At 45.7% G+C, this 144,179-nt stretch overlaps 7 protein-coding genes, 2 long non-coding RNA genes and 1 pseudogene across 15 annotated transcripts in view; 1 reads left to right on the top strand and 9 right to left on the bottom strand.

Moving 5' to 3' along the window:
• Window positions 1-15,674: 15,674 nt before the first annotated feature.
• On the top strand, window positions 15,675-18,993 carry LOC136506591 (putative cyclic nucleotide-gated ion channel 7; annotated as a pseudogene).
• Window positions 18,958-24,695, bottom strand: LOC136506590 (K(+) efflux antiporter 3, chloroplastic-like). The gene is given in 18 exon segments (XM_066501506.1): window positions 18,958-19,402; window positions 19,561-19,722; window positions 19,807-19,896; window positions 20,108-20,269; window positions 20,386-20,487; window positions 20,555-20,626; window positions 20,703-20,990; window positions 20,992-21,021; window positions 21,266-21,400; window positions 21,496-21,597; window positions 21,694-21,807; window positions 22,689-22,739; window positions 22,853-22,921; window positions 23,164-23,241; window positions 23,411-23,512; window positions 23,797-23,877; window positions 23,984-24,085; window positions 24,184-24,695. Coding segments are annotated over 18 exon segments (2,325 nt in total). The 5' UTR covers window positions 24,493-24,695; the 3' UTR covers window positions 18,958-19,126.
• Window positions 24,696-25,365: 670 nt separating this feature from the next.
• Window positions 25,366-36,113, bottom strand: LOC136509514 (serine/threonine-protein phosphatase BSL2 homolog). 2 transcript variants are annotated; one of them, XM_066504284.1, is made up of 21 exons: window positions 35,339-36,113; window positions 34,295-34,355; window positions 34,061-34,139; window positions 33,889-33,968; window positions 33,716-33,810; window positions 33,518-33,617; window positions 32,391-32,460; window positions 31,679-31,780; window positions 31,494-31,575; window positions 30,183-30,362; window positions 28,853-29,120; window positions 28,518-28,758; window positions 28,200-28,370; window positions 27,757-27,995; window positions 27,413-27,497; window positions 27,213-27,311; window positions 26,894-27,093; window positions 26,717-26,792; window positions 26,492-26,627; window positions 26,266-26,405; window positions 25,366-26,155 (listed from the first exon to the last, which is right to left on the bottom strand). In XM_066504284.1, the coding sequence occupies exons 1-21, from the start codon at window positions 35,751-35,753 to the stop codon at window positions 26,069-26,071; spliced, it is 3,006 nt and encodes a 1,001-aa protein (XP_066360381.1). In that variant the 5' UTR covers window positions 35,754-36,113; the 3' UTR covers window positions 25,366-26,068. The 2 variants fall into 2 exon arrangements, with proteins under 2 accessions (XP_066360381.1, XP_066360380.1); XM_066504283.1 differs by having other exon boundaries at window positions 28,518-28,761; window positions 35,339-36,112.
• Window positions 36,114-63,899: 27,786 nt separating this feature from the next.
• LOC136507765 (F-box/kelch-repeat protein At3g06240-like) lies at window positions 63,900-64,376 on the bottom strand. The gene has a single exon (XM_066502387.1). The coding sequence runs from the start codon at window positions 64,374-64,376 to the stop codon at window positions 63,900-63,902; it is 477 nt and encodes a 158-aa protein (XP_066358484.1).
• A 3,494-nt stretch (window positions 64,377-67,870) lies between these two features.
• LOC136507953 (GTPase LSG1-2-like) lies at window positions 67,871-71,925 on the bottom strand. Its single transcript, XM_066502542.1, has 7 exons — window positions 71,504-71,925; window positions 71,287-71,376; window positions 71,103-71,189; window positions 70,693-70,786; window positions 70,108-70,164; window positions 69,411-69,490; window positions 67,871-69,325 (listed from the first exon to the last, which is right to left on the bottom strand). The coding sequence occupies exons 1-7, from the start codon at window positions 71,749-71,751 to the stop codon at window positions 68,200-68,202; spliced, it is 1,782 nt and encodes a 593-aa protein (XP_066358639.1). The 5' UTR covers window positions 71,752-71,925; the 3' UTR covers window positions 67,871-68,199.
• Window positions 71,926-72,352: 427 nt separating this feature from the next.
• On the bottom strand, window positions 72,353-75,020 carry LOC136507766 (uncharacterized). The gene is made up of 4 exons (XM_066502388.1): window positions 74,766-75,020; window positions 74,481-74,673; window positions 74,007-74,076; window positions 72,353-72,371 (listed from the first exon to the last, which is right to left on the bottom strand). The coding sequence occupies exons 1-4, from the start codon at window positions 75,018-75,020 to the stop codon at window positions 72,353-72,355; spliced, it is 537 nt and encodes a 178-aa protein (XP_066358485.1).
• Window positions 75,021-124,022: 49,002 nt separating this feature from the next.
• On the bottom strand, window positions 124,023-127,231 carry LOC136506540 (uncharacterized). Of its 2 annotated transcripts, none has more exons than XR_010771639.1 (3): window positions 126,679-127,231; window positions 126,477-126,575; window positions 124,023-124,119 (listed from the first exon to the last, which is right to left on the bottom strand). It is a non-coding gene; the product is annotated as an uncharacterized lncRNA (long non-coding RNA). The 2 variants fall into 2 exon arrangements; XR_010771638.1 differs by lacking the exon at window positions 124,023-124,119 and adding an exon at window positions 126,035-126,332.
• Window positions 127,232-128,340: 1,109 nt separating this feature from the next.
• LOC136507767 (uncharacterized) lies at window positions 128,341-129,248 on the bottom strand. Its single transcript, XM_066502389.1, has 2 exons — window positions 129,232-129,248; window positions 128,341-128,680 (listed from the first exon to the last, which is right to left on the bottom strand). Exons 1-2 carry the CDS (start codon window positions 129,246-129,248, stop codon window positions 128,341-128,343), a joined length of 357 nt encoding a protein of 118 aa, XP_066358486.1.
• Window positions 129,249-137,147: 7,899 nt separating this feature from the next.
• Window positions 137,148-140,356, bottom strand: LOC136506539 (uncharacterized). 2 transcript variants are annotated; one of them, XR_010771637.1, is made up of 3 exons: window positions 139,804-140,356; window positions 139,602-139,700; window positions 137,148-137,244 (listed from the first exon to the last, which is right to left on the bottom strand). It is a non-coding gene; the product is annotated as an uncharacterized lncRNA (long non-coding RNA). The 2 variants fall into 2 exon arrangements; XR_010771636.1 differs by lacking the exon at window positions 137,148-137,244 and adding an exon at window positions 139,160-139,457.
• A 604-nt stretch (window positions 140,357-140,960) lies between these two features.
• The window catches only part of LOC136509152 (nuclear transcription factor Y subunit A-10-like), an 8,522-nt gene continuing 5,303 nt past the window's right edge, over window positions 140,961-144,179 (bottom strand). For all 4 annotated transcript variants that reach the window (XM_066503979.1, XM_066503977.1, XM_066503976.1 and 1 more), the window contains exons 3-6: window positions 143,376-143,476; window positions 143,187-143,255; window positions 142,260-142,403; window positions 140,961-141,864 (exon numbers count right to left, since the gene is read on the bottom strand). In XM_066503979.1, coding sequence (XP_066360076.1) covers window positions 141,466-141,864; window positions 142,260-142,403; window positions 143,187-143,255; window positions 143,376-143,476 — 713 coding nt within the window. In that variant the 3' untranslated portion in view covers window positions 140,961-141,465. The remainder of the gene's footprint in view (window positions 141,865-142,259; window positions 142,404-143,186; window positions 143,256-143,375; window positions 143,477-144,179) is intronic.

Raw genomic sequence — 144,179 nt, forward strand, 5'->3', positions numbered from 1 at the left:
GGCTCGTCGACGGCGAGTCCGCCGGCAGTAACGTCTTCACGGCGTGACCTACTCAACCTAGCGCTTCTATTGAACCCCTTGGCCAACCCTAACGTCGACGGTAAGGACGACGGCGGCGGCCATGGCGGCTCGGCGAGGCGGGACGTCGGCGGGACGCCGGTGAAGGCTACGGCGGCTCAAACAAACGCTACGCCGAGCATCTACAGACTACAAGGAAGCTAGTGCGTGCGCTCTCGTGGCCTGGGGTGGTCTGGTTAGGCCTGGCCACGGCGACGGAGGGGGTGGCGGAGCTCCGGCGAGCATGTGCGCGCTGCGGAGGCGTACCTAGCACGATTGACGAGCGCGGGTGGAGGCGGTGAGACGTGGGGGTGCTGGTGGAGCAGTTGCTGTGGAGGAGAACCGACGAGGGTGACTGGCGTTGGCTATGGCGACGGCGGCTCTCGGCGCGGAAGAGCTGGGCTGCTGCTGCGAGGAAGGAGGGCCGAGGCGAAGCAAATGGGGTGCGCGGTGGAGTGCGGGCGGGTGCGGGCGACTTGAAGGCGCGCCCAGACGCGGCGTGGCCCGCGCGGACAGAGCAACGGCGACGCGCGGCCGTCGCCGGGGACACGCGGCGCGCGAACTCTACCGGTGTCGGCCACTGACGTCGCGATTCAGTTCGTTCAGTGACCCGATGCAGTGCCTGACGACGGTTTTTCATGGAGCTAGATCTTCTAATCCGTGAAGTATTAGTGCTCACAATCTTCACAAAAGTTGCAGCCCTAAGTACCATCTGTAATTCATCTTAAACGATCAAGACCTAATTCGCAACGGTTAAGGAGCAATGTCATCCCAAAGATCGGCTGTCAGGCTGTTAGTGAGCAAACACCGAAAAATTTTTGAAGTGTTGAAAACAGTGAAAAGCTGGTTTTTGTGAGTCTAATTTGAACATGTTAGAAGCTAAATCAGTCCATGACATAAAAATAAAAGTTGTTCCTTATGTCAAACACTACAACTTTGCTTTAGTGAACTCCTCCATGCAAGGTCTCTAACACCTAGTTCAACTTTAGTCAAACATGTCACTTTGAAAACATGATACCTACTCAAACCCTGACTAAATGACCAATTTAGCCCTAGCCCTAAATACCAAAGTTGTTCATGATGATACACTAAGCATGTTAAAACAATTTGCAAGGTCATTTAAGCATTCCATGTAGTAGTCACTCATATAGCTATTCAGGTCAACACAGGAAATAACACTTAAATGCTTGATCAAGAAATGTGGCCTTCATGAACAAGGTTCCTTTAGTTAACCTAAGTGTAGCTAAGGTGTTTTAGTGACTAGCACTACCCACTTGCATTCATTTGTACATGATCATATGCATATGTTCTAAGAAACATGAGATAACAAGTAATGTTTCATGTTTCGATCAACTGTTTCAATTGTAATTGATGATTTTTTTGAATGCTTGATGCTCATGCTCATGTTATGCAAGTCAAGTTATGCAAGGCTAACACCCGAGGTGTTACAAGATTGGAAGTCTCCAGGGTCTGTGCACCAGATCCATCAGTTCCTTGGACTAACGGGATACTATCGACGTTTCATCCCTGATTTCTCCAAGATAGCCCAGCCCATGACTAAGCTGCTCTAGAAAGAAGCCAAGTTTGTTTGGAGTCTAGCTTGTGAAGAAGCTTTTCAGTCCCTGAAGACCTGTCTGACCACTGCTCCTGTATTGGCTCAACCTGATATTGAGAGGCCCTTTGATGTTTACTGTGATGCCTCGAAGACAGGATTGGGGTGTGTGCTTATGCAAGAGGGGCGTGTGATAGCTTATGCTTCACGCCAATTAAAGAAGCACGAGGTGAACTACCCTACCCATGATTTAGAGCTAGCAGTTATAGTTCACTCTCTGAAGATTTGGAGACATTATTTGTTGGGCAACAAAGTGCATATCTTCACTGACCACAAGAGCCTTAAGTATATTTTCACTCAGTCTAAGTTGAACATGAGGCAAAGGATATGGTTAGAGTTGATTAAGGATTATAATTTAGAAGTCCACTATCATCTAGGAAAAGCCAATGTGGTAGCTGATGCCTTAAGTCGTAAGTCGCATCAGGTTGAGGAAATACCCTTGTCACTCCACCACACTAAGGTGCTAGCTCAGATTGCATTGACCTCAGAATTGGTGGAGCAAATTATTTGGGAACAAAAGGAAGACCCCAAAGAGATTCCTCACATCAAGAAGTTGCTAGCTGAAGGACGTGGACCTCATTTTAGCATTGATGAGCTGGGAGTCATGAGATACAAGAATAGACTGGTGGTTCCAGCTAAAGAAGAGCTAAAAGGTAAGATTTTGCAAGAAGCCCATCATTCCAAGCTGTCTATCCACCCTGGTAGCAACAAGATGTATCATGATCTACGCAAGCTGTACTGGTGGTCATACATGAAGCAAGATATCACCCAGTTCGTTGTGGAATGTGACACTTGTGGTAGAGTCAAGGTAGATCATATGCGTACCCCGGGATATCTACAGCCCTTGCCCATTCCTGTTTGGAAATGGGAGGATATTTCCCTAGATTTCATTGTGGGTTTACCCCGCACCTCCTCTGGTTTTGATTCTATTTGGGTCATCATGGACCATCTCACCAAGTCTACCCACTTCCTTCTGGTGGACACTAGATATAATGCCAAGAAGTATGCGGAGTTATACTTTGATCAGATTGTGACCCTACATGGAGATCCTCTCACCATCATCTCTGATAGAGGGTCAGTTTTTGTCTCTCGTTTTTGGGAGAAACTCCAGGAGTGTTTGGGTACTCGTCTTCTCAGAAGCTCGGCATACCACCCATAGACTGATGGTCAAACTGAAAGGGTGAACCAGGTGCTCGAGGATATGCTACGGGCTTGTACAATCTCTTTTCCTGAGAAGTGGGATCAGTGTTTGAAACTGGCCGAATTTTCTTATAATAACAGCTATCAAGAGAGTATCCGCATGGCGCCATTTGAAGCTTTATATGGACAGAAGTGTAGGACGCCACTAAACTGGGTTGAAGTAGGAGACCATGGGTACTTCAGGCCTGATTTCATAAAGGAGGCTCGAGAGAAAGTAAATATAATTCGTAAACACTTGAAGTCAGCTCAGAGTCGATAGAAGGCTTACGTAGACAAGCGAAGAAGGCCTTTAGAATTTGTAGCTGGAGATTATGTGTATCTCAAGGTATCTCCTATGAGAGGGGTACATCAGTTTGGTGTTCATGGCAAGTTAGCCCCTCGGTATGTGGGTCCATACAAGGTGTTCTAGTAGTGTGGGCCCGTTGCTTATCGTCTCCAACTCCCTGAAATTCTCTCGGCAGTTCACAATGTATTTCATGTCTCGCAACTGAAGAAATGCCTATGAGTTCCTGAAGAATCGGTGGAAATAGAAGGACTTCCGCTTCAACCTGATCTGTCCTATGTGGAGCATCCTATAAAAATCTTGGATGAGAAGGAGAGAGTGATCAGGAACAGGGTGATGAAGTTTTATAAGGTACAATGGCAAAACCATACAGAGGACGAAGCCACTTGTTAGCAAGAGAGCTACTTATCAAAGCATTACCCCCATCTCCTCTTTGGGTCAGATAGTTAGTTTTGCGCAAAATGTACTCCCTACCTCTTTCTCACACTAGGCACATGAAATCTCGGGTTGAGATTTTGTTTTAGGGGGTAGATTTATAACACCCTGGTGTTACATTATAATGTTTTGCTGAAACATTTCATAAGCATCTGATTTGTGTGCATTTGGGTATAATAGGCCTTATAATCCATGTTTGGCTTTGAAACATTTTTACGAAACGGTAAAGCATAAGGTTATGTTCGTGTCACATAATGCGTGTATTATCTTAATCGAATTTCTGTTAACGCAAAATGTTATAAAACATTTTGCGAATGGCGATAAAAAGTTGTGGTGGATGACATGGACGGCTAGCGCGTACGTCCCGGGGGTCGGGTTTGGGGTTTCAACGCAAAACCTTTCAAATCGACGTCCTCCGCGTAAGTGTTTGAAGTGGTCGACGAAGCCACCTTTGGCATTAGTTGTAGAACAAATGGCTTAAGGAGTAGCGCAATGTCGCAATTGTGGGTGATGGCTCGGTGCACCCCTTTTCGCATCGAGCAATTAGATTAGCATTTGGAACATGGTGTACGTATTTTCTAGCTGCTTTAAAAGTCGTGCACGCCACCTGGCTAAGCTCTGGGCGTGGTCACCACCCCGTTTGGCTTGCCAACGCGCTCTGCTGCGCGAGCCAGAGCCACTATCGTGCCGGGCTATGCTCGCTGCACCATGCACGTGCATGACCCACGCGTCTTGGCCACCTGCTCGCTGCTGCCCGCCTACGCGCTCTGCCCCACTACTGCTCGCCTGCCGCCACGTCTGGCTCGCCCTACGCGCCGGCACAGGCCACGTTTTCCTTGCCACCGAGACGCGACGCACACATCTTGCTCTGCTCTACTTTGGCCGGGAGCACGCCGGTCCCGTGCTGCACGTCGCCTATCGCCACGGCGGTTCTGCGCCGTTGACATCGCCTTGGCTATTTGTGCGTTGGATGATGGTCTGCCCGCCGTCACCTTGCGTCGCACTTGCACTGTGGACCTTGTCGGATGCTGCCCGCTGCGTCGCCGTATCGTTGATTCGTCGGCTTGCTGCCACGCCTTGCTGGCTGGCGCCTGGAGCCACGCCCTACTGTTTCCCCATGGCTGTGCAGGTCAATAATTGCATTGGCGACCACCGCAGGTCCGAGCCATGCCGCGCCAGGATCTCCCCTGTCTCCACTGTCTCCTTGCCGCCGAAGCAATTTTCCCTAATTTGCCTTAACCATAGCCGTAGGTCTCATTTCACCTTAGGCACGGCTCCATTAGGTGTCTGGCTATGCCCCGTCCCCACCTTGCTGTGGGTGTCCTTGCACATGATCAGAATTTCATAATTCCATGTCACCGGCTCCATAAGACCGAACGACGTCCTCCAACGGCGAGCCAGCCCCGCAGTGCATCTCGTATCGATTCAGTGCACCCACAGTCTCACCATATCCTCCTGAGCACCCCGTGCACCTCAGTCGTAGCATTGCAGCAGGCTAGCCCCACCGCCATGGTAGTGCCCCTGTCGGTCACCACCGCACTGCCGTGAGCTCACGTGGCCAGCCTTGCTCAGACCGCCTCCAACCAAACCGTCAATGCAAGGGTGTCGGTGAGTACTCCCTGGTGCTCACTAGCTCATGCGTTGGCCTCGCCTTCGCTGTTGCTCATGGGAACATGCTCGCCTTTGCAGGTTAGGAGCCACCACCGAAGAGGGAGTTTGTGCCTGCGTCCCTGCTCATCGTGTCGCCTCTAGTAGCTTCTACGTGCTATCCAGGTACCTATTGACCCCTTAGGTAGGCAGTAGGGGTTTAGGTGAGGTCGGCGTGGTTGCCTGGTGCCGTGCCATCGCGCCGGTGCGTGCCCTGGGGGCCAGGGACCTCCTCGCGGTGAAGAAGAAGTGGGAGGGGGCAGATGTAAAACGGTAGACTAGCGAAATAGTACCGTAGAGCTCGTAGCAAATACCGAGTTCGTCGGGGGTGTTCGTGCATTTTTGCCGACGCACGCAGGCCTTCCCTTCGCGGGCCGTTGGCCATCTGGGCCGTGCCTCTGCGTGGGCCGCACGCTGGACTGCTGTCGCGCGTGGGCAGGATAACGCGCTGGACTAGGCTACGCGTGGTGGGCCGGCGAAAGAGGATTCGATTTTCATTAATTCCTGGAATTTGACATGCTTATTTATTTCCTGTTATGAATACAACTTCGATAAATTGTAGTAAATTGCATGATTGTCCAATAATAGCGAAGCTAAGTTTGTTAGGTTCGCAAAAATGTCGTCTACCTATTAGTACAGTTAGTTCACCATTAGCTGTTAGGATGGTAGGCTCATAAGCTTGAAGTAGAGAGCTTAGCGGTATATCGATTTTTAATTACAGGATTTGTTGTGGTAAACCGACAATAGCTTTAGCTTTGAAATCGTTTCAGTAGGTACCTTAGGCATTTATATACTTGCTGTAAAAATGGTAACCATAGAACGAGTCATTTAATGGCGTAGTTATTATCCTTGCTTTCCAGTATGTATCGTGAACTGGCATTAGGGGTATGAATATCCGTAGTCATCGTAAGAAATGTAGGACACGTTCATACTTGTTAGTAGTACTGGTATGTAGCTTAGACTTTAGTGGGTAGACCTCACTTAGTAATTTAATAGAAGTACTTTTGCATTGAGAATTGTTGTTGCCATAGTGTTAATCATTGCATCGTCATTTCATGTAGATCACGAACAGGTAGACTTCATACCCGTCGGTGATCCAGAGTATGACGAGGTGATCGAGGAGTACGAGGAGGAGCTTTTCACATAGGAGGGAGCCCAGGAGCCTGTTGGTACTGACTTTGCTGACCCGACACCTACCCAAGGCAAGCCCCGGTGCATAACCCCTATTCTCAAATGATCACCGAATATATTTATATGCTATGCATTTATGTTATAGGCATTTTATGGAAACTACATGCATAAATATATCCACCATGAGTCCTACTAGTACAGGTCGAGTAGCTGCTATGCTCAGGATGTCGGTAGCGTGAGTAACCTGCCGTTACTCACAAATAGGAGATTAAACTATGATATCATGATGAAATAATGGAAAGGAAAATGGTGACCGAACAGGGATGTGGATTTGGTACTGGTGGGTGTGAGGGGTTGTGTCCTGTGGCCAACAGGGCATAGCTTGGTTACACTTTTTCCCTATCTATGTCGATTAAGGACCGGTCATTGCATATGACTCTAGGCAAGTCACAGATTATTGTCCCGAGCACATACTTGGGTATGGGCACAGGGAAGACTTGCTGCTCTCTTGTCGCAGATCCGGCTCTTTCTGGACTGACTGATGGGAAGAGGAGGTGGTGGAGGTCCTTGCACCGCACTGAGTCCAGGACTCAGAGGCGGGGGCTTGGAGTCCAAGTTTGGATGGGGACCTAGACACCCGGGACAGGAGAGTGGTGGGTTAGTCCTGCTTGTGCCTGGGGTACAAGCGGGGCGTGTGTCTTCGGGGCACCCAGCTGGGCACATTGATTCACGAATCGCCGAGTTATCCGGTACGGCTTGTCTGCGGTTTAGCACCATAGTAAGAACTAGAAGTGGAAAAGGAGAAGGAACAGTATCGATTGCTCAACTCTTGCTTGAAAGTAGAACAGGTGCTTATATAGATTGACTAGCTGAAAACTTAATACGGCTGATGATAATAATGCATCAATAAGGACTCACTAATAGTATTGCTTTTTGCTAAAAGAGAACCAGCAAACCATAAAGCCTAGCATATTCCTTGGAGTTGGGAATGTATTCCCACTGGTCGGATAAGTCTTGCAAGTACATTGTATACTCAGGGTTTATTTACCCCTGTTGTAGGTGATGCTTGAGGAGTACCTTGTGTGGAGGATTCTTCTGGTGGGCTCAGACGCAATCCTCGTTATCATATTGCTAGATGTTATCTTTTAATATTCCGCTGTTTATCATTCCGCACTCTGTATTTGGTATTGTAATAATGTACTTTTTAAGAAACTCTAATGTATGAGATGGACTTGTGTTGTAACTCGTTATCATTATTGGGTCCTGGGGAAAAATGTGGATCTTTCGGGTTCTCCCTCGGGGTGTGCCCGATGGATACTGCTCGTGGTAGTGGCTTTCGGGGTGCTTAGTGTCTGGTGGAAGACGAGCGCCTCTATAAGTACGCTATTTTGGGTGGTTCTGCCACAGACGATAATGCTCTCGAGTGGCTTTCCATGGAGATAGTCAACGTGGTTCTGTCTGGTGAACCAATCAACCTGCTAGACAGGATGGTGAATCAGATGATGGAGTGCAAGAGAAATGTGAATGCTCCTCTGATTCTTTAGCCATACATTATGGCTCTCGTGCTTCGTATAGTCAGGGACTTCTACGGCGTCTGTGAGACCAGTCATGATGTCTATATACAATTCCTAGGTCAAGAGCGCTACCTGGCGCGAGATTCGTCTCTGATGACTCTTGGGGTTCCAAGGCTTGATTCTTCAAGTATTTCCAAATGTCCCCTTTTTTGTACCTCTTTCATTCTGAATTTACTTGTTGTAATGTTGTGACGTCCAACTAGTCAAGTGTGCTTATGCAGGGTCTGCCTCACTGGGGGTTGTTGTTCATTGTCACTCGGTGCCGCCTGAGATGGTGCCTCCATTGCTGAGGCTGTATGGTGACGCTTCTACTTCCAGTTCCAATGCTATAGGTATCCTCTTGTTTTCCTCTTCTTTGCCTTTAATTGATGCCATTTGCCATGCTTCTGGAAGATACTACACACCACATGTAGATCTTGAGACCTGCCTTCTGTGATCTAGATCCAAGCTTCCAAAGTTTGCATTCCTAAAGTTTAACTTAGGCATTCCAATCCTTCTAGGCAGTCACTACTTATTCTACCTTTTGTAGGTACTTCCTCCGTTGGGCCGTTCGCTCACCATGGTCAAAGCTGAGGCCATGGTGCTTCACATCGCCATGGTCTCAGAATTGATGCCTTTTCTTTGGCTGCCATTCGATTGGCCTATGGGAGACTCAGATGACCTTGGTTTCTGCTTGTCATGTCTAAACTAAACTTCCTTGTTCATTGGTGTTGATGGCACTTGTGTTGGTACCTTGTGGTGGTTGGGAACATGTGGCTTGTCTATGACCTATCCATCGCGATGGGGTTGATACACTATTGAACTTATTCATTTGATTGCTAGGTCCATGATGGTTGGTACTTACGGTTGATCTTCCATTGCGTTGTTTCTATTGATGCTTGTACCTTGAGGTTGCATGATAAGTCCAAGATGCTAGGAAAACTCTACCAAAAGTTTTCTTCAAGACGAGATAAGAGATAAGGGGCTACTCTTAGATTTCTAGAGAAATTGGAGAGGATGGATGAGATATGCTTCTAAAGATAAGAGAGATAGGGGCTCGAAAGATTAGGAGGGACTAGTGGAAGGACTAGAATCGCTCTCATCGAACTTTCTAACGTGACACTCCTAATACCTAGAGCACCTTAATGGAATATATTACTCCTCACTGAGGTAAGCTAGGGCATGTGTTGGCGGTCACTATCGATCGAATCCGACCGCCAAATAAAGTCCAAAACGGGAGAAATAAACAATTTTTTGACACATATGCCTTTACTATTGACCTTCCACTTGTATTGGAGAAACATGTTTTGCAGGACAAATATTTGAATACAAGTGGAAAACCAAGCAAAAGGCGCAATTCGGAAAGCGTAAAGCAGAAATGCGCGAAGGAAATAAAAGCAAAAGCCCACCTACATGCCAAACCTGGGTCGAGCACCGACTTGGATGCGACCTCGGCCTAGCCAGAAGCCCACCAGAGCAAGGCGGTGGTGAGTGGAGTAGCCTAGGGTGCGCCCGCACCTAGGATGCGCCTGCACCGCCCCTAGTTCCGCTCGGGCCCAGCTTGCTCTAGCGGTTGCATGGCGGCATGTAGTGGCGGTCCACGTCGGTTTCCTAATTTACCTACACCAAACCGACCACACTTCAGTATAAAAGAGTGGGTAGAGCTCACCTTCAAAACACACATCATTTGGAGCCTCTACCTCACTACCCTACTCTTGTAATCTTTTAGCTTTTAGTAGTAGTTTTGTGAGCTAGCAAAGCTATCAAGGAGGGCTTGGCTCCTTGGAAGAAGAGTGACATCTTGGTATGAATACTATAAAGAGTTCTTCCATAGTCATGCTTTCTTACTTACAATATAGCAATGCATATGGACTAGACTATAGTTCTCATGTTATAATCATGATATATGAACTAGCATATAGTTTATATGTTATGATCTTGACATGTAGAACTTTATGCTTAATCATTCATATAACTTATATGAGTAGAATTAGAGCTAAGTTGAGGTGACGGTTCATCGAGCCTTCGGGTGTGCCCAAGTTCTTTACCTATCGATCCGTAGGGTCGGGGACCTGGGGGAAATTGGGTAGTTTCTGTGTACGCAAGCATGGTGCTTGGGTATGGTGAAATAGGTGAATACATTTCCTACTCTCCGGTTGAGGGGTAGGTGGTAGGTGGTGACAGCCCTGTCCATCCCTTGTAATCCCCCACATTTGGGTAGGGTGTAGGAGTCTAAATTATCATATGAGGTTGTTGGCAGACCGGTACTCGGTGGCCTCCCGACCTATCTTGCACTTAGTTCTAGCTCTAACCATGTAATTTGTATGATCATCAATTATTCTTTGCACGGTTGTATTAGAACATGCCTGCTCCACGTAGGAACATTCTTTTTATTCTTTGTTTTCCTTTTATCCTTGAGATTGGCCCAGATGTGTGTCCACTATCCTTAAATTACCATTTTTACCCCTGTCATGAATTATGATCCACTATACAAGTATGTAATCTTGTTCATGCTCATGCTAGACTCCGCACACCTTGCCCTCCTTTGGGAAAATATAAATAACGATACCCGAAATACTTCTGGGTGAAATGCTACAACGATAGATCTGTGCACTTACGGATATTTTCTGTAATCGTTAAGAACTATCATAGTTGGTGTTTCTTGGTGGCGTCACTAAGATTAACTCAATCTTAGTGATTGCGCTAAGAAATGCCAATAGACATTTCTGGCGTCGTTGCCAAGGATGGACTTAAAACCTCCACACTTGGTGATTGCGCTAAGAAATGCCAACAAGCATTTCTGGCGTCGTTGCTGGGGATGGACTTAAAACCTCCACACTTGGTTATTGCGCTAAGAAATGCCAATAGCATGACTACTAATCCTATTCCTATGACAATACTAGTGAACTTTCCTATTTTCTTCAAAAGAAACAAAACTCTTTGGACACCTCTTTCAATTTAGGGTGTTTGTGGAGAGAGGCTAGATCAGTCTAGAGAAAAGGGTTATAATACCTTAGGGTTTTAGTCTATAACATAGAACAAAGTTTTGAAGTCAAAGCCTCGAGTATACATCAATTGGGGTAATAAATGCTTTGTATGAGGACTGTAAGTGTAGGTCAATCAACTGCTCCGATACCCGTCCCCCATTGTCACACCTACGACGTCGGGGGGGGGGGTCGTCGCTCACACCACCACGAGGCCCCTAGGAGCGCACTCAGCACCTCCTCTTCATGATCTTTGCGTTGAGTTACACACACATACCTGATACAAGACATACCAAACAACTCAATTACATACATACTCTAGTCTCCAACACATAGCTAAAACATCATTGATGATAAAATAGATTCAAGACAAGAAACTACTATTAATACTAACACTCTATATAATCACTGCCTTTAGTCTAGGTTACATATCATTCACTCTTCTACTCATCGGGTTACACGCAGCTCATCTTGGAAAATGGCCTTCCAAGGTCTACTAACAGTGGTGTTCATTGGAGCTAGTCTCGGAGGAATGCCTTGCCTACCTACAAAACAACTTAACAGCAACAACATGCTTACATTTCGTACTCGCTGGACTTAATTCCAACATATACTATTTGGTGGATGCAAGAGAGAATATCAGGCATTTGTACATTTGTTGAAAAGCAATGGCGTTTCTTAAAGATATCACATGCTATGCTCGATCACTAGAACGAGTGCGCACAATTAATTTTCAAGTCGCACATAAGTGCTCGTAACTCTTTAACAATGCTACCATGGGTATAGAAAGTAGGAACAACCGATGGTTCTGTCCCGAGGGACTTCAGGCTTTCAAACTCTGCGCAGAGGGTACAATTGTACCCACATGGAGAATGGGACTAACCACCATACCCCGTACACCAGAGGTAAGGGTTGCCTCACATCTCCAACCTTTCCCTAATCTGGCCCGAGTGTCACATGAAAGGTTCGACTGGTGCCCGGTCAATGTCCCAGACTTTCTCGACCGGCGCCACCCCTTGCTTGTTTCATGGATAAACCGGTCGTAATTAGTTACTTGGCTTGTCGCCCCCATTTGCGACATGTGGTCTGTACGGGTGGTTACTTGGACTTACGTATCCCAATAAACGATCCTTAACTGCTCAACGAGCAACGTCGCTTGAGATCCCACACTCACAACGACCTACCCATCGCATGAGCATTAGTTACCAAGCTAATTCTCTAGATTATAACCTTAAGTGACATTAATCCTTAGTCTAGCTAGGAAAGTGAATCAAGTTATATCCCTTGATGGTTTTAGTAATTAGATTCCTCAGTGTAACATCCTACATGTGCGAGGATGAGTTCCCTTCTCATGCTCGACTTCTACCGTTGCTAAGCAAATAAGCAATTAAATGCTCTCATTCCCATTATTTAGGTGAGAGGCTTCTAACAAATTAATTAGTGACTCTAGGTGTAGTGTAAACGAGATCACTATCCAATTCTACATGAAATGCATAACTCATAATGGAACCTCATAAGTATCCAAAATAGGGCTTATAGTAGTGGGGTGCCTGCCTGATTTGTTGTCGTCCTAACTCTCAAAGCTGACGATGAGGACTTGTACAACTACATGATCCTTACTCGAGACGTTCCTAAAAGAATAAGAGAAATGTGACTAAGGAGATACATCAACGATCGAGATAACGAGAAAGGACATGGGTGCATTGGTCAACCCTAGGAGCTTGGGAAGGGACATCTACTGTGTCTCTACTATTGCACTATTTCATAATGGGTATAAACTAGTATTGTTGACCTCTTGGGTAAGCTTGCTAAACAATCTCACACTCTCTATGTATTGTCAGACACTTTGTCCTAGCTAACAGACACTCCGCTGTGCTAGGTGCTGAGGTGGGTTGTCTCTGGGTTGGTTCTGTTCAGGTTGGCGATTACTCCGTGGAGGTCATGGATACTCCAGTAGGTTCAGGACTTAGCCATTACTAGGGTTCACTGCTAACATCAGATGGTCCGACTCACTAAAGGATGCTCTGGTAGGAACTATGTTCTCTCGGGTTGCTGGGTTACCGTTCTCTATAATTCATCAGACACTCTGCTGTGAGTGACGGATGCTCTGGTAAAGGCTTGGTGCTCTCGGGTTCACTGGCTATAAGTCTTTATAATTCAACGGACACTCCGTGGGATAACGCGGACACTCCAGTGGTCTAGGCTGACTATGGATAAGGCTTCCTAGTGGCTTCTCGAGGGTTTAACAGACACTCTCCATCAATTGGGCGACAGAACCTATGGTCTAGGGGAAAATCTAGGTTCAAGCTTAAATTTGTGGAGTTGTGCATCTTGCATGTGCCAAACATTCCTAGGGTAGCTTAGGTGGCTTACTAGGCTCAAGATAGCTAGGGTTTGAGCTAGTTATACTAAGTGTGGCTAAAGCTTAGGAATTAAACCAAAACTCATGAGAAAAGAGATAAACCTTGAGATTGAGCTAGAGATCCTTGGCTCTGAGATTGAGAGCTTTCGCAGACAAAGATTGAAGATCCAACTCTTCTTCCATTCAAACTCCTTCTTCTCCCAACATGGAAGCCTTCCATCCATCATCCTCTCCTTGCAAATATCCAAACAAATGCCTTAAGGTGGATCCATGAGATGACAAGGTGATGGTGGTGGATGAGGGTCACTTAGACTTACTCTACACATGATTGAATCATCACTTAGCAAAGCAACTCCAAGCTTTCATCAAAAACCACAAATTAGGCATTTGGGGGAAAATCCACAAAATAAGAGCCAATCTCTTGAGCTCACCATGATTGGGTTGGAGATGTTGATGAGATCCATAGGAGGGTGTTGATGCTTCTCTTCTTCTCCTCCCTTTCCTCCTCCATTAATTCCCTTCTTCACTCCTTTCTCTCTCTAGTTCTAGGGTTCTTCCTTGCTCATGAGAGTTAGAGAGAGAGGGAGAGGGTCGCAAATGAATGGATGAAGGAGAGAGTGGGTGAGAGGGTGTGTTTCTGCTGGCAAAAGATCCCAACTCATGCTGACATGTTGGTCCACTTCCACAATTGAGAAATATCCCTTTTTCCACTTAAGTCTGCTTTGGTTCAGTTTCTGTCGGATGGTCCAGTAATCTAACGAACGGTCCGACAATCTCTGCCTTTGCTGAATTGATAAAGTCATTGGATGGTTGGTTATTGGTGACCAATGCATTGCTCTTGAGTAGCATCTTGGGACTGAGTTGGTGTTGATGATGTCAATAGGATGAACTCTAATCCATGTAGAGGTTTTCTTTCACTCCGGGTGCGAGCCTGACGATAACTACTAGGGGGTTCTCACAGGGTGCTTCAATGTCTTGCCTCGCATAACTCATTAGGAATCTTCAGGGTGACTCGGTAGGTGACTTTCCTTGATAGTCAAAAATGACTATCTAGGGTGTAACGAATTTGGGTCATTACATTGATGATCACATCTTTGGTTAGATTAGTTCTTAGAGTGATATTAGAGCTTGTTTATGCTCTAAGAGAGATCAAGAATTGAGTGCTTGATGTAACCTTGAGCTGACATGATGTTCAGGCCCTATGTGGCTCAGCAACAACATAGATGACCCACTGACATGACAACTTGTTCATGGATGATGAGAGACTTCCTTGGTGGAGAAGTGGCATGCCCGGTTTTCAGAAGAAAACCAAGTGCCAACTATATGTGTGCCTAGGATGTCCACAAGACACATATAGGGACAAAATTGAAAAATATTAGAAACCATACTTTATTACATAATGTTGAACAACAATACAGAGCACAAACCAATGAAGACAATTCTTAATCTTCTCTTCATATTTCCGTTCTCCACAAAGGATAGTTCCGAAGGTGGCGAACCGCGACAACAAGCAAGGTGAGGACGATGAGGCTCGGTGAGGTTGAGGACTGGCTCCTAGGCAATGGTACGTCAACGAGAAGTGATGGGGAGTTTTCGTACAACACTCACAATGCAGGTGCTCGCCTCCAAGTGGGCTAAGACGGTGCTCTTGCGAAGATTGGAGTGGTGGTGGCAAGCTTGACCACAGAGGTTTAGATCTCGGGCGGCGCCATGGGTTTGAGGGACTGCGAGAGCGGCGTCACACTAGAGTGAGGCGGCTCGGAGAAGGAGGATGCGGGGAGAGAAGGGGTCTAATAGCTTTTATAGTCTTGTAGTGCAAGCTTCGTTTTTTGGGAGGGTGCCACTGGAATTAAGCAAAGTGGCATTCGAGAGAAGAAAGAAAACTAGGAAATGTAAGAAGGGGTAAGAATGGAAGGTGCAGAGGTGGTAGGAGAAAGGAGAGGATGCGCAGATTCAAGGAAGGCTCGCGGTGGGCCAAGGTCATAGGGATGCCAAATTTGGCGTTGGCCAAAGATGGAAGGTGGGATGAGAGAGATGGCTAAGGTGATTATGGCTAGGGCCCATTTGTCAGGGGCGTGTGAGAGGGAAAGAAAGGAGGCGAGATGGCGTTGTGGGGTGCTGCTTTAACTAGCATGGGTCGGCTCCGATCTAGGCGGGGGAGAAGGTTGGCTACTGAGTTGTCAACGTGATGGGTTAGAGCCCATGAAGGAGAGAGGGTGCGGGTGTGGAGTTGGGCTGGGAGGCTTTTGGCCTGAGAGGTGAGGATAGGTGGGTCCAAATTGATAATGGGAGAAAAGGAAAGAAGAAAAAGATTTGTGATGGGATTTCGACCAGGTTTTGAACTTTTGTAAATTTTGCCCCAAAAAAAGTTTTCAAAAATGTTTCACTCATTCGTGACTTAACCTTTCAAACGTTAAGTTTAGCCTCTGATGCACATGCATTTGGGGAAGTTCTGGAATACAATACGCCGAGCCCCTAAACAACTAGCCCCGGCCGGAGAAATACACTGACAAATCACTAGTAATCTCTCCATTCATTTATTCCATTTTTAGGTGCCTCGCCTATTCTTAACCGCCGTCACTTGCGCTCACGGCCTCGCCTCCTTTCACGCCGCGCGCCCGCAAGAGACCCTGCCCTGTGCAAGATCGATCGAGAGAGAGACGAGGATCGGAGAGATCGAGCAACTGCATTCTTGCTGCATTATTGATCGATCGATCGATCGGCCGGCCGGTTGATCTCACTGCACCAAGTAAGCTCGCGCGCCACGGCGCCGTCCCGAATGGTGGTGGATGATGTCCCGTAGCCTAGGATCAAGAAGACGATGTTCGGGTGCGGCTACCGGACCCAGTTCATCAACGGGCGCAGGGAGAAGTTCGTGAGGCTCGTCGAGGCAGACGTGCCGGCGGAGTCAGCTTCCAGCCCCACTTCCGGCAGCGGCGGCGCTACCATGGAGCACGGGCACGGCAGCGGCGGCCACGGCGGTGGCGGCGGGTTCCACATGGACAGCTACTTCTCGGGCAATCCGTCGGCTGCGGCGGCCAAGTTCCGCGCGCGGTCGGTGCGGGTGGCGGCGGGCGTGAAGAACCGGTCGGAGCGGCTGCGGAGCATCGGGCCTGGTGTTCCAGGAGGACTTCCGGAAGATGTCGCAGCAGGTGTTCGACCCGCAGGACGCGTTCCTGGCGCGCATGAACCGCGCCTTCGTGTTCGCGTGCATCGTGTCCGTGGCCATCGACCCGCTCTTCCTCTACCTCCTGGCCGTGAAGTACACGGACAAGAACACCTGCATCGGCTTCGACCGCAACCTGGCCACCGTCGCCACCGTGGTGCGCACCGCCGTGGACGCCTTCTACCTGGCGCGGATCGCGCTGCAGTTCCGGACGGCGTACATCGCGCCGTCGTCGCGCGTGTTCGGGCGCGGCGAGCTGGTGATCGACTCGTCCGCCATCGCGCGCCGCTACCTGCGCCGCTTCTTCGTCGTCGACCTGCTGTCCGTGCTGCCGCTGCCGCAGGTCTCCATCTGGAACTTCCTCAACCGGCCCAAGGGCGCGGACCTGCTGCCCACCAAGAACGCGCTGCTCTTCACGGTGCTGTCGCAGTACGTGCCCCGCCTGGTACGCTTCTACCCAATCACCTCGGAGCTGAAGCGCACCACGGGGGTGTTCGCCGAGACGGCCTTCGGCGGCGCCGCCTTCTACCTGCTGCTCTACATGCTGGCCAGCCACATGGTGGGCGCGTTCTGGTACCTGCTGGCCATCGAGCGGCTGGACGACTGCTGGCGGGACAAATGCACCAAGCTCAACTTCCACCAGTGCCGCACCTACATGTACTGCGGTGGCGGCAGCCAGGGCCAGTCGGGCTTCCTCGAGTGGCGCACCATGATCCGGCAGGTGTTGGCGCAGGAATGCGCCCCCGTCGACGGCAGCGGCACCGGGTTCCCCTACGGCATCTACACGACGGCGATCCAGTCCGGGGTCTACTCCACGGAGAACCTGACGGCCAAGATCCTCTTCTGCCTCTGGTGGGGGCTGCAGAACCTCAGCACCATCGGGCAGGGCCTGGAGACGACGCACTACAAGGGGGAGCAGCTCTTCTCCATCACGCTCGCGCTGCTGGGCCTCATCCTCATGGCGCTCCTCATCGGCAACATGCAGACGTACCTGCAGTCCATGACGCTGCGCCTGGAGGAGATGCGGCTCAAGCGCCGGGACTCGGAGCAGTGGATGCACCACCGCGTCCTCCCCGACGAGCTCCGGGAACGGGTGTGGCGGCACAACCAGTACAAGTGGCTCGAGACGCGCGGCGTCGACGAGGACAGCCTCGTGCGCAGCCTGCCCAAGGACCTCCGCCGCGACGTGAAGCGGCACCTCTGCCTCCGCCTCGTCCGCCGCGTCCCGCTCTTCGCCAACATGGACGAGCGCCTCCTCGACGCCATCTGCGAGCGCCTCAAGCCCAGCCTCTGCACCGAGTCCACCTACATCGTGCGCGAGGGGGACCCCGTCGACGAGATGCTCTTCATCATCCGGGGACGGCTCGAGAGCTCCACCACCGACGGCGGCCGGATGGGGTTCTACAACCGGGGCCTGCTCAAGGAGGGCGACTTCTGCGGCGAGGAACTGCTCACGTGGGCCCTCGACCCCAAGGCCGGCGCCAACTTCCCGCTCTCCACGCGCACCGTCAGGGCCATCTCCGAGGTGGAGGCGTTCGCGCTGCGCGCCGACGAGCTCAAGTTCGTGGCGGGGCAGTTCCGCCGCCTGCACAGCAAGCAGCTGCAGCAGACGTTCCGATTCTACTCGCAGCAGTGGCGCACATGGGCGTCCTGCTTCATACAGGCCGCATGGAGGAGGTACCTCAAGCGGAAGGCGGCCGAGCAGCGGCGCCGGGAGGAGGAGATGGAGGCCGACGAGGCCGCCGCGTCCGGGGTCTCCACCAGCCGGTTCAAGACCACGCTCCTCGTATCCCGCTTCGCCAAGAACGCCATGCGCGGCGTGCAGCGCCAGCGCTCCGTCCGAGCCGACAGCCTCATCATGCTGCCCAGGCCGCCGGAGCCGGACTTCGGCTCCATGGACTACTGATCACTCCGCCAGCCACTGCGCTGAACTCGATCCATCACCGTGAGATTACTTGCTGCTGCAGCTCCAGCTTGGTTGGCACAAAGAAACATATGTATGTATATATTATGTGTGTGAAATAATTTGTCACAGATCAAGGTTTACTGGACCGATCACAACCCAAAACGTGTTGCAGTGCTTAGTTTTGTAGGTTTAGGGGGTGTTTGGTTCCATGGACTAAATTTTAGTCCATGTCACATCGGACGTTCGGATGCTATTTAGGAGAACTAAATATGAGTTAATTATAAAACTAATTACATAGATGGAGACTAATTTATGAGACGAATTTATTAAGCCTAATTAATCCGCCATTAGCACATATTTACTGTAGCACCACATTGTCAAATCATGAACTAATTAGGCTTAAAAAAATTCGTCTCGCAAATTAGCCACAATCTGTGCAATTAGTTATTTTTTTCATCTATATTTAATACTTCATGCATGTGTCCAAACATCCGATGGGACAGGGACTAAAATTTTCCTGTAGGAACCAAACACCCCCTCAGTCTTTAGATTTGCTGCATGGCTGCGCGACATCTCCACATGCCACACGTGTATATGGTTTCTATTCTGTACGACTCCATATATCAGAACTTAAATGCAGTATTGCAGTCTTTAGAAGTGTTTCAAGAAACCTAAAGGAGCTGCAAGAAATGTGGCACTTCTGATCAGCCCAGCAATTAGCCAATCACCAATGAACTTGATCCTACAAGTAGAGCTAGAGTATCTTCCTATCATTGACACTAACCCTGCATCAAGCAGATTGGTCAATCATATCCTTGCTTGTACTGGAGGCTTGATCGCTTTCATCATCAGATCCCAATAGACAGTATGCCACACCATCTTCAGAATCTACTCTGTCAAAGTCATATCCTGGATTTTCATTTTCCACCTTCATATCAGGTATCCTGTTTGTCACTGCCGGTTTTATTGCCTTTATGTCTGGGCGGCTACTTAGACTTAAGGACTGCTCCTGGGCTACCATTCTTGAACTATTACCATTGCTATCCACTAAATCTGAAACTCTTACCTGCAAGAAGGAATTTAGCTCAGATGAGAAATGAAAATGCTATGATTTTTTTTTTCTCAAACACATAGGAGAGCTGTGTATCATTTCATTTAGAAGAAAAGAGGGTACACAGGGGGAAATGCCATGAATTTGAGATTGTTTTTTCATATTTTAAGAACCTGAAGAGGCTTCATAATATCAACTTCTTGGTCCCCAATGTCTTTTAGTGCTTCCTGAGCTTGTAGCTCCATTGAGTCTCTCACAAGCTTACTCAAGAAGGATACATCATCAGACATGACGCCCAGTCCTTTCAAAAGTATCGAACCTAGCCGCAAGCTAGTCTGCAGCGCAAGATTGACAAGAGAAAAGTGATCACATGAATTCTTATGTGCTGCTCGGTGAACACAGAATTTTGAGAACATTACCTCAGCATTTTCCAGGACAACATCTGTTGCACCTGCTTTCTTAAGATCTAACAAATGCGAGAGATCTTGAGCTCTAGCGTATATAGGAACCTGTTAAAGCAGAAGGTATTGTCAACAGAGTGTTCGTTAATTGCATGTCTTTCACTCTTTCTTGGTTTCTATATGAGAATAAGGGTCCTCTCTCCTAACTCTAAAAAATAGTGTTCTTGCACAATGCTGCTATCATAGCATGTCTCAACTTGGTAACTAAATCCTGAAATTTCCCCAAAGCATAATGCAGTTTCACTTTGGAGATTCTTACCGCAGTGAAAGCTTGCCGCAATCTGTTTACAGACTCAATTGTTTTTTCCTTTCCAGTATACATAACCATGATAGCTTTTGGAAACGTTATGCCAGCAGATTGCAGAACTGAAGGGCGTGAACCATCTCCGTATAGCACAGGAAATCCTGATTTTCTAGCTGACTGATAGGAGAGGACAAATGAGCTTAGTTAAACACATGAAAACACACCAATCCACCTTCAGTGAGAGAAGGGAAGATGCATTAATTATTATACCCAAATGTTTTCTTATTTCCAACCTTTACAACAGCAGGATTTAGATCAAATGCGACATATGGCCATCCTTCTGTATCTTTCTCAATTCCAAATGACAATGGTGCAGATAAAAAATTAGCAAGGACCTGCACAAACATGACATTTTATGGTCTGCACTCAAATGAAACAAAAAAAAAATATCATGCAAGATACCTGTCCCATCTCTCCAAAACCAAGAAGTACAACAGGTTCAGTGGCACCGTAATTCACCATCTCAGCAGGCTTCTGCAAAAGAGCATCTTAGCGTTCACAAGAAAAATATGCATCCAATGCGAATGTACTAATGATTGTAGTTACGCACTTCTTTTTCTTCAGATCTTTCATCAATGATCCCTGCTACTCTTCTTCCAACTTCATTGAGCAACGGAGTTAATGCCATCGACAGCACAACAACAATTATAAGCAGTTTATTTAACTCAAGTGGTAGGACACCGAGCCTGTTTGCCAAAGAAAACACCACGAATCCAAACTCGCCTCCTTGAGAAAGTAGCAGTCCTATCCTTACACTTTCTTTAAGAGTTAGCCCGACTCTAGGCCCAATTGCGGTAATTATCAATGTCTTGATTGCAATAAGACCCCCCAACAGTGTCCAGAACATTAGGCCACTCCCGGATGAGAAGCTACATATTATGCAAAAGGTCGAGATGGATCAATGAGCATATAAACAATGTTTTGTTAACTAGCGAAAAAAACACAGCAATGCCCCTTTAAATGTTACTTAGTAACTGTCCAGTGAATGGAAACGGAAATGAAGGCATTTAGGCCTATATACCTTAGCCATGGAAAGACAAGAAATACTGCACATGAATAAAGAGTGCGATTGACATTCAACCATTTGTTCACTTGAAAAACAGAAACGAGTACCTGCATGTCAATGGAAGTCCCTGTAGTCATAAAGAACAGCCCAAGCAACAAGCCTCTGAATGGCCTTATGTCAGCTTCGATTTGTGTGCGGAAATTTGTTTCTGCAAGAATGGCTCCAGCCAGAAATGCACCCAGCTACAAAGGATGATGTTAGGAGGTAAACAATCAGCAATCCAAAAAACTGAAAGAGCACAATCTGGATCTAACTGAAATTTTCAAATAGGACATACTGTATCACTAAATCCCAACTTTTGGGTGATAAGTGATGTCCCTGCGACTGTAAGAAGACAGAGCGCAACAAATGCCTCTGAACTCCTTGACTCTGCAACAAACTGCCAGAATGGTAATTCAGTTTTCATTGTATACTAAACCAAAAGTTTATTGAACAAAATATGAGTACGTATTTCAGAATGTAGAAGGTAACATACCTCAAAGACGCGTCTCATGAGGTATTTCCCGCCAAGGGAAAGTAAGCCAAGTCCGCCCAGTGCCTTTAAGCTCTCAGCTAGTAAAAGTGGCCACAAACTTCGCTCCACGATATTCTGCAACAAAGCCAGTAAATGTTATTGTATGACTCAATGTAATGTGAAGGCAGTGCAGCATGCTCATACTTAGGAACTAAGGAACGTGTGCAGTGGCTGAACAAGTAGGATGCAGTAATATGTTAGTGACTATCTGTATGTTTACTACAAATCTCCTACTGAGATTGTGTGTATGATATGCTCCTTTTCTCACTTATTGGGCAGGTCTGCTTAAGGACAACTTGAAGCAGCAGGTTGTCCAGGGAGCAGAAGCTGTGAAGACGGCAGCTCTCTTCTTCCACAGGCAAGATGTGCAGATGCAGGCGATGAGCGTCAGCTGATACCATATGTTGGATGATCGTCGATTTCACGGTTGAAGACTGAGTTAGCTATGTGATCGGTGGCCCAGATAGTTTTGTTTTTGGTTAAGCTTGTAAGCTGGTAGGTGTAAACTCCTTGGTGGAGACCCCTGCTGTTGGACGGGGTTGTTTTGGTCTGGCGCTTCATCTCTTAGCATCTGGGAGTTTTTGGTAGTTTGATTCATGCATTTGTTCCCTTTGTGATCATTTGCATGGATCCGTTCTCTTTAGTGTCGTTTATGATATCGCAGCGTCTTAAACTGAAAATCTGTGTAATTTCATTGCTTTGGTAATGAAATTCAGTTTTACCGTTGTGGAAAAATCTGTATGTTTACTATATCAACCTTTTTTATACTAAATTAGTAACTTAACATGCAAAATATTATCAACTACAAAATGGCCTTAGAACTACACATATCCTTCAACAAAATTAGTGCCGGTCCTTAGGTTGCATTGTAGGATAATGGGAAAGTATATCAGGTGCATGTTTTGCAAATGAGCCTTCTGTAGTTTGATATATCTAAGTGCTAACCTTTTGCGTACCTGACTCTCTAGCACAGGGAGTATGACCAACAGGGGGACAACTGCAATGTCCTGTGAGTATCAGAAGAATACGTCCTGGAATTAATATACCTCACACTCCTTGGAGGATTCATGAAAAATGACAATTTTGGAGACAGAAAATGTATAGAGCTTCAATCGAACACCTGCAGGAGAAGAATTCCCAGTGTAGCTGAACCAAATCTTGTTGGAAGTTCACCTTTCTCGGCAAGAAGCTGCAGACGATATACATAGTCACTTATCATGTGCAAAAAGCAAAAAATGTAACAGTTGTAAGCATGACAAGTTGCTTGAACAATTTTGTGTAACTAAAATGCCACTGTATGCATAGATGTTAGAGTGCATGTCGTGAGTCAAGCCATTCACCCAAAATAGACAAGCTACAAATGTGAAAGCATGGATAAACTCAATACTTCAAAGAATGCTTGCTGATGTAATTCCTGAATAGAATGCACACCTGGAGAACAAAAGCAGATGAAGATAGTGAGAGGGCGGCTCCAATTACTATTGCTTCATCAATACTCCTGATGTTCACCTGCAGATCAAAACCAGATCAAATGCTAATATCAAGAGCAACTTAGTTGACCCTGAGAATGGCAAAAGAACTAAAGGAGCTTAATTTTGTACCCTGAGAATGAAACATCGATATGGACTACAGAAGACTAGAAGATTACTTTTCATTTTCAGTTCACAACAAATCTTACCAGATCAGGTCTTGAATCAAAGAGAAACTGCAATATCTTTGTTCCTATGGCACCATTAGGAGGAAGCTCGAACGCCGTGAAAGCGAGGGTTGACAAAAGAACCTTCAGGGTATCGAAAGGTATAGTGAATCAGCTATGGTAGTACTTTCCAAAATTCCATATGGAGACCAAGTGATCTAGTAGTAAGCCAGGAAATATCAGTGCAAGGCACATAACAGATTCAGACAGAGAACATTGGCCTAGTGATGGTTCATATCATGGAACATTAGCTCGACCAAGTAGTAAGCCAGAGAACATCAGCATATCAGAATTTGTTGTTATAAATTAACAGGCATGCATATATGTACTCAGTAGCACAAGTACGCAAGGACGACGAATAATCGTACCTGAGGCAAGCCCATCCCAAAGGCGTACCTCGCAAGAGCCTTGAGGCGAGAGAGGGAGAGCTCCAGCCCCATCTCAAACAGCTGCGGATGGGAGGCAGAGCAGTGAATCAATCACTCGAGTAAAGCATTTCCTGCAAACCAATGGTGATGCAATAACGCCAACGAGGCTCCAACGGATGGTACCCACCAGGAAAAGGATTCCCCACTCGGAGAGCAGCTTGACGTCGGTGAGGTTCCTGATGAGGCCGAACTGGTTGAGCACGACGCCGGCGCAGAAGAAGCCGAGAATCTGCGGCAGCATTTGGGGGGCGCGGCGTGTAAGCACGGGGGGAGCAAGGGGCGGACGCGAGGGGGCGAGGCGGGGAGGACGGGGGAGAGATACTTCACTGGGCTGGCCTTGACGACGCGGAAGGCGGGGACGACGAGGACCGTGACGCCGAGGAAGGTGAGCGTGTCGAAGCCCAGGTCGTTGATCACCTCGACGGCGCCGCTGGCCAGGTCCATGTCCATCCCCGCGCGCGGCACCATCCTCCTCCTCCTCCTCTTCCTCCCTGCCGTCCCGTACCAGGGCGCCCCACCCACGCGGCGGAGGACGCAGCGGGTCGACGCCGAGGTGGGCGCGGGCGCGGAGCAGGCCCGGAGGAGGACGTGGTGCCGTGCCAGCGCCGCCGCCGCCGCCGAAGCGGCCGACGCCATGGCGCCAAGGCGGGCGGCGCGCGTGCCGAAGCTACCGGAGCGGAGCGGCTCGCCGCGGCGCGTGGGTGCGTGTGCGCACGAGGACCACCGGAGGGCCGAGGAGACGCTGCGCCGTGTGCCCGTGTCGCGTCCCCGCGCGCGCGAGGGGGGGCGTACCTTTTATCTGGCTGCGTGCGGGGCCTGGCGAACTCGGAGGAGAGCTGGGAGGATGGATAATAAGATGTTGAGGCGACCGGAGCGCCGCGCGGGCCTTCGTCCGCCTCTCGCTGGCGCCTGGCCCTGCCGTCGACGTCGCTGGCTCGGCCGTTACCAGTTCTCTCGCTGTCCACGGCTCCACGCTTTAGTGATTCTTTTTTTAAAAAAAAATATTGATAACCTTTCCACGCCAAATGCTTTGGCTGCTTGCTTTGCTAATACTATGTGGCTATGTGCACGCTTGCGCTGTGAATTTTGACATTGCACCATGTTTACCAAATCGTAAGAAATAGCAAAAACAAAAATATTTAGTCTATATCTAGGGCTAGTGTTTGCTCGTGTTTGGTTGTACTCTTAGCAAGCTTGCACAGTGCTCAAATCAAGTCCAATGCAGTATTAGCTAGTACACAGATTTGCAAAAACCGAAAGGCGCACACAATAAAATATGTACGCCCCACATACCTCTAGTAGGAACATGATATCACTGCTAGAACATAAAGGTAACTTTGTGCAACAAAATGTAAACAATCAAACACCAAAATACAAGAAATGTTTATATTGACTTGAAAATTGTGCTATATAAGATGTAAGACAAGCAACCATCAATTCAGTTAGTCGCCTTGCACACGTTCTGTCAGTGTCACGTCCCAAAAGCCCAAAAGGTGCACAGCATAAAGCTCAAAATCGAACAACATATTGCTTCTCTAATAAATCAAATCAAAACACCAAACCCGTCCATAACCCAAAACTTTGGACAACAGACAACAATATATTGTACACATTCTCAGCACTGGTGACGGGAATTACAACAGGAGGGAGGTGTAAGGTGTGCTGACAGCTGACTCACTGCTAACATAAACAGGCGACAACACTATTATACAAGACCTAACAGAACGACGGACCACCGTCGCATAAGTAAACCCATTTTCCCACTCCATACTTTGCAACATGAGAGCCAAACAAAAAAATCTACAGCAAATGAATACCTAGTACAATGGACGCTGCTATCCCTTTTGACGCTCAATAAAAATAACACATACACAACCTCCGCCTATCTGCTGGCATCTGAGTATGTACAGGCGCGATCTCAGGCAAGACCCTGTGGTTTACCAACACTTGGTTCTGTTCTTCTACTTCTCAGGTTTGGGGAAAGGATTTGGGGAGCGCTGTCAGCGGTGACTGGTGTATCTTCTCTGGCCTTCGTCTTCAGAGCACCGCTTAGTCTCGCTCCCTGAACAGTTTCCTTTTGACGTTGTTTTGGGCTAGCATGTGCTTTCAGCACAGACCACCTGCATGTGCCCAGGATGGATGGATAATATAGCCTCAAGCCACTGGTGGGAGGGAGGAAAGAAATCAATTGTTTCATAATATGGCCAGGCCACTATATCCAGGCAAGGGAGCCTCGGTCATTGTTGGGTGCTTGAGGGCGGCCCCTGGTTGGTGTGGCCGGTCTGTTGGCATTCAACTCCTGAATTTTATTTCAATAAAATATGGTGTTAGAAATGGCCAAAGCAATAACAGTCACTGCTGAATACACCAGTTACTGGTATCTAATATTATACTATAAACCACCATTACCTGCATCCATGTGTCCTCAATATGATGCTCTGGAGAGGTCTCAGGTGACGTAATGGCAGGCGGCAAAGGATGGATGAGTTTTGGAACAACCACCAGATCCCTTCCAAGAACTAAGATTGCACCTGCGTTGTTTGCCGTTCCTGCACGCATACCATGTTAAATAACTGGACAATCCAAGTGCATGAGAAAACAGGAAATGAGTCACATCTGAAAAGCCTATGCTTACCACAGTAATTTGTTGCCGAGAAAAGAGTGATCAAGTGACCTTGAGCGAAACGCTCAAAGCCATCCATCACACACTCATGTGCTCGCACAATCAACTGCAGGTCATTGTTGTTGCAGAACTCCATAACTCTATCAGGCTGTGGTGAAAAATGCACGTTAAGTGCATAATTCATAAATTATGGGAACCAGCAACTACAAAAAGGGCACAATAGCAGATGATACTGACCCCAAAGGTAACAAGTCCAGGGCCCCGTGCATTTGGCCTGAGTCCCTCTACGCTATCATTCTCAGTTGGATCAGACCTTTAGCATCAAACAAATAAATCATTAATCATGACATCAACAAATGATAAACAAGGATCTTGCAATAATAATCTGACAACAGTAGCAGTTCAAATACTGACCATAGAAGATCCATCAGAACAACTGAGCCTGCTTCCATGGTAATTGGTCTTTGAAGATTTTCAATTTGTTCTATATGGTTGATAGACCGACCAATACCACCATGCATACAAATTATCTTCTTTTCTATTAGTGCAGCCAAAGGAAGCCAATTAAATAACCTGTTCACACGATGCCAGGTCCAGATTCCATCCCGCTCACCCTTTTAGTGGCAAATAAAATAACATGTCAGCAGATTTATTTATTTTTTGAAATGATGTAAGCAGAACATAGGACAGGCATGTATAGAGGACAACAAAGATTGAACCACAAACTCATTACCATTCTCTCTATGCACTCTATTCGGAACCCAAAAAGAGCATTGATATCCGCTGCTTCATGATTCCCTCGAATTAAATGTACATTGTGAGGATATTCAACCTGAATTATACAGTGAACATGATTTTAATCTTTTTTAGAAAGAAATGATGCCTGATGAAAAGGCACAGCTGCAATGCATATTTGCAGCCTAGTAAGACTACCTTCAGTGCAAGGAGAAGACTGATTGTCTCCAGACTATGCTGACCACGATCGACATAATCTCCCAAGAAAAGATAATCTATGTAACTGCAATTTTTTTAATTGAAAAAAGTACATACGAAGTCAGGAGAGCCTGCTACATAAATATCAGGAGCGTTTATATCACATAATAAATGAAGAACTTCAACTTTACATCGAGATTCCTATTATTTCTTTTACAGAATAGGCATTTAGGGAGTGTCAGAAACCAAAATAGTTTAGAGTTCCAGATTCCAAAACAATATTAGTCAAATCCAAGGAAATAGGAACGAACAAAAAAAAAAGAAACAAACCACAAAATACTCACGCTATATCTCCGGCTGTTGAAGGAGCACCGTATTCATCAAATAAGCGCATGAGGTCACCAAATTGACCATGCAGATCACCAAATATCTTAATGGGAGCTTTTAGCTGTAAGACGCTAGGTTCACTTGAAAATATTCTTTCAGCACTATCACATAGATCTGCAATCTCATTGCAGTCAAGAAAGAACTGCCTTCGCACAGGGGGCTTCCAACCACGAGGTTTCAGAAGAGAAGCAATTACCTGGATAATTGGGCCACAAAATATAATTAGGTGAGTAATTAGCAAAGCAATATAGAAATCTTCATCTTAGAGAAAACATCATCTGAAGTGCTTGTTTTTTAGCAGAAGCCATTACGATAATAACTCTTCAGTTTCAAATAAGTATTTCTAGCACATGTTGCTTTTGACATATAATCTTATGCGTAGTAGAAAATTTTAGAATACCTTTTTGGGCACACTATTAATAGACATTTGTCGATCTAGTAATTTCCTTGCCGCAGTTGCATTCTCAGGGGTGCCATAAATGACCCTTCTACCTTCATTCTCAAACTGGTCAATCGACAGCTGTCTAACCATGCCACCTAAGGCACCTCCAGTTTCTGCTGCTACCACAACCTACAAGACCAAAATATGTGACTAGTGTCAACAAATAAGAGCTATTTTCGGGCAATGACTTCTAAGATAAAATATATTGAATGTCTAAATAAGAATAGAATAATTAAATTTAAACAAGAAGCAAAATGAACTACGTTTTCAACTCACTGCTCTATGGTGCAACCGAACCCCAGGAGGTGGTGTTGAATTGTTCACAAGAGCAGGATCTGGTTTTATGAGGCTTGAATTTTGCTTGGCACTTGGTGCAGCATCTGGAGACTGTTCCCTGTCAGGTGAATGCTCCATCTCACCGTTAACTTGCCTAGCCTTTACAGCAGCTAAAGTAGCACTGATTGCCTCAGCCTCTGCAGCTGATGCTTCAACCAAATAATCAACACCTTTGCTCAATCTTCTGCACAGAAAATAAGTTTGGAACACACATCTCAATGCATAGCAACTTCAAAGAAAACTCAGTTCTGGTCTAGGAGACAAATGATCCAAACCTCTGTCCCTGGATAATGGCATTCTCAGGACTAATATCAGTATACATGTCCCCATTGACCGGAGGAGCAACCGGAGTCCCAAGAACAACAGCTCCATCAGGACTTGAAACTGTAACTGTTTGTCCTGATTGTTCATCGTTGTAGGCATATCTACCAGCTTCTCTTTGTACATTTGCAGATGCAGCAGCAGCTGCTGCATGATTAGCTGCACTGGTTGTTTCAGCAGCAGCAAGATCTTCAGCAACTAGGAGGTCATCTAGCAGCACACCTGTGGAGCAATTGCATTAGATTTGGTATCAATAGACTAAGATAATCAACCTATGTATCTGAGACAAAAAGAAATGTCAGAAATGCAGTCCCAAAAACCACATCTAGAAAAACTCTTAGGAGTTGCACAGTGATGAGCATAGTCAAAATTCTAATTATGTTTGTGCTAATCACTTGGTACCCGAAATTCCTAATATCTTCTCCAAGATGAAAAGGATTATAAGGAATGTGTATCTAACGAGCATATCCAGTAAAGATGTCTCAAGAGTAACATTAAAAGGAAGCACATGTCTGATAACTGACAGGAACATGGCAGATTCTTAAGCTTCATGCATAAGAACGTCACTTACGTGATCAAAATAAATCAAATCACAGAGGAAACTATGTACAAATGTATATATCATTCAACAATGGAACCAATACCATGTACATGGCATGGGGCTGATGTGAACAATTACTATTACTGCCAAGGATCCATCTCAGTAGAACAATCAATGCAACTGAGACATGGTTACTCAACAATCAAGAAATGAAATTAAATTGCATACAATTAAGTTCAGAATTAACCTTCTGTTCTCTTAAACCTTAGTATCAAATTTTGTAAATAAGGAAAAATCGTCTGTAAGTAAATGCCTGGCACTGTAAATGCAGGAAATCTGATCTATAACATATTAACATTAATCAATAACTTCAGCTAACCAAAAAATTACCAATGAAGGTATGTGCATCAAACAAGAAGCAAGTATGTGTAGCTTATACAACAATGGCCAGTCCACTGAAGTTGAAAAATATAATGCAAGGGCAGCTTCAGGTGATTAACCTTGATGTATTTATCTGCTGGAATCTATATCAAGAATTGTTTCTTCAATATATATGCTCCAGGAAATTTGAAGCAATCCAATTCAGTAATCAATTTCATGCAAACAAGAGAAATCAACATTTTTTCATAAAAAATGGGACAGGTTCAGTCAGAGAAAACAGCACACACGTGGCAAGAGGGGAGCGGAGATGTATGATACTTGATATCAGAAATTAGATGAAGTAAGAGACTGAAGTGTCTTACCTCCCCGTAAACCTCCATAAACAAATATCAGATCACCAACAGCGGCAGCTGCATGCCTGCACCGCCGTGTAAGCTCTACAGAAGCATCACCACCCGCTGCATCTGCACTATATCTTCCTGTCCTTGGAGTTGTAACTACTGATTTGGTATCACACCAAACTCCAGCAGCAGTGTCCAACACTGAAAAGGCAGCATGGCACAGAAACTAAGTAGATAGACATGGAAATAGAAATATTACTTACATAAAAGGTTGAGTGGTCGATGCTGAAAGTACTGTCCATGTTCAGGTATTTTACAAACCATATGCTTTAATGAAAAAGGTCATTTGCATTACAAGTAGCCAGTAACGACACAAGTACTTGTATTTTAGGTTCAAGAAAACGCTAGGCGCTAAGGCACCGATTAGCGTCTAGGATGCGTAAACATAGATTAAACGCGATTAAACGTCAGTACGTATTAGGAGATTTGGTTGTATAAATGTGAAAGAATAAATAGAAAAGGAAGAGCAATGTCATCACAGCCCACTCGGCCCACTAAGGCAGGAAGCCCACTAGCCCATATAAACACTCACGATACCCTACCGCCACTGATTCCAGCAGCCAATCACCCAATCCTCTCTCACGCAGCCCCGCTGCCGCCACTCCGCCGGCTCGCCCGCATGCTCCTGTCCGTCGCTCCCCCTCTCGATGGTGCGCCCCCTCTGCTCCTCCTGCGCTCGCCCCGTCCGCTCTTCCATGCGCGCACCTCTACTCTGCCCGTGCGCACCCTGTCCTCTCCCTCTCCATGGCACCTCTGCTTCGGCTGCGCACATGGAGAAATCGAGCGGAAGGGGCTAAGTCCAGCAGGGGGCGAACGAAATCGAGCAACGTGGACACCACGAGGTAGGCATAGAAGGAATCATAATCCAACGAACCATTTTGCCATTCTAATCTCGTTTCTTCTCTTCCTTTCTTTGCCACCCATGGGTTCTGGTAGTTCATGGTGCGTTTAATTGAACGCCTATGGCCTAGGCGAGACACTGGGTCTCCGCCTATCGTTTAAGCGTGCCTAAACGTACGATTAATGACGTTTTTTCGAACCTTGCTTGTATTTACTAATCAACCATAGCAGCATATGAGCAATTTACCAACAACAAAAACTACAACGTTGAGCTTAGTAAAAGATAGTAATTATTTCTAAATTACTTTCTGCTAGTGACCTGCAAAGAAACTGAGATCTATATGTTGAGTTGTAATAGAAGTGGTATAATTTGCTATCGATTATCGAATACCATGAAAATATGCTGACCAAAGAAAGTTAAAAATATGGAACCTGCAACGCTTGAGGAGTCTTCTACCATGCGACCACCCCCAAGAGCCCCTCCTGAGACATGAAGCCGTGCATTGACAAAAACCTATTGCAACAGAAGAAAAAAACATTACATTAACAATACTTTGGATAAATCTCAACTTCAAATAAATAAGTGAAAATGGGGAACAAATAAGTAGACAACTTACAGCTGCATGTTGATATCTGGGTGATGGAGACACACCAGGGGCAATTGCCCACTCCCAGCGCCCATCTCTATGCTTAGCAAGCCCATATGCACTCGATAGGGGCTGATGATCGGAGTCAAAGGGGGGAAAAGACAAAAGAATGTCATTATTTGAAACTAAGTATGCTTTGCAAAGGAAATTAGACACAGGGACCACTGTAGTTCCAAAATCCAGTGCAATTACAGAAAGTCCCATCTTAGAGGTCTTTAATTTGATTCACTAGTAGCACGCTGATCAAGTGGATACAGATTTAGTTTCATGGCCAGGTGAGCAGGATTTTTTTCAGACTGACCCAAAGTTCATATAGGACACAATTTTGTAGGTAACTGACTCAAACATACCATTATGGATTCTGTACACTTGAAAATCACTTAAAAAGCACTCATCCAATGTCACAGAAAAGGATGTGATAACAAGACTAAAATGAAAAATATGCAGCATATAACAGACGGTGCTTCTAACTATCATTCCTCTAATTACCAGAAATACCACATGAACCCTTAAGCAACTTAAGCTGCCTTACTCCAAAAAACAGAGACAGGCAAATTTAATAACCTATACTCCTATTAGAATAAATTATAAATCGTCAAGCAACCAAATATCCCCAATCAGCAACTCCTAAATTTTGCTAGACTACAGGAGATGCTACTCCCACAAATAACATGGCACTTACCACACTATTGGCATCCCTTCCACCACAAAGCAAAAGGAGACCATCAGAACGGGCACTAGCAGTTGCATACCTGTGCATCACCATGTAATACAGTTAACAGAGAATATACAGGGAAAGAAACATATATACATTCAGCAGCTTACAGAAATATGGTTCAAGCAGATTATCTCACTACAACAAATAACTAGATGTGGAGTATAGTCGGTGGCAAAAGGTTCCATCTAATCAGATGTATGGTGTTTGTCATACAAATAGACTGAACAAAACTCTCTTCATAGTTTTAGCACAGCTTTGTAAGACAACAATAATATCAACTGTACAGGGAAAGGTAAGGAAAAAAGACTGATGATGTTATTCTTCTGCGCAGGGGCAATGTGGGTGCTATGGATTATGGAAGGCAAGGAATGACCAGGTTTTCATCAAGGTGCTGATAGATCCAAAGACGATGATGCACAAGCTGATGGCATTGCTGAAGTGCTCGGAGGTGCTGGTTCCAGACAAGAAGGCCACGATGGAGGCACAAGTGTGGAGTCTGATGCAGCTGGTGGCAAATGTGTAGCCTTGTTCTTTTAAGGCTGAGTGCTGCTTTCTATTTTACTTTCGGTCAAGAGAGTGTTAGTGTCTTAGTGATGCTGGTCCTGTTCGTTTCTGTGATGTGGGAGGAACTGGTTGGAGAGGTGGTATCTGGTTGGTCACGGTAGTTAGAAGTTTGGTTGTCGAAGCTGGTTGTTGAGTCTTCCTACGGTAGGGAGGTTCAGTACTTTTGGTTGTAAACTGGCTTACTCCAGTAACTCCTATTATGCTTTCAATAAAGCTGGGCCAAGTGGTCTTTGGTCCAAAGAAAAAGTTTTCCATAATTGCCCCAGAAGACATAAAAGCAGTACTAAAACTAACAATGGTGCCAGAACAAGCAGCTGCATACCACACAGAATGATAGAATAAAAAGGGAAGAAAAGCACTGGGAACTTTACTACAAATTACGAAGCAATTTAACATGAATCAAAAGCAGCTCATTAATGTATGCAGCAACATCATGCCATGAATCGAAGTGTTTTAAGCTCATTGATTTAAGTAAGAATCCAAAAGGGCCAAAGTTTCCACATTATTATTGGAGCACTTGCACTTACATGCATGGTGGTGGCCCTTCACCTTCCGGTTCAAGTTTTCTCCATTCATATGGCTTAGCCGCAGTATCAAGGGCCCATACATCTGCCAAGGGCCGTTTTCCTGAAACATTGATGCAGTCTTACTATCAATATCGGTTAGCTGGAACGATCTGCATTAGCTATAATCTAGACATGACAGAAGCATAAGCAAATTCCTACCATCATTGCCACCAATTGTCAATAAGAATCGCTGCCCAACCAAGGCCATCACATGTCCATACCGTGGACCAGGACCAGGACCTTGAACCACAACTCTGTGAACAAGAAATAGAATGCTCAGCAGATAGTTAAACTAACAGTCCAAATTTAAACCAAAGTAGACTAGTAACCACCTATGCCATCGCGGTCGTTGTTGTGTAAGATCCAGAACATGAAGGTCCTCAGCAGATAAGCCAGCAGGGCCAATTCCACCCTAAAAGGTAACAAAATACGAAGGGATAGATGACAATCACTGTTGCATCAGCACTCGTCTGACAGCAAAATTGACACAGCTAAGCTAGGTACCTGAATGACCACCATGGTTCCAACAGCAGTGGCTACATGTGCAGCTCTTGGTGAAGGAGGTTCACCAAGTGGAGTAAGCCTGGCAACATATGTTGTGGTCAAATTGAACTATAAGTGGTACATGATATCCAGAACTGGGCATAAAATCCAACAAACTTGGGAAAAGAAAACGACAAAACATAGTATCTAAGCACCGCATTGCACAGAATACAGACAATTCCTGAAACACTGTACCTGGTCCACTTATTTGATAACACATCATAACAATGGACATCAGCGGTGGCACCAGCAAGACCTGTGACAGATCCATACAGAAAACAAGGTTATGGTAAGATTTTGTCAACTTTTGCACCTAAATAAAGGAGATAAAATTCCATTTCAACACTGGCTAAGGTCCTGCACCATTTCCAATATTGTTTTGAGTGATTTATATGGTACTTGGTACAATAAAAGGTGTGACCCTCTAATGTTATGCCTCAGAGAAGTTGGAAGACATCTGACTTCAGTTCAGGTTTAGCTTTTGAAGCAGTACAGTTCAATCTAGTTAATAACTGCATCAAGCTTACCCTACAGTGTTTGATGGACCTCCATAATGTCTGACCACAGCGAAATTTCATAGTAAATTTCCAATATGGGGACATTGAATTGAATATTTCTTTGCCACACAACCATAATGCTAAAGCAAAAGGATGGCAGCTAAAATAGGTATAAAAGAGAACCATAATGTCCTAACTATTCTCAATACAAGAATGTCCCTCAGCTGTAATAAAATTTGTACTTTGATAAGTAACTGCAGTTTAAAAGTAATAGAGTATTATTGTTCATTAACTAAGCTTGGCAACTCAAATCAAATCAAACCATATAAAAGCACCATACTTGGCCCCAAGTAACAGCCTGCACACATGGAGTTACCAGACGACATAGAGCCTTGGCATCTCGGTAATAATTACTGTCCAAATCAGACAACAGTTCAAATTCCCAGCCAATTATTTGTTTTTATCCTAATCCCACCTACAAGTGCAAGCAAGCCCAGCAGCCAATACACTGAATTGCAACTTAGAATGAGACACTGAAACACTAAAGCCACAATCTGCTATGGCATATCCCCTAAAGTATTCTATCACAAAAACAAGTTTTTCCCCCAGCTCCTACTCCAAAGCGAGATTAACAAGCAAACCCTGCCTATTGTTCCCTTTCAATTTGCTTTGAACTCTAGCTCTAAAAAAAACTACAATAATCATCTGAAACAAGAGTACGCTGAGGTTGAAGGGGGCATACGGATCCCCGCGCTCCCAGCCGACGAGGGTGGCGTGGCGGAATTGCCCTCGAGCGCGGTGGCACCACCAAAGAGTATCAGGCGCGGGCCCACATACCCGGGCGAGCCCTCCTCCCCGACTGCCGGCACTGCCGTGAGCGTGTGGCCGCACCGGCACCCCGGCCCGTCCTCTTTCTTGTCCATCGCGGCGTCCACCACCGTGTACCCCGGCGCAGGCCTGGGCCCCGCCACCGGCCCCGGGGACGCGGCCGCGGCCGTGGGCGTCCCGGGCGCGGACGGGGAAGGGGACGCCGACGGGGACTGGGACGGGGACGGGGACGGGGACGCCGTGGGGGTCTCGCTCCCGGACCCTGACCCGCCGCCGCGCGCGTCGGAGTCGGAGTCGGACTCCGCCGCCATGCGCGAGTCCACGTCCATCGCCGCCCGCCAAGCCTCGCCTCCATGCTGCCCCTAGGGTTTCGCGAGTTGAGCACGGGGATCCCCCCACGCGCGCGCACGAGCTGAGCCTCGGGTAACCGCCGCCTTAGGAGACGGTCGAACTTGCGGCGGCCGGCGCGGCCGCCATCACCCAGAGATAACCCCTATGATTGGCCGCTCGCCGGCGGCGGCGAGGCGTGGTGGTGGCGCTCCGCGACGAGCGAGACTCGGGTCGGGTCGAGGCGAGGCGATGGGATCGCGAGGGGACGGGCCGGGCGGGAGGTAAGCGGAGAGGCCCCTGGGAGATTTGGGAATTGCGCGGGGAGAGTGGTGGTGAGGATGGGGGTGTGGGGGAGGCCGGAAGTGGGAGTGGGAAATGAGGGGGAGGTGGGGGACTCCAGTGGAAAAGAGAAGTGAAGAAGAGACGGCGGAGACGACGGAGGACGAACAGGGAGAGGGGCGCCGTGGAGTGGTGTCTGTAGTGTGACAGAATTTTCCCAGGAATTTTTGTACAAAAGGTTGGGTTTGTCTGCTGGGATTCTCGTTTTCACCCTTGGATTTCATCGTATTTTACGAAGAGGTATCATTTTATTTCAAGTAGTGTCTTTTTTTAATTCAAACATTTTGTCTACCAAACAGAGGGAGACAAGACAACTTCAAAATATATGTTTGATGATCTGGCTGTTAAATAAAGTTATTAAGTATGTGTGGATTTCAAAGCAAAGTTAATTATTTGTGGTAGTCATCCGATCTAAGTTATATATCATGACATGTAGGGTCGTGCTCTTAACACCAGAGACTTGGTGGGAGTTTCATATGAGCTTCATATGTATTTAATAAACTGTCACATAGGCGTTTTTTATGGCACGGCAAATGTAGAAAAACTTTGCACGATTACCAACTATGTATACGTCATGAAATTAAACATCTATGAAACCATAGAATGAAACTTTGCATCGAGAATAGATGTTTTGTCCATGTTTCATTTCATTGCATATTATTTGCAGGTCTCGGAGTCAATACCATAAAACTCTTCATTGAGAATGCCCTGTAGTTGCTAGGACTAGAAGCACGGAGTCCCACCTAAGATTTTGCTAAAAATTTGTAGCCACGAAGCTTATAATGAGGGATTGAAGATGAAAGACAAAGGAAAAGAGCCCCTTCTAGGCATTTATCGCGAATCTACTCCATCGAACTAAGGACATAATGACCCCTGGTGTTCAAGTTGTGGAACACAACGTAGGCCCATGGATGGTGATCACTAGCCTCTTTTGCAATGATAGCATGCAACGCACCATCCACATAGAACAGGAGTATGTACTAGGACAACATGGTTTCCAAAAACTAGCTGTGGGCAATCGACAATGGTAGCATTGTTTAGCACTGTCAGGTGAATAAGCAACAGTATTTTTCATTTCACAAAACAAAAAATAAAAAATAAAAAATAGCATATGTGTGTTGATTGACGCTGCTCGTGTGCCCGTCGTTACCATTGTCGCCTCCCAAGCCTAGCCAACTGCCCTCAAAACACAAGCACCCAAATCTAAGCCTCCCGTGCTAAATCCACATGGGACGGGTTGAGGCGGGCAAATCATGCTCTAGCTCATGTTGGTGGGCGATTGCCTTGTGTCGTCGGGCCTCACATCACCAGGCCTCACCTTTGTTTTGCCTCGCCTTGTGTCATCGGCCCGTGAGGAGGGAAAGATGAATGAGGAGGAGGGGATGCGAGATGGTAAAGGGAGAGATATAGTGCGGTGCACAAAAGTGAGTATGATCTAAACATATTTGATCCAAAAGATCAACTCCGAACCTTGCTACTATTGACTAGTGTTGGAGAAAGGCAATAGAGTTGTTGTTGCTGGTTCTTAGTTAGACCCAACAATAACATCTATTATTATTGCCAATGTTTAGTTAGAACTGGTAGTGATTTCCCTTTTCTTTACCAACCGACTAGTGGTGCGGTATTCTATCGCTATTGGTTCTTCCCGGTTGAAAGTCCTAGTTTGGTTTTAGCTAATTGATGAAACCTAAGTACTAACCTTTATCATGAGTGTCATGTGAGCAAGGTTGGTACATACCAAGTGATGGAGCATGGTGATGAAGTCCATGGTGATGAAGGTGGACATGAAATGAAGATGATCAAGCTCTAACTTGGAAAAGAAGAAAGAGAAAAACAAAAACTAGAAGATCAAGGCAAAGGTATATGATAGGTTTTTGTTTTATACTCAAGAAGCCATAGAGGGTGTGAGTGACTTAGGATCGATAGCCGTACTATAAAGAGGAGAAATCTTTGGCTAAACGGTTTATCGAGTGCCACTAGGTGACATGACTCTTTCATATACATATAGGAACCTAGTGTGCTAACCTTGACCCTTGTAAAATGCTTTGAAAATACTAACACACGTGCACACAAGTTCTACACTTTGTGGTTAGCAAGTTGGAAGCAAGGGTGAAGTGGTTGTGGACTTAGAAAAAGAAAAGGAGGAGAAAGACCACGACCGAAACGCTGGCCGCGGGGTGACCGGACTCACCCCGGCGTGTCCGGTCAATTATAGGCGATGGCGCTACTCTAGCCGAGAGCAAGGTGGAAGGACCAGACGCTGGTTCAGGACCGATCGGCACGTCCGATCATAAGTTGAATGGTGGCGAGATCACGCGATCAAACGCGCAGGAGGAGCATCAAGTGATCGCTGACGTCAGCATTGCCTACGCGCATAGAGAAGAGGAGCAGGGATCGGACGCTGGGGTGTGTCAGGTCACCTCTGACCTAACGCGTCCGGTCAATAGAAATGGCTCTAGAACCTCGCTAGAAATGATCTGACGCTAAGTGATCCAGAGTCCAATCGTTTCTTCTATGAGTCCGATCACAACTTAACCCTAGGGCGCTTGATCAGTTGACCATTGGAGATCAACGCTTGGTATTCAAAGGACGTGACATGTGGTGTGAGATCATCAATTGGACGCTGGCTCGGACGCGTTCGGTCAACCCGACCAATGCGTCCGGTCAGTACGCAGGGCGCCCTTCTTTGGCTACAGCTCTATTCATTTGGGGACGTCTATAAATAGCGTTTGGCCGGCTCCAAGGCATTTCTCTTGGCACTTTGACATACTTGACATCCTTATGAGCCTAGGCAAACACCTCCTACTCATCTTCATCATTGATTCATCATCATAATAAGATTGAGAGTGATTCCAAGTGCATTTGCTTGAGTGATTACATCTAGTGGCACTTGGGGATCGTTGTGGCTATGGATTTCTTATTTCTCTTAGTGGTTGTCATCACCTAGATGGCTTAGAGCAATAGAGGAGCTTCAGTATGAGTTGGTGATTGTTCGTGGCCGGCTTCGGTGATTGTGAGGGGTCTTGTGTCTTCTCCGGTGGAGAGCCGGAAGATAACTCTAGTGGATTACGCGTGTCATTGAGTTACCTCACTTGTGGGTAGGTTCTTACGGTGTCCAATTGTGTGGATGAGGTTTGTGCAACACATCTTAGCCACCGAACCACCAAGTATTGGTCGATACAATGGGGACTAGCGTGTCGGCAAGCACGTGAACCTTGGGAGAAAAATTGGTTGTCTCTTGTCCTTTGGTATTCTCTCGATGATTGAATTGGTATTCATCTTGTAATTGGTTCACTCCTCTATGCGATGGTATAATCATCCTACTCACTCATTTATATTCCCGCAAACTAGTTGTAGCAAGCTCTTTAGTGTAGCTAGAATTGAGAGATTGCTTTGTAGTTTAAGTTCATCTAGTGGAGCTCTTTAGTGTAGCAAGTTTGAGAGCTCTTAGTGAGTAGCAACTTAGGCTCCTATGTGCCTAGTGATCATAGCAACTAGAATTGTTGGATAGGTGGCTTATAACCCTTATAGAGCTAGAGCAAGTTTGCATGTCGCTATTTGTCATACTAATCAAATTGCTCATCTGCCTCCTCGAGGCACTATACAAACTCTTGCCGGACCCAGGAGATTAGAACTCCAGAACTATGAGCCCCTTGCTCGCCAACCTCACGCCTAAGGAAGGCCTCTACTCGTGCTCTCCAACCTTCTGACCCGCACTACCCAGTCACTACGTTGCCATGAATCCTCAGACCTAGCATCTTTTGACAGTCCTGGAGCATGACTGTCATCTCTCCGAAAGGCAAGTGAAAGCTGTGAGTCTCCAGCCACCACCTACATTTTAGACAAAGCAAGATTACATGTCAAAAAGGCAAGCACATGAACAAATGGCCATAAATGGAGGCAATGATTGAAGATAATACATGTCAACCAACGTAGTATGGCCACTGAGTTGAACTTGGGCAACCCACAACGAACCTGAAAAGAGATGACATCTAGGCCAGCTCTTTGCAGGAAAGGAGTGTACCTATTATCGTACTGCATATTCAATAACCCATTGTGGGTTCTAGGATGAAGGAGCGGAAGGTCCTGCATGGAATAAAATATAGTCTCCTATTACTTCACGAACATATATATGCTCACAAAAATTTGAACAAGACGTATAGATTATTACCTGCCCCTCCGCTATGAGACGTCCTCGGTGGGTCTCCTCGTATGTCGGGTTAAGCAAGTGGAATTGCGCCATCCTACAAAAAAAGTCAATGAAATAGAAATTCAATATACAATGAAACATAAACTTAGAAATGTACAGGTAATTGACACAATTACAAGCATAAATTGAGACATGCATAATTAATTGAATGAATACGACAAATATGAAATAATAAAAACAACCAATAGTCACACCTCACTAATCTGCCAATGGCAAGTGCGTGAATTGTGGCCCAGTCTACCGTACTTGCCGCACTCGTACTGCTCGAGGTTAGTAAAAAAAGGGGTTCCTCTCCCACACATCATTCTTCTAGGTATCTGATCCATAACCATCATATGCCTCATCCTCTTCCTTGATCCATGCTTGTTCCAACGGTAAACTGGATCCGCAATATAATTTGGCCCATCATATGGAGGCCACTCTCTAGGGTCCCAGAAAAGGCATGAAGCGGGGACTCCATGTGTGCACAAGCGTGTCGACACTGAACTCGTGAGGTATCCTGCTCTCGATATTAAAGTTGTGATGCCTAGCTGCTGCCACCAAATAAGAACATAGAAAGTGGTACTACCTTGGTTTACCATAAGTGCATGTGAAATCTTGGAGGATTACCACATGCATCCTCGAGTACTGCCCCTATGCTCAACCTGATAAGTCCCTTTGGCATGGTAAAAACATGTAACCTCATGTGTGCCGGCCCTTTCATTTGCCTTCTCCTAGGTGTGTCTTTGGTTTCAGAGCCCATATCTCTTCATCACTCTACAACTTCAATGCATGGACGTGTCTATCGTTGAACCAGGCAACAAGCTTGTAGAAGGTGAATTGAACGATTGCATTCATGGACATACCACATATCCCCAATAGCAACTTATTGAATAACTCAACCATGCTGCTGCACTAAAACTCGTATCTCCATCCACCGGCATCATGAGCTCTTGTCCATTTCTCCAAATCCCTCATCAAACATGTGAGCCATTGTCTACCTTCTGCATTTGATGTGGTTCTGACCTACTCCAACTTTTTCTAAAAGTACTTGTCCTTAAGCTATCGAGCAGCCTCCTAGAACAGATCAAAGTTATTCTTCACACCATCCTTCCGGAGTAGATTCTCGGCAAGGTGCCGAGTACACCAACGATGGTGCAAAGGTGCATACCCCTCTATCTGCTCTCGCACGGCATTAAGTATGCCCTGGTGCCTATCAAATATGATGCCAACCTCCCTACCAGGCCCAACCACATGTATCCAGACTAGCCTCAAGAATCATCCCCAACTGTCATTGTTCTCCTTCTCAACCAAAGCAAATGCCAAATGAACTAACTTGTTGTTCACGTCACAGGATATGGCTATAAGAAGTGTGCCCTAGTATTTGCCAATCAAGAATGTACCTGTAACAGAACCGACCAAATATACGAAATTAAGTAAGAAAATCATCCGCCAGAGCAGACGATTTAGCAAACTTAAGCCCGTATAACCCAGTAGTCCGTGAAATCACGAAGGATTTCAAACCAACTCACATCCCAGCCAAGATCGTAATAAGTTTAGTGGTCACCATCACATATTACATAAAAGTTCGCATCACAGATACATCAGAGTTTAAACATAGTTATTACAAAATGAGTTCAAATAGAAGTAGCGGAAGCCATTTGTTTAAAACCCCACACACTCACACGGAGTTCAAATACAGTGCCAGCTAATGATCATCTCCAACAAAAGCATCAGACGAGACATAAGGAATGACCATGCCCATGGTCCTAAGCATCACCCATCGTAGGATAAAGGCAGTTGATACAGTAGCCATAATACATCTGCCCATCTACAATAAGTGGGAATAAAACCTTGAGTACGAGAAGGTACTCAGCTAGACTTACCCATTATAACCGAAAATAAGTGACACCAAGAATTATAAAGGGCTTTATAGTAGGGTAGCTGACTTATTTGCAAAAATAAGCATTTTTAGCATTTCAAGAACCTTTCTAAAAGCATTATTGCTAAATTAATTATTTATAATCTGTCGACTAGATTTGCACCTACACTAGAGCAAACATGTGATTAAGCCAATAATGATAACCAATGATCATTAACAACTTCTATATTGTCATATTCATTATAACTGTCCAAGTGTTCCATCAATGTTACTACGATGAAGTAACTCAAGTCAAGTGCTCACTATCCAGGAGCGATGGCGATTCGAATCGATTCCTAACCAGCTGGTGATTTATTCCTTACATAAACCTCACTCACCCGCTAAAGTGAGGTATCGGTCACCGAGTCAACTATCTAGGAATCTCGAGTTTGCTAGGAACCACATGTACCCGGGGGCTAACCGATTGCACTTTGGTCTTATCATCTCACTCCCGTGTCCTACCACACCTACTCCGGCACAGTGCGCTACGGGCAATCTACTCGGTCCAAATAATCTCCTAGCTTCGCGGTCGAAAGGTACTTTATTCAGCCAGCTAAATGTAAGGCATGCGTTCAATATGACTCGAGGCCCAACAACGGTCGGTCCTTAATCGACACAGACGGAAAGCACTACAGTTCAAAACTCTGTAAGTCTCTGTCCGGTCTCAACTTCATTTAACACTTAGTTATACCATGACTTCATAGTCATCCAAGCAGATCCAGGTAACCACCTATAGCTCGCAGGTGACAGGAAATCACCCGACTTCTACCGGTCTAAGCCAGCTAAGCATTGACTCGACTGCGGATACCAGGGTAACAAGGATATAGTATAACAAAGGTAGACAAGGTATAATACAGCAACGGTTGCAAACAATTCCTGAACGTACTGCATCAATTAAAGTAAAGTAGTTAATTAATAATTTGCAAACCGGGGAGAAAATGCTCCGAGGCTTGCCGATCTCGAAGGAGCTCGGGCGGTGATTGGGGCACTCTGAAAGTTCCTCAACGTCCTCCTCATCGGCTTCGGACACTTCTTGTGGCTGCACCTCGAGCTGCTCCTTGGGCTCCTCGAGTATGATGACTGGGTTCTCGGTTTACGATCCTGTATGATGCAATGTGCGTAAGTGCTTATGCAATCGGTGCATCGGATAAGATGAATACAATGGATATGCTTGAATGCAAGGTAGTCAACATCATCCAAGAACATATACTACAAGCACATGTCATCTACTGTATTCTCTTCTACTACTAATATGCTAAGTCAACACATCTTATTAAATGCTTCAAAGATACATCAAAGCTTCACTAATTTCTTAATCACACATAAAGCAACACTTGATTAAACCCTAATTAATAATAGGTTTGAATAGCAACATCTATTTTTATTGCTTAAAAAATCTTAGAAAATTACCATAGTACAGTACTACCCTAAGTAGTCTACCATCAGATTTTCATGGTAATTGAATGAGTGGATTAGCCTACACAAAAATAACAAGCTATGGCATGATTATGAACATGAAAATACTTTGTACTGTGAAAAGTGTCAAACAATAGAGGGAATGTTTTTCCTATGTTCTACACAGCAAATAATCACTGTACAAAAATTATCACATGCATGTTTTATACAAATTTTGCTCTCTAGCAAAAATAACAAAAATCAGCCATTAAAGGCACTTGAACTACACCTCATAATTTTTCTATAGTACATGCATGACACATATTTTTCCTAGAAAGTACATTACATAAGAAGATTAACAAACTTGGAATCATATTTTTCTGAAGCCTATAGGTTTTTCTACACATTTTTCAAGTTATCAGCAATATCAAGGATTAAATAAAGCTCTACCGAAAAGTATCTCAAAAATGACATGCAATATTTTTATCATGTAGATCTGGTGACAAGGAACCTAGCAAAATTTGTTTCAATAGATTTAGAGCAAATTTGAGTATACAAACATTTTTCAAATCATTTCTCTTTTCAAATAATAAAAGAAAACTAAAAACGAAATTTTCCTATTACTACTGGGCCGGCCCATGGAAACCAACTAGCCCACGGCCACATTTGGCCCGTGTAGACCGAGCGAAGGGGAGGGCGGTGGCCTAGCTTGGGGCCTCGGCCCAAGCCAGCCTGGCCTAGCTTGGTTGGGCAAAGGCCACGCCACGACGGCTGGGCCCTGCGGGTCAGCGACCGAGAGCAGGGGGAGACGGCATGCGACGGCACGGCGATGGTCGAGCTCGCCGATGGTGGCTCCTCCAACGAAACCGACGACACCTACACAATCTACATGACGAGCCGCGTTGAATAGTGCTACCGGTGAGACATAAGACCTAGCGAAGGGGGATCATCGCCGGTGATGGCGGCACGGCAGCACTCCGGCGCGAGAGGTCAGCGACAGCAAGCCATGACTGACTCAACCGAGCTCGGCATGAGCTACCGAGGGCCGCTACGGTGCTACCCAAGCAAGAATAGGGGGGCGAGAAGCCTCGGTGGCAGTTGGCCGCGTAGAGCTCCAACTCCGGCGAGACTCCATCATGGCGGGTGGAGGAGGAAACGGCCAATGTGCCCTTACCAAGACCCAATCGGTGCAGCCAAGGGGTGGAGGAGGTAGAGGAGGACACGGCGGAGCTGCTGACCGGCTGGCAGTCGCGTTTTTGCGGCGGCGAGAGAGCTAGGCTACGGTGGAGCTGCTTGGCACGGCTGCGGCTGCTGCGGAGACGAAGGAAGGAGACGAAGGAAAAGAAAAATGGACGGGCGAGCGGTTCTGGCAGGCACGCGGGGGCTTAAGGTGTGGCCAGCGGTGCCAGGACGGCCGCGGTGCGTGGCCTGCGCGGTTAGGTGACCGGCGACGCGCGACATACATGCGGCGGCGATGTTCTGAAATGGTCGGCACTATAGCTGCCGATTCAGCTAACCAACTGCGATTGGCAGCGAGTTTTCACCGGCCATTAACTCCTAAACCGTTGATCGTTAGCGAGAGAAATCAAAACGAAAGTTGTACACCTACATACCAGCTACAAAACTCATTTAGAGATCAAGGTCTAATTCGCAAAGGACAGAGAGTAAAATCAGGCCAAAGTCGAGTTCATGAAACTGAAAACTCGATTTTTGTACTTAGAAAATTTCTAAGTGTTGAACCCAACCCAAATTCTGACTTGTGGGCCCTTTTTGAGCATGTTGTGCATATTTTCATAACTTGGTTTCTAAACAAAGTTTTTTCCTTATAAAATTTGCTACAACTTTGTTTTAGGTTGCTCAGACATGCATAGATTCTAAGTTGTACTTTTTAAATAGTCAAACCAAAGAGTTCAGGAGTCAAAACTAGTCAAACCATGACTCGAAAACTCAATTAGGCAAAATGATCAACATGAACAGTGTTCCCAATGACCTTCTAAGTATAGCTAAGTTGTTAAAAAAATATATTTAGCCATACCACACATTGGTCACACAAGAATCAAGCACTGAATGCACTGAAACAGTGAAAAACAATTGAAATGTTACTTTTGTTTCATAGCCATGTTTCACATGTTTCATGATCTTGTTGCATCGTACTAACTAACTATGTTCCACAAAAGTGAGTTGCACATGTTGCACTTGGGTGCTGCACACTATTCATTCCACAAAAACAACACTCATGAAATATACAATATGTTGAAATGTTTCGATAACATGTTTCATGTGTTATAAGCTCATGAATGGATGAATGATGCTCATGTTCATGAAATGCAAGTGCAATTATGCAAGCCTAACACCAGGGGTGTTACAGCCTTCCCTCTTATAAAAATCTCATCCTGAGATTTGGGTTATGAACCATTTGTTATAAAAATATTCATAAGCTTTTTATAGATATTCTCCCGTTTCCCAAGTTGCATCTCCCTCATCATGATGATTCCACTGTATCTTATATGTTTTCACCACACTATTCTGAGTAGCACATTCTTTAGTGTCTAACACATGGACCGGTTGCTCACGATACACCAAATCTGATTTGAGATGGATGCCTCGAGGTTCTATTCCTTTCTCCGGAACACACAAACACTTCTTGAGATGTGATACATAGAAAACTAGGAAGACGGTACTCATGGTCTTAGGTAACTCTAACTTATAAGCTACTGGACCTCTTCTTTCCAAGATCTTGTATGGTCCTATGAATCTAGCGGCAAGCTTTCTTCGGACTCTAAACCTTTTCTTCTTCATTGGCGTGACCTTCAGATAAACATAGTCACCAACTTCAAACACAAGGGATCTCCTTCTGTCTGCATAACTTTTCTGACGTGATTGGGCCGCCTTCATATTTTGCTAAATAATATGAACTTTCTTCTCGGCTTCTTCTACAAAGTCAATGCCATAATACCTTCTATCTCCTGGCTCGACCCAATTTAATGGTGTTCTACATTTTTTGCCATACAAAGCTTCGAATGGAGCCATCTTGATGCTTTCTTGATAACTATTATTGTAAGCAAACTCAGCTAATGATAACCATGACTCCCATGATCCCTTAGAAGACAATACATAGGCTCTTAACATATCCTCCAAAATAGCATTCACTCATTTAGTCTGACCATCTGTCTGAGGATGATAAGCAGTACTATGAATCAAACTAGTTCCTAAGCCTTTGTGTAAATGTTCCCAAAAGTGAGCCATAAACTGGGGCCCTCTATCAGATACTATAGTCTTTGGTATACCATGCAACCTCACAATTTCTGCGATATACTTCTCGGCATATTGAGGTGGTCGATATTCTGTCTTAACAGGCAAGAAATGAGCGGTCTTGGTAAGACGGTCCACAATCACCCAAATCGAATCATGTCCCTTTTGAGTAGTGGGCAAACCCAAGATAAAATCCATACTTATATCATCCCACTTCCAACTAGGTATGGACAAAGGTTGCAACAAACTAGCAGGTTTCATATAAATGGCTTTCACTCTACAACATGTGTCACATCTAACGACATATGCTATAACTTCTTTCTTTATTTTGGTCCACCAATAACAAGGTCTCAGTTCTTGATACATCTTACTACTTCCCAGATGGATAGATAGCTTAGAAAGGTGAGCTTCATCCATGAGTTTATTCCTAAGCTCTCGATCCTTGGGAACCACAAGACGGTCGTCAAACCACAACACGCCCTATTCAACCACTTTAAAGTACTGAGACGACTTTTCTTTTATTTTCTCTTTGATGTGGAATATTCCCTTGTCGGTTTTCTGGCCTTCTATTATCTTACTCTCCAAATAGCAATTAATCTGAATACTATGTAACACAGCAGGATGCATCAGATCGAACCCATCTTCAAGTAATGGTTGCACATTCAAGTAATGTGACTTTCTGCTCAAAGCATCTGCCACTACATTGGCTTTTCTAGGATGATATTGCACATTCAAGTTGTAATCTTTGATCAATTCTAACCATCTACGCTGTCTTATGTTCAGCTCTGGTTGGGTAAAGATGTACTTAAGACTCTTATGATCTATGAAAATGTTGCATACATTACCAAGTAGATAATGTCTCCAAATTTTTAGGGCATGCACGACTACAGCAAGTTCAAGATCATGTGTTGGATAGTTGACCTCGTGCTTTCTCAATTGACGTGAGGCATAAGCAATGACTCTCCTTTCTTGCATAAGAACACAGCCCAATCCAGTTTTCGATACGTCGCAAAACACATCAAATGGTTTCTCAATATCTAGTTGTGCTAGAATAGGAGCAGTGGTCAACAGTTTCCGCAAAGTGTGGAAAGCTATTTCACACTCCTCTGTCCACACAAACTTGTGATCCTTCTGTAGCAGACTTATCATAGGCTTGGCAATCTTCGAGAAGTCTGGTATGAAATGACGGTAGTAACCGACTAGTCCTAAGAAACTTCTAATCTCAGGAATGGTGGTCGGTGCCTTCTAATCCATAACCTCTTGCACCTTACTTGGATCGACTAAAACTCCATTTTCTGATAGAATGTGACCAAGGAAAGGAACTTTCTTCAACCAGAATTCACATTTGCTAAACTTAGCATACAGTTGATGATCTCTAAGTCTGGTCAAGACAATTCTCAGATGCTCTTCATGATCCTTCTCGTTCTCGAAGTACACCAGAATGTCATCAATGAACACGACCACGAACTTATCCAATTCTGACATGAAAACTGTATTCATCAAAAACATAAAGTATGCAGGAGCATTTGTCAAGCCAAAGGACATGACAAGATACTCATACAACCCGTATCTGGTGGAAAATGCTGTTTTCGGTATATCTTGTGGCCTAATCTTGATCTGATGATAACTGGATCTCAAATCTATTTTTGAGAACACCTTAGCCTTGGCTAACTGGTCAAATAGAACATCAATATGAGGCAAGGGATACTTATTCTTGATGGTTACAGCGTTAAGTGGCCTGTAATCTACGCACATTCTCAACGTGCCCTCTTTCTTCTTCTTCTTCACAAACAAGGCGGAACATCCTCATTCAGACTTGCTTGGCCGGATAAACCCCTTTTTTGATAACTCTTCTAGTTGCTTCTTCAGCTCAACTAATTCATCGGGAGGCATCCGATAGGGTCTCCTTGAAATCGGAGCTGTTCCAGGGATTAACTCAATTCCAAACTCAATATCCCTATCTGGCGGAAGACCAGGTAGCTCATCGGGGAATACATCTGGAAACTCACACACTACCAGAATTTGATGAATAGGAATAACTTCAGTAGCACATGCAACACTCATAAGGTCTGTTCTCCGAGGTAATGGTACTTGGAAGGTACCTTCACCCAGGGGATCCTTAAGGGTAAGTACTTGACTTCTAGTATCTATGACTACTCCCCAATCCTTCATCTAATTCATCCCTATAATGACATCCAAAACTAGTCTAGGCATAACTATCAAGTTCACTCAAAACTTCCTGCTACCTAATTCAAGGGTTGCCCCTCGAACCATCCGGTTGGTCAAAACATCAGCCTCTGCTGAACTTATACGATAACCATAACCCAATTCTATGCATAGTTGTTCATGTTTCTGTGCAAATGCTTGACTCATAAAAGAATGTGATGATCTAGAATCAAATAGAACAACTGTAGGGTTTTCGTTGATAGGAAACTTACCAGCGGTTATGGGCTCTCCCTTAGGAATTTCATCCACAGTCATACTATGCACCCTAGCATTATAAGTCTGCTGCTTCTTCTTGGGTGGATAAGGACAAAACCATGAGAAGTGGCCGGGTTGGTCACAATTATAGCAGAGTCCCCTCACTGTCCCAGTAGATCCCACAGCTCCCTTGGAACTGCCTTGTACCACAGTTGCGGTTGCCTTGTTGGGCTGCACTGCTATCTTGTAAGGCTTCTGGGGTCCACGGAAATTCTGACTTCTCTACTGAGGTGGCCTGAACCTAGCGCCTGGTGCAGATGGACGATAGGGAGGACGACCTCCCGCATGTGCTCTTGTTTGTGATAGACCACCTTCTAGGGCTCTCTTGCGAGTCTTGGCTGTGGTGCTGGCGTTGTTGTTCTTTTCCTGCTTCAGACAATCGCTGATAAAGTCATTAAATCTAACACGGTTGTTGGTACCCACATGCTTCATCATCTTTGGATTGAGTCCCCTCTTGAAACTGGCGATTCTCTTAGCATCGGTGTCAACCATGTCGGGAGCATAACAACACAAGTTGTTGAAGGCATGCAAATATTACATCACGGTCTTGGTGCCCTAATTCAATGCCAAGAACTCTCCCAACTTCATCTCGGTCAGCCCGAGTGGAATATAAACTCCATGGAAGGCCTCAGCAAACTCTCTCCACGTAATCTAAGCATTTGGAGGGAAGGTTGTGCGATGGTGCTTCCTCCACATTCCCGCTGGTCCTTGCAACTGATGTGTAGCATACTCTGTTTTCAATACCTCAGTCATCCTCAACACACGGAATTTATCTTCCATAGTGTTGATCCATTCCTCAGCATCGAGTGGCTCTGTTGCTTCCTTGAATATTAGTGGCCTGGTGTCCATAAAATCTTTGAAGCTGCTATATTGATTCACCCCAATGCCACCACCCTGATTGTTACCACGTTGAACGTTGTTGGCGATGGTACGCAGAAAATCCTCCATGTTCTTCTAGGATTGTTCCGTGTTGTGCTGACTCCCGAGCAACTGTGCGAGGAACATCTCTGGGGTAAACGGGGGAGGAGGTGGCAAATGCGGTTCATGGGGAGGCTCATTGTTGTTACCGTGGTTTCCACCACCACCACCACTGGTCCCCGCACCGTTAGCACCAGTCTCAGTGGCCTCATATGTGGTACGGCGAGTGTTTGTCATCTGCATATTTCAGCAACAAGTAATGATTGAGTGAAGCTGTAATAATTGCGAGTGAAGGAAAAATTATGCCGTACTGAATTTACTAGAGAGAATAAATTCATACAATAAAACAGAGGCACAACAATCGCATCCCAATTAAAACAACATCACTAATCAAATTACTTCAACAGCAAACATCGCGTCCATACAACCAAATTGCCAGCATACATACACTGGACTTTTATGCGTTCAGATATCGCATTCTTAATCAAGTTCCAACCACATGCCAAGTCTCATAAGTTCGAAGCAAAATACATTAGGTTACATGCCAACAAAAGAAAGGTCATCGCGACAGGACCTAGATACTAGCGCAAGGCAACTAGCCTACTCCTCGGGGCCATCATCGGGATCAGAGACGTCACCATCGCCCCCAGGTGAAACTACAGGCTCATCCTCGTTGTCGTCGTCGATGTCCATGCCAGTGGCATCTAGAGGAGCATATGGGCCAACCCCATTGTAGAGCGTGTGAAACTCCTCGTGCAGGTTGACGTTGTACTCCTCTAGCTCATCGACCCTCTACAGCAGAAGGTCCCTCTTGTCCCAGGCTTCATTCCTTTCCTGAACCAACTGTCCAATCATGCGGTCTGCATTGTTGTTGGCTTGAGTCAACGTATGCACCCGCTGCATAGCTCTATCACCTCTCTCAACCGCCTGGTTCCACTGTAAGTTCATATCAGCCAACTGTTCCTACAAACTAGCTATAGCACGTGCCTGTCTCTTCTTCTGCTTTCTCCCCTTGAGCTTATCATGACTACATAAGCCAGTCAAAGTCCAGTAGGTACTCTCAAGACCCTCATATGCTCTGATGGCGGTGAACATAGCACTCATAGCCTGATTGTCGCTAGCCTGTCCCTCAGCTGAACCTCTGACCAAGGCACTTCCCTGAGGCTGAACCCAAATAGCATCACAAGGATCATCCCTAGGAAAGGTGCTAGCTAGAGCTGCTGCAAGCTCACTGGGAAATATGCTCATGATGTCCCTGATGACACGGAAAGCTGCTCCCTCTGTACCCTCAGCAGGAGTGCGACCCTCAAACTCTAAGTGCCAACCATCCCAATCTAGGGCATCACCAAGAGCAGGAACCGTGATCTCTACCACTGCAAGTCCATCCTCTACTAACTGGCTCTCATTCCAAGAGTACACCGGCTCTTGACCCTCTAGGTACCCCACATCATGGAGCACTCTCCAAAGCAAGGTCAGCATGCCAAACTCGCTCAAGAAGGTGTCCGTGGTGTGGTGCTCCCTCAGGGCCAACGGACGTCGAGGTGCTCTTCCTCCGGTGGACTTACGGGCGGTCTGCTTCGTGCGGGCCATCTGTAGCAAAAGTTCTTTTATTACCCTATGGAAACATATTTTATGTGATACAACTTTTATCAAAATAAGATAATCAATTTATAAGGGGAGGAATGCATGACATGAATGAAATGCACAAGTAATATGATGTATGTACATGTCGTACGTTCTCACAAACTTATGAAATAAATAATTTCTAGCGACGAATTCGGTGGCATACAAACGATCTCTCAAATACGTAGTTAATATGTTCTACACGATAGCATTGTTATGTACCTGCAGAAGATTCATTTCAGCCCAATTCCTAATGAATGCATAAAAGCAGTAAATTTTATCTACATGCTCTACACGAATCCCCAGATACGTGTACAATGGTAGTAACTACCCGAACCATTGTCCTATTGACGGCATCGCCTCAACAAACGGAAGACCCACACATGAGATACCTTTGTAAAACATACGTAGAACATGTAATTACTCCAACATCATATAAGCATTCACCCTAGATCGGTGGTGTATCCAATCATGCTCTCACAACTCACACTTACCGAGGCATAGAGGCAATTGATCCATACACTATCACTCAAACAAGTGGCACTTATACAATAGCACGCCGTATGAGCGACAAAAGAGAAATATGATGCAAGAACCCCAAGTCAGTACTTAATTAAGCCACCTAGAGTCCTTAACTAGGCATAAAGGATATGACCACTAGCACACTTTTTAGTTTGGAAATCATGTTTTCAAATGCTTTTTTGTTTTAAATACACTTGTGAACAGTAACACGCTGAAAGGTCCTTGTTTGGTTTTGGTAATTGAGTGACAACTTAGGTGGACTAATTGTGTTTATGTGAGATACACAGGTGATTAGTCCACAGGTACATGTGTGTGAGCAACATATGCCATGGAGGTGAAAATGGCTTGAAGATGTTGCAAAGCTCACACATGTGATGATGAAGGAGCTTAAATGCACATGAGACATGACATTGAGTCATGTGATCAAGGTGGAGAAGATCAAGACAAGACTTGGCTTGATGGACCGGTTGCAAGCGTGAAGGGCAAGTCGAAGGCTTTGGAGTGATGGACCGCGTGGCGGTGAAGCTTGAGCATGACTTGGCGCCGATGGACGATGGCAATGGTGAAGAGCAAGTAGAGTCAAGATCGATGAACCAATATGATCATGTGATGATATGAAGTGGATCATATCATTGTTGATCATGTTGGTGCATGTGTTGCATCAACATTGAAGGAGATGGAATGGAATACGCAAGGCAAAGGTATAACCTAGGGCATTTCATTTCACCGGTCATAGGTGTGTAGAGAAGTTTATGACCGGGTTTAGGATAGATGGCCGTACTATCAAGAGGGGCAAACTTGTTTGCATATCGGTCATCTAGTGCCACTCGAGTGATCTAACTTTGCATTGTCGCTAGGATCGAGTGGCGTGGCAAGTTGAGTGGCTAACATCCTTTGGGAAATGATTGTGAAAATGCTAACACACATACACATGGTGGTGTACACTTGATGGTGTTGGCACATTTACAAAGGCGGTGGTGTTTGTAGGGGTGAGATGGGTTTGGGTCCCTCTCTCCCTCCCGCTGAGCTTGCTCGGCGGGATTCGGCGCTTTCAGGAAAATGGAATGTCTATTTTCTATTGCGCTGGATGCAAATTCTTGTGGTTAGCACACTTGAACAAGAGTGAAGAAAATGGAGAAGATGCTGGCATCGGTCAACTGACCAGACGCTGGATCTGAATGCACCGGACGCTGGCAGGCTGCGTCCGGTCGCGCTGACGTACGGTGACGCAGTAGCTGGAGAGTGACCGGACGCTGGCTGCGTCCGATCGCGTTCGACCGGACGCGTCCGGTCATGCTCGGGAGCTTACTGGAAACGACCAGACGCTGGGGGTTCAGCGTCCGGTCAGTTGAAGCTGGAGCGTCCGGTCAGGTCAAGTGACCGTTGGAACCGGGACACGTGGTCGTCTGTGGGTGACCGGACGCTGAGGTCCAGCGTCCGGTCAACACGACCGGAGCGTCCGGTCGGCCCGACCGTTGCCCAGTGAAGGGGTAACGGCTAGTTTAGCCCTTGGGGCTATAAATAGAAGTGGCCTTCGGCCATGGCTGGTGTGGAGCACCTCAAGGGACTTAGTGTCCATGCTTGTGAGTGCTTGGGAGCCCTCCATCACACATATACTTGATAGTGATCATTCGATTATGTGAGTGAGCGATTCTAGTGCGATTGCATCGTGAGGTTGCATCGAGTGGCACTAGGTGATCGAGTTGCAAGCCGGTGGTGCTTGTTACTCTTGGAGGTTGCCACCTCCTAGACGGCTTGGTGGTGGTCTCCGTCGAAGCGCGCAAGAAGCTTGTGCGGCGCTCCGGAGAAGTGCTTGTGAGGGGCATTGTGCTCGCCCCGTGGGAGCCGCGAAGAGCAACTCTAGTAAAGCGTGTCATTGAGCTACCCTCACTCAAGGGGTAGGTTCTTGCAGCGCCCAACGTGCGGGCTTAGCGGGTGATGCTAATTAGCCGCCGAACCACCAAGTGAGCGGTCGACACAACGGGGACTAGCGTGTTGGCAAACACGTGAACCTCGGGAGAAAAATCATCGTATCAACCTTGTTCTTCCCGTTGGTTTGCATCCCCGTTACACAAGCTTGCGTTTACATTCATATACATTAAGCTTGTGTTGTTGCTCTTGTAATTAGATAGCTTGTGTAGCTTGCTAATTACCTTCTTGCTTGTGTAGCATAGAAGTAGCTCCCTTGCGTGCCTAATTTGGTTTTAGTAACCTTGTTAGTCACATTGCTTAGTTTGTGTAGCTAAGTATTTGAACTCTCTAATTAGGCATTGGTTGCCTTGTTATTGAGCATTGCTAGTGAGCATCGTTAGCTTTGTGCTTTTGCTTACTAGCATGTGTAGGAGCTTCCTTGTTGCTTAAAGTACTAATGGCATAGGTTTGTGTAACCTTGCTCCTAGAATTGTTTAGGAGAGCTCTAACTAGCCCGGCACCTTTGTTGCATAATTGTTATCTTTGCAAGGTGCTAGTGAATATATATAGTGGGGTATAGTCTTGGCTAGACCGATAGTTTTAATTCCGCATTTGTATCGGTTAGCCAACGCGATTAATTTTAGAAAAGACTATTCACCCCCCCTCTAGTCGCCATCTCGACCCTTCACACGCTAAACCATTCTCGGATGCCAGCTGTAACAGAACTGACCAATTATACGAAATTAAGTAAGAAAATCATCCATCAGAGCAGACGATTTAGCAAACTTAAGCCCGTATAACCCGGTAGTCCGTGAAATCACGAAGGATTTCAAACCAACTCACATCCTAGCCAAGATCGTAATAAGTTTAGCGGTCACCATCACATATTACATAAAAGTTCGCATCACAGATACAGCAGAGTTTAAACATAGTTATTACAAAACGAGTTCAAATAGAAGTAGCGGAAGCCATTTGTTTAAAACCCCACACACTCACACAGAGTTCAAATACAGTGCTAGCTAATGATCATCTCCAACAAAAGCATCAGACGAGACATAAAGAATGACCATGCCCATGGTCCTAAGCATCACCCATCGTAGGATAAAGGAAGTTGATATAGTAGCCGTAATACATCTGCCCATCTGCAACAAGTGGGAATAAAACCCTAAGTACGAGAAGGTACTCAGCTAGACTTACCCGTCATAACCGAAAATAAGTGACACCAAGAATTATGAAGGGCTTTATAGTAGGGTAGCTGACTTATTTGCAAAAATAAGCATTTTTAGCATTTCAAGAACCTTTCTAAAAGCATTATTGCCAAATTAATTATTTATAACCTGTCGACTAGATTTGCACCTACACTAGAGCAAACATGTGATTAAGCCAATAATGATAACCAATGATCATTAACAACTTCTATATTGTCATATTCATTATAACTGTCCAAGTGTTCCATCAACGTTACTACGATGAAGTAACTCAAGTCAAGTGCTCACTATCCAGGAGCGATGGCGATTCGAATCAATTCCTAACCAGCTGGTGATTTATTCCTTACATAAACCTCACTCACCCGCTAAAGTGAGGTATCGGTCACCGAGTCAACTATCTAGGAATCTCGAGTTTGCCAGGAACCACATGTACCCGGGGGCCGACCGACTGCACTTTGGTCTTATCATCTCGCTCCCGTGTCCTACCACACCTGCTCCGGCACAGTGCGCTGTGGGCAATCTACTCGGCCCGAATAATCTCTTATCATCTCGCCCCCCGTGTCCTACCACACCTGCTCCGGCACAATGCGCTATGGGCAATCTACTCGGCCCGAATAATCTCCCAGCTTCATAGTCATACCATTTAACACTTAGTTAACACTTAGTTATACCATGACTTCATAGTCATCCAAGCAGATCCAGGTAACCACCTATAGCTCGCAAGTGACAGAAAATCACCCGACTTCTATCGGTCTAAGCTAGCTAAGCATTGACTCGACTGTGGATACCAGGGTAACAAGGATATAGTATAACAAAGGTAGACAAGGTGTAATGCAGCAACGGTTGCAAACAATTCCTGAACATACTGCATCAATTAAAGTAAAGCAGTTAATTAACAATTTGCAAACCGGGGAGAAAATGCTCCGGGGCTTGCCTCTCTCGAAGGAGCTCGGGCGGTGATCGGGGCACTCCAGAAGTTCCTCAACGTTCTCCTTGTCGGCTTTGGGCACTTCCTACGGCTGCACCTCAAGCTGCTCCTCGGGCTCCTCAGGTATGACAACTGGGTTCTCGGTTTGCGATCCTGTATGATACAATGTGCGTAAGTGCTTATGCAATCGGTGCATCGGATGAGATGAATACAATAGATATGCTTGAATGCAAGGTAGTCAACATCATCCAAGAACATATACTACAAGCACATGTCATCTACTGCATTCTCTTCTACTACTAATATGCTAAGTCAACACATCTTATTAAATGCTTCAAAGATACACCAAAGCTTCACTAATTTCTTAATCAAACATAAAGCAACACTTGATTAAACCCTAATTAATAATAGGTTTGAATAGCAACAACTATTTTTATTGCTTAGAAAAATCTTAGAAAATTACCATAGTATAGTACTACCCTAAGTAGTCTACCATCAGATTTTCATGGTAATTGAATGAGTGGATTAGCCTACACAAAAATAACAAGCTATGGCATGATTATGAACATGAAAATACTTTGTACTATGAAAAGTGTCAAACAATAGAGGGAATATTTTTCCTATGTTCTACACAACAAATAATCACTGTACAAAAATTATCACATGCATATTTTATACAAATTTTGCTCTCTAGCAAAAATAACAAAAATCAGCCATTAAAGGCACTTGAACTACACCTCATAATTTTTCTACAGTACATGCATGACATATATTTTTCCTAGGAAGTACATTACATAAGAAGATTAACAAACTTAGAATCATATTTTTCTGAAGCCTATAGGTTTTTCTACACATTTTTCAAGTTATCAGCAATATCAAGGATTAAATAAAGCTCTACCGAAAAGTATCTCAAAAATGACATGCAATATTTTTATCATGTAGATCTGGTGACAAGGAACCTAGCAAAATTTATTTCAACAAATTTAGAGCAAATTTGAGTATACAAACATTTTCCAAATTATTTCTCTTTCCAAATAATAAAAGAAAACTGAAAACGAAATTTTCCTATTACTACTGGGCCGGCCCATGGAAACCAACTGGCCGACGGCCACATTCGGGCCGCGCAGACCGAGCGAAGGGGAGGGCAGTGGCCTGGCTCGGGGCCTCGGCCCAAGCTAGCCTGGCCCAGCTCGGCCGGGCAAAGCCCACGCCACTGTGGCTGGGCCCTACGGGTCAGTGACCGAGAGCAGGGGGAGACGGCATGCGACGACGCGGCGATGGTTGAGCTCGCCGATGGTGGCTTCTCTAGCGAAACCGACGGCACCTACATGATCTACGTGATGAGTCGCATTGAATGGTGCTACCGGCGAGACCTAAGACCTAGCGAAGGGGGCTCGTCGCCGGTGATGGCGGCACGACAGCGCTCCGGCGTGAGACGTCGGTGATAGCAAGCCATGACTGACTCAACCGAGCTCGGCATGAGCTACCGGGGGCCGCTATGGTGCTACCCAAGCAAGAATAGGGGGGACGAGAAGCCTTGGTGGCAGTTGGCCGCGTAGAGCTTCAACTCCGGCGAGACTCCATCATGGCGGGTGGTGGAGGAAATGGCCAATGTGCCCTTACCAAGACCCAATCGGTGCAGCCAAGGGGTGGAGGAGGTAGAGGACACGGCGGAGCTGCTGACCGGCTAGCAGTCGCATTTTTACGGCGGCGAGAGAGCTAGGCTGCGGCGGAGCTGCTTGGCACGGCTGCGGCTGCTGTGGAGACGAAGGAAAAGAAAAATGGACAGGCGAGCGGTTCTGGCAGGCGCGCAGGGGCTTAAGGCATGGCCAGCGGTGCTAGGACGGCCACGGCGCATGGCCTGCGTGGTCAGGCGACCGGCGACGCGTGGCATACACGCGGCGGCGATGTTCTGAAACGGTCGGCACTGTAGCTGCCGATTCAGCTAACCAACTACGACTGACAGCGAGTTTTCACCGGCCATTAACTCCTAAACCGTTGATCGTTAGCGAGAGAAATCAAAACGAAAGTTGTACACCTACATACCAGCTACAAAACTCATTTAGAGATCAAGGTCTAATTCGCAAAGGACAGAGAGTAAAATCAGGCCAAAGTCGAGTTCATGAAACTGAAAACTCGGTTTTTGTACTTAGAAAATTTCTAAGTGTTGAACTCAACCTAAATTCTGACTTGTGGGCCCTTTTTGAGCATGTTGTGCATATTTTCATAACTTGGTTTCTAAACAAAGTTTTTTCCTTATAAAATTTGCTACAACTTTGTTTTAGGTTGCTCAGACATGCATAGATTCTAAGTTGTACTTTTTAAACAGTCAAACCAAAGAGTTCAGGAGTCAAAACTAGTCAAACCATGACTCGAAAACTCAATTAGGCAAAATGATCAACATGAACAGTGTTCCCAATGACCTTCTAAGTATAGCTAAGTTGTTAAAAAAATATATTTAGCCATACCACACATTGGTCACACAAGAATCAAGCACTGAATGCACTGAAACAGTGAAAAACAATTAAAATGTTACTTTTGTTTCATAGCCATGTTTCACACGTTTCATGATCTTGTTGCATCGTACTAACTAACTATGTTCCACAAAAGTGAGTTGCACATGTTGCACTTGGGTGCTGCACACTATTCATTCCATAAAAACAACACTCATGAAATATACAATATGTTGAAATGTTTCAATAACATGTTTCATGTGTTATAAGCTCATGAATGGATGAATGATGCTCATGTTCATAAAATGCAAGTGCAATTATGCAAGCCTAACACCAGGGGTGTTACAGTACCATCAATGGAGAAGACGGGACGACAGTGCCTAAAGGCCTCGACACACTGAGTGAAGCACCAGAAAGCATGGAAGAATATCTGCCTCCCATCCTTCCATGCACTTGGTTTTGGGATATACTCATAATGCATGCCTGGATTCACTGCTTTGATTGCATTGAAAAGTACTGGCAGCTACTCATACCCATCCTCCCAGTCCCTATATATCATCTTCCACGCTCGTTGCTTAGCCCTCTAAGCTTTGCTATAAGTTATCACATAACCTCCATACAACGCCTCAACGGTCCTGATAATTATCCTAACCTTCATATTGGGTTCTTCCTACAATATTCCCATCAACCGCTTGGCAATGAGGGTAGATGTCAACTGCCGATGCTTTAGTATTAGCACATGGTCAGCACAATTATGTGGCCCGACAACTTTTGTGATCTTTCACTTTTCGGCAACCTTTTGCTTCCTTGCACAAACCCTCCATGGATAGCGTTCCTTGTCACACACAACTGTGTAACGGCGCTCCGCATATGAATGCAAGACCTTATAAGGTCTCTTTCGTATCACTACAAACGCCTACAACCATCTCTTCAATGCAGGGAGGTCCTTGAATACCCTACCCTTCTCAATTACCATGTTAGGGTCAGCCTTAGGAGCTTCTAGGAGCTCATCATCACGTCCTTCTGCACATGCCTGATCAGAATGAGTAAGATCACTGAACTCGTGAACTCTTAGATCATAGCGGTCGGGAAAGATACGCCTCAGCATCTCAATATCACTCTCTGTCAGCTCTCCAACAGGACGATCATCATCAGAATGAAGAGCCCTTGCCATCTCATATGGCTCCGAATCATTCATAATTTCAACACTATTGGAGCCACGGGATCCATCTCCATAGTGCACTTGTGCAACAATAGTGGGTACATCCACATTGTCAGGAATGTCTCCTACAACATAAGTAGAAAAATGAGGAAAGAATGAAAAAATGGATGTAAGGAATGGGTAAGCTCCTAATAATCATGCGGATAAGACACTTACTCGGATGATTCTATATCAAATGAATCTCATGAGGAGGATCTGTCATAACATCATGAGTCTGCCAAGCATCTCCAACTAGCTCATTGGGGGCAGATTGAGCATCGAGAACCGTAGATGCAACCTCCACATCCATATCAGGTTTCAGGACGGGAGGATCGAAATGTACCTGCTGACCCATTGGCAGGGAAAACCCATAAGGGATGGGATCAACTAACACCCGACTCACAACCACGTCCAAACTTTGGAACTGACACTTCATAGCCGATCTCACATAGTTCTCCCACTGGTCTGCACACCCAATTGGGATCATCTTCCTTATGATGTTGGAAGGGGAACCTAGGTGAAGTACACCCTCCACTGCGATGCCACCATCATCATCAGCTCCATGGCAATGTAGCTCCTCCCGAGCCCTTACAACCAACTCACTAAATGAAGGCTTCTCATTAAATAACACAGGCACGCTTTGCATCTCAACGAACTCAACATATCCATAACGATCTCTTTCTACGGTGCCTCATGATATATGCTAACTAGGTTGTCCATCTAGTTCATACACATAAGGACGCACAATTCCTTTAGTCCAATATAAATGAAGCATACTAAGTACAAGGTCTCTAGCATGTAATAACTAACTAAATAGATATTATCAATTCACTACTAACTACTAAGTACTACTAACTAACTATGTCAAGTAACTATCTAACTAACTATGTAACTAAGTATATAACTATTTAACTAACAATCTTACCAACTATATAACTATGTAACTATATATCTAACTATGCAAAGTATCCATCAATCAACCTAGTGAGCTAAATATCTTTCTACCTATCTAAATCACTACCACACTAACCAACTAATAACCGTTGTTAAATAACAAAATTTAAAAACTAATGTACCTCGAGTGCAGGGGAGGCGCAGCCGGTCAACAAGAGGCAGAGACGGCTGGCGGGGAAGCTGTCGTGCGCCCACGCGTGCACCCGGCCAACAACCAGAGTGGCCAAGCGGGCGGGGGCGGGCGACCACAGGAGGCCGCCAAACGGCACCCCGCTTCTGGCCTACGACCCCGCTGCCCTTGTGGAGCGGGCAAGGGAGGGCGGCGCAGCAGGGGCCAGCGCGGTCGCGGTCGTCTGGGTTCGACGACGGGTAGGGCGGCGCAGTAGTCATGGGCGGGGCACGGCGCCTCACGACTCGGCGCGCGGGGTGGGATGGGCGCGGCCGGGCACTCCCGGCCGGCGCAGCGCAGCACGGCGCGCGGGGCGGGGCGCGGCACGCCGGCGAGCGGGACTGGGCGCGGGGGGCGGTGCGCGAGACGGGGTGCGGCTAGCTGCGGCGCCGGTGTGCGGGGCGTGCTCGGGCGCGGGACGGTATGGGACGGGCTCGGGCGCGCGGGGTGGCGCGCGGCCGGCCGGGGTGGGCGCGGCTGGCCTCGGCGCCGGTGCTCCGAGCGGGCTCGCCTACCGGCGCGAAGCGGCGCGGCGAGCGGGGATGGTCGTGGCCGCGGAGACAGAGGCGTGAGAGAGAACGGGAGAGGAAGAGAGGAGAGGAAGGAGTAGAGAAAGAAAACGGTCCCACCTGTAAGGTCAGAACGGCGCCAAGATCTGTGGCGCTAAGGTGCCGCCATGTTTTCATTGACGCCTACGTGGCCCCAAAACCTAGGCGCCATATGCACTGGTGCCGAGACGTGTAATCTCAGCGCCAATTACTCCGGCATTGAGCTAAGGGTCCAGATTTTGAAATCATACCTCCAAAAACATATTTGTGAAAAATTTTCAAAAAAAGGGCAAAAAAAAAAAACAAAAAAATTCAGTGAAGAAAACGCCATCACCATGGTTGTGATAGGGATATTCGAGATGCGTCTCGAGCGAGTACACTGTCTGCAAAGTCCCGTTCCACATGCCATAGTACCCCAGTGCCTTGCTCGCGTCCAGCAAGATCCGGCCATCTATGGGGTCGACGGCCATGGGCATCACTGCTAGCTCCGTCGTCCGTGGTGAGAACTCCGGCCACTGCTGCAGCTCTATAACGTGCTCTCTGCTCCACCCCTCCACGTTCTTGCCCCACACAGTCACGGTCTCCACGCTCGCGGACAAGTTCACCGCGCACAGCCTCCCGGAGAGCTCCGCGAGGACCATCCTGTCGCCGCTGTCCACGTCACCTAACAGAGCAGGCGGCGCCGGCACGACCTCGAAGGTCTCGGCACGTACGTCGAACGCCAGGATGGCGAACTCTGCGGCGGCGGTCCCGAGCCGCGGCTCCCAGGGCCAGTACATCTTGCCGCCGACGTGGACCGGCGCCACGTCGACCGCCGAAGGGATGGGCGGCTGAGAGTCGAGTGTTCTCGGATACAGATCCCTCGCCGGCCACGCCCTGCACTACATGGCATACGTCCGTGTATCGAGGCACTGTGACGTGTAGGAGAGATGCACCACGACGTGCTCCTCCCTGGACGGATCGTACCCAAGGCCGGCGCATCCGTAACCTTGGTCGGGGAAGACGAAGTTTCTCACGGCTCGCGTCACAGGGTTGCACACGACATGGCGCTTTCCACTTAGGTGGCTCAGGAGGACGAGGCCGTGGCATGGCGTGCGGCACACCACCCTGGTCGTGGACAGGGGAGGGTTCCAGCGGCCAGCTCCGGGGTCACCGGAGCACGACTCCAGTGAGACGACCGTCCCGGTGAGGAGATCCAATTCCAAAACCTCCCCAGGGACATCGGGAGCTGTCGTCGCGCCGAAGGGGGCCAGGAACGCGACGGACACGGGACTGGTCGCCGCCGTCGCTCTGGCGGTGGCGTTGTGATGGGTCGCGAAGCGGTCGCTTTCGAGTATGGCGCGCCAGCTCCTGCACACGAGCTTGAGGCGCCCGAGCGTGCGCGCCGGCAGCCGGCGCAGCGCCACGGACAGAGCACGCGCAGGCGGCGACGACCATAGGATGTCCTGGAACGGCCGTCCGGCGGGCACGAGGCTCTCCTCGTAGGGCACGAGGAGGTGATGGTGCGCTCCTCCGTTGCCGCGCCTGCCAAAGCCTGGGTCCGGCACGAGCTCCTCGAGGGTCCCGGTGGCGAGGCAGTACGCTGCCACCTGATACTCTCTCGAGACAAAGAGTATGCGCCGGCCGCCGTCGACGAGGGCGAGCGGAGTGACGCCGTTGAACATGAAGTCGTCGCCCACTTCCGGCGGCGGCGGCGGCAGCTTGGTGAGGTCGATGTGCCAGTGTTTCTCCCATGATCCCGTGGTGTAGTCGGTCAGTAACCAGATGTCAACGGATTCCAGGCTCGACTTGGGGCAATGGGGCGCCGAGAGAAGGCACAAGCATCCAGCGAGCTCCGCCAGCGCGAATGTCTTGACGGCCGTGCCAGGCGGCGGCGTGACGTAGCCGAACCTTTCGTCGGCCATGGAGAAGGATACGATATGTTCTTCCTCTCCGTGGCGGCCCATGGTGGGCCAGTGCACGTGGCCTTCAACGAAGACACCCATCTGGTTCATCCGGACACGTTCCGGCGGGAGCACCGCGCCGCCCGCCGCCGGTCTCCAGTGCCCGGTGGAGCTCGCACCGACGTCGTAGATGTCGAAGCCGAAGCTCGCGTAGTCGCTGCTCGGGTAAGGGCGGTCCGCCATGCGGCCGTCAGGGAGCGCGGTGATCTGCCCCGTGGACGGGTTGCAGAGGTATCCTCGCGTCCGTGGCGCGCAGGAGGAGGACGCCGCGGCACGTGCGGGTGACGGCGTGTAGTTTGCCGTTGCGATTGTTGTGCGGGACGGCCATGAGCTGCGTGAAGACGTCCTTCCCGAGCTCCGGCGACCACGCGTACACCGTCGACGCGGCGGCCGAGCGCGGCAGGAAGCAGAGCCTAGGAACCTCGCGGCGGCGGTTGGCGAGGTCGAAGTGTCTGTCGACGAAGGCGGCCGAGGACAGCGTGGCGGCCCAGGCGCGGTAAAGGCAGCGGCACCGGAGCACCGACTTGGACGGCATATGCACGAAGATGTCCTCGATGATTTCGTCCGGGAGGTCTTGGTGGCGCGGCGGCGAAGCTTCATCATGATCCCGGCTCATCGAGGGCTCCCCCAAGATCTCCTGGTTGTTTTTGCATGGTGATGAAGCCATCGCCTCGATCGCTTCTGACGATTGAGTAGACGAAGTACAACAAGCACGCGAATACATTTATATACGGTTTTCAACTTTGCTTTGCCGACGATCCAACACGAATCCGTGGCGTGTAGTCTATTTTGCTGCAAAACAACCGGACTTGATGATCCCGTTTAGGAATCGTTAGATCAAAATCATACCTCTTATCTAACTTTTCACCCTTGTCCACACTATTTATATATATTATTAATCAAATTTGGCGTAATTATTATTATTATTTAGAAAATAAATAAATAATAGTTCATCAATATTGGTTTGTTTTGAGAGAAAGATGAATGATCCAATATGGATGATGTGTAATTCTTTTTATTACTTTATAAGATTATAAGATTTGCAAAACACGATACAAATGTAAACAGAGAAAAGAGGGACGATTCACTGTTGACGACGTAAGTGTAAATATAGACACTCACATATATTGCATAGAACAGTGATGACAAATATGCTTACACCATATCAGTAGATTTGGGAGAGCTGTGTCAAAAGATTTTGGGGGTTGACAAACGCAACATAGGCGTTCAATATCAACAAACTCATGGCCTATCATTAAAACGCAACATAGTTTATTTCTAAATAAATCCAAAAAAAAATATGAGCATCTTTTCCGGTGTGATGACTTTCCACCACAATAAACGTAATCAATTGAGCTATGTATAGTTCGTAGCTAGCTACAAAACAAAGCTTGTAAATAAACACGTCTAATTTTTTTTGATAATGTTAAGTTTAAGTGACTGAAAACAAAACACTATGTACAAGAGAGTTGCATGTGTGTTGTTTCGTTGATATAAAAACACTTATACATTATAAGAAGAGATGTTCGTGTTTTACTATCAAACTCTTGTTGTAATCTCATTTTTGACCCTCAAACTAAAAAAACTTGATTTGTTCGAATTATGGAACCCAAAAAATGTAGTCTCTTAACTAGTTTTTAATTATGATTGTACCTATATGTATTTTCTAAAGAAAATAATAAAATATGGTTTAATCTCTAAATTAAAAAATAATCCATTATAGTTAGAAAATATCGGTACCAAACATTTAAATATAAGCTATCTATATTGGTGCTAAGTTATTTGGACTTCATTGATTTGTGTTGTTAGCGTTTTATTGTTCGCTTTCATGACCATCATTTTACACTTTAGTTTGTGTTGATTGCATAGTTTTATCAATCTTTGTTTAAAACCTATTACCTAGTAATTAAAGTAGTATATAGCAATAAAAATAAAGAAAAGTACTAATCATGCCATGCATGTCTAACTAGGATATTTATATGATGGATCATGTCATCCACGAGATTGGTGTTGTCTTTACTACCTTATTACATGTATTGTTAGATCATTTTGGTCGATCTCTTGCCTAATATCAGATTGGTATAGTAAATTATGCACGTGACAATGTGCAATAAAGCACTAGAAGAAAAGAAATAAATAAGATCTGAATAACTTTAAGTATAGCACCATTCAATAGATTATATTATTCCAAAAAAGGATACTATATTGTATTTTTAAACTCAAATGAATTAGTTATGATCTTTTAGAGACTAAGTTAGTTTTTTTAATATTTTTAGAAAGATATATGTACAGGAAAAAACACACTTGAAACCAACTAAATGGCTAAATCTACTTTCGTGGCCAGCAATATGTTGTTTTTAGTTTGATGGACAAAACCAAACCCCAATGGTAGTGCAAAGGTTAAAAATAGACTTCTTCCTCCGTTTGAAATTAGTTGACATACTTCGTTGCATTTAGACAAACCTTTAAATAACAATTTCTTTATTAATGTATAAATTTTGTAATAAAAAATTGTTGTTGTTAGTATTGAAATGTATATTTTGCTTTTAAATAAAAGGGAAAAAAGTTTAAATTACTCGCCTCAAGTTTGGCATATGTCTAGATAACCCCCCAAACTAATGTTTGGTTCATTTTACTCCCCTAACTATTTTAGCTAGTCCAATTTACCTCTTAACAAGATTTGTTATTTTTATTTCTCCGCATATAAGTTGAGTTTTCATTTAAATTTTTGTGAGGTGATGGGGGACAACATACTCTTATGTTAAAAAACGTTACATCTTAGTTTTTGCCATTACTTTGATAGGTTAGGAAATTTAATAATAAGGTAACATGAGAGATATAAATTGTACATAACCTAATCATGTGTATATATATTTCTAATATAAAATGTGATGTTCTCTATCATCTCACAAAATTCGAAATTGAAACACAACATATACGTGGAGAAACAAAGAAGACAAATCTTGTGAAGGTGTTAAGTAGACCAACTAAAATAGTTTTGAGTAAATTAGTACCTTAGGGGGTATCTGGACATATCCGAAACTTGAGGAGAGTTTTTTTTTTTTACTTTTTTTTTAAAAACAGAACAATCTACTAGTACATGTGGATTGAAAGGGATTGAGGTAGCAAATTATTTCCACTCTAGATGTGATGGCTAAGTAACCGATGCAGGAGGGTGGGCGGCGAGGGGAGGGTGTGATAGAGAGCAGCAGCGGGCTGCCACCGACGACTACTGCGAGGTCCGCTTCGTGAAGAAGGCGGTGTTCCTCCTGGAGTGCTGCAACAAGCCCGTGTGCAACTTCTGCTTACGTGATTTCGTAAGGGGCTGCCACAACGAGTGCAACTTCTGCTTACGTGATTTCGTAAGGGACTGCCACAACGAATCCTGCAAGCGGCTGGCGGCCCTGAGGATTGTACCAGTGTACCACTACTTCACCCGCACGAGTTCGAGATAGGCAGTGATGTGCCGGAGAGCTACGCGCGCCTGCCGCAGTACCCGCCGTGGTACTTCGCCACATCGGTGAAGAAGGAACTATCGAGTTCACTTGTTCTACTATCATCTTTAGGAGTTGGAGGGGGGAGCGGATCCACAGGTAATGGTGGTGATTCACCTCGCATACGGCGTACCCTCGAGGCGAACCGTCCGCGGCAATTCAGTGCGACATTCAGCCGACGATGAGGCCGTTTTCTGAGCTATAGGCTCTCACCTGGTACTGAGCCTCGTATTTCTCTTACTACGCTAGCTCTGAAGCTTTCTGTAGTCTAGCGGTAGCTGAATAAGCTTTCTGTAGCTTGGAGCCTCAGGCGTACCCGTATTTCTCTCCGTACAATACAATGCTAGTTCTGAGCTTCATGTAGTCTAGTGGTAGCTGAATAAGCTTTCTGTAGTTGGCTGCTACAATGCTAGCGGTAGCTGAATAAGCTTTCTGTAGTTTGCTGCCCCAGGCGTACGATGTTAGCGAATGTATGGGTGTACCGTGTACACATACACATCTCAGTAAATGGTGACTGCTTGTTACTGAGCTTCCTGCAGTTATATGCTCATTCTGGCATTTCTAGACCTTCTTACATAGCGCTCGATGAGCAATAACAAAATCTAGCATAATGAGAACGTGATCGATACAAAATAAAAGGGCAGTAAAAAAATCCAGACATTGCAAGTTAGCAGTATCAATCATCTGAATATATTTTTTTTCACATATAAAGGTATATTTGCAACTATGTAAGACATGGAAACAAATAAAACAGCACATGCCACCTGATGTAGTGTGTATCTACCACGCTACAACTCAAGGCATATATATGGTAAGGACGCAAGGGCAACACAGGTTCTGGCAACGACTACCAGCGCTGTTTCTAAGGTTTTGCAAACTCTCATGCTTAGCACTACTTTCTCCCTTCCATCGAAGTAGCTTCAGCCATTGTTACAGTAAGAGATCCCATGCCCTTGCCCATGTGTGCCGTGGTTGTACAAGCATTAAGTTGAGGCATCAGACCCTGCCGCTTGCGCTGACTGCGGACAAATTAACAGCGGGTTTTTGATACACCCTTACAACTGCTGTTCCATCGCCACCATCATTGCCAACCCTCCAGGACCGATCCTTCTTCCGCTGGGGCTTCTTGTGATGCTTGTGGGATGCCTCTTTCTTCTTTGCAGTAGTTTTGGACCCTCCATTGCCCAAGTCAAAAGATTCGAGGTCATCCAGGACATCTCTCATGTCTGGTTCAGCAGGATCCACTCCATCCTCACCCTCTTCATCAGCATCTGATTCATTCGCTGCTGAAGTAGTTGGACCTTCTGATCCGATGATTTGTTCAAGATCCACCTCAGAGTCTGTTACGCCAGGAGGGAGTTCAAAGTGTGGGATTTTACCATCAATGTAATCCTTCAGTATCTGTCGAGCAGCCCTGGTCTCATCCGGCAGACCGGCATGGCTGACATGCCCACGAGATGCACAGTAGGCTCGCAACAGCTCAGCAGCAGTTGGCGGCCGAGACTGAGGTTCATATGGCTTTGGCTTCGGCAAGGTGATTTTGTAAATCTGCTCAAAGATATCCCTTGGGACACGATCTGCGACCACTTGAATAGCTTCCCGGTGCTTTGCCATCCTATCAATCGGCAAGACACCACATGCCACCATCTCATGCCTTGAGCTTGAAAAGGATGGGAAGACCAGACCAGGGCAATCACACAGAGTAAGCTCTTCAGAGATTATCAGTGTCTGGAAATGTTTTGTCTTGCCAGGTGTGTGAGTAACACCAGTCCTCTTCTCCCCAACCAAAGCATTTATTGTTGAACTCTTTCCAACATTTGGATAGCCAACAAATCCAACAACTACATGCTTAGCCACTGAAGAAACAGAATCTGAAGAACTGGCTTCCTGATCATCTACAGTAGTCGAGGTCCTTCTCTGAGCTACAATAGATTCTGCCTCAGCTTGCAGCTTCATCAACAGTTCATCTCTGCCATATATCTTGGTATCCAAATCAAGTGAAGCAGATTCTTCTTCAGAGTATCCACTTAACTTTTTGCCTTCTAATGTGGCAGTGGCAGCCTTAGCCGACCAGAACACAGAGAGAATATCATGTGCCTTAAAATAATCAGCCCATCTCTTCCTGCATTGAACAAATGTAATGATGTCACTCCTAAGGCAATAAAGGTAGTACACAATCAATCAAGTCATATGAACAATACGCAGACCTGATATTTAATGGCAACAGATCAGCCTTGTTAACAAGGAGCATCGTTCTCTTGTGTTCATCAATTTCCTTTGCATGTACCTAGTACACACACAGAAAGCCATGTCAGAACTTATACAAGTAAAAAACAAGGTACGATGCTCACCAACAAAAAAAACAGTGTGCAACATAAAAAGATTGACGTGAAAGCAAACTCCCAAGAAAGAACAAAGATTCCAGAAAAAAACATAATTTACACTTCTAGAAAATAGAAGTCATAGCAAGTTTATCCTAATGCGGAACAAAGAAAAGTGAGATCAATACATGCTTGCTTTGAAAGGAATATAGTTTCTGGGAAACATGGCTTCATTGCAATCTGGCAGAAAATAATATTTCAATGTGGCGATATCCAGGAAATCTCAGTTCCAATTGTTTTTTCATGATACAAAAACAAATATGGCTTGCTTCTGCCAGAAATACAGGAAAAACAGTTTCCATTTGTACATTTATTGGTTATAAAATGGACAAGGAAAGCGCTAAAACATAACTCTGAATGACTCATGTTTATGTAACAATTTTACTGATTCTGTGCAGTTCTGCAACATCGAAGGAGTTTTAAGAAGTGTCTGGCAAGCCATCATCATTTGTTTGGCCTATTACGAGTTATATACCATTTAATAAAGCTAAACAATTTATATCAAAATCAAGAAAAGTAGTACCTCAAGATCAGGGCACCGGTAGAATAAAGGATCCCGAGCATCAACCACCATAACCAACTTCACAGAAGAAAAGAAAACGGTCATTTATTTGCATAAGAAACTATATCACGACATGTTACTCTTCGATCAGAATTGCACAAACGTGATTGAGCAAGCAGAGTAGCATATTTCCATGAAAATGATATGTAAGCACCAACAGCTATACTAATAGGGTGTTTGGTTTGAGGAATGAGTTAGTCCATCTTTTAATGCATCACCTTTTTTTGTTTGGTTTGTGGAGTGGAATGGATTGATCCATCATCACCTCATTCCTCATAAGCTAATAATTAGTACTAGTACGAGAAATGGGGTCATTCCACCAAATTGAAGGAATGGGCTCATGATGCACCACCTTATCTAGAATGGAGTCATTCACCAAACCAAACACCCTATAAAGTTTGCAAGTGACCCCAGATCAGTGTATGTTACTTTCCTAGACTAGTTTAACAAACGGTCCGGTATAAGCACACACTCAGAGAAAGATTTGTAAGGCAAGCAACCAAAGCCACAACGCTGACACTAACAATTCAGTGGAGTGTAACTTACCAAATCACTGCGTTCAAGCACTCTCCAGAGTTGTCTCCAGATGTCAATATTCTTCTCAAAGGGAGTCAGGACAAGCTTATCATTCTCTTCCAATCTGCATAGGAGATTGCTCATCAGACTTACATACTCAAAGCATTGGTATACAAAAAAATGCATTAAGCACCCCGTGTCAAATTTTACAACCAACACATACTGTTCAGTCTAAGAATGCAAGTCTCATCTTTGACTATCCAGAAGGTAATCTGTGACAGGAATGTGTTCTAAAAATAAACCAGTAGCATAGCCGATACCGATAATATCAAGTAGAGGTGCATCATAAAGCTCATAAGCTCACTTGTTTTATTTGATTGCCAATTATAAAGAATTCAGTAGTTATAGCTTAGCGCCCAAACATGTACTTCTGAACCAACCTCGCAAGATTCCTGCGCCATACCAGGAAGGCCCGCCGCTCATTCGCATCAAGCTCCTCCACGGTCATCTGACTATGCCATGGCGGTCTGAATGACACACACAGGATTCATATAATAATCAGAAAAGGAACAATCCTAAAATCAAGAACAAACAGTAACACCATCAACGGTCAGAAATGCTCACCGTCTGGGGACCCTGAGGCTGCTGGCGTGCAGGGCCTCCTGCTCCTTGCGAAGCCGCCGCCTCTCCTCTTCCGTCTCCCCCGTCGCATCCCTGGCGCAACCAATCCAATCCGTAAGAATCCACAACAAGAGAACACGCTAATTCCGCAGCACCAGCAAAACAAGAAGCGGGATTTCATTATCCCCATGAAGGAAAAGGGGAGGAGGCGAGGGCTCACAGGTCGATAACGAGGTCGGAGTCGGAGGAGACGGACGCGCCCTCGGCGAGCTGGTCGGCCTCCGCGGCCCGCTGGAGCACGGCGTCGATGTCGCTGACGTCGATGACGGACTCGAGCGGCATCGCGCGGCGGCGGCCGAAAGCGAGCGCCTCGCCCCGTTCCTTGGCGGCCGCCGCCGCCTTGTTCCGCTGCCGGATCAGCGCGCGCCCGAGTCCCTCGCCCTTCTCCTTCTTCCCGCCGCCCGCCATCGCCTTCGAGCCCGTGGCCGGTAACGAAACCACCTAGTCTTCGCCTTGGAGATAGAGGAGAGATAGGTCGCGGCTGAGAACCGTGGAGGCGGAGGAAGTTGCGGCTAGGGTTTTTGCGGCGGGGCGGAGGGAGGACGAAGGAGACGACGCGGCGGAAGGGTGGGGGCCTTCCACTACGTTTTCTCCACCGAATGGGCCTCTGACGTGTGGGACCCACCTGTTGGAGTCGTGTGCGGTGACGAGGAGAGAGTGAGAGACTGACTCATTTCCCAAGCACTTCAAAATCAGGAGTCTATGCGGCTGCGTGGCATGGCTTAACTCAGCTCCACTCCAGAACTTCAGGGAGGCTTTGAGTGAAATTGGAGTTGTTTGTAGGGATGTTTGGCTAGAATGATACTTTCAGTTTTAGAATGGTGTTTTATCAATGTGGATTGCTCAGTTTGCCCTTGATAGACATGAGTGTACTTCAATGATGCGTCCAACGGCAAAACAAGCATGTGAATTAAATTAAAATACCAACATATTATAAGATAATCATGTCCAACCAAATAGTCTAAGATACAAGTCCATAGTTTGAAAATATGATTACATTAATTCCAAGCTAATGCGACGGATATAGCCTGTTAATATATTTAACGCACACAGATAAATCCGTAAGCGTACGGATACCGCTGTAGCTTTCACCCGGAAGTATTCTAAGTATCGTATCCATAGGGAAACGTGTGAGGTTAACTACGGTCCAACTTAACCTGGAGTAGCAATAAGACTTAAGAAAGTCGGGAGTGTAGAGGAGATCGCTAAGGTCTTCTAGTTCTAATCTCGATAAGCTATGTCTTATATTGTTCAATTGGGGATATTACTAAGAGAAACACAGACATAGTATGTTTTCTATAGTAACTAGATCCTGCTAGGCCTACAAACGAGAGGTGGGATACAGAGGATTCAACGAGTCTATAAGAGTCACCCTCGCAAGCTACCATCGATCCAAAATATGGGGTACATCCACAAGTAACCCGGTCTAAGCACCACGCTTACACCTACAATTACTACTTTAACCTAGAGCGTCCTATAGATTAAAGCACTCAAAGAGTTATAAACCTGATGAACAATATAAACACGATGGTTACTTGAATTAGAAGTTGATTACTAGAGAAATCTCATACGTAAGGTTGACTTCCGCCAAGGTACAAGCCGTAGAGAGAGCACCGACAGGCCGGCATCTCCTCGAAACTCTTCCTTCACTCTCCATCTCTCTATTTCTAAAGACTAGATCCTATGGAGGACTAATCTTCTCTTGATAGCTGGCTCTAATCCTCATGAGGAGAATATGAATTAGGATTTTAGGATCTAATAAGGGAGAGGGGTAGGGGCTGCTATATATAAGCCAGAGGTAGAGTATGACTGTATGAGGCAAGGAATTGCCACATCATCGATCCGCGTCAACTCTCTCGACCACCGTTGGATGAACCGACCTAAAACCGCCTTAGAATCAATGGTGTAGATCGTAGAAAGAAGTACACGGCGGCGGAGGGTGATGGGCCACCCCCATTGGCCGGGCGGCCTCCCTAGTGGACCAGCCGGCCCACTATGGTGCTAGGTGGGTTCCTCCTTCTAGTGGCGAGGCTTAGGCTCTGTCTTGAGTCGTCTTTTGTAGGTTTCGCGGGTTGAATCACTTGTTGATGTCGGTTTGTTTGTTTGTAGTGTATGCCAGTGGTCCCGAGAGATGTTTTCTGGATAAATCCTCCTGCAGTCATGAAATCACCAAAGCTCATGGAATTCATTAGTTTAAACCCCTAAACCTTCATTGGTGATTACATTTATACCCTTATACATGTTTAATTGATGGCTTATAATGGTTGTTAACTACCGTCAACATAGCCAAAGTATCACAAAATGAGTCCATAGTCACAAAGCTTGATTCCAAAGTGGATCCATCATAGGCATGTTGAGACACATCATATTTGTTGTACCTTTTTGAGATAGTCGGCACATAGTTCGTATCTCGATCGAAATTAGCAAAGTCCACATCCTTACTAGCATGCTTACGTATGAAATTGTGAAGAACCATGGTAGCAGCTACAACCTTCTTTTGTGTGAGCATGGAATAGGGAGGCATCTTATATAGAATTTGCCACTTCATCTTTGATACTCCAAATGAACGATCAATAACATTACGAATAGATGAATGAATCCAGTTGAACTTCTCTTTTAGAGTATTTGGTTCCATACCTCGATGCCACTCAGGTAAATGATACCTTTCACCCTTGTATGGAGCTAGGTAACCTGGACGATTAGGATAGCTTGCGTCCACAACATAGTACTTGCCTGCACATATGAAAAAATAGCATAAGAATGTGAAGTACGAAATTGAGCATGCAAAATGTTTGTAATATTTGTACCTTGTGGATGATGTGGGAAGATTTGCGCATCCACTTCCATTGCATGGTATAGTACACTAGTGTCATGCAAACAATACCTCTCAACCAACACATCATGAAGATCCAAAAAGATATCCTTGTTCATCCAAAGCATTGTGTGGCATTCCCCTGGAGTGTTTAGGGTCTCAGTCACCCATCCCAGTCTTGGCAGCATATGCATTTGCTGAACTAGCCATACTAGTGTCTGCTTCTTGAATGAGAACTACATTCACTGTCTTAGCCTTCTTGCCTGTATCCTAGATAGGCCTTGTCGCTCTCTTGCCACTACCAGGGAAGGGGTAACCTCCTCACCTTCTGCCACATCTTGTGCCGCACCTTCCTCAGCTTGTGCCGCACCTTCATCTTGTGTTGATTCTTGTGTCGCACTACCAAGTGTAGGTGCTGCAGCCATTGCAACATTGGCACCACAAGGGAACCAATGGTTAGCACCAACATTAACGATACCTTGATAACAAGTCGTCAACTTCCCGTAGCCTGGAATGTTCTAAAAATATGCAAGAGAGCAACATATATTAGTACAAATAATAACAGCAACTAATTAACAAATAAGGTAACATTCCTACATATAACACTTACAGCTCTAGCTTTCTTCCACCATACATCGTCCATATCAATAGTGTCATTATTATGGTTCCAACCGGTTCCTGTTTGCCTCATCTTAAACTTTTTCCATGCCTTGAAATCTTCCTTCAATTTATCCCACTTGTTCTTGATTTTCCCCTTGGTCAATTCAATACATGTCCTATCTTTGAATTCTTTTTCACCCGCAACATAACCAACTGAATTCGAGAATGTATTTGGCCGATTTCCTTTCTCAAGTTGTTCGGCCATCAAACCACATAGGATCCGAGTGTTCTCTACGTTCCAATTAATTTCCGACATCTATAACAACTCAACAAAAGTATTCAGAACATGCACAGTCGCTATCATGAACTACAAAGGAACTATTTCATAACCAAAATTTCAGTAGTATAGAGCAACTATTTCACTACCAAAATTTCGCTAACATGAACTATAGAGCCTAGAATGGGGATGGAATACCTTGCACGATGAGCAGATCTGGTCGGGTCTTCAAGGTAGGGTTGGGAAAGCTTGCCGGTGGGGTCTGGCGCTGGAGCAGGTCGTCGTGCAGCGGCCGTCAATGTGGAGGAAATCGACCGTCAATGAGGAGGATGCCCTTCTTCTCGTCGAGGGTTAGGGTTGGGGAGTGGAGGCACAACGGAGGCCTAGGGGAGTGGAGGCGTGGGGGAAGGAGGTGAGGGCGGTGAGGGAATAGAGGCATGGCAGCGGTGATCGGCGGGGTGGGCAAGCAAGGGGGTGGCGGTGACCGTGAGGGTGAGGGCGAGCGCGGGGGCTGCGGCGTCGCGTGGGAGACCGACGTCCCGAGTACGACCGTTGGATAGGGTCGAGTCGGGGGCGGTCACAAACAAGAGAAATAATGGTTCGCTGGGTTGGAGTGTGTAATCGATGGCAAAAATGGGTAATTTCCTTGGAACTCCATGTATAGGTCTATTTCAGAGGGTTTTGGAGCTAGAAAAGACATGCTCCAAGAGAATGAACTAGAGCTCCAATAACTCCATGGAGTTCGGCTGCTCCAACATTTTTTGGAGTTGAGGTGTTTGGCTAGCTACAGCCAGCTCTAGCCTGGATTTTGGCTCTGGAGCCATGCCAAATAGCCCCTATTTTTTAGTCATCCTATCGAATTTGTATATATAGTTTCTATATAAAAGAATATGTCTGGGCAAAAACCGAATGTTTGTCTTATTACTATATTACAATGATTTCTGCGGTGTAATTTATTGGACATGGTGATGTAATTTAGAGATAACACAACTTTTATTTCTAAGGATTGCAGATCTCAGACAAATATATGCCAAATTTTTCAGAAAAGTTTACAAATTATTTCTATGGAGGAGATATCTGAGAAATATATATCAAATTATTCACAAAATTTAGAAACATTACTAATTTTTAGTAATTCGGGGACGGGAGGCGGTCGCGCCTGCGCCGGGATAACTGACTCTCATATGATATTTTTAAGTAAAATACACCAACGGCCTCTAAACTTAGTAGAGTGTGTCAACTAGAAACTTAAACTTGAAAATGCACGCCCAACTCCTTAACTTGGCACATGGTATGTCACAGGTCCAAACTAGGCTCGTTTGCTGACGTGACGGTCTACTCTGACACCCGCGATACTAGACCACCCTTTAAACTTGGCAGAGTGTGTCATCTAGGTGCCTAAACTTTCAAAATACATACATATATATATATATATATATATATATAGGGAGAGGCTATTCAGTAGCCAGCTACAGAATAAGTTATTCTGTAGCCACCTCTATTTACCATAATTTTATATACTAATTTACCATAATGTTAATATATATTTACTATAGTTGGGTTACTATAACACACGAGGATATTTACCATAACGTTATAGTAAACCACTTAGTAAGGAGTTACTATAATCTCATAAATTAATATAGTAATTATCGTAACTCAAAGTGGCTACAGAATAAGTTATTTTGTAGCCAGCTACAGAGTAGTAGTTCTATATATATATATATATATATATATATATATATATATATATATATATATATATATATGCATATGCATACATGAACTAGTCTCACACTACGTCACATGTCCGGTATCCATATTTGTCTTAGTCAATATGGATATTTGTATTTGTATTCGTGTTCGATTTTAATTTGGATACTAAGTTAATGTATCTGTATATGATTTCTATATTTTTTCTCTATCCGATTCCACATTTTCCACATTCATATTAAAAAATGTCAAATACCCGACATTGTTTGTATCCGCAAATAACAAAGTATCCTATAAACTCATGTAAAACTTATACCTATGTCTAATTAGTAATGTAAATAATATTAACTTTACTCTGACAAAACATATGCATCATTTAAACTTTGTAAAACTTTTCTTTGTGACTAATAACTTTTATCTTAGATGGAAAAGCCTCATCCACGGCATTTACATATATAACGCTAGTCCGATCTAAGATAGAGAGCAACATTTGTGAATCATAAAAAAATATTTTCGGTCATATAATCAACTTTCATAAATAATTTAGAGAGGAGCTCTACTAAACAGGCTATTTGATTACTCTAGGAACAATGACCTCAATCTCCACACTATCCTCATCCTCTACAATACCGCATTGCCTTGACACCTCCCTCTACTCACATGCTCACAGGTAAGGTTATGTACATTATGTTTATGACTCTTGCTAATTCAAACGAAATATTGATTATTAGTATTGATTAGGCACGCGCTTATATATTAATTATATAGGAGTATACTCATAAGCTTTGATACAACCATAGCAACCTTATCGCGTTTAAGATATATTGGATGTACAAATTTTTCTTTTATTTTATAAGTATGTCTAACAATTTAATTAAATCTATTTACATTAAATAGCATAAACAACTTTATAAAAATATGATCATGCACTAGTACATAGGACTCTTGTATACTCATAAGCTGTAATACAACCATAGCAAACTCATGCACTAGTACATAGGACTCTTGTATACTCATAAGCTCTAATACAACCATAGTAACCTTATCGTGTTTAAGATATATTTTCTTGCTATCTTATGGGCTGACTCGATGAATGATTCAAATTTAAAGGCTACCAGATAGTGTCTTGGGTGGAGGAAGTGGATTATACATAAGGAGATTAGAGGATAGGAAAGATGCGAGAAGACGCTTGGGCTTCAACTGCGTGATTCTGGAGCTTAGTGATTTGTGGACCCTTCGATGACGTGGCCTCATGAAATCACAGAGAAATATGGTAGTGGGGTTTTGATTTATAAGAGTATAAGATAAGATATTGTCTACTTCTATGGCTTATTATATCTCTCATGTGGCTTGGTATTGATAAGGAGCACCCCTATATATAGTTGCTTATAGTCACAATTATGTTATGACATAGCAACCTTCCACACTCTTCTATATTTCTAGAATCTACCCTATATTTGTCCATTTCTTGCATAATTTTTACCATGCAAAATATCTTGAAGTATTACTTACCATGAACGTGGCGAATAGGGCTCATGCATGCTCACCATTTATCTAGAAAGTTCATCATGTGGATGTTACATGTTCACATGTTGTATATGCAACTTCGATAGGTCGAGATGGCGGGCTAGAGGGGGTAAATAGTCATTTCTAAAACTTAATTGCGCCGGCTAACCAAAATAAATGGGGAATTAAATTACTCGATCTAGCCAAGACTACACCCCTCTATCTATGTTTTTATGTACCTTACAAAAGATCCTAATTGAGCAACTAGGGTGCCGGGCTAGGTAGAGCTCACCTATATAATTCTAGTTTGCAAGGTCACACAAACCTATGCAATTAGTACTCAAGCAACTGGGAAGCTCCTACACATACTAGTGAGCAAAGCGCACAAATGATAAAAAAAAAGCAAAGCGCACAAAGCCTAAGTACACTAGCACTTCTCAACTAGCAAGGCTACACAAGCCAAACTAGTTATGCAAGAGCAACAATACAAGCACAATATATGAACAAGCTTGTGTTTGGAGATTGCAAACCAACGGGAAGTTGTAGACAAAGTTGACACGACAATTTTTATCCTGAGGTTTGGTGGTTTGCCAACCACTTAATCCCCGCTGAGGCAAGCCCAAGGTTGCCATCGATCCTCTAGCTAGTGGTGACCCACCGGTCACACTCTCCCACGTGGAGTGCTCACCACGAGCTCTAGCTTTTGATCTGACCGGACCACTTGATGCTCTTCGCACCTCACCTTACTAGAGTTGCTCTCTTCACAATCTCCCATGGTGCAAGCACAACACGCCTCACCATGTGGTCACTTCTGGAGCACCGCCCAATCTCCGAGCATGCTACAACGGAGCACACAATCCACCAAGTCGTCCAGGAGGTGGCAACCTCCAAGAGTAATAAGAAATCCCCAATCATAAAGATTATCTAGTGCCACCAAATGCAATCCTCAAATGCAAACACTAGGTCTCTCAACAACTCTCACAAATTAGCACTAAACTTAGAGGGGGAGAAGAAGGGAGGAGGTGGATCTTCAAGCTCCCAACAACACCCACATAGGGCACTCAATCTCTTACAAGATTTGTCACATAACAAGAGAGAGAGGATAGGAAGAACCCTAACTTTGAAACTCCAAGTGTAAGAACGGGAGAGGAGCTAGAGGAAAGGGAAAGGGAAGGCATTGCCTTATCCCTTCGGCTAGGCCCCAATGGCAACAAGCCAGCCGACCACTCTCACACGCGGTCACTGCGCCACCATCCAAGTCCAGCTGACGCGTGGGGCTAGCACAAACGGTCAGAAGACCGGCTGATTGGTCGAGATGGTAGACTAAGGGGGGAGGGTGAATAGTCCTTTCTAAAATTAATCGCGCTGGCTAGTCAATATAAATGTGGAATTAAACTAAATGGTCTGGCTAAGACTACACCTCTCTATCTAAGTTCTCAAGCACCTTACAAAGATCTTAGTTAAGCAACTAAGGTGCCAGGCGAGGTAAAACTCACCTACACAATTCTAGTTAGCAAGGTCACACAAACCTATTGTCAGTGTTTTGTAGACCGACGAGTAAATTTCTAAGTGTCGCGCTACTCTAGGAAGACGATGGTAGCACTCAAGACACAAGGAAATTATACTGGTCCAGGCCAGAGCTCTATGTCTAGTCTCAGAGAGGGTAGCGAGTTCGTGTTCCTCGGTTCAAGTGCTCTGAGGACTTACAATGGGGGTGTGTACTAAGAGATTCGAGGTAGGAGGAATCGGTAGATCGAAAGTCCGAATCGAGTCTCGAAGATTTTGTCCCCTTGAAGGGAGGCATGGCCGCCCTTATATAGAGTTCGGGGCCAGGTTATAGTAGAGAGATGGGTTCTCCTGACCCGAGTGGTCGAGAGCCCGAGGGAGGGAGAAGCGAGTAAACTTGGCTAGCAATCCATCATGTCTTGTCCTGGCGTCATCGCACGTTTAGGCATGGTCATCATCGTGGTTGTTGTAATCTTGCTCCCCACGTCATGGTGTGGCATGGCGCTACAATGTTGGTTATGTCCTGCACGGTGTGGTCATGCCGTGGCATTCGTCCTCGTCTCCTGTTCTTCGTCATGGCGACAGTGAGGGAGCAAGTGGCTGCTCCATGGTCGCGGGTCGCCTCCCAGGGTCGTGGCGCTGTGGACCTTGACCTTGGGTCACCGCGTTGAGACTCCTGGAGGCCTGGTGAGTCTTATGAAGAAAAGGTCAGAGTCGTCTGACCCATCCTGTAGCGGGTGGGGCCATACGCCGGTCTTGTCGGGTTGGATTTGGGCGGTGCGGTGCCGTACCAATTGTCACCGTGCCATGGTGTTGTCCTGTCTGCAGAGGTGCACAGTGGGATGACGACTGTCCCGAGATCCCACGTCCCGAGAGACGGCCGTCCTCTCCGTCCTGGCAGAGCAAGCGGAGCGTGCCTGTCTCTGTCAGGGTAGGCGTACTTGATGGCGCCCTACCTCTCCCTGTCCTTTCCTGGGGGTCAAGATGGGGGAGGGGTCGAGCACGACGGCAAGGCGTGCGGTAGAAGGAGAAGGAAGAGGTCGCGGAGGACCGCGTGCCTTTGGCGTTGGGCCCGAGACCTTTGTGGCTCAAGTGGGTTGTGGTTGCAGGGCTCTGGCTAGCTGGGCTGCCCGAGTGGCCTTGCATTCGGTGCCTTTAGACACCCGTGTTATCTTGACCCCGACAGCAGCCACCTTACATCTTCATGATCTTGGAGAGATCGTGGAGATGCTGACTTTCAAATGTATTGTGCGCGTGCACCTGAGGTCGCGGCAGCCCTGAGCTCGGAGCTCGGAACCCCGCTGGTTCAAGTGTTCAATGCGGTAGGTGGCCGTTGTGTGCTGTCTTGTTGGGTGACTGTCCACACGCCAAATCTTTTTCAAGGAAGCGCTGATCTGGTTTCAGAACCGATACGGAATTCCCAAGAGGAATTCTAACCTGATTAGGTTTCTATCTACCAAACTCGATCGCTCGTAGGCCTAACTGGCTGTTGGGAATATAGAGAGAGCACACGCATCACATGGTTCACCATTGATGTGCTGTCGTGATCGTGATTGTTGCGAGACGATCAACAGAACGAACGTACGTACATGACTCTGCTGCATGCCTAGCAAGAAGACTTGTAGGCAAACGACGCCGCCGGCATGGCAACAACAGATCCTCCCAGACGAGGTGATCGAGGACATCTTCATGCGTTTACCAGCCAGATCCGTGGCCCGCTGCCGCTGTCTATCCCGTGCCTGGGCCGCCGTGCTGTCCTCCCGCGGCTTCATCAACCGCCACCTCGACCTCGCCGCGCTCCCCACCAGCACCAGCTCCTGCAGGCGGCGCTTCTTCTTCCAAGAGGCCGCGGCCTTGTCCGCGTGCTTGCAGGAGCATCATCTCGCCGGGCGGCGGCTCACGTGCTCTTGCCGCGGCCTCGGCCTCGTGAAGAACTATTCCACGGGGGTTTACTACGTCTGCAACCCGTCGACGGGTCAGGCAGCCTCGCTTCCTGACGGCATGCCGGTGAAGCTAGACGGCGGCGGCGGCGGCGGCGCATGGGATGGACTCATCTTCGGCTACGTCAGCTTCGGCCTCGGGCACGACGCGCGCGCAGACCGACACAAGGTGGTGCGCCTCAACTACCCCGTCCGCCTCCCCGCCGGGTGCGAGGTCTACGACGTCGGCGTAAGCTCCAAGGGCTATTGGAGGCCGGCGGCGAGCGGAGCGAAGCCGCCCTGTTTCGCCGTCGACAGGTTCGGCGTCAGCAACACGGCCGGCGTCTTTGCGCAAGGTCGCGTGCACTGGCTCGCCACCAGCAGGAGGCCGACTTTGTCTGCGAACGCGCTGCGGCGTCGCCCCGAGCCGGACTCCGTCATGTCCTTCTCGCTCGTGGACGAGACGTTCACGTCCATCCCGCTGCCGCCCCATGCCTGCGGCAGGTCGCTCGGGCTCACGGTTCTGCACGGTGGCCGCCTGGGCCTTGTCTCCTATTACCGACATCGACCGCGTGACATATGGACGCCGGCGCCCGAGGACTATGCATGGCGGCGTGCTGACGTGCAGAACCCGGCGGGCTCGGGCTGCCGAGATCCTCCGCAGAAGAAGCTGTGGTCACAGCTTGCCACCGTCGTCGGCAGTGGCTACTGCGGAGACGACGACCTGTACGAGGAGAGCCTGGAGCCCGTTGGCCGGCCGTACGAGGACGTCCTCTTCGCGTCGACGACGTACCTGCAGGCGCTGTCGATGGCTCTGCACCGGCTTCCAGCTCGCACGCTCGGGAGGCTCAAGTCCGTCTGCCGTAGCTGGCGCGCCGTCATCGAGAGCGACCGCTTCGCCTCGGCGCACAACGAGCACCATCGGCGGCTCGCCGACGCCGCTTCATCTCCGTCGTCGTCTCTTGCAGACCGCGTCATCTTCACGTGCTGCCCGCCGCTTGAAGATGAACCCGCTGTGCCACTCCGCTTGTGCTTGGCTTCGGCTTTCGTGATGATGCCGCCGCTGATGAACAGCAGAGTCGTCGTCTCTAAGCCGTGCCATGGTCTCGCACAGGTGATGAGTCGCAGTCGTTGTTGCGGGGAACGTACCGAATTGTTCAATCCTGTCACGAGAGCACACAGAATCTTCGTCATGGACGACGTGGACCGCAGCTTGGACGTGTCGTCAGGCAGCAGCAGCATCGGGCTGGGGTACGACCAGTCGAGGCAGGAGCACGTCCTGGTGCTCCTCGCCGCCGGTACGGAGTGCAAGGTGTGGAGGCTGAGAGAGGACGTCGGAAGGGCGAGGACGGTGCCCGCGCCGCCGATCACGCCGCGGTTCTTGCCGTCTGCGTCGACGGTGCCTCCCGTGTACATCGACGGCAGGATACACTGGATGTGCTGCTCGCCGCGCGCAATCCTTGCCTTCTGCGTACGCGCAGGAGCTTTCCAAGTCGTGCCGGCGCCTCCAGCTCCAGGCACGGGCGGCGGCGGCGATGACACCAGCGGCACGGGCACGGAGTTCCTCGTCGAGCTGAGACGGCTGCTCTGCGTCGTCCAGTCGTGCCCAAGCACGGAGACGATCACAATTTGGTCCACTGCCGCCGGCGCCGGCTGGGACGATGGAGCATGGAGTAGGGAGTACGTCATACAGCTGGGCCGGTGGCCGGAGTTCTCGCCCAAGACGGTGGAGCTGGTGGTTCCCATCGATGCCACCAATGGCCGGATCCTGCTCGACACCGGGAGCTCACTGGGGTACTACGACCCGGTGCGGCGGACGCTGGAGACGGTGTTTTCGCTGTATGGTCCCGACCCGGAGAAGCCTGTCAAGAGATTCTTCGCCGCAGCGTTATGGGAGGAGAGCCTGGTTCGTCCATACGACCGGTGTGACAGATTATGGTGCTAGCTGCCTTAGTTGTCTTCATCACCGCACAATTGACCACACAACAAAAATAGTTTACTCTGGTCGTCCTACCGTGCCGTCCGAACATGACAGGCTTTTACTAATCAGAGGTCAACGGAGCCTCCACGTTAACCTCAACTGAAGCGCTAGATAAAAAGAAACATATGGCTATTAATCAAAAGACTCTAACTATTCGTAACCATTAGATTTGTTTTGTTTTTAAAAAGTTATCCACCTCAACAATTATGTAGTAGATAATAAAGGGAGCCTCCACATTAATCTCACCAGAAGCGCTAGAAACAAAAGATAAATTCTAGAAATTATCACGTTAATTAGAAACATCTGACCATTAATCAAAAGACTAACTATTCTTAACCACTAGATTTGTTTTGTTTTTAAAAAGTTATCCCCCTCAACAATTATATAGTAGATAATGACAAATAGACTAAAATCAATTTGTGGTAGAAAAAACAACTTCGACGCAGGGGAGAATTTTTCTTCAAGAAAAAAATGTACAAGAAAAACTCCTCACTTTTACACAACTTAGAACGTACATAAAAAAATATTATAAAGAAAAAAATGTACGGAAAATATCCTGTACTAACATTCTATCCTTAGCCATGAGATCTGTTTTGTTTCTTTAAGTTATCGACCTCCGCATTTATATAGTAGATAACAGACTAAAAACGATCCACGGTAGAAAAAACAAATTGGACGTACGGAAAATATTTTCTTCAAGGAAAAACGTACGGAACAATCTCCTGTAGTCACGTTTACACAACTTTAAGCCTTTAACGTACAGAAAAAATTCTTCAAGAAAAAAAACGTACTCATGTCCACACTTGATTAAAAAACTAATATTTTATTGGTTAGGTATTAATATAATATCAGGACAACAATGCCCATCACATATGCGTTAGATAATCTATTAATAAAAAAATCAAAAAATCATATAGAAGGTTAAGATATTAATTCATATAAAACATGAGATAGGACCTATCAACCTCAACAAATAAGATATACACGTGTACCCATATATATAAATAAAAACAAATACATTATTACCCGCCTTATCATCATTATGTAATTTTTTTATGGTACAGAGGAAAAAGATGGAGGTGAGACAAAGGTTGCTGTTTCACCAAACAACTATTTTATATAGACTAAAATCAAGGACTATAAAATCCCTATTACGCTATTGTATGAGCAGTTGTTGTCATACAACCCACAACTTACTTTTTGCTGCACAAATTAAAAATTAGGAGTTACTATGTGACAACTCAAAAGACAACCATTATACATATTGTCTATTAAGTTCTCCCTAAGAATACATTGTACTCCTTCCATTCCAAATTATAGGGCATTTTAGTTTTTCTAGATACATATCTTTTGCTATTCACTTAGATATACACTATATCTAGATACATAGCAAAAATAATGTATCTAAAAAAACCAAAATGTCTTATAATCTGGACTTGAAGGAGTACTATATAAAACCATCTATTAGACAACACTAATGTATTTACCCTAAAAAGGTCCTTCGTCAACCATGCGGAATCAGGAATCCTTCTATTCGGCATTTGTACGGTTGTTTTCGTTCATGGAGTAAAACATAATTCAAAACAACTCCCAAAATTTATAACTTAACTAGACCTTTGCCTTTACGAAAGGCAATTCAAAATAGTCTTCTAATACATTTTATAAATTACCTATATTTGTCATTATGAGAAAAGATACAAACTAACCCATGTGCTTTCAAAATACCCACTTATGCATTATAAATATAATATAAAATTATACCTTTTAGTTTGTATCAAAGTTATCAACCTTAGTCTCTATAAAAACAAATAAAACTACCTCTTCAACCTATATGCAAATACCAATTCAATATGTTACAAGTAGTCCAATATCTATAAAAGTATGTTATATATATTTATAAATTAGACCCTTCAATGCTCGCTACGTTCTGTCATATAGAGCATGTAAACATATATACGTTTAGGATAAATATATATTTTAATAGCTTATCAAACATGGAAAATAGTCCTTAAACAAAACCACATAGCAAAATATACTAACAATATATTTTAAACATATTAATACAGCATGACAATAAAATTCAGGTTGTTATTTTTGAATAAATTGATACATCTTGACTTAAACATTATGTCAAATCAATATTTGTATTTTAATTTAGGCTCCATATTTGTAAAAAATACTATTACAAATCAAGTTGCAGGCGGGGCGGGTTGTTAACATAACCCGCCCGCTCGCCCCGCAAAACTGGGCTTCGTGGCTGTTGTGGACCGGCTGCAATTTTTTCGTGGCCTAAAGACTTCTAACCCTCCAAGCCCGCTGGACGAGCAAGAAGCCTCGCAGCACCCCGCAACACCCTCCTCTGCTTTCCCTTCCGCCGGCCCTCCCGTTCAAGCCGCGCCGGCCACGCTCGCCGTACGCGCTGGCCGCACCGCCGCAGGCTGCGCTCCCCGTTCGCGCAGGTCGCGCGCCCGCGCCGTCGCCGTGCCTCCGCCCCAGCAGGCTGCGCTCGGGCGTGCGGCCATGCTCGCCTGCTGGCCGAGCTGGCTGCGCTCGGCCACGCCGCCGTGCTCGCTCGCTGGCCACGCTTGTCCACTGTTCACGCTCGCCCGCGCTCGCTGGAAAACGGCAGTAGCCCTAGCAGGCATGCTGGGTGACCAGCGGTACGACGGCGCTGTGGTACAGCGGCAAGGCAACAACGGCACGGCGAGCATGGAATACAAGGCAACAACGGCACGACGAGCATGGAATACAGGCGGCAGGGAGGAGAACATACCAGCTGAGAAATCCGCGGCTGTCCGTGCCGCGCTGCTTTCGTTTTGGAACTCGAGATTTGGAAGAGCACGGGAACCTCTGAGGTCTGAACGTTGGGGACGAACTAAAGAAATCGCTTTTGTGGAACGGGAAGAGTCACTGAAGAACTACAAGGGCGAGACGGATGGTAACCAATATTTGATCAACCTTATTGACTTACCTGGGCACGTCGATTTTTCTTCGGAAGTTACAGCTGCTCTTCGCATCACCGATGGTGCTCTGGTGGTGGTTGACTGTATTGAAGGTGTCTATGTGCAAACTAAAACTGTGCTCCGTCATGCCCTTGGTGAGAGGATTAGGCCAGTCCTTACTGTGAACAAGATGGACAGGTGCTTCCTTGAGCTTCAGGTTGAGTCCGTGGAACACTTGTCCATCTTACAGGTCTTGCGGGTTTTACATACAAGTTTGTTATGTCCGCGAGATCCGCAGCTTTGTGGCAAGCCGCAAGCCCGCTAATAAACTTTGCAGCAAGCGAGGCGGGTTAGCGGCCAGCCGCGAACGAGCCCGCCTGCAAGTTGAATTACAAATATAAAACTTTGATATAAAAATTTGAGCATCTTGAGGGCCGCATTGCAAGCTAAAATGACTATACAGACCATTGTAATGACAAAGAAGGTAGCCTTGGATCTAACATCTTTTCTTAAATAAACTAAAAGAAAATGTTAAACAAAACACATAATAAGCTTTAGTGGTTTAACTTAACATGTGGTTAAAAATGCAACAAGTAGACTAAAAGTTGAAAGTTAAAATATTGATTTATGATGTTATAGAAAGATATGCAACAAGAACTTATATAACTTAATTTAGGTTTCAATTAAATACATATCGTAAAATTGTTCTCACAAAAAAGGAAAAAGTAAGGCCATCAAACTGGTAGACTCTAATACCGGTCATAATAATAGCCATTAGGATCTATCCTTTTTTGAATAATAATTGTCGGTGTTTTTACTGGCAGATATTCGGTTCTTGGAGGAACTCGCCTTATGCAAAGAACAAGCACAGTAGAGACGTGGAATTTATACTGGTTCAGGCCCCTTGGAAGCGAGTAAAAGTCATACGTCCAGTTGCTACTTGTTTGTATTACGATCTCGTCGAATAGCGAGATGGCGATTACAAGATGGCTATGCCTATGAGAGTTTCAATGATTACAATAGGACGGATAGCTAGCTATTTATATCCGAGGCCTACTTGCCCTACAAGTTACATAGTCGTGCCCCAGTTGGTGCCTTGGCGTGATCTTCAGATATCCTTTCTTGAATAGACAAGTCGTGATCCTTCAGGCCTTCTTCGGTACGAATTCGATAGCCAGCATATCCGATAGTCGGGAATCCTAGGAGTATGGCACCGTCAGTAGCACATTCCAAGTAAGACTCGGTAACCTTTCTATCGGGTTTATAAACCCGGGGTCTCTAACGGGCCTGCTCCCTAGCAAAAAGCTTGGCCCAACGGACGATGTTGTGAACGATGCGCGACTGCTAGGCTGGCCCAAATACCATACGACAGGCTAGAAGGACAATCTAGTCATCAACCGGAAGGCCTAGCCAAGGAAGAACGACGTCCGCTTCCGACTCCGGCCCACCTCTCCGATCGGAAGGCGTGGTGAAAGCTCTATTTTAGTTTTGGTGAATTGATGAAACCCTAAGTGCTAACCTAGTTTATCAAAGTGATCATGAGTTAGGTAGCACATTCCAAGTGGTGAAACAAATGAAGATCATAACATGATGAAGGTGATGCCATGGTGATGATCAAGTACTTGGACTTGAAAAGAAGAAAGAGAAAAATAAAATGCTCAAGGCAAAGGTATAAGTGGTAGGAGCCATTTTGTTTCGATGATCAAGACACTTAGCGAGTGTGATCACATTTAGGTTCGATAGCCATACTATTAAGAGAGGTGAAACTTGTATCGAAATGTGGTTATTAAAGTGCCACTAGATGCTCGAACTCATTGTATATGCATTTAGGATCTAGTGGAGTGCTAACACCCTTAAAAATATTTATGAAAATATGCTAACACACATGCACAAAGGTGATACACATTGTGTTTAGCACTTAGGAGCAAGGGTAAGAAACTTCACCGGTAGAGTGTCCACCCGTAGAGTGCGGACAGTTCGACGGTGCCACCGACACCCTGTATAGAAAAGATAGGGTTTCACAGAGTGCATCGGAAGCGTCCGGTGGTTAAACCTAGGCGAACGGAGGTCACTGTAAGTGATCGAACGCTGGTCTCAGTAGGACCAGTGCGTCCGGTCAGTAGAAGCAGTGAAGATGCTGGCGTCAGTCTTTGACCGGACGCTAGGTCACTTAGTGACCGGACGCTGGAAGGGTGCATCCGGTCCTGCTGACGTGGTGGCACACAGAGGAGACGTTGTGTGATCGGACGCTGGGTGAGTTCGGTCGTGAATTTTCACAAATGGAACCTTACTGGAAACGGTCGGACGCTGAGGTCCTACATCCGGTCACTTCGGAGTAGCGCGTCTGGTCATAACTTAAATGTACTGATGACCGTTGAGATCGGGCAATCAGCGTTTGAAGCAGGGGCCACACGGCATGCATCGCATGACCAGACGCTGGGGTCCAGCGTCCGATCGCCCCATTTTTTAGTGGACTGAGGAGCCAACGGCTCTATTTCGTGGGGGCTTCTATTTGAGCCCCATGGCCGACTCAAGCTCACTCTCTTGGCCATTTGCATTGACATAGCAACCTTGTGAGCTTAGTCAAAGCCCTCCCACTCATCTCCATCATTGATTCATTATCTTTGTGAGATTGGGAGAGAATCCAAGCGCATTGCTTGAGTGTTTGCATCTAGAGGCACTTGGTGTTTGTGTTTCGCTGCAGGATTCGCTTGTTGCTCTTGGTGGTTGCCACCACCTAGACGGCTTGGTGCAGCGGAGGAGGATTAGCATGAGTTGATGATTGTTTGTGGCCATCTCCGGTGATTGTGAGGGGATTTGTACCTTCCTCGGTAGAGCGCCGAAAGGTAACTCTAGTGGATTGCTCGTGTCATTGAGTTACCTCACTTGTTACCTCACTTGTGGGTAGGTTCTTGCAGTGTCCAAGTGTGTGGACAAGGTTCGTGTGACACCTCTTAGCTGCCGAACCACCAAGTGTTGGTCGACACAATGGGGACATAGCGTGTTGGCAAGCACGTTGAAAGCTCTAGTTTGGTTTTGGTTAATTGATGAAACCCTAAGTGCTAACCTAGTTTATCAAAGTGATTATGAGATAGGTAGCACTATTCCTAGTGGTGAAGCAAATAAAGATCATGACATGATGATGGTGATTCCATGGCAATGATCAAGTGCTTAGACTTGAAAAGAAGAAAGAGAAAACAAAAGGCTCAAGGCAAAGGTATAAATAGTAGGAGCTATTTTATTTTAGTGATCGAGACACTTAGCAAGTGTGATCACATTTAGGATCGATAGGCGTACTATTAAGAGGGGTGAAACTCGTATCGAAATGCGGTTATCAAAGTGCCACTAGATGCTCTAACTTATTGCATATGCATTGTAACAGAACCGACCAAATCATAAGAACGTAAGTACAAAAACAATCACCGAAGCGATCAAATTCCTATACTTAAGCTCCCAAAATCCCGGTAGTCTGGAAATCACGAAGGATTTCAACCAACTCTCGACATACAAACCAAGATCGTAGTGATTCAACACAACACATCATCCATTACAACATTTCATAATAAGCATTCGGATACATCCATCAGAGTTTAAATAGAATATTACAAACCAAGTTTGAGTGTGCGGAAGCAACATAGTTTGGTACAAAACACCGTAGTTTTCAATTACATTGCCAAGTCTGAGTCATGTCCCACAAAAGCATTATCAGGTACGAGAACTAGTAGAGACCACGCCCAACGGTCTAGTCTTCATCCCCAGCCAGGAGAAGGCAATACTTGCAGCAACCAAAGTAGAACGGGTCATCTGCAACAGGTGGGAGATAAACCCTGAGTACGAGAAGGTACTCAGCTAGACTTACCCGTTAAAACCAGAAATAAAAGACACCAAGGATCATGCAAGGCTTTTCAGGTGGGCTAGCTTGACACAGTTGCATAAAAGAGCTTATGATTATAGTAACCAATTTAAACTTAGCAACAAGCTTATCATTATTTACCTATCCACTAGATTAGCACCTGTACTAGAGCACTCACTTATTAGGAGCAAACAATATTAACCATAGCAGGTATAATAAGGCTGTCATCATCATATCATCAATTCTGAACCATTATGTTATTTAGTGTATCTACTTTGGAGATAAGCCCGTCAAGTTCTCACTAACCGGGAGAGACGGCGACTCGAATCGAATTACAACTCAGCTGAGGGGGTATTCCTAACTCTCACCCTGGCATACTTAGCAAGGGTAGCCGTGGGTTACCTTTGGTACAACTCAGGAACCAAATTCGCGGGTTCGATCAACGCCAGCGCTCTCAGGGATTACCCTTCTGCTAGAACGATCAGGACTTTTAAATCACCTGCCCTTGGACTCACGCCTATGGCTCCCTTCTAAGGCGTACTTTATACTTATCGACTCCTGGCCTGAGTTGAGCTACTTGGCTTCGTGGTCGGTCATCGGACATGGCCAACTAAGAGAGAGGTATGCGTTCAACATGAACAGGAAAGGCTCTAAGAATCAGTCCTTAAGTGACACAGACGGAGTCACTGCAAACCGGCAAGCCTCCGTTCGGTCTTCATTTCAAATTAAGACTGGTTCTTTTCCACGATAGCAAATATAGCCAACCGTGCCACATGTATCTTCCTATATCTCGCAGGTGACAGGAAATCACCTGACTTCTACCGTGTTTAAGCAGGGCTAAGCACTACATGAGCCTGAGCTACATAGGATTCAGGGTAATAATATCTGGACAAGGAATGGGTAACCAATGCAGCAAGTGTTTGCATCCAACACCTAAACTTAATGCAACAATATATGTAATAATAATACTGTAACTGCATTTCAGAAATTAGGAGACTTAATATGCTCTGGGGCTTGCCTTTCACAAAGTTGCAAGGACGGTGATCCAGGCACTCAACGGTGACCTCGTCTGGCACTTCTCCTGAAGGCTGCACCTCCTAAACCTCCGGTGTCGGCTACTGCTGCTCGCTCGGTTCCTCGAATTCCAGCAGTGTTACTCCCTCCGGTACACCTATTGCATGTCGATGCACAAGATAAATATCATGGATGCATAAGGAATGACATGATGCTCAATGATGAATGAATCACAGTAAGTGTTTACCAAAAACATCACTGGACACTCGTTTACCGAGTAAGACTAGCCATATTCAAATTACTTTAAAACAGGTATCTAATTTAACTTGAGGAACAAGATCAACTTACCTAACTTGCATAACCTAAGATAAAGATGCTCATCTTCAGTTAAAGGCCTAACACCTAGGAACATTACCACAAACTTAGGAATAGTAAAGGCATACATAAATCAACATTTAAAGTTTCATATGCACACAAGTAGTCCCTTAATTCATTCACAACAAGAGTTATACAAATCCAAATGACTTGTATGAGGACATTCTGGAAAGCTTATAAAATTTTCTACAAATCAATTGTAAACAACAAAGCATGATTCTTACATGAACCAAATCAATTTCTAGTAAACCTAGAATCTATCCAGAAATGACAGGGTTACTAGCTTAATTATTTAATGATGATGCAAAAGCCCAATTTGACCAAACCAAGTTTACCAACTTGTTGCACATACCAGAGGAACACTAGAAAGTATAATGCTAACTTCTAATAACTTATTTAATGTCCTTTTCAAATTTATTTAGTTAATTAGGGGATTAAAGCAATATATAGTAAAACTATTTAGAAAAATCTACAAAAATTATAGTAGCTATCTCATGCTTCACATAGACTACCATAAAAATTTCAAAGCCATTGAGCAAGCAGAACTTGCTATATCCAAAATAACAGGTGGCATGCCTATTTTTAGCATAATTAGGAAACCCTAATGAAAAGTGTCAAGCAACAGATTTCTCATTTTTCCTAGCATCATTCTAGCATAAGAACCTTACTCACCAAATTTTACCTATACTGGATCTATATAAAAATTATGAAAATTCACACAAGATCCATCTATTGATAAAAAGAAATTCTATAACTCAAAAACTATACATGCACTAGCTCTAAAATTTTAACCAGAGATTCTACTAAGCAATAATAGATTACCCACAAAATTTCATCATTTTTGGACCATAGAAACTCAAGATAAAATTCAAACAAGTTTGCACGTATCCAAAAACACATTTCAAAGTCCTATTTAATTTATCCAGAATTTCTAAAACATGTGCTCATATAATATTTTTATCAAATACTAGACAATACTAGGAACTCAACAAAATTAGAACCATAACATTTGGATCTATATACTAGGAAATACATATTTTTGAATATCAACACAAATCTGTGAAATAATAAAGCAAAACAAAATAAGGAAACAAGTCACAGCCACTGTTGGGCCGGCCCGAAGGAAACGGTGGCCCACGAGCATGCGCTGCCGCGGCCTAGACAACGACGTGGCCCACGTTGGGCTCCTGCCTCGGCCGTGGCGTCTAACGAGAGGGGCCCGCGCGTCAGCAAGAGAAACAGGGGAGAAGAACAAGGCGGCGGCGAAGGTCATCGCTGGTGACCTCTCCGGTGAAACCATCGACGCTACTTTGTTCACCCTACTCGTGCACACCTAGAGGAACCCTTATTTGTAGCTACTGACGTAGCTAGAGGGGGTGGCGATGGCCATGGCGGCGCTCAGCCATGGCACGGCCGGCTCCGACGACGCTACGGCGTCGCAGCCCAATAGGATGACCCTATGAGCTACGACAGCATTCCTAGACCCTAGTGCAAGATAGAGGAGGGATGGCAATGGCGCGAGGAGAGCTGGCCACGTGGAGCGCTAACTCCGGTGAGGTCCGACAAGGCGGTGGTGGGGAAAAACGGTGATTTCATCCTTACCAAGGCGAAATTGGCTCGACGGTGGGGTGGAGGTAGAGAAGACTACGGCAAGGCTCTGGGTGAGCTGGGCGACGCGTTTTTGCCAAGACGCGGGAGCTAGGTGAGGGCGAAGGTCTGGCTGGCAATGGTGGACGGCTGCTGTGGCATGGCGCAGCGCGCGGGAAAGGAGAAAGGAAAAGCAAATGGCGCGTCGAGTGCGTCGGGCAGGCACGCGGGGTGCTCTTGTCACGGCCAGCAGCGCCAAGAGGCACGCGGCGCGTGGCAGCTTGCTCAGGCAACCGGTGACGCATGGCACACACGCGTCGGGCATTTTCTGAAATTGGCCAGTCACTGTAGCATCCATTCAGACGAAGAAAACTGACTGACAACGTTAGTTCAAAGTGTTAACACGGCTAATCTACTGCACCTTTGCAAAAATGGTGTATATGAAAAATGTAGGTCTACCCTCCATCTACAATTTCTCTTCAAGGACCATTCCCTAATTCGCCATGGATTAGCAGTTACATGAAGCCCAAGTTGGCCTGATCCAACTGAAAATGCAGTTTAAGACTTAGACAAATTTTTCAGTGAAATCAGCATGGACATCTGACTTGTGGGCCTTGTTTGAACATGTTCCACACATTTTCAGGAGTTGGCCATAAAACAACTTTTGTTCCTTAATAAATTAGCTACAACTTTTGTAAAGAGTGTAAAGCCATGCAAGGTTTCTAAGTTGGTCTTTTGAATCAGTCAAACCATGACACTCCAAGGGTCAATTCTAGTCAAACCTTCACTTGAGGGCATTTTGGTAATTTTGATCTCCATGAACAATGTTCCAACAAGTAACCTAAGTGTAGTTAAGGTGTAATAGACCATGATCAACCACTTTACAAAATTGTTATACCCCTTCTGATGATCACATGTGATAAAGCAACTAAAACAAGCAATTCACTCATATGTTGCAATGCAATGTTTCATATGTTGCATGACTTTGTTGTTAATCTATACTTGTCACATTACTACCATGTTGCCCTATTTCAAGGTATATAAGGAACTCAGGTTGCATTCACATGTTACACCATTACTATTCACAACACTCAAGTATGAAACATACACAATTGGAAAATGTTGCATATGCATGTTTCAGTAACAAGGACATGATGAGATAGATGATGCACATGTTTATGAAATGAAATGCAATTAGTAGAAGCCAAACACCTAGGGTGTTATATGCATTTAGGATCTAGTTGAGTGCTAACACCCTTGAAAACATTTGTGAAAATATGATAACACATGTGCACAAGGTGATACACTCGGTGGTTGGCACATTTGAGCAAGGGTTAGGAACTCCACCGGCGGAGTGTCCACCCATAGAGTGCAGATAGTCTGACGGTGCCACCGGCGCCCTATACAAAAAAGATAGATTTTCACTGAGTGCACCAGACATTGGCATCCATTGGACCAGAGCATCCGATCAGTGGAAGCAGTGAAGACGCTGGCGTCGGTCTTCGACTAGATGCTAGAGGGGTGTGTCCGGTCCCGCTGACATGGCAACGCACAGAGGAGACGTTGAGTGGCTGGACGTTGGGTGAGTCCGGTCGGGCATGACCGAATGCGTCCGATCATGAAAAATTGTCTTTGGATGCTTACTGGAAACGACCAGATGCTGGGGTCCTACGTCCGGTCACTTCGGAGCAGCGCGTTCAGTCACAACTTAAATGTACTGATGACCGTTGAGATCGGGCGATCAGCGTTTGAAGCAGGGGCCATGTGGCATGCATCGCGCGACCGGACGCTTCACCCTATTTTTCAGTGGACTGAGGAGCTAACAACTCTATTTCGTGGGGGCTTCTATTTAAGCCCCATGGCTAGCTCATTTTACATTGACATAGCAGCCTTGTGAGCTTAGCCAAAGCCCTCCCACTCATCTCCATCATTGATTCAACATCTTTGTGAGATTGGGAGAGAATCCAAGTGCATTGCTTGAGTGATTGCATCTAGAGGCACTTGGTGTTTGTGTTTCACTATGGGATTCGCTTGTTGCTCTTGGTGGTTGCCACCACCTAGATGGCTTGGAGCAACGGAGGAGGATTGGCATGAGTTGGTGATTGTTTGTGGCCATCTCCGGTGATTGTGAGGGGACTTGTACCTTCCCCGGCAGAGCGCTGAAAGGTAACCCTAGTGGATTGCTCATGTCATTGAGTTACCTCACTTATGGGTAGGTTCTTGTGGTGTCCAATTGTGTGGATGAGGTTCGTGCAACTCCTCTTAGCCGCCAAACCACCAAGTGTTGGTCGACACAATGGGGACATAGCATGTTGGCAAGCACGTGAACCTCAGAAGAAAATTGGTTGTCTCTTGCTCTTTGGTATTCTCTCAATGATTGATAAGGTATTCATCTTGTGATTGGTTTACTCCTCTACGCGGTGGTATAATCACCTCACTTACTCATTTACATTTCCGCAAACTAGCTATAGCAAGCTCTTTAGTGTAGCTAGCATTGAGAGCTTGCTTTGTAGATTAAGTTCATATTGTGAGAGCTCTTAGTGAGTATTGACCTAGTAGATTGTGTGCCTAGTAATCTATAAGGAAAATGGACCCTAGGCCCATTTACTTTGGATTTTGGTGTTTGATAACCAACACAACCAAATTGGACTAATGAATTTGCAAGTATTTGTTTTATAGTTCAATAGGGTGCAAGACGTGACTTGGACGAAGGCGACATGATGATCCGAGGATCAACACCACAAGCAAGACCTTAGGAGCATAAGAGAAGACCCAAGATATTAAGCAAAGTCCAAGCACGGAGATAGGAACCAAGCCGTATACAAGATCACGAAGAAATGAGCTCATAGAAGTGACCGGACGCTGGATCGAACCCTGGAGAAAAGTGACCGGACGCTCCGATCAGTGGCTCGTCATCAGCAAGCAGCAACTGGACGCTGAACAAGTGAATCGACCGAACACACTGATGGCACTGTTCATCAGTCCGACAACACACTCAGCAAGTGACCGAACGCTGGCGGCAAAACCGACCGGACACAGGACAACAACATTCGATTGAGTACAGAAAGGTTCCAGAGCGGTGAACTTGCGACCGGACACATCCAGTGACAAGTGACCAGATGCTAGCAGCATCCGATTAGTTGTTCGTGGCTCCAACAGTCGGGACGACTGGACGCGTCCGATCAGGACGACTCCAGCGTCCGGTCAGTAGCAGAAAAGCGGGATTTTGTTCCCAATGGCTACTTTCTCAGTGGGGCTTATAAATAAAACGCCCAGCCAACCATTTGAGAAGTGTGGAGCTGAGAAAACATACCAAGGGTGTTGATACACCATTTTAGTGATTTCCACTTGCATAGTGCTTAGTGTTTTATTAGGTGATTAGCGTAGGTGCTTTGTGAAGTGCTTAGGTTGATTAGACCACCGCTTATGCACTTGCTCTAGGTTTAGGCCTAGTGTTTAGTGAGGTTTGCATACCTCTTATCACTCGGTGCTTGCATGCACCATTGTTGTACATCGGAGGGGCTTGTAGTCTTGCGAGATCACACCAACCGTATTTGTGGTATGGCCACCACCGTGTACTAGAGGGAACAAGGCCCGCGGCGTTTTGGTCGAAAGCTTAATAGTGAAGATGGTGGGGAGCATCCAGGAGAGGCTTGCCGGAAGGCACGTCGGAGACCCACTTACGCATGGGGAAGGCCCAAGGCTATCCATGAAGTTGCCCAACTAGGAGCTTGGCCCTTGCGAGGGGCTCCAACGAGAACTAGGGGGAAGCTTACGCGCTTCTCGATACCTCGATAAAAATACCGAAGTCATCGACGGAAGTTTGCATATCTCTATCTTGCTCTTTAGCTTCCGCATTTACATTGATTGCATTACTCCTTTTACGGTAGAGATAGCAATACATTAGCAAAACCGTAGTTGCACATTTAGATAGTTTGTCTTTTGCATAGGTTTTGCTAAGTTTAGAAAAAAGGCCATAGTTTAGAGTTAGAATTTTAAGTTGCCTAATTCACCCCCCTCTTAGGCGTCATGACCCCCTTCAATTGGTATCAGAGCTAGGTTGGCTCAAATTGGACCTTTGGCTTAACCGCCGTTGAGCCAACGCTATTTAGAGTGGTTGGGATGGATACCTCTAGTCCTCCGCACTTTGATGGCACTAACTTCCCCTATTATAATGCTAGAATGTCTTGCTATCTTAAGGCGGTTGATTTGAGAGTTTGGAGAGTCACTCGTGATGGGATGAAACCCATTAAGAATCCTGAAAAACCCACAAAGAGTGATTAAAAAGGAATGCATTTCAATGCTAGAGCTAAGAATTGCTTATTTGAATCATTTAGCATGGATGTGTTTAACCAAGTATTCACTTTAAATATGGCATATGAAATTTGATTAAAACTTCAAGAGCTCCATGATGACACATCTAATGTCCATCAGCAAAAACATTGTCTAGCTAAACAAAATTATGATTCCTTTACAATGAATGATAATGAGCTTGTTCGTGATATGTATTCTCGTTTGAATCTAATTATCAATGAGCTCCATTCAATAGGATTAATAAAGCTAGATGATGCGGACATCGTAAGGAAGATCATCTCCGTGTTACCACAAAAGAAATATGCAAGCATCATCACCATCCTTCACAACATGGAGGACTTGAGCACCATGACCTCAGGAATAGTTATTGGCAAGATAGTGGCATTTGAAATGTCACGCAAGATGGGTCAAGAAGAAGCCTCTTCATCAAGCAAAGGCAAAGCTCTCGCATGTAGCGAGAAAAAGAAGATTAAGGGCAAGCAAGTTGAGACAAGCTCAAGCTCAAGCTCAAGCTCAAGCTCCTCAAGTGAAGAAGAAGAAGAAGATGATGAGGACGACGATGATGATGATGAAGATTCAAGTAAAGATGATCAATCTTCCTCCTCCACCTCTGACCTTGATGAAGAATCAATCAAACTAATCAACAAGGTGGAGAAGATGATCCAAAGGCTCAATATCAAGGGTGTGCCCATCCAAATTCAAGATCTTATTTTCACCAATCAAAGAAATGAGCAAAAAAAGAGAGGATGCTATGGATGCGGCGAGTTGGGGTACTTTGTGGAAGTTTATCCAAACAAGCCCACACCTAAGACAAAGAAGAGAGCGTGCAAGAACCAAGCCCTCACATCAATAAAGTCATAGAATGATTCTTCAAGTGAAGAAGAACACCATCACAAGAGGCGAGGCCGCAAGCACTCATCATCAAGCTCTTCTCCTATTGCCTTATGGCATGGGTAACGAAAGCTCATCCTCTAGTGAGAGTGATAGTGATGATGAAATGCTTTCTTATGATGAAATTGTGCAACAAAATCTTAATTATGCTAAAGTTTGCACTAGTCAACAAAAGAAGCTCAAAAATTAAAAGGGATGCTAGATAGTTCATAAGAAGCATACAAAACTTTGCTTGAACAATATGAGAACTTTGCTAATCTCAATGTTGAACTATCTACTAAAATTGAGCAACTTAAGGCTAGTGCAACAACAAATGCATGCACAATCAATGATGAGCAACTTGTAAAGAAAAATGAAAGATTAAAAGAAAAGTTAGCTAGCTCATAAGATGCTTATAAAAGTTTGCTTGCTAAAATGGAAACCATGTGCAAACATTGTAATGAGCTAACTAATAAAGTTGCTAAGCTTGAAGCCATTAGTACAACACCCACCAAGGCATCTAAAAAGAAAAGCTCTATCTTTAACATGTCTAAAAAGGATGCCTCTACTTCTTGTAATGATTTTTGTTTAGACTCATTTTTGTGCAACCAAGTTTGTGTTGAGAAAGTTGTTGTAGATACATGCACACAAGAGGTTACAAAGGAGAATGAGCAACTCAAGTAAGAAGTAGCTTGCCTCACCATGGACTTGACTCAAGTGAATGGCAAGGCAAAGCAAGCCCAACTTCATCAAGATAACACCATCAAGGGAGTGAAGAAGCTTGATGAAGGACAAATTGTGGTTTGCTACGTATGCCACAAGGAAGGTCACAAGTCCTATGAGTGCAAGGTGAAGAATGGGGGAGGAGCAAAGAAGAAAGAGAAGAAGCAAACAAGCAAGCTCTCCAACACCTACACCAATAAGGTGGACAAGATGGCCTGCACACCTTATCTTTTGAAGAAGAAGAAAAATGACAAGGTGGTGGCCATCAAGGTGAACAAGCAAGCCAACAATGGGGTCAAACGCTTTTGGGTGCCAAAGGAAATCATTTCCAACATGAAAAGCACCAAGAAGGTTTGGATCCCAAAAGAGAAGTGAGAAGTCCAATGGACGTCGGGGAATTTGGAGACTTGGCAAAGTATGGATGCATTTCATGGGGTGCATCATGATGGACAAAATCATTGCCAAGTGGGTTAGTGAATACTATGAACCCAAATTCCCCTTCCCATGTTAGGTAACTAGATTCAATTTATTTCAATTGGTATTAGATTTAAATTTTCCTATAAGTGGTATCTTTTAGCATCTAGTTACCCTTCATCCCTAGGTTTGCATTTGCATTCTTATATATTTTGTCATGCATACACTAGGTATTTCATATGGTAGGCTTGCTCGATTTCATTCTTATTCCTTGGAGCAATCCTACATGGTTTAAAATTGTTTAGGAGCATGACACATAGCTTGTCCTTCAATTGTTTATTTAATATGTGCCAAAGTCCAAATTGTAGATAATTTCTCCCGAATATCGTATTCGAAAATGACTCTCAAATTCATGTGATGTCATATTTCAAGTGGTATTTTTTATTTAAAAATCAATGTGCATGTTTCCTACAAGTATTCCATACTTGTGTGCACAAATTTAGGGGGAGATTACTCTACAAGTTGGAGGCTTTGAGACTAACACCTTTTCAAGCTTATCATGTGTATAGTAGTCTCATTGCAAGGAAAATGGAGTCCTCAGAGTTAACCATCATACTTCAAATATCCACCACCGATTGCAAGTGGTAGAAATCAAATGATTTCTACATGTGGTATTTCTAAACAAATATCATCATGTTGATTTCATTTGGATATTTATATGCTTTCTCCGTGCATTATATAGAATAAATTCCCTTGTGCAATACTTTGCCAATTATGCATATGCTTTGCCTTCTATCATATGTATGCATATATTTAGAGGGAGCTTAGTCTATATATTGTGAGAGTCAAATTTTATGATCTATTTCACTCTACACACAAAGGATCACAAAGTTTGACCCTCCCTTGTGCTTCTAATGTCTTCCTTTTTGGTGTTTGATTCCAAAAGGAGAGAATTTAGAGGACCAAAAGCAAGCATTAATTTGTAGTAATGGTTCGAGAAAGGGAGGATAGTGGATTATGGATTAGCCTATGTAATGAGGAGAATTTATAGGAAGCAAGGCTTAAATCCATAATACCACATGGGGACATTTGCAAGGGCAAGATAAGTTTTTATGTAGTCTTACAAGTAGTATGTTTTAGCATCATATAATCTTGCCTCTTGCATTGCATCCTAGCAAGAAGGTAGTTTTTAAAATTCTATTATTTGCTTGCTTTGGTCGTGTTGTCATCAATCACCAAAAAGGGGAGAGATTGTAAGGAAAATGGACCCTAGGCCCATTTACTTTGGATTTTGGTGTTTGATGACCAACACAATCAAATTAGACTAATGAATTTGCAAGTGTTTGTTTTGTAGTTTAATAGGGTGCAAGACGTGACTTAGACGAAGGCGACATGATGATCCGAGGATCAACACCACAAGCAAGACCTTAGGAGCACAAGAGAAGACCCAAGATATCAAGCAAAGTCCAAGCACGAAGATAGGAACCAAGCCATATGCAAGATCACGAAGAAATGGGCTCACAGAAGTGACCGGACGCTGGAGAAAAGTGACCGGACGCTCCGATCAGTGGCTCGGCATCAGCAAGCAGCGATCGGACGCTGAACAAGTGAATTGACCAGACGCACTGATGGCACTATTCATTAGTCCAACAACACACTCAGCAAGTGACCAGATGCTGGCGGCAAAACCGACCAGACGTAGGATAGCAGCGTCCGATCGAGTACAAAAAGGTTCCAGAGCAGCGAACTTGCGACCGGATGCGTCTAGTGGCAAGTGACCGGGCGCTGGCAGCATCCGATTAGTTGTTCATGGCTCCAACAGTCAGGACGACTGGACGTGTCTGGACGACTCCAGCATCTGGTCAGTAGCAGAAAAGCAGGATTTCATCCCTAACGGCTACTTTCTCAGTGAGGCTTATAAATATAACCCCCAACCGGCCATTTGAGAAGTGTGGAGCTGAGAAAACATACTAAGGGTGTTGATACACCATTTTAGTGATCTCCACTTACATAATGCTTAGTGTTTTATTAGGTGATTAGCGTAGGTGCTTTGCGAAGTGCTTAGGTTGATTAGACCATCGCTTATGCGTTTGCTCTAGGTTTAGGCCTAGTGTTTAGTGAGGTTTGCATACCTCTTACCACTCGGCGCTTGCGTGCACCATTGTTGTACATCGGAGGGGCTTATAGTCTTGCGAGATCACACCAACCGCATTTGTGGTGTGGCCACCACCGTGTACCAGAGGGAACAAGGCCCGCTGCGTTTCGGCCGGAAGCTTGATAGTGAAGACGATAGGGAGCATCCAGGAGAGGCTTGCCGAAAGGCATGTTGGAGACCCACTTGCACGTAGGGAAGGCCCAAGGCTATCCATGGAGTTACCTGACTAGGAGCTTGGCCCTTGCGAGGGATTCCTTGTGAGGGGCTCCAATGAGGACTTGGGGGAAGCTTGTACGCTTCTCGATACCTCAGTAAAAATACTAGAGTCATCGATAGGAGTTTGCATATCTCTATCTTGCTCTTTAGCTTCTGCATTTACATTGATTGCATTATTCCTTTTGTGGTAGAGATAGCAACACATTAGCAAAACCGTAGTTGCACATTTAGATAGTTTGTCTTTTGCATAGGTTTTGCTAAGGTTAGAAAAAGAGGCCATAGTTTAGACTTAGAATTTTAAGTTGCCTACTTAACCCCCCCTCTTAGGCGTCACGATCCCCTTCATAATCATAACAACTAGAATTGTTGGATAGGTGGCTTGCAACCCTTTGTAGAGCTAGAGCAAGTTAGCTTTTTCGCTGTTTGTCATACTAATCAAATTGCTCTAGTTGGTTTGTAGATTTTTAATAGGCTATTCACCCCCCCTCTAGCCATATTAGGACCTTTCACCTGGCTGAGGAGGAACAACGCTCGCTTCCGACTTTGTCCCGCCTCTCTGACCAGAAGGCCTGGCCGAGGAGGAACAATGCTTGCTTCCGACTCCGACCCGCCCCTCTGACCAGAAGGCCTAGCCAACGCCCGCCTCCATGCTCTGACTCTGACCCGCACCTTCAACCAAGGATACACCAAACTCCTGCTCATAGCTCTCCTCTGACTGGTGCAATCAGAGTCAACTGGGACCAACCGATCGGGGACGCTCGCTCGGTAAGGACCCAGGAAACGAACAGAACAAGTAAGACAAGATGCTCAAGACAACCTCAAAACCGAAGACCATACCCTGCACACCTAGAGGACAGTACCGATAGGATATGGCAGAAGGGTGCCCTGTAACCTTCCAGACATGTCGGAACCCAAACAGTGTTGAGGACGCCGACATTTGCCCTATAGTGTTGTGGGCGCCATCAATTCCTATACCAGGCTAGCACGATAAGACCCCCCACATCCATCTAGGCATCCACAGTGTTGTGGGCGCCGGCATTTACCACACCTGGTGCAATGTGGTAAAAACCTCCCACATGCGTCTGACATCAATAGTATTATGGGCACCTACCATCATCTTGTACCCGATGACATGGGCAACAAGACTTAGTAACATACATACGCACACACACACTCTCTCTTATAAGGCCATCCCCTTCATCTATAAAAGGGGATGCGCTCCCTCCAAAAGGAAGACGATCGATCTGAGACGATCAACACACACGCTTGCATACTCAATGCATGTAGCAACTCCCATCGCTCTCGGCCCTTCAGACTGGAGTCCGACCAAACCTCTTGCACCCCCATCTTACTCCTACTCGTTTGTAACCCCACTGCAAACTTCAAGCACGTAGGCTCAGGAATAAAGTCACCGACCGACTCAAACTGGACATAGGGTACGTTGCCTAAACTAGTATAAACCCTGTGTCATTGAGTGCTAGGCCACATCCAATCACAACGTACGATAAAACTACAAATATTTACTTGTTGGTCACTTTCTGCACCGACAGTTGGCGCCGTTCATGGGGAGAACGTTGTACGTTCGTGCTTTTTTGGTCATTGGATGGCCCACTTTTCCACCATCTTCGGCATGGTAGGCTCAAGCGATATGACTCGCTTCGGCTCGCTAGAGTTTCCCACGCTCCCACCTATTAGGACATGGGTTCCTCACATCTTCGAGCTATCTCAGGCCTTCCTCTTTGGAAGCCTAGACTTCATCGCTGACTGGCATGGCATGCTTTGCCTTGACGAGGAGGCGCTCATCCTAGCACCTGCTAGACGAGGAACGCCCTCCGTCATCCCTGAGCCCCACGGCGACTTCAATGATGAGGCTCTTACGCTTCGTTCCAAGCATACGCTCTGCTCAAACCCCGCTATGAGTAACGTACATGCTATTGTTTACTCACTATTTTCTATCTTCCGCCAATTATCCAGAGGGACCCTGTTGTCTGCACCATAGCCACAATATGGTCGGTTCCCCTATGGCCTCGCATCCCCCATGGACGTGTACGCATGGGGGCTTCAAAAGATGCTGACACCACCCCCTCTCACATCCAAATTCATGGGAATGGCGAGCTATGCTCCTACCTCTTTCCACGAGCTCCTAGATGATGATGTTGAGAGCGACGGCTCCAGCATCGGTGACGTTGTTGTGCCTAGCCACCCACTGTCTTGGGAGTGCGCTATGGTGGACGCCCCGGGACAGCCACTGGTGGTAGCGGAGTCTCTATAGACCCACACCCCTCCGAACCCTCATGCGGGGGCCCTCGCATCTATGCGAGAGCATGGCAGAACCAGCCACTGCCTACGCTAGCATGCTCAGTGCTGCACTCTGAGCCATGTGCGTGTGACCCAGTGAGTGGTGCCCAAGGGCATACCCATCAAGTCCATCGCGACATCATGGACGGGGAGAACGATCCCCCATAGTTCGCTCGGGCAAGCCAGAATGTCGCCACTTTGGCGACGCTTCTATGCGGTGTTCCCAAGCCTATCGACCCCTAGTAGAGGGTGCTCCACCAGAACCTCTAGGCGCTGGTGGAAGCTGTCACCGTTCAACAGGTGGAGAGCTCCACATCACGACTCTGACTTGCACCCTCCCTCCCCACTAGGGGAGCGGGGATGCACCAGATGGATCACCCCATCCGCTCGCCGCTATAGCCACCAAGCACAGCACAAGAGGCCACAGCTACGCCGCGGTCTAACCTAGCAACTGCTCCACACCGACCACCAGTACGTGAATGGCTTGGTCTAAACCAAGACGCTCACAGCGTCATCAGTAACCGGCATTAGGCCCGGCATGGTGACGATGTCTATTGGGCGGTGATGAGGGTAGGCGACATGGGCCCCGGCTAGACCATCGAGGGGAGCGGTGAAACGCACCCTAGACATGGTCACTAGCCAGACGACCGAAGTCCCAGCCTAGATGGCTCGGGACCATGGGCCTTTGGTCGACGCATCTAGAGAGCACCGTTCCCACAGCGCTTCCGATGGCTCACCAACATCGCCAAGTACACCAGAGAGATGAACCTCGATATATGGCTTGAAGATTTTCGGCTCGCTTGCTGAGCCGGAGGAGTGGATGATGACTACTTCATCATTCAATACCTCCCCATCTGTGTGGGGGAACATGTTTGAGCATGGCTTGAATTCCTCCCGCACGACAACACCCACGACTGGGAGAACCTCAAGAGGATCTTCGTTAGAAATATCTAGGGGACGTATGTCTGCCCTGGAAACTCCTAGGACCTCAAGAGCTGCCAACAAGAGTCCAGCGCGTCCTTGCAGGATTACATCCACAGGTTCTCCAAATGATGCAACTCCCTTCCTGATATCATCGATACGGACATCATTAGTGCATTCCTCTCTAGGATGACCTGCGAGTCCCTGATCCACAAGCTTTGTTGCCTGATGCCTTAGACCACCCGTGACCTGCTCGACGTCGCCACAAACCATGCCTCCAGTAAGGAGGCGGTCAAAGTGGTCTTCAATGGAAGCTGGGACAGGGGCAAGGCCAAACACGAGGACCAAGACGAGGGCCCCTCCACATAGAGGGGCAAGAAGAACAAGAAGGATCAGCGCCGACTGGCCAACTCCGATCTGGTCACCACGGCCGATCGCATGGGCAAGCAGCCCCAGCAAGGCCTACCAGACCACATCGACAAGCTCATGCATAGCCCATGCACCAACTATGCCTACCCCATCAAGCACCTCTACAAGGACTATGAGCTCCTCAAGCGCTTCTTATGATAGGACAGCGGGCCAAAAGATGGAAAGGGCAAGGAGGCAGCAGCCGAAAAAGGGGCGTGGCGGGCAAGGATGCAGACGACTTCCTCGATCCCGAGGAATGCATCATGATCTTAAGGGGATCTGATGCCATCTACTCCAAGCGCTAGCACAAGGTACGCTACCAAGAGGCATATGCCCCCGAGACGGCTGTCCTATCCTACCTTAGCTGGTCGGAATCTCCGATCACCTTCGATCAGAGGGACCATCCCTCTCACGTCGCTAGGCTAGGACGCTACCCGCTCATCATCGGCCTCATCGTCCGTAAGAAGTGCCTCACTAAGGTGCTGATGGACAGAGGCAGTGGCCTCAACATCCTCTACGTCAACACCCTCAACGCCATGCACCTCCCCTAGTCGAAACTCCGCCAAACAGGCTCTCCCTTCCATGGCGTGATCTTGGGAGCACAGGTGTACCCGCTCGGGCAGATCAACCTGCTCGTCACGTTTGGCAACCGAGCCAACTTCTGCTCGAAGGTTCTCACCTTCGAGGTAGTGGACTTCCTAGGGTCCTACCATGCCATCTTGGGGCGGTCATGCTACACCAAGTTCATGGCGATCCCCAACTACACCTACCTCAAGCTAAAGATGCCAGGACTAAACGACGTCATCACCATGGGTAGCACCTTCTTGCACGCCTTCACGCACGACCACGAGCATTTTGAGCTCACCACTACCGTCGTCAACTCAGCCGAGCTCCCTTGGCTTAGAGAAACATCGGTCCTGGTAGTCCCAGACTCCAACAAGTTAGCCTCCTCGACTGCCTTCTGCCACCAAGGCAGTGGGGATCGACCCCACTGACCCAACCAAGACAGTGTGGATTGGTACCTAGCTCCCAGCCAAATAGGAATGCGAGCTCGTTGACTTCCTATGCACCAACCATGATGCCTTTGCATGAAAGCCTTCTGACATGCTGGGCATACCATAGGAGGTCACCGAGCACGCACTACGCCTCATCCCAGGCTCAAATCCCACCAAGCAACGCCTGCGTTGCTTCAACAATGAGAGGCGTACAGCCATAGGTGAGGAGATCACCAAATTCCTGGTAGCCAGATTCATCAAAGAGCTGCAAGGGAGAAACCCACCAGTGTAGCCCTGAGCAGCATCCCCTCTGACAAGACTCGCCTAGAGAAGAATCACCAGAAGGAGTCCACAAGTGGCTCCATCCCGATGAAGGCCTCACAGACGGTGATGAAGCCGGTGATGTGTAGTACCCTACAGCACGCCACCTCCTTCGGTGGAAGCAGCCCCTTCTCAACGAAGGCAGCAAACACCACCTCATCTACACTAGATGACCTCTAGCTTGACATTGCACTTTGGATTCACAAATGGGTTTGTGAGTTCTCCTTTCCCTCACCCTTCCCCTATTTAAGGAGGAGATGCAGCAGTTGAAGAAGGGCAAAGGATTGGGGTGAAAAACCCTATCCCTTCCCCTATTTAATGTGGACAGGAATGCGACGGGGCACGTCCTGACCGATGTGATGCGCCCTGCCCAACAAAACATCACCCGGTTAGACGGTACATGGCCTAGGCATGGCCCACCACTACCACACACTAGGCATGGGAAACAAAGCGCCACCACGCAAGGTGGCCCTCCTCCTTCCTAGGCAAGCCTTGGAAGAGCCCAATAATAGGATCTCTATCTAGGAGAGACCAACGGGATTCTTGAGTCGATCGAACGGTTTAGGCGAACATCGAGGGATAGGTAAGGAGTAGCGGGATGCCCCATGCAGGCTAAGCCAACTCCGTCATGAACGATGAACAAGGGTCCCAGTCAGACACATACGACGAGAGCTTCTCAAACCCATCACTCAAGTCATCATGGTAGCCTTACAAAAACCCTTTATTTCATTTTACATAATCATTCATTCATCATCTCTCATACACGCATTCACACATTCATCCATGCACGCATTCATACATGTATCCAAAGCACGCATATGTAGTTGATGCATCACAACGCTTCGTGTTGTGTCACAAAGCGGTAGTTGCCTCATTCAACATGAGCAATGACCGACCGGGGTTTGAAGGAAGGCCCATGAAGGGCTCGAGGCCACCTGGCGTCAAACAGAGCCAGGGGAGAAAAACGTAGATAAGCCCTAGTGGCCCTCGCCCGGTCTGCTCAAAAGCAGATAGGGACATCTCAACCTTTCTTGTTTGATCCTACCCTCGAGCCATGCCCATAGAATCTCCATCGAGTGGAGGCTAGTGGGCCACCTAGGTCGGTCCCCGGAATGACCCAAGCATCTACCGGGACATGGGTCAAGGAGCAGTGGAATGCCACATGAGGGCTATGCTAACCCTATCATGAATGATGGACCTAGATTTCACTCAAATGTGCCCATTAGCGAGCTCACTGAGCACGTCACTCGAGCCATCGAGGCAAGTGACGTTAGCTCAGCTCCTTCGGTTGCGGAAACCGTGAATAGGGTAACGCACAAAAATCAACCAACCCCTACTGAGCCCAATGGGGCTCAAAGCCTTGGGACACCCAGCCCAATGGCCATGACCCAACGCCAGGATCCATGAGTCCATCTCGCTCGATCCCTAAAACTGGCTCAGGGCACCTAGCCCAATGGCCGTGACCCGATGCCACGATCCGCAAGTCCGTCTCGCTCGATCCCTAAACTGCCTTAGGACGCCTAGCCCAATAGCTGCATCCAATGCTAGGATCCGCAAGTCCATCTCGCCCGATCCCTAAACTACCTTAGGATGCCTAGCCCAATGGCTGCGCCGGATGCCAGGATCCATGAGTCCATCTCGCCTGATCCCTAAACTGCCTCAGGACGCCTAGCCCAATGGCGGCACCCGACGCCAGGATCCATGAGTCCATCTTGCTCGATCCCTAAACTGCCTTGGGACGCCCAGCCTGATGGTGGCACCCGATGCTAGGATCCACAAGTCCGTCTCGCCCGATCCCTAATACTACCTTGGCTGCACCCGACAGGGTTGCGCCCGATGCTAGGATCCATGAGTCCATCTCATCTAATCCCTAAACTACCTCAGGACACCTAGCCCAATGGCGGCACCCGATGCCAGGTTCCATGAGTCTGTCTCGCCTGATCCCTAAATTGTCGTGGGATGCCTAGCCCAATGGCGGCACTAAACATCAGGATCCATGAGTCTGTCTCGCCCGATCCCTAAACTATGTCGGGACACCTAGCCCAATGGCGGCACCCGATGCTAGGATCTGTGAGTCCGTCTCGCTCGATCCCTAATACTGCCTTGACTGCACCCGATGGGGCTACACCCGATGCCAAGATCCACGAGTCTGTCTCGCCCGATCCCTAAACTGCCTCGGCTACACCCGATGGGGCCACACCTGATGCCTAGATCCATGAGGCCTTCTCACCCGATACCGCAAAAACTGCCTCGGCTGCGCCCGACGGGGCCACGCCTGATGCCTGGATCCATGAGTCCATCTCGCCCAATCCCTCAAAACTGCCTTGGCATGCCCAACGCCTTGGTTGATGACTCTCTCGCCCAAGGTGAACACACACCCGCTGACAAAACCCTCTAGATGATTCTACTCGAATCACCTGGGGGCTACACCCGTGGGTGTGCTTGCGTGCACCTGCCGTCAAAAACAAAAAATTCGCCCAACAACAAAACAAAATGCCCCCCAGGCGATTCTACTCGAATCACCCGGGGCTCGGGGGCTACACCCGTGGGTGTGCTCACGCGCACCCACTGTCAAGACAACTAAGCCCCTAGATGATTCTACCTAAATCGCTCGGGGGCTCCTGTCGGGTTCATAAACCCGGGGTCCCTAACGGGCCTGCTCCCTAGCAAAAATCTCGGCCCAATGGACGATGTTGCGAATGACGCGTGACTCTTGGGCTAGCCCAAAGACCTAACGATAGGCTAGAAGGACGATCTAGTCATCAACCGCAAGGCCTAGCCAAGGAAGAACAGCGCCCGCTTCTGACTTTGGCCTGCCTCTCCGACTGAAAGGCCTAGCCGAGGAGGAACAGCACTCGCTTCCAACCCCAGCCCACCTCTCCGATCAAAAGGCTTGGCCGAGGAGGAACAACGCTCGCTTGTGACTCCGACTCGGTTCTCTGACCGAAGGGCTTGGCCAAACGCCCTCCTCTATTCTCTGACTCTGACCCACCTCTCTGACTGGAAGGCCTAGCTAACGCCCGCCTCCATGCTCTGACTCCGACCTGCACCTCCAACCAAGGATACACCAAACTCCTGCTCATAGCTCTCCTCTGACCGACGCAATTAGAGCCGACTAGGACCAATCGATCAGGGATGCCTGCTCGGTAAGGACCCAGGAAATGAATAGAGCAAGTAAGATAGGACGCTCAAGGCAACCTCAAAACCGAAGACCATACCCTGCACACCTACAGGACAGTACCAATAGGATATGGCAGAAGGGTGCCCTGCAACTTTCTAGACATGTCAAAACCCAAACAGCATTGAGGGCGCCGACATTTGCCCTACAGTGTTGTGGGCGCCATCAATTCCTGTACCAGGCTAGCATGGTAAGACCCCCACATGCATCTGGGCATCCACAGTGTTGTGGGCACTAGCATTTACCATACCTGGTGCAACGCGGTAAAAACCTCCCACATGCGCCTACCATCATCTTATACCCGATGGCATGGGCAACAAGACTTAGTAACATACATACACACACACTCTCTCTCTCTTGTAAGGCCATCCCCTTCATTTATAAAAGGGGATGCACTCCCTCCAAAAGGAAGACGATCGATCTGAGATGATCAACACACACACTCACATACTCAATGCACGTAGCAACTCCCATCGCTCTTAGCCCATCAGACCGGAGTTCGATCAGACCTCATGCACCCCCATCTTACTCCTACTCATTTGTAACCCCACTGCAAACTTCGAGCACCTAGGCTCTAGAATAAACTCACCGACTGACTCAAACTGGACGTAGGGCACGTTGCCTAAACCAGTATAAACCCTATGTCATTGAGTGCTAGGCCACATCCGATCACAACGTATGACAAAACTACAAATATTTACTTGTTGGTCACTTTCTGCACTGACACTTCCTATACTCGAGGCTTTTTAGGGTGTTCGGAATTAGGACTTTATTTCAAGAGCCCAAGTTCATACCCATGAGAGCGAGGCTGGTCAGGTAGAAGTTATAGGGTCGCCTAGTTGGGCGATGAGCTGTAAAATAAAATAAGCCATACTTTGGAGTCATCTTGTCTTGTCAACGTGGTCTCCGTCTGAGTCAGGCGGCGATTGTCAAGCACTCGAGTGGCCGCACTGGCTTGACTTCTAAGGATTACGTGTGGTTTGCGATTAATGTGTCGCTTTGATTCATGGGTGACGGTTGGCTTGCCCTCCCAATCACCTTGGCCCTAGCTTTATAAGCAGACATCTGAGTGTTGGATTGGATCCACTTAGCATCTACATGTTTGCAATCATGAGGACAAAGACCATCAGCCGCCACCGCAAGATCCCTCACTTATTGCTTGGGGACTCTCTTGGGCAGTCTGTGGGGGCCTCACCTTCGTCGTCTCCCTCGGTGTCATCATCTCCTGCTCTGGCATTGCCTGCTGCTTCATCCCTGAACCCATCGTCAGCCGGGCTACCCTCACAAGAAGAGGCCATGATCGTGAAGAAGGAGGAAGGAGAGGCCATGGTGAGTACTGAGGAGGTCGCCGCTCTGGCCTTGAGGGAGCCAAAGCCCAATGCGCTGAGAGAGGGTGTCATCGAGCTTTCCGATGATGAGTTAGAAGATTTGATCGCCTCCCTTGCTGCTGCAGCTAGTGCTAGGCCATTAGAAGCTGGACCCTCCACTCCTCAGGTCGTCGCTGTGCCTAACACAAGCGGTGACTAGGAGTTTGCCTGGAAGCTTTTCGTTGAGCTAAACTAGGAGGCCATCAGAATCCCCGGTGATGGGGCCCTGGTCGACCTAGTGAGTGACAACGAGGAGACCATGGAAGCCGATGCTGGTGAGGCAAAGGAGGAAGTTGCCCCAGGCGGCAAGGAGGAGGATGATATGGAAGACGATAGGCCATCAGAGCAAGCCACCACACCTCCTAGTCCTCCACCAAGCACCTGAGCTTGGTGACGGTCACCTTGATTGGACCATTTTGTCCCTATACCACAAGGATTTCATCCTTACGGATCATGATTCGTGCAGAGCCCGACTCAGCGATTCGGTCCAGGAATAATTATTTAGGGTTTTAAGAATTCCCCTTGTAAATCCGTGTTTAAGCGAAGTTTATTAATGAAAGAACTTTTAGTCGGTCTATTTTTGTAGTTAAACGTGTTTATACATCATGTGCATAGAAACAGGCTGACGATTCTATCTTAGTTCTAGCTATTTGGTGTGTTCATGAGTCGTTTTGCTCATCCCGTGTTGTTCGGGCTTTTAGCATTTGCTCATTTGTCAACCAAACACGTGGAAATATCTAACTAAAATTTTCTTCCAAAAAAAGAAATATTTTTAATGAAATATCAATGGAAAAACTAACCAAGAGATAATTATAGGTGCATGAATCGAGGCGCGCACTGTGATTGTCGTGTGGTTTTTCGGGGATCGTGTGGGCCATGTGGCCATTTAACCCCTCGTTTCGCTTTGGCGGCAACCACTGTTGCACCCTTTCACATTTCCGCATTTGCCAGCCGCCCTCCTTTCCCCCTCAAGCTTTTCGTCTTCCTTGCGCTGGCATGGCCTCCGCCCAACAACAATCTGAGGGTTCGATGAGTGCCTCTAGCCAAATGAGCACCGAGAAGTCACAGTCTTCCTAGTCCTCGAAGGTTGTGTAGCTTGATGAATACTAGAAGACGCCGACCACAAAGGTGAAGGATTTGAAGAAGCTGAGGGAGCGAGGCCTACTCCTAGATCCATAGATTTATGAGTGGGTCACCACTAAAGGTCAGGAGCATCCCACCCACGATACCCACCAAGCTATGGTTTTTATTGTACATTTAAAGTGCGGCTTCGGGGTTTTTCCATCTAAGTTCCTAGAACGGATCTGTAGACATTACGGGATCTAGCTCGTACACCTGCTACCGAATGTGGTAGCAATGCTTAGCATCTTTGCCTTCTTGTGCGAGGCGTGGCTTGGAGTTAAGCCTTATTTGGATTTGTGGTGCCACTTTTACTCTACCATTTATTATGCCAAGAATTTGGCCACCGGGTTAGTTGATTTCTCCCTGAGGATGGGAAGCGACTATATAACGTTCCTGATCAAAACCACTTATAAAGGATATCAGAAGAAGTGATTTTACATCCAACTCCATGAAGAGAGCCTAATCAAGGGTCGAGCGTTGATGCATGTGTCCAATGAAAGGTGGAGATCGATCCCCTTATGAACAAGAGGATGCAGAGGCATATCATGCATATCCAGGAGCTTCAGACAGCTAGGCTTACCGCAACGCACATGGTGGAGACCTTTGTCAAGTGTAGGATTGTTCCCTTGAAGCAGCAGGATGCGGCCTACACCTACAAAGGGACTCTTGAACAGAACAGGGAATCGGCTAAAGGTAAAAACCTCTATTCTGAGTTTGCCTCTTGTTCGGGAGTTTTATTTATGACTTTTTGTTTCTAAAGTCTGATTTGTCATGTTGTATTAGAAGTGTTAGATGAAGAGATCGCCCAGTGAGTGAAGGGCATCCTTGATGTTGCTCGGTCGGACTAGACTAGTGTCCCATTGCCATTCAATGTCGAAAACCCTCCGTCGTAGGTAAAGGCTAGATCTTTATTGACTTGCTTCTCTAACAATCTTGATGTTCATTTACTTGTGGTATGCCAGGATGTTGTCCCCTTGGGCCCTATTGCCAGGGACATGGACATTGGCAGTGATGACGATGACAACCTGGAGCAGCCAGCGACTGGCCCAGCCTCTGAAGGTGAGGCAACTCGGGCCGACACCGCCCGAGCTACCCCATCTGCTCCCAAGGTAGGCTTGGGTATGTAGTAGAAGGAGATGCCCAATGAAGTGCAAGCTGAGGCGAACATGTCTATGGAAAAGCCAACCCCTGAGCCACCTCAGGTTGTCGAAAAGAGGAAGACTAGATCGCATGGAAGTGCAGAAGAACTCAAGTTGCATGCTTCTAAAAGAAGTCGAGGTATGTCCAAGAGCCCCCTTCAGTCACTAGAAGTAGTGAAAACTACTCGGCAACGCCCTAGGAGACCGAGCAGGAGATACCGCCCTGCTCCAGCAATTAGGTACCACTCAGACATGTTTTTGACCAAATAATCGGGGTTTTTAGCTATCTGGATAGCCTTGAATGTATTTGGGAGGTTTATACTCAGGAGAAAGCCATAACCCCACTAGCTCCTAAACTAATGACTTAGCGATCAAAGAAGATGAGGTGTCTGATCCCGCTTGATCCATAAGTGAATGGCTAGCGGCTTTGATTATGTTTTCTCCCGAGTTTCTCCTTGACGCTTAGTTGCTATTTATAGAAGAGCCAAAACTCCCGAAGGTGCAACAAAGGCGGCAGTCGAAGAGCCTGGTGTTACGCTGACCCCTAAGGCATTGAACTTGGTCTTGGCAACCAGTGCCCAGGCTCCAGGGGCGTAAGCAATACTCCTAGAGAGGAACCCCTCTCAGCTGCGTGCTCTTATCCAAGAGATGCAAGGCTTTTGTGATCTTTGGGAAGGAGATCTCAAAAAGACCAAGCAGTCTGACTCAGACAATGCTAAGCTGCAGCAGGAGGTGTATGATCTTCTGGAGGGTAATGAAGTTATGTTTTGATGTAATCCTAAAATACGCCTGTTGCTTATCGGGCCCTAACTTCTTGTTGTTTTCCTTAGGCCTGCGCAAACATGTCGATATCCTAGAGAGGGAGAAGGCGACTTTGAAGCAACAAGCTAAGGAGTTTCAAAATAAGCTTGAGGCTGTCGAACATGTGGTGAGAGTCATCAAAAGCCGCTGGTGAGGAGAAGCTAACCGAGGGCGTCGTTACTACTGTCGAGCATGTGGTGAGAGTCATCAAAAGCCCCCAACCTGACTTTGACCCAAGTATCATACTACAAGGCTATAACACCCTAGTGTTAAGAATTGCATTTGGCACTTGCATTTCATGAGCACAAGCATCATCCAAGCATTCATGAGCATGAGCATATGGAATTTCACCTTATTCTTTACATACTATCACATGTGATGTTGATTATATACATGCATATACTTGTGATCATGTGTGACCAATGCAAGAGATGGTTGTGAGGTCATAAAAACACCTTATACATGTCTAGGATGGTAAATGGAACAATGTTTGTATTCATGACATGGGCCAATTTTGCTTCTAAGTCCTAGTTTACACATAATGCCATTTTTCATGATCCTACTTTGACCAAAGTTAAACTATAGCCTAGAGTGTTTGCATGGTAGTACACCCTTAATAAAAGTTGTAGTTCTCGACATGGGTAACAAACTTTGTATTAGGTCCATGAGCTAATTCAGTGCCTAACATAGTCAAAAATAGCTCCAAAGTAGCAATGAAATGTTATTTCTAGACTTCTAAATTTTGTTGTCAAAATGCAGATTTCAGTTTCAAGTGCACCACTTTGAAGCTCTGTAGTTCGAAAACCAGAGCGATTTCGGCAATGCTTCTTAAAGCAAAGTTGGAGATCTCACATAGCACTACAACTTTCACTAATACCATTTTTACTAAATCACCATGGATTAGGAGTTATAGGTGCATGAAGTCACTCTATTAGTCGGCTCCTTCACCCGTCTGAACCGGTCAGGGCAGCAGCCGTCGTGGCCGACCGGCCCTAGGCCATGGCTGCCACTTGGTGTTCATACATCGGCGCTAGTGGCGGCCTCGCAAAAGAGGGCACCACGTCACGCTCGCTCACTCTCTCTGACTCGCCTCGCTCACTCTCTCTCTCTCTCCCACAGTCGAGCAACACCGTCGCCACCGCGCTCCGCTGGCACCACCACATAATCTAGCTTGCCCACAGCTCCACCGTGAGCCACTCCACCTTCTTGAGCCGCTAGCTGCATCAATCAAGCCCAGGTAAAGCCTTAGGATGAGTTCCTCGTCGTCGCGGCCATCACCGGAGCACCGTCGAGCTCGCACTCGCGTGTGGCCTTGCTCCTTTGAGCTCTCTCATTTTCTCACTTCTCACGTTAGGGATAGCCTAGGACAAGGTCTAGCCCACGCTGTTGGCTTTTAGCCAATACCGACACGCTGGTGCCAAAATGCGGCCTCTCACCACTGCACTCTTGCCATCGTGACACAATGCACGCGGCCGGAGTACATCGCCGCTTCACCATGCCCTAGACCAAACCCTAGAGTTTTGCTATGTCTCCCTGATGCTGTAGCATCACTCGCCTAGCCATGTCGTTGCTGGAGACAATGATCCCACCACCGAGCACCTCCGCCGTGCCACCATTGTCATCGGCGAGGTAGCTCCGGCGAACCGCTGAGCCAACCAAGGGCACCAGTCGACGTGGGATGTCGAGTAGGTCACGATGGTGAAGATGCTACCGTCGGCGAGCTCGCCATTGCTGAGCTCTGGTCGGTTAGCACTGTCCTCTGCTCCTGTCTCGCTAATGCATGGGCCCGTTGACCCACGGGGCCTGGCTGTCAGTCAGGGTTTTTAATTTTTTCTTTATTTATGATTCCAAATTTGTAGCAAACTTCAAAAATTTATATCTTGAGCAAGGAGTGTTCAATTTGGGTGAACCAAATTTTGTTGGGTTAATCATGAAATGTACTATTTGATAAAAATATAAAACCTACTGTTTAGGATATTTTTCTAGGGGAATTAAATTGAGCTAGTTAAGTGCTTTTAGAATAGTTTCTATCTTGTAAAATGCATATCTTGAGCTAGGGAAGTGCAAAAATTGTGATTCTAATTTTTTTGGTCTTGTGTTGACATGCTATAGCTAGGAAATATACTAAACCTACAGTAGTCATACTTGGAATATGGTCTTCCTATTTAATCTTACATAATTGCTAGTTTCTAGTGAAAATAAATGGGGTGAAAATACATAACTTATGATCATGCAAATTTTTACAGTGTTCTTATGCTAGGATGGGAGTAAGAAAAATAGGAAATCTGTTGTTTGGCACTTTGCACTAGGTTAAACTATTTTTGCTAAAATAAGCCTATGCAACTTGTCATTTTTGCTAAAATATAACAACCTCTACGAGGCATCGACGGTAGCAGTTCAATCGACTACGATCGTAGCATCTATGAGCTATGGTGACATGCAACAAAGGGTGAGGGAGGCAGGAGAGGCAATGGTGGTGTCTGGCCACCGGTGAGCCCGTGCTCGGTGGCGCACCACGACCATGGTGGCGATGGTGGCATGGCAATGTGGCTTCACCTATGCTTGTCTAGTGGCGCTAGTTGCTCAAGGTGGCATAGATCACGGCAGAGCTACATGCGAGGTGGATTGGGTGATGGTGCAGCAGTGGTGACACACTTGGCCGACGACAACACGGTGGCGGTGGTGCAACGCTTTGGTCTACTCTAGAGCCGCACGCGAGCGAGATGGAGAGGGCGAGAGAGTGAATGAACGTGTGAGAGCGAGGGCGACCGAGTGCTCGCCTTTGTGGCATGGCAGGGCGGGCCGGTCCTGGTGTACGGCCGCCACACAGCGCGTGGCCTACGCTGCTCGGCCACGACGTGCGTGGCAAGGCCGGTTTAAGTTTGGATGAAACGGCCTGAAACTCGATTTTCTCTCCACCATAACTCCTAATTCGTGCAGCGTTTTGGTAAACCAATTTCACCAATTTGTAGAGCTACATGAGTACTATAAGTTTGCTTAAGGAAGTTTTGTCTAATTCCTAATGGTTTGCAAAGTAAAAATCACCAAAGGTAGCTACAAGGAAACTGGGAATCAACTTTAGACTTGGAAAAAATTGAGTTTCAAAACAGCATTAAGTTGATTCTTGTGAGCCCTATTTGACCATGTTAGACACTGAATTAGCTCATGAACCTAAAACAAAGTTTGTTAACCATGTCAAGAACTACAACTTTTATTAAGGGTGCACTGCCATGCAAACACTCTAGGCTATAGTTCAACTTTGATCATAGTAGGATCATGAAAAATGACATTATGAGTAAACTAGGACTTAGAAGCAAAATTGGCCATGTCATGAATACAAACATTATTCCATTTACCATCCTAGACATGTCTGAGGTGTTTTTGTGACCTCACAACCATCTCTTACATTGGTCACACATGATCAAGGGCATATGCATGTATATAATCAGCATCACATGTGATAATATGTAAAGAATAAGATGAAATTCCATATGCTCATGCTTATGAATGCTAGGATGATGCTTGTGCTCATAAAATACAAGTGCCAAATGCAATGCTTAACACTAGGGTGTTATAGCCCCTCCCCCTTATAGAAATCTCACCCCAAGATTTGAAAGACCTACCATTTTTCATAAAAGGTGGGATAAACCTCACGTAAATAATCCTCCCGTTCCCATATGGCATCTTGTTCGCCATGGTTATTCCACACCACTTTGTAGAACTTGATGACCCTGCTCCGGGTCACTCTTTCCATTTCTTCCAACACTTGGATTGGTTTTTCTTCATAAGTCAAATCTGACTGGAGCTTAATATTGATGGGTTCAATGTCTTCATCAGGTATGCGAAGACACTTTTTAAGTTGAGGAACATAAAAGACATTGAATATGGCTCACATCTCAGGAGGTAACTAGAGCTTGTAAGCTACCCTTCCACTTTGCTCGATGATCTTGTATGGGCCTACATATCTAGGTGCTAGTTTGCTTTTCACCCCAAACCGTTGCACCTTTTCATGGGTGATACCTTGAGGTATATGTAGTCACCTACCTCAAATTCGATAGGCCTTCTTCTCTTGTCAGCACAACTCTTTTTCCTAGACTGAGTGGCTTTCATATGTTGTTGGATAATATGCACTTGCTCTTCGGCTTCTGCGACAAAATCAATGCCATAGTATCTTCTTTCTCTAGGCTCAACCCAATTCAAAGGAGTTCTACATTTTTGATCATACAAAACCTCAAAAGGATCCATCTTGATGCTCTCTTAATAACTATTGTTGTAGGAAAACTCGGCTAAAGGTAGCTATTTTTCCCATGAACCCTTGGAAGAGATTACACATGCTCTCAACATATCTTCTAAGATTTGATTTACTCGCTCAGTCTGCCTAGAGGTCTGAGGGTGATATGCTAAGCTTTGAACGAGGTTGGTACCTAACTGCTTGTGCAAGTGCTCCCAAAATTGAGCAGTGAATTGAGATCCCCTATCTGACACAATTGTTCTTGGTACCCCATGCAAGCGTACTATCTGAGCTATGTATATTTCTGCATACTAATGTGGTCGATTGTTGGTTCTTATGGGAATGAAGTGTGCGGATTTGGTCAGACAGTCTACAATTACCCATATCGAGTCAAAACCCTTTTGAGTGGGTGGGAGTCCAATAATGAAATTCATGCTAATCTCCTCCCACTTCCATCCTAGAACAGACAAAGGTTGGAGCAATCTGGTAGACTTCAAATGATTAGCTTTGACTCTACTGCAATTATCACACCTAGCGACATAGATGGCGATCTCTTTCTTCATCTTGGTCCACCAAAAATGGGTTTTTAAATCTTGATACATTTTGATACTACTCGGATGGATGGACAACTTGGATGAATGAGCTTCATCTAGGATTTGATTTCTAAGTTCACGGACCTTCGGTACCACAAGTCGGTCCTTGAACCATAGCACGCCTCTTTCATCTAACCTAAAATGTTTGGTTTCATGTTCTTTCATCTTTCTCTTGATATGAAACACACCTACATCTGTCTTCTATAGTTCTATGATTTTACTCTCAAGTGAACAACTAACAGTGATATTGCGTAGCACAACAGGACACAATAGATTAAACCCATCTTCCAACAAGGCTTCTAAGGTGTTACAATGAGATTTCCGACTAAGTGCATCTGCTACAACATTGGCTTTTCCCGAATGATAGTGCACTTCCAAATTATAGTCCTTAATCAGCTCTAACCATCTATGCTGTCTCATGTTTAGCTCTGGTTGAGTGAAGATATACTTGAGACTTTTATAGTCAGTGTATGTGACATGCGTTTCCCAACAAGTAATGTCTCCATATCTTCAATGTATGAACAACTGCAGCAAGTTCTAAATCATGTGTAGGGTAGTTGACTTCATGCCTTCTCAACTGTCTAGAAGCATATGCAATAACTTGACCTTCTTGCATAAGCACACACCCTAAACCTGTACCCGATGCATCACAAAACACATCAAAAGGCTTTTCAACGTCGGGTTGTGCCAGAACAGGAGCAGTGGTTAGCAAGGTTCGCAGAGTGTGAAAAGCAGCCTCACACTCTGGAGTCCAATTAAACCTTTCATCCTTCTAAAGTAATCTGGTTATGGACTTAGCTATCTTAGAAAAATCTAGAATGAAACGTCGATAATAACCTGCTAACACTAGAAAACTTCAAACTTCATGAACCGAAGTCAGGACCTTCCAATCCACGACCTCTTGAACTTTAGATGGATCTACAGAAATTCCATTTTCTGACAATACATGACCTAAGAAAGGTACTTTTCGTAGCCAAAATTCACACTTGCTAAACTTTGCATACAATTTATGCTCTCTCAGCCTAGATAAGACAACTCTCAGATGCTCTGCATGATCTGCCTCATTCTTAGAGTAAATGAGGATATCATTGATAAACACGACCACAAACTTGTCAAGCTCGGGCATGAACACCAAATTTATTAGATACATGAAATAGGCTGGAGCATTTGTGAGTCCAAAAGACATGACCAAATACTCATACAAGCCGTATCTAGTGGAGAACGTTGTCTTAGGTATATCCTCTGGCCTAATCTTAATCTGGTGGTAGCCTAATCTCAATTCGATCTTAGAGAATACTTTTGCTCTTGCCAATTGATCAAACAAAATATCAATACAAGGCAAAGGGTACTTGTTCTTAATGGTTATGGCATTAAGTGGCCTATAGTCCACACACATCCATAATGATTTGTCCTTTTTCTTCACAAACAAGTTGGGACAACCCTAGAGAGATGAACTAGGTCAAATAAGACCTTTGTTCAAAAGTTCTTATAGCTAAATTTTAAGTTCTGCTAACTCATTAGATGGCATCCTATAGGGTCTTCTTGAGATAGGTGTTGTACCTGGCACTAACTCAATTCTAAATTCCACATACCTATCAGGTGGCAAACCAGGCAACTTATTTGGAAATACATCTAGAAACTCACAAACTATAGGAATATCACTGAGAGTAGTGGTTTGGATGGCACAAGACAAGTTTTGAAGATCAAAACTTCTAGCAAGTGGCACTAGGAAAGCACCATCCCCTTTAGGTTCCCTCAACATAATGGTTTGAGTGGATGTGTCGATAAGAACTCTATGCCCACTCATCCATTTCATTCCCAAAATCACATCTATGGCTAATCCTGGCAATACTATGAGATCCATGGTATACTCCCTCTCTTGGATGGAGATAAGAACATCTCTAACTATTTGGTTTGTAGAGATAGTAGCCCCAACTAAACTTATACTATAACCACCCTTGTCTACCTCAATTATCTTCTAATCATGCTTAGATACAAATGTTTGGCTCATAAATGAATGTGAGGCTCTAGAATCAAATAAAACAATTGCGGGGTGTTTGTTAACAAGAAACATACCAGCGGTCACAACTTCCCCTATGGGAATCTCCACCATGACTGTATAGTGCACGTACCCAAGATGTGCCTTAGGATTGGCCTACTTCTTATTACCCTGGTTTGGATTTCCATTCCTCTTGGGATAGAGGCACTCCTTGGCCCAGTGGCCTGTCTAATTGCAATTGAAGCACTGCTGATTACTTCTTGGCCCTATTGAGCTTCCTTGGCTTGTGTTACCCTTGGGCAGGGCAATGGTGAATGCCTTGCAAAATACCTTCTAAGGTCGACTAGCCTGGGCTTTCTACTGAGGAGGCCTAAACTTAGGCGCTGGAGGATAGAACTGTGGCCTGGCTGCCATAGGAGCTTTGGACTGAGATGATCCTAAGGCAGCAGCCTCAGCTACTCGCTTGCGATCCTTTGCTGCTGCATGTAGGTTGTTCTGATTTTCTTGGGTTAGGGCATCACTGACGAACTTATTATATGTAGCACATTTAGCATTGGCCATTGTTTTCATCAACTTAGTGCCAAGGCCTCTCTTGAAGCTTTTTATTTTCTTCTCTTCTATATTCACAAACTCTGGGGCATATCTGGATAAGTTGTTGAATGCATGCATATACTCTGTCAGGGTCTTTGTCCCTTGTGTGAGCTTCATAAACTCAGCGGCCTTCATCCGCATCAACCCCGGGGGAATATGATGCCCCCTAAATGCTGCCTTGAATTGCTCCCAAGTAACATTTGCTCTAGCAGGTAAGGCAGACAAATAATGAGTCCACCAGATACATGCAGGCCCCTACAGTTGATGCGATGCATACTTGGCCTTCATCATTTCGGTGACCCTCAATAGATAGAAGTTCTATTCAATAGTGTTCAACCACTCATCAGCCTGGAGCGGTTCTTCTGCCTCTTTAAAGATAGGAGGCTTAGTCTCTAGAAAGTCCTTGAATGTACTGTATTGATTTGGCTCTGGCCCCTAATTCTGTTGGTGGGCACGAGCAGTGTTTCTTCCATTGTTCGCTGGCTTCCCAAGAATTGCGTGAAAAATTCATTCGTGGAGGGTGGCGGTGGTGGTGGTAGGTCATCATCATTACCACCCTGACTGGTGCCAGCCCCTATGCGAGTGTGAGTCATCTGCAAAATTGTATCAATAAGTGATTATTGGATGATGTCATGAATTGTAGAAGAATGTGTAATCATTCCAAACTAAATTTGTTGGAGAGAATTTAAATTCATACAATAAAACAGAGGCATAATTATTCATTCTCACAACATATAATCACCAATTTGATCACTTATCGCTCTCGCAATGCGTTAACATGCATGTCATATTTTTACCAGTAAAACGAAACTAGAATTTCATTAAAGTTTATACCACAGTGGACCATCATGCAAGGTTCCAATATTACATCAACGATACATTCGAAGATCAAAACTTAAGCTACATGTCCATTACATAAGATAGCAGAGGATAACATCTAGCGCACCAAACTAGTCACTAAAGCTGCTCTACACATCAACATGGTCACTATCGAGGTCGGATAGAGCCTCGCCCTCATCCACGGGCACCACTTCTTCCTCCTTCCAACCATCATCTCCAACAAACATTTCTAGATCTCCTTCTTCCTCATCGGATCAGGTGTAGTTGGTTGTTCAGAAAATGCACCTCATGATGAAGATCAACCACCACGTTCTGGGTATGAGCAAGCTGATGGCGCAAATCCCACTCAACCCATGCCTATTGCGCAGCCTCAGCTTCGACTCTATCACGTGCTGCTTCTGCTAGGGCTGCATGGTTGTTGGCTAAGATCCGCTGGCGCGTAGCAGTGAATGGCCTTGGCAGCGAGTGGCGTCTAGCTGCTCTCAGCAGTCTTGCTAGCATAGCCTGATCATCTGCTCTTGCCGCTTAAGCGGCAGCTCTCTACTGATCGACCCATTCCATCTGAGTCTAGAGGGCTCCCAATGCAGGTATAAGTTTCATCGGTGTCCCAACAAGCCTCCCTAGCTACCTTCTTGTGCTTGCGCACACGCTTCCTCAGCTTCCGTTGTGCAGCTTCGGCTCTCATGAGCCTATCCATACAAGTGGTATAGGACTCCTGCCAAAAGTCCTGGTTGTCCGAACGAGCATAAAACATCTTCATCACAGCGAACATAGCACTCATAGCGGGACTAGAACTCTCTACCCACTCATCCTGGTCTCGAATCAACGCATTGCGGTTACGTTGTGCCCAAACTGCTATAGATGGATCCACTTGAGGAAAAGTATCAGATGCACCGTCGGTCAACTCATCCCTATGCTGCTGACAAATCTGGCTCAGCACCTCAAAAGCAACTACTTGGTCACCTTCCCAAGGAGTTTTTCCCTCAGAATTCGCCTTCCACTCCTACCATAGGGGTGCTTGGGTACGAGCAGGTATGGTTAGCTGCACCTCATACCATGGTTGTCCTTCTAGATATCCCACATTCCAGAAGTAGCGGGGCAGTTCGGTATACCCCACAAAGTGCAGTACACTCCAGAGCAGGGCAGGGGTACCGAAGATCTCTAGGAAAGTCTCACCCCTAGCTGATGTTGCCATCTGTACCAACAAAATATGGTGTAACTCTTTGTGAGAACAACGTTATAATAGAAAAGAGTTACTTAACTGGAATAAGAAACTTATAAGGGGAGGAACAATGCAAGTATGTAATGAATGATTTATCATGATGCATGCACGTTCCATACGTCCTCACAAACTTAGAAAAATTGAAACTTCTAGCGACATACATACGTTCTCTCATAAATAACGTAACTAGTCGGACTACACGTTTCATTGTTAGTGTACCTACACAAGAGTTTTATACCTCACAACCTGGTATAATGTTTTCAGTTGACTTTTGACTTGTCTAATATTCTTTTATAAACTTTTTGGATTGTCATATGTAAGTGTTATTACAATGTATGTGCTCTGTTTAATAGCCACTGTGTCATCATTTAAGCTATAGCTATCGGCTAATGGCAAAACATCAATTCCTACTACTAGGTCCATTGGTGCTACGTTTGTATGTTGTAGGTATATTACAATGGGAACTCAATTACCATTCTGTTTCATGTAAATTTGCAAATTAATATTAAGAGGCACCATACCTAGGTCCAGAAACTCCAGATAGATTTGCTGTGTGAATATGTCATACCATCACAGTTCTAGCTGGATTGTGTAATCATTAACGTAAGAAATTATCTATTCTCACTTCATCATACAACCTGAAGTCTATATTTGAAAATTAAAATAGTATGAATGTCAACTATTTCACAGTTTTATATGCACCTAAAGCTAACCCTTTTCCTGTTGGAGAAGCTTCCAAAGAAAGTTGATAACTTCATTCTGGGCAAATATAGTATCCTAAAACCATAGATAACAAAATCTAAGGCATACCTTATTAAACCACATAAACCTTTCAAAATGTTCATTGCTCAATTTTGTTTATTTCCTAACACTCTGAAGAAAAAATAACAAGTGGGATTCTACAGATGACGGAAGACCTCCCATCACTCCATGCAGGCAATCATTCTCCAACGCTTAATATACCAAACTTTTGCTAGTAGTGCTGACAAGTAAATACCCTTCTTCAACAAGGAACTTGTCTTCATTCCATCAGGGACAAACTTCTGGCCAACACTCTTAGGGTGCAACTGGTCAGCACAACACGTCAAAGAAGCGGTTGGCTGAGCCAGCCCGGGTTCGAGTCACAGGCACCATCTTCTTAAGACGAAAATCAGGGGGACGTCTCTCTCGCTGAGCGTACCCAGTGCAGAGAGCTCCCGCTCTGTGCGGGGTCTGAGGAAGGGTGTTAGTGGCAAGCCTTGCCCTCGCCTGTGCAATGCGAGGAGACCGCGACTCGAACCCGTGACCTTCCGGTCACAGGCGGTAAGACTCTACCGCTTGCACCAGGCCCGCCCTTCACGTCTCTCCCCCTCGTCGAGCCTTTTTTTTTCAGGGACAAACTTCTGGTAGGTTTTCCAGAACTCTTATTATCACCCTCCTTTGTTTCACTCGCAACTCCTACAAACGAAACTACAGGATGCACCTCAATTTAAGTGATTTGTCACTTATTTACGCTAATCCTTCATTGGCATGGAAACACCCTAGTTGTTAATTAACTGCAACCAATATTTTCACTGTTGTATGGTGCCACACCCATGAATCCTCCCCGATGTTCATCTCAATGAGCAATGTTACCTGTACCCAACCATTCTACTCTTATTCCTGTCAAACAACAATGACAAATGACAACTTCGCTTGTTTGTGGCATCCTTAGTTGAGGATCAAGTGACCATGCTACTCGGTGACCACTACAAGTACCACCATGTTCCTCAAGCGGGCTATTTTTACAGCATCTACTGTCCATCACTATCACCAGTCACTCATTCGTAATCGTAACAAACAACAACACACTCAGGCCATTGCAATCGTAACAAACTGCTTGAGAAATTGGATCTATGATGATTACAAGCGGAACTAAAATTTCCAACATAAAAACAAGTCATCAAGAAGCCTTAAACACCAAGGTACGGTATGGTTCCTAAATTGCCTGTTTGTTTTCTTATGAACCGCTTGGCAATACGTGTTTTCTTTGCATAATTGTTCCTTCCTGGCGTTCTTCTGAGACGTTTCCTTGACTTCAATCAAGTTGGCACTTACAAGTTACGTTTCATTGCATACATGAAAACAAGACCCTTTAACATGTCACTGATCTTCATTGACAACCGCAAAAACCACTCTGGTTCCGTCATAGGGCAGCTCCAGATCAACTGACAGGTCAATATACAGCGCGGAGACTTAATACCATACAGCCTTTTTCAGTTGTCAAGAGTTACAGAGAAACCAATATCATGCAAATGCCCAGAATGATGCAGAAAAGTGCAGATACAGTAAAATCTAAGTTCTCGGCTAACCTTGCAAATTTCCTCCATTGGATCATTGATCGAGGCAGGATCACCATTTGGTGGTGGTAATCACATCCGTGATCATCCAAGCATTCCATGGCAGATAGTCTGCAAGAAACAACCCCAAAGACACTATTCATATATTCATCCAACAATGTGGCACGAAAACGCGTCGCAATGCGAAACAGATGACAAGTGAACGGCTCACTACCATGGATACCGGAGACCCCTTGCCGCATCCGCCATTCCTCCTTATCCACCTAGCAAATCCCAAGAGCACGATAGCGCGCTGATCAGGAGCCAGGCAGGTGATGAGGTCCCGCACGCTCTCCGCACCTCCGGCCGCCGGCCATGCCCTCTCCGCACCCTGACCAGCTCGCAGCCCATCCACGAACAACTTGTCACCTCCCGCCGCCGCCGCCGCCGCCACCAAGGCGGTAGCAGAACGCCCTGACCCGAGCATTGGCGGGGAGTTGGCGCGCAAAGCCCTAGCCGGGGTCGACTATTGAACGGAGGTGGGCGAAGACGGAGACGGCGAAGCGCCGCCAGTGGACGAAGGTGAGGCTGCAGGTGGATCTAACGCCGGTCCGAATTTTGTAAAATGGCCCCTGATTTCGTCGCAACTATTCATCGTGGTCCAAATATTTGTACATTAGTCCTCAGATATTTTCATATAAGGCCTTGTTTAGATTGCAAATTTTTGCAATCTGGACACTGTAGCACGTTTCGTTTGTATTTGACAAACTTTGTCCGATTATGGACTAACTAGGCTCAAAAGATTCGTCTCGTGATTTACAACCAAACTGTGCGATTAGTTATTTTTTTTACATATATTTAATGCTCCATGTATGCGTCCAAAAATTGATGTGATAGAGAGAGAGTGAAAAAACTTGAAATTTAGAGGTGATCTAAACAAGGCCTAAGTCCCTAATTGGATTGCCATGGGAGAGAGAAGCAAAGCATGGCAAATTGGCAAGCAGTGTTCTAGCCGGATTTTACTCTAGTTTTCTACATGTCAAAATGTCAAATGATGGAGGATTGTATTCGCTCTTGTCTTGCATTTTGCACATTTGCTCACTTTTTCTATTCCGAAACCTTGGTTATGCAAGAACACAAGAGTATCAGCGACAAAAAAGTGGATAATTCTGATCATGCGACTGTCGTTGCAAATCAAGCACGAAAACACCATTCAGTTTTTAGCTGAGTTCCCATTCCATTTAGTTCAAGAACTAATTTCCAAAGATCGGTCATAACTAACATTCTTGCAGATTTGCCATTTCCAAGCTTCAAACAGAATTCCTCCTGGCGATGAGAAACAACTCCAGAGCCATGGCGCAAGAGAGCATGAGACATGCAACAGCAACAAAATACAAACCAAGCCCGAGTTTCATTACATTACGGTTACATTACTGAGTTCAAGTTTTCAGCACACCACAAAAGTACGAATCAAGTCCACACAAGCTTCAAGCACACTACAATTCATCACCAACAAAGAAGTTCTGACGCTTAACAGACTCCACACATAGCACAGTTCCAGTACCTCTGAAACTTCAGACGAGTCCGAAGTATCAGGCTTTATTATTCAGAGAGATAAGGTGAAACCATTTAGAAGTTGGTTGGTCGATAGTACAACCAACTAGGTTTTTTTTTTAGGCAAAGGATGTTCCACCCACCACCACAGGATCCCAGAAACTAGGTTTCAGAGTTTCTAGGAGAATTAGGCGGGTTGAGTGGAACGCTCAGCAATGCCTTCAGCCAAGAATGATTTGCCTACCGGAAGCCAAACGATGGGAGGGACAATCCCTGACCCTGGAGCTGGAAACTGCCAGCAGTCACCAGCTCCTAGCATTTGGCTGTCCGGCAACCCCTCTAGTCATGCTTTCAGGAGGTCGCAGCAGACTTCAGAGGCTGCTGCCCACTTGAAGGGGTTACCGACGACCCCATGATCGCCGTCCATGATGCTCGGGAGCGGGGTGAAGAAGGGCGTGCAGAGGTGATCCAAGCTGTGGTAGTGATCCATGTCTTCACGATCGTACATGCTTGACACCTCCGAACCCGACAAGCTGGAGACGCTGCTCGGGTTGCCCAGGTCTGACTGCTGGATCTCTGAACTTGGAGACGCCACCTGGCGCATAAGGGGGTTGCTGAACGTTGCCTTGCTGCCTCCACCAGCATCCTTCCCGTTGGATTGTCTTTCACTAATACCATTTTTACTAAATCACCATGGATTAGGAGTTATAGGTGCATGAAGTCACTCTATTAGTCGGCTCCTTCACCCGTCTGAACCGGTCAGGGCAGCAGCCGTCGTGGCCGACCGGCCCTAGGCCATGGCTGCCACTTGGTGTTCATACATCGGCGCTAGTGGCGGCCTCGCAAAAGAGGGCACCACGTCACGCTCGCTCACTCTCTCTGACTCGCCTCGCTCACTCTCTCTCTCTCTCCCACAGTCGAGCAACACCGTCGCCACCGCGCTCCGCTGGCACCACCACATAATCTAGCTTGCCCACAGCTCCACCGTGAGCCACTCCACCTTCTTGAGCCGCTAGCTGCATCAATCAAGCCCAGGTAAAGCCTTAGGATGAGTTCCTCGTCGTCGCGGCCATCACCGGAGCACCGTCGAGCTCGCACTCGCGTGTGGCCTTGCTCCTTTGAGCTCTCTCATTTTCTCACTTCTCACGTTAGGGATAGCCTAGGACAAGGTCTAGCCCACGCTGTTGGCTTTTAGCCAATACCGACACGCTGGTGCCAAAATGCGGCCTCTCACCACTGCACTCTTGCCATCGTGACACAATGCACGCGGCCGGAGTACATCGCCGCTTCACCATGCCCTAGACCAAACCCTAGAGTTTTGCTATGTCTCCCTGATGCTGTAGCATCACTCGCCTAGCCATGTCGTTGCTGGAGACAATGATCCCACCACCGAGCACCTCCGCCGTGCCACCATTGTCATCGGCGAGGTAGCTCCGGCGAACCGCTGAGCCAACCAAGGGCACCAGTCGACGTGGGATGTCGAGTAGGTCACGATGGTGAAGATGCTACCGTCGGCGAGCTCGCCATTGCTGAGCTCTGGTCGGTTAGCACTGTCCTCTGCTCCTGTCTCGCTAATGCATGGGCCCGTTGACCCACGGGGCCTGGCTGTCAGTCAGGGTTTTTAATTTTTTCTTTATTTATGATTCCAAATTTGTAGCAAACTTCAAAAATTTATATCTTGAGCAAGGAGTGTTCAATTTGGGTGAACCAAATTTTGTTGGGTTAATCATGAAATGTACTATTTGATAAAAATATAAAACCTACTGTTTAGGATATTTTTCTAGGGGAATTAAATTGAGCTAGTTAAGTGCTTTTAGAATAGTTTCTATCTTGTAAAATGCATATCTTGAGCTAGGGAAGTGCAAAAATTGTGATTCTAATTTTTTTGGTCTTGTGTTGACATGCTATAGCTAGGAAATATACTAAACCTACAGTAGTCATACTTGGAATATGGTCTTCCTATTTAATCTTACATAATTGCTAGTTTCTAGTGAAAATAAATGGGGTGAAAATACATAACTTATGATCATGCAAATTTTTACAGTGTTCTTATGCTAGGATGGGAGTAAGAAAAATAGGAAATCTGTTGTTTGGCACTTTGCACTAGGTTAAACTATTTTTGCTAAAATAAGCCTATGCAACTTGTCATTTTTGCTAAAATATAACAACCTCTACGAGGCATCGACGGTAGCAGTTCAATCGACTACGATCGTAGCATCTATGAGCTATGGTGACATGCAACAAAGGGTGAGGGAGGCAGGAGAGGCAATGGTGGTGTCTGGCCACCGGTGAGCCCGTGCTCGGTGGCGCACCACGACCATGGTGGCGATGGTGGCATGGCAATGTGGCTTCACCTATGCTTGTCTAGTGGCGCTAGTTGCTCAAGGTGGCATAGATCACGGCAGAGCTACATGCGAGGTGGATTGGGTGATGGTGCAGCAGTGGTGACACACTTGGCCGACGACAACACGGTGGCGGTGGTGCAACGCTTTGGTCTACTCTAGAGCCGCACGCGAGCGAGATGGAGAGGGCGAGAGAGTGAATGAACGTGTGAGAGCGAGGGCGACCGAGTGCTCGCCTTTGTGGCATGGCAGGGCGGGCCGGTCCTGGTGTACGGCCGCCACACAGCGCGTGGCCTACGCTGCTCGGCCACGACGTGCGTGGCAAGGCCGGTTTAAGTTTGGATGAAACGGCCTGAAACTCGATTTTCTCTCCACCATAACTCCTAATTCGTGCAGCGTTTTGGTAAACCAATTTCACCAATTTGTAGAGCTACATGAGTACTATAAGTTTGCTTAAGGAAGTTTTGTCTAATTCCTAATGGTTTGCAAAGTAAAAATCACCAAAGGTAGCTACAAGGAAACTGGGAATCAACTTTAGACTTGGAAAAAATTGAGTTTCAAAACAGCATTAAGTTGATTCTTGTGAGCCCTATTTGACCATGTTAGACACTGAATTAGCTCATGAACCTAAAACAAAGTTTGTTAACCATGTCAAGAACTACAACTTTTATTAAGGGTGCACTGCCATGCAAACACTCTAGGCTATAGTTCAACTTTGATCATAGTAGGATCATGAAAAATGACATTATGAGTAAACTAGGACTTAGAAGCAAAATTGGCCATGTCATGAATACAAACATTATTCCATTTACCATCCTAGACATGTCTGAGGTGTTTTTGTGACCTCACAACCATCTCTTACATTGGTCACACATGATCAAGGGCATATGCATGTATATAATCAGCATCACATGTGATAATATGTAAAGAATAAGATGAAATTCCATATGCTCATGCTTATGAATGCTAGGATGATGCTTGTGCTCATAAAATACAAGTGCCAAATGCAATGCTTAACACTAGGGTGTTATAGCCCCTCCCCCTTATAGAAATCTCACCCCAAGATTTGAAAGACCTACCATTTTTCATAAAAGGTGGGATAAACCTCACGTAAATAATCCTCCCGTTCCCATATGGCATCTTGTTCGCCATGGTTATTCCACACCACTTTGTAGAACTTGATGACCCTGCTCCGGGTCACTCTTTCCATTTCTTCCAACACTTGGATTGGTTTTTCTTCATAAGTCAAATCTGACTGGAGCTTAATATTGATGGGTTCAATGTCTTCATCAGGTATGCGAAGACACTTTTTAAGTTGAGGAACATAAAAGACATTGAATATGGCTCACATCTCAGGAGGTAACTAGAGCTTGTAAGCTACCCTTCCACTTTGCTCGATGATCTTGTATGGGCCTACATATCTAGGTGCTAGTTTGCTTTTCACCCCAAACCGTTGCACCTTTTCATGGGTGATACCTTGAGGTATATGTAGTCACCTACCTCAAATTCGATAGGCCTTCTTCTCTTGTCAGCACAACTCTTTTTCCTAGACTGAGTGGCTTTCATATGTTGTTGGATAATATGCACTTGCTCTTCGGCTTCTGCGACAAAATCAATGCCATAGTATCTTCTTTCTCTAGGCTCAACCCAATTCAAAGGAGTTCTACATTTTTGATCATACAAAACCTCAAAAGGATCCATCTTGATGCTCTCTTAATAACTATTGTTGTAGGAAAACTCGGCTAAAGGTAGCTATTTTTCCCATGAACCCTTGGAAGAGATTACACATGCTCTCAACATATCTTCTAAGATTTGATTTACTCGCTCAGTCTGCCTAGAGGTCTGAGGGTGATATGCTAAGCTTTGAACGAGGTTGGTACCTAACTGCTTGTGCAAGTGCTCCCAAAATTGAGCAGTGAATTGAGATCCCCTATCTGACACAATTGTTCTTGGTACCCCATGCAAGCGTACTATCTGAGCTATGTATATTTCTGCATACTAATGTGGTCGATTGTTGGTTCTTATGGGAATGAAGTGTGCGGATTTGGTCAGACAGTCTACAATTACCCATATCGAGTCAAAACCCTTTTGAGTGGGTGGGAGTCCAATAATGAAATTCATGCTAATCTCCTCCCACTTCCATCCTAGAACAGACAAAGGTTGGAGCAATCTGGTAGACTTCAAATGATTAGCTTTGACTCTACTGCAATTATCACACCTAGCGACATAGATGGCGATCTCTTTCTTCATCTTGGTCCACCAAAAATGGGTTTTTAAATCTTGATACATTTTGATACTACTCGGATGGATGGACAACTTGGATGAATGAGCTTCATCTAGGATTTGATTTCTAAGTTCACGGACCTTCGGTACCACAAGTCGGTCCTTGAACCATAGCACGCCTCTTTCATCTAACCTAAAATGTTTGGTTTCATGTTCTTTCATCTTTCTCTTGATATGAAACACACCTACATCTGTCTTCTATAGTTCTATGATTTTACTCTCAAGTGAACAACTAACAGTGATATTGCGTAGCACAACAGGACACAATAGATTAAACCCATCTTCCAACAAGGCTTCTAAGGTGTTACAATGAGATTTCCGACTAAGTGCATCTGCTACAACATTGGCTTTTCCCGAATGATAGTGCACTTCCAAATTATAGTCCTTAATCAGCTCTAACCATCTATGCTGTCTCATGTTTAGCTCTGGTTGAGTGAAGATATACTTGAGACTTTTATAGTCAGTGTATGTGACATGCGTTTCCCAACAAGTAATGTCTCCATATCTTCAATGTATGAACAACTGCAGCAAGTTCTAAATCATGTGTAGGGTAGTTGACTTCATGCCTTCTCAACTGTCTAGAAGCATATGCAATAACTTGACCTTCTTGCATAAGCACACACCCTAAACCTGTACCCGATGCATCACAAAACACATCAAAAGGCTTTTCAACGTCGGGTTGTGCCAGAACAGGAGCAGTGGTTAGCAAGGTTCGCAGAGTGTGAAAAGCAGCCTCACACTCTGGAGTCCAATTAAACCTTTCATCCTTCTAAAGTAATCTGGTTATGGACTTAGCTATCTTAGAAAAATCTAGAATGAAACGTCGATAATAACCTGCTAACACTAGAAAACTTCAAACTTCATGAACCGAAGTCAGGACCTTCCAATCCACGACCTCTTGAACTTTAGATGGATCTACAGAAATTCCATTTTCTGACAATACATGACCTAAGAAAGGTACTTTTCGTAGCCAAAATTCACACTTGCTAAACTTTGCATACAATTTATGCTCTCTCAGCCTAGATAAGACAACTCTCAGATGCTCTGCATGATCTGCCTCATTCTTAGAGTAAATGAGGATATCATTGATAAACACGACCACAAACTTGTCAAGCTCGGGCATGAACACCAAATTTATTAGATACATGAAATAGGCTGGAGCATTTGTGAGTCCAAAAGACATGACCAAATACTCATACAAGCCGTATCTAGTGGAGAACGTTGTCTTAGGTATATCCTCTGGCCTAATCTTAATCTGGTGGTAGCCTAATCTCAATTCGATCTTAGAGAATACTTTTGCTCTTGCCAATTGATCAAACAAAATATCAATACAAGGCAAAGGGTACTTGTTCTTAATGGTTATGGCATTAAGTGGCCTATAGTCCACACACATCCATAATGATTTGTCCTTTTTCTTCACAAACAAGTTGGGACAACCCTAGAGAGATGAACTAGGTCAAATAAGACCTTTGTTCAAAAGTTCTTATAGCTAAATTTTAAGTTCTGCTAACTCATTAGATGGCATCCTATAGGGTCTTCTTGAGATAGGTGTTGTACCTGGCACTAACTCAATTCTAAATTCCACATACCTATCAGGTGGCAAACCAGGCAACTTATTTGGAAATACATCTAGAAACTCACAAACTATAGGAATATCACTGAGAGTAGTGGTTTGGATGGCACAAGACAAGTTTTGAAGATCAAAACTTCTAGCAAGTGGCACTAGGAAAGCACCATCCCCTTTAGGTTCCCTCAACATAATGGTTTGAGTGGATGTGTCGATAAGAACTCTATGCCCACTCATCCATTTCATTCCCAAAATCACATCTATGGCTAATCCTGGCAATACTATGAGATCCATGGTATACTCCCTCTCTTGGATGGAGATAAGAACATCTCTAACTATTTGGTTTGTAGAGATAGTAGCCCCAACTAAACTTATACTATAACCACCCTTGTCTACCTCAATTATCTTCTAATCATGCTTAGATACAAATGTTTGGCTCATAAATGAATGTGAGGCTCTAGAATCAAATAAAACAATTGCGGGGTGTTTGTTAACAAGAAACATACCAGCGGTCACAACTTCCCCTATGGGAATCTCCACCATGACTGTATAGTGCACGTACCCAAGATGTGCCTTAGGATTGGCCTACTTCTTATTACCCTGGTTTGGATTTCCATTCCTCTTGGGATAGAGGCACTCCTTGGCCCAGTGGCCTGTCTAATTGCAATTGAAGCACTGCTGATTACTTCTTGGCCCTATTGAGCTTCCTTGGCTTGTGTTACCCTTGGGCAGGGCAATGGTGAATGCCTTGCAAAATACCTTCTAAGGTCGACTAGCCTGGGCTTTCTACTGAGGAGGCCTAAACTTAGGCGCTGGAGGATAGAACTGTGGCCTGGCTGCCATAGGAGCTTTGGACTGAGATGATCCTAAGGCAGCAGCCTCAGCTACTCGCTTGCGATCCTTTGCTGCTGCATGTAGGTTGTTCTGATTTTCTTGGGTTAGGGCATCACTGACGAACTTATTATATGTAGCACATTTAGCATTGGCCATTGTTTTCATCAACTTAGTGCCAAGGCCTCTCTTGAAGCTTTTTATTTTCTTCTCTTCTATATTCACAAACTCTGGGGCATATCTGGATAAGTTGTTGAATGCATGCATATACTCTGTCAGGGTCTTTGTCCCTTGTGTGAGCTTCATAAACTCAGCGGCCTTCATCCGCATCAACCCCGGGGGAATATGATGCCCCCTAAATGCTGCCTTGAATTGCTCCCAAGTAACATTTGCTCTAGCAGGTAAGGCAGACAAATAATGAGTCCACCAGATACATGCAGGCCCCTACAGTTGATGCGATGCATACTTGGCCTTCATCATTTCGGTGACCCTCAATAGATAGAAGTTCTATTCAATAGTGTTCAACCACTCATCAGCCTGGAGCGGTTCTTCTGCCTCTTTAAAGATAGGAGGCTTAGTCTCTAGAAAGTCCTTGAATGTACTGTATTGATTTGGCTCTGGCCCCTAATTCTGTTGGTGGGCACGAGCAGTGTTTCTTCCATTGTTCGCTGGCTTCCCAAGAATTGCGTGAAAAATTCATTCGTGGAGGGTGGCGGTGGTGGTGGTAGGTCATCATCATTACCACCCTGACTGGTGCCAGCCCCTATGCGAGTGTGAGTCATCTGCAAAATTGTATCAATAAGTGATTATTGGATGATGTCATGAATTGTAGAAGAATGTGTAATCATTCCAAACTAAATTTGTTGGAGAGAATTTAAATTCATACAATAAAACAGAGGCATAATTATTCATTCTCACAACATATAATCACCAATTTGATCACTTATCGCTCTCGCAATGCGTTAACATGCATGTCATATTTTTACCAGTAAAACGAAACTAGAATTTCATTAAAGTTTATACCACAGTGGACCATCATGCAAGGTTCCAATATTACATCAACGATACATTCGAAGATCAAAACTTAAGCTACATGTCCATTACATAAGATAGCAGAGGATAACATCTAGCGCACCAAACTAGTCACTAAAGCTGCTCTACACATCAACATGGTCACTATCGAGGTCGGATAGAGCCTCGCCCTCATCCACGGGCACCACTTCTTCCTCCTTCCAACCATCATCTCCAACAAACATTTCTAGATCTCCTTCTTCCTCATCGGATCAGGTGTAGTTGGTTGTTCAGAAAATGCACCTCATGATGAAGATCAACCACCACGTTCTGGGTATGAGCAAGCTGATGGCGCAAATCCCACTCAACCCATGCCTATTGCGCAGCCTCAGCTTCGACTCTATCACGTGCTGCTTCTGCTAGGGCTGCATGGTTGTTGGCTAAGATCCGCTGGCGCGTAGCAGTGAATGGCCTTGGCAGCGAGTGGCGTCTAGCTGCTCTCAGCAGTCTTGCTAGCATAGCCTGATCATCTGCTCTTGCCGCTTAAGCGGCAGCTCTCTACTGATCGACCCATTCCATCTGAGTCTAGAGGGCTCCCAATGCAGGTATAAGTTTCATCGGTGTCCCAACAAGCCTCCCTAGCTACCTTCTTGTGCTTGCGCACACGCTTCCTCAGCTTCCGTTGTGCAGCTTCGGCTCTCATGAGCCTATCCATACAAGTGGTATAGGACTCCTGCCAAAAGTCCTGGTTGTCCGAACGAGCATAAAACATCTTCATCACAGCGAACATAGCACTCATAGCGGGACTAGAACTCTCTACCCACTCATCCTGGTCTCGAATCAACGCATTGCGGTTACGTTGTGCCCAAACTGCTATAGATGGATCCACTTGAGGAAAAGTATCAGATGCACCGTCGGTCAACTCATCCCTATGCTGCTGACAAATCTGGCTCAGCACCTCAAAAGCAACTACTTGGTCACCTTCCCAAGGAGTTTTTCCCTCAGAATTCGCCTTCCACTCCTACCATAGGGGTGCTTGGGTACGAGCAGGTATGGTTAGCTGCACCTCATACCATGGTTGTCCTTCTAGATATCCCACATTCCAGAAGTAGCGGGGCAGTTCGGTATACCCCACAAAGTGCAGTACACTCCAGAGCAGGGCAGGGGTACCGAAGATCTCTAGGAAAGTCTCACCCCTAGCTGATGTTGCCATCTGTACCAACAAAATATGGTGTAACTCTTTGTGAGAACAACGTTATAATAGAAAAGAGTTACTTAACTGGAATAAGAAACTTATAAGGGGAGGAACAATGCAAGTATGTAATGAATGATTTATCATGATGCATGCACGTTCCATACGTCCTCACAAACTTAGAAAAATTGAAACTTCTAGCGACATACATACGTTCTCTCATAAATAACGTAACTAGTCGGACTACACGTTTCATTGTTAGTGTACCTACACAAGAGTTTTATACCTCACAACCTGGTATAATGTTTTCAGTTGACTTTTGACTTGTCTAATATTCTTTTATAAACTTTTTGGATTGTCATATGTAAGTGTTATTACAATGTATGTGCTCTGTTTAATAGCCACTGTGTCATCATTTAAGCTATAGCTATCGGCTAATGGCAAAACATCAATTCCTACTACTAGGTCCATTGGTGCTACGTTTGTATGTTGTAGGTATATTACAATGGGAACTCAATTACCATTCTGTTTCATGTAAATTTGCAAATTAATATTAAGAGGCACCATACCTAGGTCCAGAAACTCCAGATAGATTTGCTGTGTGAATATGTCATACCATCACAGTTCTAGCTGGATTGTGTAATCATTAACGTAAGAAATTATCTATTCTCACTTCATCATACAACCTGAAGTCTATATTTGAAAATTAAAATAGTATGAATGTCAACTATTTCACAGTTTTATATGCACCTAAAGCTAACCCTTTTCCTGTTGGAGAAGCTTCCAAAGAAAGTTGATAACTTCATTCTGGGCAAATATAGTATCCTAAAACCATAGATAACAAAATCTAAGGCATACCTTATTAAACCACATAAACCTTTCAAAATGTTCATTGCTCAATTTTGTTTATTTCCTAACACTCTGAAGAAAAAATAACAAGTGGGATTCTACAGATGACGGAAGACCTCCCATCACTCCATGCAGGCAATCATTCTCCAACGCTTAATATACCAAACTTTTGCTAGTAGTGCTGACAAGTAAATACCCTTCTTCAACAAGGAACTTGTCTTCATTCCATCAGGGACAAACTTCTGGCCAACACTCTTAGGGTGCAACTGGTCAGCACAACACGTCAAAGAAGCGGTTGGCTGAGCCAGCCCGGGTTCGAGTCACAGGCACCATCTTCTTAAGACGAAAATCAGGGGGACGTCTCTCTCGCTGAGCGTACCCAGTGCAGAGAGCTCCCGCTCTGTGCGGGGTCTGAGGAAGGGTGTTAGTGGCAAGCCTTGCCCTCGCCTGTGCAATGCGAGGAGACCGCGACTCGAACCCGTGACCTTCCGGTCACAGGCGGTAAGACTCTACCGCTTGCACCAGGCCCGCCCTTCACGTCTCTCCCCCTCGTCGAGCCTTTTTTTTTCAGGGACAAACTTCTGGTAGGTTTTCCAGAACTCTTATTATCACCCTCCTTTGTTTCACTCGCAACTCCTACAAACGAAACTACAGGATGCACCTCAATTTAAGTGATTTGTCACTTATTTACGCTAATCCTTCATTGGCATGGAAACACCCTAGTTGTTAATTAACTGCAACCAATATTTTCACTGTTGTATGGTGCCACACCCATGAATCCTCCCCGATGTTCATCTCAATGAGCAATGTTACCTGTACCCAACCATTCTACTCTTATTCCTGTCAAACAACAATGACAAATGACAACTTCGCTTGTTTGTGGCATCCTTAGTTGAGGATCAAGTGACCATGCTACTCGGTGACCACTACAAGTACCACCATGTTCCTCAAGCGGGCTATTTTTACAGCATCTACTGTCCATCACTATCACCAGTCACTCATTCGTAATCGTAACAAACAACAACACACTCAGGCCATTGCAATCGTAACAAACTGCTTGAGAAATTGGATCTATGATGATTACAAGCGGAACTAAAATTTCCAACATAAAAACAAGTCATCAAGAAGCCTTAAACACCAAGGTACGGTATGGTTCCTAAATTGCCTGTTTGTTTTCTTATGAACCGCTTGGCAATACGTGTTTTCTTTGCATAATTGTTCCTTCCTGGCGTTCTTCTGAGACGTTTCCTTGACTTCAATCAAGTTGGCACTTACAAGTTACGTTTCATTGCATACATGAAAACAAGACCCTTTAACATGTCACTGATCTTCATTGACAACCGCAAAAACCACTCTGGTTCCGTCATAGGGCAGCTCCAGATCAACTGACAGGTCAATATACAGCGCGGAGACTTAATACCATACAGCCTTTTTCAGTTGTCAAGAGTTACAGAGAAACCAATATCATGCAAATGCCCAGAATGATGCAGAAAAGTGCAGATACAGTAAAATCTAAGTTCTCGGCTAACCTTGCAAATTTCCTCCATTGGATCATTGATCGAGGCAGGATCACCATTTGGTGGTGGTAATCACATCCGTGATCATCCAAGCATTCCATGGCAGATAGTCTGCAAGAAACAACCCCAAAGACACTATTCATATATTCATCCAACAATGTGGCACGAAAACGCGTCGCAATGCGAAACAGATGACAAGTGAACGGCTCACTACCATGGATACCGGAGACCCCTTGCCGCATCCGCCATTCCTCCTTATCCACCTAGCAAATCCCAAGAGCACGATAGCGCGCTGATCAGGAGCCAGGCAGGTGATGAGGTCCCGCACGCTCTCCGCACCTCCGGCCGCCGGCCATGCCCTCTCCGCACCCTGACCAGCTCGCAGCCCATCCACGAACAACTTGTCACCTCCCGCCGCCGCCGCCGCCGCCACCAAGGCGGTAGCAGAACGCCCTGACCCGAGCATTGGCGGGGAGTTGGCGCGCAAAGCCCTAGCCGGGGTCGACTATTGAACGGAGGTGGGCGAAGACGGAGACGGCGAAGCGCCGCCAGTGGACGAAGGTGAGGCTGCAGGTGGATCTAACGCCGGTCCGAATTTTGTAAAATGGCCCCTGATTTCGTCGCAACTATTCATCGTGGTCCAAATATTTGTACATTAGTCCTCAGATATTTTCATATAAGGCCTTGTTTAGATTGCAAATTTTTGCAATCTGGACACTGTAGCACGTTTCGTTTGTATTTGACAAACTTTGTCCGATTATGGACTAACTAGGCTCAAAAGATTCGTCTCGTGATTTACAACCAAACTGTGCGATTAGTTATTTTTTTTACATATATTTAATGCTCCATGTATGCGTCCAAAAATTGATGTGATAGAGAGAGAGTGAAAAAACTTGAAATTTAGAGGTGATCTAAACAAGGCCTAAGTCCCTAATTGGATTGCCATGGGAGAGAGAAGCAAAGCATGGCAAATTGGCAAGCAGTGTTCTAGCCGGATTTTACTCTAGTTTTCTACATGTCAAAATGTCAAATGATGGAGGATTGTATTCGCTCTTGTCTTGCATTTTGCACATTTGCTCACTTTTTCTATTCCGAAACCTTGGTTATGCAAGAACACAAGAGTATCAGCGACAAAAAAGTGGATAATTCTGATCATGCGACTGTCGTTGCAAATCAAGCACGAAAACACCATTCAGTTTTTAGCTGAGTTCCCATTCCATTTAGTTCAAGAACTAATTTCCAAAGATCGGTCATAACTAACATTCTTGCAGATTTGCCATTTCCAAGCTTCAAACAGAATTCCTCCTGGCGATGAGAAACAACTCCAGAGCCATGGCGCAAGAGAGCATGAGACATGCAACAGCAACAAAATACAAACCAAGCCCGAGTTTCATTACATTACGGTTACATTACTGAGTTCAAGTTTTCAGCACACCACAAAAGTACGAATCAAGTCCACACAAGCTTCAAGCACACTACAATTCATCACCAACAAAGAAGTTCTGACGCTTAACAGACTCCACACATAGCACAGTTCCAGTACCTCTGAAACTTCAGACGAGTCCGAAGTATCAGGCTTTATTATTCAGAGAGATAAGGTGAAACCATTTAGAAGTTGGTTGGTCGATAGTACAACCAACTAGGTTTTTTTTTTAGGCAAAGGATGTTCCACCCACCACCACAGGATCCCAGAAACTAGGTTTCAGAGTTTCTAGGAGAATTAGGCGGGTTGAGTGGAACGCTCAGCAATGCCTTCAGCCAAGAATGATTTGCCTACCGGAAGCCAAACGATGGGAGGGACAATCCCTGACCCTGGAGCTGGAAACTGCCAGCAGTCACCAGCTCCTAGCATTTGGCTGTCCGGCAACCCCTCTAGTCATGCTTTCAGGAGGTCGCAGCAGACTTCAGAGGCTGCTGCCCACTTGAAGGGGTTACCGACGACCCCATGATCGCCGTCCATGATGCTCGGGAGCGGGGTGAAGAAGGGCGTGCAGAGGTGATCCAAGCTGTGGTAGTGATCCATGTCTTCACGATCGTACATGCTTGACACCTCCGAACCCGACAAGCTGGAGACGCTGCTCGGGTTGCCCAGGTCTGACTGCTGGATCTCTGAACTTGGAGACGCCACCTGGCGCATAAGGGGGTTGCTGAACGTTGCCTTGCTGCCTCCACCAGCATCCTTCCCGTTGGATTGTTTCTTTGTGTTCAGGAAACGTCCACCAGAGCCTCGTGGGCGACGTAGTGCATGCTGATGGCGTGACTCATGAAGATATGGCTGCATCATGAAGGCAGTAACATGAATGTAGTGGTAGAAGACAACAGAAGGCATGGCATGGTGATACAGCATCATTCAGTCAAAGGTGACAATTAAGGATTTCAGTTCATAGTTTGAGATGTGAGAGAGTGATTCATGGAGATATGGATGCACCATCAGATGCAAGACGACAGAAGATATGATGCATGGCATGGTGATATAGCATCATTCAGTCATACGTGACAATTAAGTAGTTCAATTAATAGTTTTAGATATGAGAGCATGACTCATAGAGACAGCTGACTGCATAAATGCTACTAAGACAACAGAAGATTTGTTGCATGGCATGGTGATATAGCATCAGTAAAAAGTGACAGTTAAGGAGTTCAATTAATAGTTTGAGATGTGCAAGATACCTTTCTGGCTTTGACCAGCCTATTTTCCCTCTCTGCTTTGGCACGGGCACAGCGTCGACGCACAATAGCGTCATATTGCTTAGCATTCACATAAATTGGTGCTTCTGTTGGCATATTCAGTGGTATAAGCATACGACCTCCAGGCTGCATCCACAAACATAAATGCTGGAAGATAAGCAATAAGATCTACTCATAATTATTCTACGGATTTCCTACTTGAAAAGGGAAGCATCAAACAAAGATATCTCCTTTCTTCTATATCCTCATTAATTCGGATACAATCCATGGAAAAGATATTGCTTCAGCATAGCATTTATAAAGAAATCTCACCAGATTATAGCTATATTATATCTGCTCATTTAAGGACAGACATTTATTCCCTGGGTTACATTGTATTCCTTTTTTTTATGGTATAATATCCCTTTCTACATCCTCATTAATCATAATGCAATCCATGGAAAAGATATGGCTTCAGCCCTGTATTTATAAAGAAAATCTCACCAGATTATAGCTATTATTACAACTGCTCATCCAACTATAGTACATTTGTTCTATGGGTGACATTGTATTTCTTTTATTTTTTTTCATGGTAGAATACTATATTAGTCTATTATTTTTATTTATTTATGAAATAGATAGGCAGTAGAAGGTAAGTTTACAGTACATTTAAGGTACAGGTGAATTCCGTGTTCATTCAACAATACACACAGCATTAAAAACAGTTTTGAGAAAGAGAAGGAAAAACTGAAAAGAAATATCACATAAATCACTGAAAATGTGGAATCGACCACTGAAATGAGTTCTGCTTTTTACATATATCATATATGTATTACCATATTAGTTTTGTGATATATTGGTATATTACCACAACAACAACAATCAGCCAAACAAATTTCATATGTCCGACCCAAAACCAACAGAACATACCGTTGCCCCCATTGGATAAGGAGAAAGCAGGCCATAGTGTTGGTCAGCATAAGAATTATCAGCAGAAATCTAACACCACAGAAAATCAGTCAGCAGTCAGCAGCTGAGAGTGAAGATGCATTTTGAATTCTGAAGATAGGGAAAATGCACTACAATTTTAATCACAAAGAGGTAAATGGACAATCATACCATTGATTGACCAAGGCCCAACTCAAAACGACCATTGTATATTGCAAATGGTGATTGCAAAGCAACAGTGGCAGAGTGCTCAGAACCTTTCTTCCCTTTACCTGAAACCAAATGCCACAAAACATAGAAGCACTCAGGAATGGTCCTTGTACTTTAAAACGGAAGTAAAGTATGCATGCATCAACATTCAAGTTGCCATAGCCAAGGAACTGTTCAAGCAAAACTGATAATTCCGATAACTAAGAAAAGAAACCTATTTAGTATCATCAACAATTAAATGACAGTACATATGAAAGAACATCATCTATGAGTTCCTGAACCGATGACACTGTAATTTGTGGTGTCCGATTAGCAATACCAGGGCCTGTTTGTATCCTATTCAACATGAACCTCAGCAGTTTTTGGTGTCAGTGTATTCAAAACTTGGACAGCACCAACACACTAGCAAAAGGCAGTTGTTTGGCTTGTGACCCTGACAATTCGTTGCCATTGGCAAAATATGGGATGGGAAATGCAACCTTAACAACACTTGCTAAAATTGTTAGTGTGACACATATCATTTTGGAGGCTGTGTGTGTGGTGCGATGTTATCAAATTGTCGAATTGATCAGCCATGGCACCGATCATCCCAACTAATCAGGATTAGTCATGATTGATCGTGACTAATCATAGTGAATAGCTGATAACCATGGCACCGATCAGCCCGACTAATCGCGACTAGTTAGACGACCTGATAACATTGACTGTGGTGTGGGTGTGTGTGTTGTTGTTGGGGGGGGGGGGGGGGCAAAGTATAGCTAAATA

Source organism: Miscanthus floridulus, chromosome 15 (genome assembly GCF_019320115.1).
Source record: "Miscanthus floridulus cultivar M001 chromosome 15, ASM1932011v1, whole genome shotgun sequence".
Taxonomy (NCBI): domain Eukaryota; kingdom Viridiplantae; phylum Streptophyta; class Magnoliopsida; order Poales; family Poaceae; genus Miscanthus; species Miscanthus floridulus.

Coding starts and splice junctions, on each gene's coding strand:
- LOC136507953 (XM_066502542.1), bottom strand. CDS start 71,751: ATGGCGGGCGGCGGGAAGAAGGAGAAGGGCGAGGGACTCGGGCGCGCG. Junction 71,190..71,286: donor AGCCTCAGGGTCCCCAGACG/GTGAGCATTTCT, acceptor TGTGTCATTCAG/ACCGCCATGGCATAGTCAGA. Junction 69,326..69,410: donor CTGTTGCCATTAAATATCAG/GTCTGCGTATTG, acceptor TGTTCAATGCAG/GAAGAGATGGGCTGATTATT.
- LOC136507766 (XM_066502388.1), bottom strand. CDS start 75,020: ATGGCCGAACAACTTGAGAAAGGAAATCGGCCAAATACATTCTCGAAT. Junction 74,674..74,765: donor GGTGGAAGAAAGCTAGAGCT/GTAAGTGTTATA, acceptor GCATATTTTTAG/AACATTCCAGGCTACGGGAA. Junction 74,077..74,480: donor GGCACAAGATGTGGCAGAAG/GTGAGGAGGTTA, acceptor TCATATGTGCAG/GCAAGTACTATGTTGTGGAC.
- LOC136509514 (XM_066504283.1), bottom strand. CDS start 35,753: ATGGACGTGGACTCGCGCATGGCGGCGGAGTCCGACTCCGACTCCGAC. Junction 34,356..35,338: donor GGCTGGGAGCGCGGGGATCC/GTATGCCCCCTT, acceptor GATCTGTCACAG/GTCTTGCTGGTGCCACCGCT. Junction 33,811..33,888: donor CAACGACCGCGATGGCATAG/GTGGTTACTAGT, acceptor TCTTGTTCACAG/AGTTGTGGTTCAAGGTCCTG.
- LOC136507765 (XM_066502387.1), bottom strand. CDS start 64,376: ATGGCTTCATCACCATGCAAAAACAACCAGGAGATCTTGGGGGAGCCC.